The 144,179-nt window shown below is 41.3% G+C and overlaps 5 protein-coding genes across 11 annotated transcripts; 3 read left to right on the plus strand and 2 right to left on the minus strand.

Annotated features, from left to right (window-relative positions):
- Window positions 1-328: 328 nt before the first annotated feature.
- pkia (cAMP-dependent protein kinase inhibitor alpha) lies at window positions 329-5,556 on the plus strand. The gene is made up of 3 exons (XM_005815823.3): window positions 329-602; window positions 1,931-2,121; window positions 3,082-5,556. The coding sequence occupies exons 2-3, from the start codon at window positions 1,959-1,961 to the stop codon at window positions 3,153-3,155; spliced, it is 237 nt and encodes a 78-aa protein (XP_005815880.1). The 5' UTR covers window positions 329-602; window positions 1,931-1,958; the 3' UTR covers window positions 3,156-5,556.
- On the plus strand, window positions 3,309-25,735 carry LOC102235662 (tyrosine-protein kinase Lyn-like). Of its 5 annotated transcripts, none has more exons than XM_023335037.1 (13): window positions 3,309-3,384; window positions 16,748-16,895; window positions 17,236-17,278; window positions 17,915-18,020; window positions 18,682-18,780; window positions 18,916-19,019; window positions 19,106-19,255; window positions 19,937-20,089; window positions 21,323-21,505; window positions 21,764-21,840; window positions 22,888-23,041; window positions 24,097-24,228; window positions 25,093-25,735. In XM_023335037.1, exons 2-13 carry the CDS (start codon window positions 16,770-16,772, stop codon window positions 25,293-25,295), a joined length of 1,530 nt encoding a protein of 509 aa, XP_023190805.1. In that variant the 5' UTR covers window positions 3,309-3,384; window positions 16,748-16,769; the 3' UTR covers window positions 25,296-25,735. The 5 variants fall into 5 exon arrangements, with proteins under 5 accessions (XP_023190805.1, XP_023190801.1, XP_023190803.1 ...); XM_023335033.1 differs by lacking the exon at window positions 3,309-3,384 and adding an exon at window positions 6,248-6,488; XM_023335035.1 differs by lacking the exon at window positions 3,309-3,384 and adding an exon at window positions 7,083-7,365.
- A 1,370-nt stretch (window positions 25,736-27,105) lies between these two features.
- urod (uroporphyrinogen decarboxylase) lies at window positions 27,106-35,182 on the plus strand. 2 transcript variants are annotated; one of them, XM_005804584.3, is made up of 10 exons: window positions 27,106-27,261; window positions 29,173-29,285; window positions 29,444-29,523; window positions 29,647-29,709; window positions 30,650-30,847; window positions 30,934-31,095; window positions 32,260-32,394; window positions 32,694-32,794; window positions 33,126-33,192; window positions 34,904-35,182. In XM_005804584.3, exons 1-10 carry the CDS (start codon window positions 27,239-27,241, stop codon window positions 35,066-35,068), a joined length of 1,107 nt encoding a protein of 368 aa, XP_005804641.1. In that variant the 5' UTR covers window positions 27,106-27,238; the 3' UTR covers window positions 35,069-35,182. The 2 variants fall into 2 exon arrangements, with proteins under 2 accessions (XP_005804641.1, XP_023190806.1); XM_023335038.1 differs by lacking the exon at window positions 27,106-27,261 and adding an exon at window positions 27,853-27,928.
- Window positions 35,183-44,876: 9,694 nt separating this feature from the next.
- zswim5 (zinc finger SWIM-type containing 5) lies at window positions 44,877-110,863 on the minus strand. Of its 2 annotated transcripts, none has more exons than XM_023335424.1 (16): window positions 110,252-110,863; window positions 64,512-64,699; window positions 64,058-64,226; window positions 62,581-62,729; window positions 60,715-60,865; window positions 59,815-59,991; window positions 59,525-59,701; window positions 58,940-59,086; window positions 58,684-58,821; window positions 56,255-56,403; window positions 54,873-54,975; window positions 54,649-54,784; window positions 53,599-53,756; window positions 52,424-52,587; window positions 51,072-51,153; window positions 44,877-50,014 (listed from the first exon to the last, which is right to left on the minus strand). In XM_023335424.1, exons 1-16 carry the CDS (start codon window positions 110,778-110,780, stop codon window positions 49,152-49,154), a joined length of 3,480 nt encoding a protein of 1,159 aa, XP_023191192.1. In that variant the 5' UTR covers window positions 110,781-110,863; the 3' UTR covers window positions 44,877-49,151. The 2 variants fall into 2 exon arrangements, with proteins under 2 accessions (XP_023191192.1, XP_005804640.1); XM_005804583.2 differs by having other exon boundaries at window positions 56,255-56,406.
- A 27,989-nt stretch (window positions 110,864-138,852) lies between these two features.
- LOC102231949 (gastrotropin-like) lies at window positions 138,853-140,175 on the minus strand. Its single transcript, XM_005804582.2, has 4 exons — window positions 140,012-140,175; window positions 139,754-139,929; window positions 139,424-139,513; window positions 138,853-138,988 (listed from the first exon to the last, which is right to left on the minus strand). Exons 1-4 carry the CDS (start codon window positions 140,076-140,078, stop codon window positions 138,938-138,940), a joined length of 384 nt encoding a protein of 127 aa, XP_005804639.1. The 5' UTR covers window positions 140,079-140,175; the 3' UTR covers window positions 138,853-138,937.
- Window positions 140,176-144,179: the final 4,004 nt, after the last annotated feature.

Consider the following 144,179-nt stretch of genomic DNA (forward strand, 5'->3'; position numbering starts at 1 on the left):
AGTTTTCCTTAGCAATTAAAGTGTAATTTTCCTAAATTAACCGATTTAGTCGTGTTACATTATCTTGGAAACACTAGAATGCACACGGTTTGGCTATTTTCACTCACTGCACTCAATATGAAACGCATTGACTGGCCTAGTTGCTTTTTTTTTTTTTGTTTTTTTCCAACAATGACACAGTGAGTCTCAGCGCCGCTCTCCGCTCTCTCTCTCTCTCCTCTCATCCTTTTGTGCGCTGTGTCCAATCAGCGCGTAGACGCGGCTTGCTGCCCGCTAATTGGCTGGAAAGGAGGAAGATGCAGCGTCCAGAGAGGATACGCTGAGGACTTTTTTTTTTTTTTTTTTTAAAGAGTCCTTATTGATGTGATTCTGGTCCGAAATGCTGTGATTGCTACAGTGTACAGCACTGTACACACTGGGATTATTACCGCCACCCCAGGGGGTATTTGGTAATCATTGCTTCTATTCCAGCTTTGGCTGCGTTTTGTTTGTTTATTCGGATCGTTTGATGTGATGTCGGCCGCTCGCGCTCCGTGTCCTGCAATCACGTCCGACAAAATGTAGCTCCAGGTTGTTTGCTGTGGTGGCTTTGTCTGTAAAAGGTAAGGCACGTTTCAAGCAGGCCTCGAACGCTGTAAAACCTTCTTCTAGATTTTAATGGGATTTTATTGGCGACCTCCCACAAATATGGCCACTTCCGTCAGTGCAGCTAATTTGAGATTGAGTATTCACCCTCGCTACGCGTTTATGATTCACATTTCACATCGTCTCACTTTTTTTTTTTTTTTCCTTTTTAATATGTTTCATGCGGACTGTCTGTCATAGAACAACATAAGGCAAGAGGAAATAAAAACGAAGTTAAGATAAAAATAGATAACATAAAAAATAACTTTTAAAAAATGAATGATAATAATAATAAATTTGCTTCTGATTTCATGCGCGTGTTTAGGGGCATGTGTCTCCCAGCTTTGCATGTTGAGTTAAAATTGTGTCTGAAAACGACGACTTTCAAGTCCTTCTGACACATTTATTGGATTTTATTAAGAGTTTATTGGATGTTTCCATCTCCAAGAGTCTTGAAGGTTTTCCTCCAGGATTTCCATCCACTCTAACCAGTCTCCCTGTCCATGCACTGCAAAAACACCAAATCTTGAATATCCCCTAATCTACTGGCAAATTATTTCCCTTTATAACATGGGGAAAATATCTTCTTATACGTGGATCTAGTACTTGTTTTTTTTTTATATCAATATTCAATAATTGTTTATTTAAAACAAGCTCCTATAGCTTGGTGAAAAGTTGCTTTTAAGTTAATACAATAATACAAAGTTTTTAGTTTTCCCACAACATCCAATTTCTAAGAACATATTCCTTCATGATTGCAATGAGTGTCAAGTGAGTGGTTGCTGTCATGGGCAGGCAGCCTACCAGCAGGGCGCATTTACAAAATAAGAGCAGTTCCCCCCCAAAACAGTTGGTGGCAGCAGTGATAAATTTAGACAGCATATATTTATAAATATAGGGGTCTATTTATTCGCTTCAAGAAAATATTTCTCCATTTAGTGAATTGAAAAATTAAGACGTTTTGCTCCGAATGGACTCTGTTGTTGGCCACCCCCATGCAAACATTTTCTAGATGGTATTTATTTAGGGGTATCGGAGTAAAAGGGCCTCATAATACAGAAAAGGCGTGTCACAATTTTCAGATTTTTGGTGAATCAAATTTTGAAAATATTGTCATATTCTAAGTCTCTTCCATTCTAAGTTAACTTACGGTGGCCATTTTTAGAGCATAATAATTTTAGAAAAAAAAAACTGAAATAATTTCACAGGAAGTTACACGACAACAAATTCCTGCTGTTTTACTGCTGAGTACAACATTCTTGCTGTACCCGTGTTGAAGATCCAAGCGGCCTTCTCGGTGTTCCAGGTGTTGCTGTCCGAACGATGCGCGAAAGATGTCTGACGTGGAGAGCACGTATGCGGACTTCATCGCCTCCGGCAGGACGGGCCGCCGGAACGCCCTGCACGACATCCTGCAGAGTCCCACCGACCCTGACGGGCGAGAGCTGCCCCTCACCCTGTCTCTGTCCCAGCTGCACATCAACGCTGGAGGAGGCGGTAAATTCATCCACTATGTCTGTGTTTCAATCTAGATCAGACAGACAGACAAACAATAATGTTTAACTACTTAAAAAACTACTTTTCTGATGTTTACATTATGTTGTAATGTTATTCCCTTCATAAAAAAAAAACAAATCCCTGGAGCGTTGCTTTGATTGTAGTCTCCCGTGGCAACCATTCAGCTGTACAAAACTCTTGGTTGGATCTAGTATTGCCTTTGAGGCACAGCTCGTCCTCGCACCTGCAGTTTCCAAGCTTCCGCCTTGCAGAGAGTCCCAGATCCCACGTCTTCCTCACTCAGTTCCTTCAAACTAGCCGACGGCAATTAGCAGACACCTGGTGGAGCTGTGGAAGAGCTGAGCTCATTCTATGAGCTACGTCTCAGAGCAACGCCGGTGAAAACGTTGTTAAAATGTGATGACTTCCTAAAGATGGAGTTTCAGAAAGAGCGGGAGTTTCTTAAAGGGACAAAAGCCCAATTTCAAGACGTTAAATTGCAATGTAAAATTTGTTTTAAGTCGTAGTTGACATATGTCGCTTTTTTTTTTAAACAACTGTTGCTGACATACTTACCTAGTTGTGCTATAAAATTTAAGACACGTAATGCTGGCCCTTTAAAATTTTGTTGTTTTTAATTCAGCATATTTTTTTAAAAAATTGACAGTTAGCCCTTTTGATAAAAGAAAAAATTCTTTTATCAAAAAATAAAAATGTATTTTTAAGAATACGTTTTTAAGAAAATGGCCACGTATCAATGACTGATTAGCCGATGGATGAACTCAGTCAACTTTAGATTACTTCATTGATGAATATCTTGCATTCCTATGGGATGTCAAGACCTACATCGCAAAGTCGTGTCATTAACTGAGTCCAGTGGCTTTTCCAAATGAAGGAAGAAAACATAGGAGGCGTAGTTTGCTTGCTCCAGAGTGTGAACGTTCTTCACTTTTCCCGCAGATGAAGAAGACGCAGAGGACAGCCACAGCTCCTCCGCCTCGGCTCAGCGAGACGCAGAGCAGAGGAACAGCTAAGCTCCCACGTCACCCCTCCAGTAGACGGAGCGCCGCGGGACGGATTAAAGTCTCCGTCACAGTGGACCTGTTTGCTCGTAGCGGCCCGGCGGCTGGAGGCTAGAACCATCGGCGTGGATACGCCTTCAAGCAGAGCCTTCGCCCCTGCTGAGGCGTTGAGATGCGATCGCTCGGTGCTTCCTGGGAAGTGGAACGACTGATGCTTTTCAGAGTCAGAAGTACACAAGTGGTAGTTTTATGTTTTTTTTCTTTTCAAACAAATTTTGCTGTCAGTCTCTGTGGTCCAACACACACACACATGCTGAAGGACTAAAAGGAGAGAGAAAATGGAGCTCTGCAATAGTCAGAGCAGTTTGTAGGACCGCTGAGACATGCTGGTATAATGGGTCACAGTGGGAGTAGCATGATTGTAGAAGCAGTGGTGCTGGTAGAGGCTGTATATTGCCAGTTAATGGTTTGTGCTTCCTTTGAGCCGACGTTAAGGCAGAGGGATATGGACTCAACTGTATCCGAATTGAAACACGGAGCTTTGGAAGTTCAATTCATGCCAAATTGTTTCCGCAAAGAACGAGACGTTCCAGAAGAAGGCGTCCTTTAACGCGTCCTTTAAAATGCGTATCTTTATTTTTTACACGTTTACAGTAACAATGCAAATATTATCACAGCCTTACATGAGTAGTTTGTCCGGTTCGGAAATGCGTTTATTCAGTTTTGTGTTGCGTTAGAGAAGAAGAAAAGTCTCATTGTTTGTGTCAAATTTTGGAGAGGAATCAAGCTCATCGGTTCACAAAAGCATAAAACCGCCACTGCTTTCACATTTGCTTGAAGATAATATATCTAGTTACAGGTGTTGTCAGGTCAAGGTTCGGTCTCATTTAATTTGAAAAAAAGAGAAAAATCATAATAATACAATAATAAAAAAATACTTTTTCACTATTTATCCTGTTTATCAATCGAAAAAAAAATGCTTTTTTTTTTTTTTTTTTGCAAAAATACTTCTATAGTGCACAGAGTCACAAAAACACTTTCAACTTTTGAAAAACTAATAAGGCCGCCGCTCCTGTGTTACAGAATAGAAATGAGACTCAGGGAAGTCATTTTGTGTGCTAAAAACATCTTAATCCATAAAAAGGGCTAATCTGTGACCTTTTAGGTGCTGACAGAAAGTTAATTATGCAACTATCTGTGGTTGTGGCTTCGCTTTTCAATACACGTTAGTTTGGTTATAAAACTTATTGATATTCTTAGTTCACAAAGCTAAAAACTGCTTATTAAAAGAGACAAAATGCCACTGTGGTGTGTAGACAGACCATAAATGGATTAGAGAATTGTTTTTGTTTATGTATACCACACTTGGATTTAATGTAACCCATTAAATCCGAGTGGGGTCAGCTCTTCTTTTGCACTTCAATACCGACTGACTACCGTTTCAAGCCAAGGAGTCGCCACCTACTGGCAGTAAGGAAGAATGCACTTTCAGGCCCGCCTGTTCTACTGCCAGGTTAAATTAGAAACGTTACTATGTTCCTCTTTCATCCTTCGAGTTCTTTCTTTGCATGTTTTTTTTTTTTTTGTGTTTGTTTTCTCTACCGATTTGCACAATAAAAGTTACACATACCCAAACAGCAGCTATAAAAATAAACACTTCCTTATTCCTAATAGGTAATAAAACACGATGTAATTTTTCTTCTGACCTTTGAGATGCAATTTACTTTATTAGTCATATTTACAGCCAGATCGTCTTTCCTGGTATGACACTGTCCACACATTTTGATTGGCCTACAGTGTTTTTCCTTTCTTTTCACCCCCCCGGTAGTTTATATCCACTTGTTTCCTGGTCCAAAGAGCAGCACGTTTAATTTTTATTACTTTAGAGGACATGTGCAGATGACCTCAGCTGCAGTGGTGTCCCTCTTTTCTTCTTCTTCCTCTCAGCAGTAAGCGTGGTGGCCCAAAACCGACAAACTACTCCTAAATGTAAATATGCAACAGTCAGCAGATCTTCCAGGAACACTAACTTGTGTGTGTGTGTGTGTGTGTGTGTGTTTGTGCAAATGTTTAGCTGAATCGCATTCCTGCTCATTTGTATAAAAATGTGATACTGTCTCATTATTTGTATAAATTAATCTGCATGTGTCCTTCCACTCCCACACACACCACAGACACCTCTGCTTCACTACAGCTTCAACTCTGACTCCTTTACCACAACAATACTGTAGAGAGCAAACATACCGTAGCTCTCATGTTGTTTGATTTGTGAGCCATTTCTAATTCTGCTCGTCGTAATTCCACATGTAGAATATTTGCATGGTTTCCTCTTTCTGTCTGACTCTCTGTAAGTATATTTTCTATTTCCTATGTTAAACGAAGTTTAATAAACGACCAATAAAAGAAAAGAGGAGTTTTGGGAAGAAAGTTACTTGTGTTGTTGCAGTTACACGGCTCGACCAGCAGGGGGCGCAGAGGCAGAATTGATAATAAACATGCAGCTCCTTGCAGAAATTCTTATTTTCACATTGTGCCATGTTACACTGATACATCTCAATGGATTTATTTGGGATTTTGACACAGATTGGTGCATGGTTATGAAGTGGAAGGAAAAGATTCATGTTTTTTTTACACATGAACATTTGAATGGTGCAGCGTGAAAAAAACTAAAGCCACAACACAGTGACTCTTGAGGACTGGAGTTATACACCGCTATCAATCCGTTTTCCCCGTTTGACTGTGATCTGCTTCTCTGTTTAAGCTAAAGAAAGGCATGATGCTGCCACCACCACTATGTCTGAGCGGGTATTATGTTTCCTTTGATTTCTGCATCTTGCAAAACCTTTAGTCCATCACATGAAGTTCAAACAGAACATATTAAAGCTTTTCTTTGTACTAAAACATGGAAAAGTTTAAAGGGGGAGTTTGAATACTTTAGCAAGGAACTGAAGAGAAATACTTGGAGGTTTTAAAAAGGTCCCATTAAAAAAGGCGGGGTATAGGCAAATGGAATCTATTGCTGCAGATCCTACGAGAAATGCAGTGTGTGTGTGTGTGTGTGTCAGTTGCTGATTATGCAAATAATCATTAGACAATTGTACCAGGAAGTTTGGGTAAGATAGAAAAATCCCCAAGCAGCTCCCCTGAGTTCCTCATTCTGCCATAGCAGTCCACGACGGCCATGTGACCCTCTTGTCATGCCGCGCGTGTGTGTCAGTGTGTGTCAGCACTCGGTTGAATAGGACGAAGGGAAATTCTGAGGAATAGAAAGAAAAAAAAAAAAGTTAAGGAACTTCTACAGACTGGAAAATAACTTGGTCGCTCTATTTCACCAGGGATACGGAGGTAAGATCTGCTGCGTGTCAAAATGTGTCTAAAATCAGTTTGTCGAATTGAAGGTTTTTTTGCATTAAATTGTTGGATTGCTAGATAAAGTCGTGTGTTAATAGATGTCAGGTTTGCAAAAACGATCAGCCTTTTTCTTAAGAGTTTCTGAGTGAAATCTTTAAGTTGTTCATCTCGAAGACGCCTGCATGTCGTCCCGTCTTTCCCTGCCTTTCTCGTGGGAGTGCTGCTAAAAGCGGGGCTGTGCGTTGGTCACGGTGTGGCACACGGGAGTGTGAGCGCAGGCTCCACATCTCGACTCCCCGGTTTCCGGCTGTTTACCGCCTGTCATGTTAAAAATACAGCAGAGGCACTGAACCAGCAACATGAAGAAAAAAAACAACAAAAAAACCCCCACACCAGACCCAGCTGCATGTCTCCCTTCGATTCCAAGTGCTGTCATTTTCTGTCTTTTTTTTTTCTCTACTTTGTCCACTGCGGTTTTGGTTTCTGAACTTCCTTTTAATTTTTCTGGCGCTCCTCTGTTTGAACGTTTCCCCCCCCTCCTTGTTCTCTTGTTTAAACACTGGTAATCAGCCGAGCTGAGCTCTGCAAACTTCCATGTGAATATTTCAATGACATCAGTGGACAAAGTCTAGCTCTAGGAAGAACAATGACTCTTTTGAGGTAGTCAAGAAAAAAGAAGAAGAAGAAGAAGAAAAAGAAGGGGAAAAACACCTTGTTTGATCTAGAATAGATTGGCAGTGGGTTCTGCACAAATATTTGTGGATTTGAAGGAAAGATCTGGAAATGTTACAGACACCTTGAAGATGGACTCATCGCCGGGTCAAAGATTTACCGGATCAGGTAGTTGAGTTCATTACTGCACTGTAAAAGTGTAAGTGAAACTTAACTTCATTTAAATGTTAGTTGTTGTTTTTTTTTAAATTTAATTTGGAAGTTTAATACTGTTCTTTTCAATATACTTGAATTTATTTATGTTTTTTTTAGTTTAAGTGAATAAAAACTAGTTTGGAGTTTTAACCTGCCGAGTTTAATGCAACCTAATGTTTGCAGGTATTTGGTGATTGAAAGCAGCCAAATGAGCTCTGATAAACTAATTCATCAAAGTTTAATAGGTTTCTTAAAAATGACCTCAAGTAGGTGAAAGATGAGCATTTAAAATCTTGAACGACAAGACTAGATTTGCATCCTGTTTAGAGTAGGAACATTGAGACAGACGCACCTTTTATTTTGCTGCTTGTAAATATAAATCAATCACATAAACGACGACCTTCGCCCAGTATTGCTGATACAAATCAATTAAATATGGGGCGGGAAAAAACTTTATTTTGTCTTGGAAAAAATATCCATGCCTATGTAATCCTTTGGTCTCTGATGTCACACGTTACAGAAACTCTTGTACAGTTTTCTTTTTTGATGTCTCATCCCAAGGTTATCAGTTCCCCCCTCCCCCACACTGTCATGTGTTAAAAGGTCACACCTGAAATGTTTCAAACTTATCCCGTTGGAAAAAAAAACTGAACAATATCCACGAAACAACACAAAGTTGATTTAACTGCATGTGAAATAGAGCTTTCAGATCTAGATGAAAAGTCTACACTCGATGTCCAAATTGCTAACTTAACATTTTAAAAATTAAAACCTGCACAACAGGTGAGACTACATGGACTACTGAGCCTCTTACCAAAAACAAAGTGCACAGCACTGTTTTGCTTCCACAAAAATCGCAATGTTTGAGGTCAGCTGAGGACAAACTAGCACAACAACTTGAGTTTCGGGCTTCTTTGTAGAAGCCTGAGACAAAATGTCCAAATGCAGCAGCTTTGTGGCCACAGCACATATAGATGTGACGTGGTGATCGGATGTGTATGTCAAACCACACTCACAGCACAGAGTAAGGGGGCAGTGGCTGATTTTCAGACCTTTGCAGACACAGAAGAGATTGTGGATCGGAGCGGTGTCACATGTAAGTATGTCACCTCAAATTAAGGAAATAATAGGGATTGATTGATTGATTGATGCACTCCAACGTTAAATCTCAATAATGTGTTAAAATTGACTATCTACTGTAAAATGCTGTGGACCGCCTAACAATAAATTGATTGTATTTTTGGAAAGACAGGAATGGAAAGTTTGCTTGTAAGACGGTGGACAGACCCATCAAATTATTAATGACGTCGGAATGTTGACTGCAGTTCTCTAATATCGAATGTTGAAGCAGGAGTATAATCGACATGCTTATGGTGAGCAACTCCATCATCTGAGTCAATGGGGAAAATATAGATGTTGAGTGCAAGAGGCACAAAAAGGGAGCCTTGAGGCACCCCGTGTTTGATTTTTTGTTGTGGGAATTTATAGTTGCGGGATGACACAAAAGGTCTGCTAAGTAACGCCTGAACCAGTTATTAATCACTGTGTTAGGATCTGCTGTGTCAAACACAGTAACTGAGGTCCAACGGCACCAAGATAGACTGAAAAACAATGGCGTGTTGTGGTCAGAAACACAACTGTAAGCACTGAAAATATACATACTGCAGAATATTTTTGATTAAATATGAGTGAATTTGTTCAATCTTTGCCATAAAAAGGTTATTACACTTCACTGATGAAGCAGTGTTTTTTGTTGTTGTTTTTTTTACTCCAATCTGCTTCTCTGTTGTTGTTTTTTTTTACAAGAAATGTACATAGTGGGGCGTGCCGTGGTGGCGTAGTGGTTAGCGCGACCCATATTTGGAGTCCTTGAGTCCTCGACGCGGCCGACGCGGGTTCGACTCCCGGACCCGACGATATTTGCCGCATGTCTTCCCCCCTCTCCTTCCCAGTTTCCTGTCAGCCTACTATCATATAAGGGACACTAGAGCCCACAAAAGACCCCCTGGAGGGGTAAAAAAAAAAAAAAAAAACGTACAAAATGTTACTTTATGTGATTTGCAAAGTGTTTACATTTTGTTGGCACTTGCACTAAAACATTTCATGTATAACCTATGCTTAGAGCCAACATTCAATGACGCTAAATTTCTCCAGACTTATGGCTGTCAACAGGTTCGCTTTGTTAGGCCGGAAGACATAACAACGTTTTAATTGCAGAGGAGAAAAAAACAACAAACAAAACATAAAGAGCAAGGTTGAATGAATCGCACAATAATCATATTTTTACATTATGGTAAATGGGCTTAATTTATGTTGCGCTTTTGTAGTGATAGCAACTCAAAGCGATTTGCACTACAGCCACATTTGGCCAGCTGCACACACCAACACACACACACACACACACACACACGCCTTCATTTACCAAAGAACATCGATATGTGGCAGAGAGAAGCTGGAATTAAACCCACAATCTCTACAGTTGCTCCATATGCAAACTCACCAACTGCTTTGTGGAAGTAGCCCCGGTCATAAATATTTTTATATTGCCACGTCTCATTTCCTACTTTCACAAGCTAAAAGGCACTGTCTAATATTTCTAATTTTACATTCGATGTATTTAAATGTTCATCTGTTTCTGGTCATAGTTGCACACAATCATTGTAAACGTCCATTCTCCAACGACTTTAATGACTTTTTGTAGTGCTTCTGTCTCAGAGCACCAACTAACTGTTGATTAAAGAATTTGGAGGTAGTTTTTCTCCATCCTTAATGAATACTGAAAAAGGACAACTCAGCATGATGCCCCCATCACCATGCTTGATAATTGGCACAGCGCTTTTGGCTTTCGCAGCCCTAAACCGACTCCAAACACTCCTAACGCGACGATGGCGAAATAACTCATCTGACCGATAACCTTTCCCTAAAAGCTTTTCTGACATGTGGTCAGCTGTAAGTTTCATTCAAGCCTGAGGGTGTTCACTTCTGAGAAGGCACTTTCATTTCCAAGACAGGTTGACAGTCACATTGGTGTTTAAGTTTCTTCATCTTGATTGTCCCAGAGACAATGGGACAATCCACAGGGATCTGTGATTTAGAATGTGGAAAGAAAACCTTGCTAAGTTTACACTCTTGGAATACGGAGGCCCCTGCAGGACATGGTGGATTTTTTTCTTTTGCTTTCCCTCGCAATACTTTTGCTTTCTCGCACAGTATTGCAGTTCATGCGGCGCGCTTTACTGCTGAAACTTTTTCTTGCAGTGGCTGTTGTACTTTCTGCTATAAGGTTTTTGTAAGGGTTTTCCTTGTATGTTAATATTTCATTATTTTTATATTTGTGAGATATCTGAAGTTTTATGGCTTTTTCTTGAGGATAAAAAGGCACCACAGACCTATGTACAAAATGCAAAAGCAAAGCAGGTCCAACAGGGGCTTTCTATCGCTTCCATCCCTTCTAAGATATAAAAAGGTCACTTCCGTAAGAAAGTTTCTGTTTATTATCCCGTGAGTTATCACGGGGTGATTAAGTCATATCTGACACGTTTTTTGTGTGTTGGTTGGTAGTCTGAATGGTTTAAAGGGCCATTTTCATGTGCAAGTCCATCTCAACCTTACACAGACATAAGCATGCAGTGAATAAATCGGTTTTCAATCAGTTGTTTTTGGCATTAAATGTTAGCACATTTTCACTGAGGCTCTTTAAGTATATAAATATATATATATATATATATATACATATATATATATATATATATATATATATACAGTACAGACCAAAAGTTTGGACACACCTTTTAATTCAATGAGTTTCCTTTATTTTCATGACTATTGACATTGTAGATTCACACTGAAGGCATCAAACCTATGAATAACACATGTGGAAATATGCACTAAACAAAAAAGTGTAAAACAACTGAAAATACCCCTTATATTCTAGTTTCTTCAAAGTAGCAACCTTTTGCTGTGATTACTGCTTTGCACACACTCTGCATTTTCTTGATGAGCTTCAAGAGGTCGTCACCTGAAATGGTTTTCACTTCATAGGTCAACCTGCCCTGTCAGGTTAATAAGTGGGATTTCATGCCTTATAAATAGTCATGAAAATAAAGAAAACCCATTGAATTAGAAGGTGTGTCCAAACCTTTGGTCTGTACTGTATATATATATATATATATGCAATTTTAAATTGACATGTGTGACTGTATACAAAATAGACTAGGGTGTATTGGCTAAGTTATTCCGATGTGACGCAAAGGAAATTCCCACCCCCTACCATGTCCGCTAGGGGGCTCCGTACTGGTATGCTCCTGACCCGAAGGACGTTCACGCAAAGTGCTCCACCGTGCTGTTTCTGACAGAAAAAATGTTTAAATATTCCAGCCAGTCTCGTTCCAATACGTTTCTGATGGGATGATTTATTTATTTTTTTTCTGAACTTGCTGAGGATCATTTATCCAGATGTTAGTGGGAGTGTATAAATATATATACGAGTGGGTTAAATCAGTGTTTCCGACCTTGGTGCTCAAGGCACACTGTCCTACGTGTTTTAGAGGTTTCCTTGCTTTAATGTGCCTAATTCAACTGATTGCAGTTCAACAAACGCCTGTTCATCAGTCATCAATTGAAATCAGCTGGACTGAAGCAAGGAAATACCTAAAACATGCAGGGCAGTGAGCCTTGAGGACCAGGGCTGGGAAACACTGGGTTGAATTGCTCATCCAATGTCAAAAAATAACCTCATACATAAAAAAAATTAATATGACCTTTATGTGGATAGTGGATAGGAAGTGTATGTAAAACTCCTAACAGAGCTGCATTGATGATTTCTTTTGGCCGTTGATATGTTTCCTTGTTTGTTTTTTTGTTTTTTTCCCCAAACCGGCCTCCTGGACTCTAAAGAGCATCCATTGACCTAGACGACCTGTTTAATATCTGGTTGTTGTTTTCCTGGATAGGAGCAGAAATCGTTTTCCTGCTCCCATTTTTAAAAATTATTATTATTATTATTATTAATATTATAAAATATTTTTTTCTGACTTCTGGTTTTGTAATGCATAGATTTTGTTTGGCCCTCCGGAAGTGTTAGGCTGTTTTTCATCTTGTCGTTTAGTATACTCTGTTAATAATTCATCAAGACGTCACAGATTTTTGCAGTAATGTCACTTGTCTCTACTGAAGAAGCTTCGCCTCGATTTAATATTTACTCAGTTGTCGGCACGCTTATCTTGTTTCCTTATGGCCACAGAATATTTGCTGGTGTAAATAATTCTTCCTATCATGATAACCATCATAATAACCTGCGCAAAAATAGCCATATTGCTGCTGCAAGTGGTGGCATGTTCCTCCCTTCTAACTTTTCCTTCTACAGAATGTGTAATCCTGACATTCACTAATTCTAAGTGAATGCTAGAATTAGTTGTGTCCAAATATACTTCTTCTTTATACAAGAAGCCAATTAGACGCTGCGTCTGCGATACTGCAGGTGCGCTCCATGCTAGTAAGTAGTAAGAACAGGAAGCTGTTTTTTGTTTTTTTTTCATGCTTGTGGTTTGCTTTTGAGGTTGCATGTATCTTTGCGTCCACGCCGGCGTAACTATAGCAAGGTATGTGGCAGGTTGCGGCCTTGACACCGATGAGCAGAAATAGTCCGATCAGAAGCCACATCGATGAAACTAGGGCAGTGAACTCTGCTTCAACAAATCTTTTATTGCTCTGAAATGATTCGAGTGGCCAAGTCCAGACAAAAATAGGAATATTTTTTTGTGTTCAGGTGCACCCTATTTGACTCAAGTGTTAATCTTTAAATTAAACTAATGAATCAATCTCACGTACGTTTACTGAGCAGGATCTGATACGTACTCTGCAAGTACCGCTGATTGAAGCAGAGCAGAATATGGTTTGATTTGATTTGCAATTCGTCTGAAAAGATCCGACCCAAAGCGTACACGTTTGGGTTGGATTTTCACCGCAAGATTTTGCAAAAGAAACTTTTTAAGGAACATATTGAGAAAAAAAAAAGGCACATCTGCTTGGATGTAGAAACGTAGAAACGTTAGGAGTCAGAGACATCGGGTCGGACGAGCGGCTTTCGACTGAATTTGACATAAATTCTGACGTATCCCATTTCACACTTGCAAAGAGTTTATTTCAAGTCGGAGTTCGACTCCGTTACATTCTTGTAAAGGTGGCAAACTCCTGCTTGTAATTTTCTTTTACTGGTTTTAAATTTGACCTAAAATTCACAATGTTTTTGACTTGCAGCTCAGCCTCTTTGCTGAAACCCAACAGAATATGAGCAGATTTCATCTAACAAGTGAAAACAAAGCGGGCCAGATGAGGAAAAACACAGACGAAGTCATGCAACATCACCAAGTATCCTGTATGTGAGACGGCAGAATCTGTCTAGATAGAATATCAGTAGATAAACCACACTAAACAAAGAAAAAAAGCACATTTTATCAATGCCAAAGTATGTTTTATGAAACACATCTACATCTTAATGCAGACGTATTTTGCATTTGCACATCTGCACTTTAATGCAGACCACACATGGGCCTGGTACATAATGCAGAACTTCGTCAGAAGATTTAAGTGTCGCAAGTTCCTCTCTACTCTTTGGTCATGCTATTTATATTCATTTTGTCATACAGTCAGATTCGAGGAAAATGTGGCAATTGATTTTGGCTTTGTGCATCCAGGGCGATGACCTCACTACGCCGACCCAGAATGCCGTGAGCTAGCATATAGTCTTTTGTGGGGGCTATTTGAAATAATTGAGACGAAATCACTACAAGAATTAGACAAAGAGAGACTCAACCGTTATCGAGCCCTGTACGCTCACAACCTCGTTAAAATGCCAGGTGTTTTGGGAGGTTTTTCCTCACATAAATGTAAGATTATTAGAAGTAATTCCAGAACTTTCTTTTTCCACCTTTAAAGGTGTTTATCCTGTAGAAATCAGTTGCAAAATAAATAAAATAGCAGAGGGAAAATGCATAAAACAGCAAAGTTGTAACAACCTGGTTAAATAAGTTAAATAGCCATTTAACTAAACCTTTACACCTTTAGCGTAAAGGTTTAAAAAAGGAGGTCCTCTTTAGTGGGAGTCTGTCAGCAGGTCATATCATCACTTGTTGTTTATTTTTGCTATTAGTTCAAATGTCTCAGTGGTTTGCATTTTTCCTTCCCGTGTCCCACTAGAGCAAATGCGTCAAACTGGTTTCAATGACGACTCTTAATATTCCAGCATCGAGTTATTTATGGAAGCATCCTGCTCTCTGCGTTTTGCTTGTGTACCAAACAGGAATACAAGCAAAATAATATTTGAATACTTGAGAATATTTGAAAATAATGATTTTTACAGTGAAGCTCTGTTCTGCGTCCCAATTTAAACTTCTGATCAGTGTTCCTGTGCAGTGTGGGTATAAAACTCCCCGGGGGAACACCCGAGACACTGCATGTTATACAATTCAGGTAATAATTGAATTTTTGCTTCTTTCTGCTTCTTTCTGCTTCATCTGCGTCACGTATTCCGTCAATTATTTGGTCTTATTACGTATCGTCGATCTATTTTAGTGTGCAGGGTTTCCACCTGCATCAGCACAGGAAGTGCAGTAACACGCGATATTATTGCTGCCATTTCTGACCAGGCTGTGAGATTCTTTTTTGTTGTTGTTGTTGTGAAGATTAGTTCATCAAAATCCACCAATCCAAACATCTGAAAAACTGTACGGAATTCTGCGCAACGTTCTGTTGACCTTTGTTTGTTTGTTTGTTTTACATATGGGTTGTATGATTTCATTTGAGTTTGTTTCCCCCCTGCTCCATTTTCCATTTGACTAAAACAGGAATTCGCAAACTTTACCATCCATCTAAATAAAATCCGCTGAGTGACGCAAATATTACATGACTTTATAATATTCAGAAATATATACTGAAAGAAACATGTTGTAGTCGGGTAAAAATAAAAAATAAAAGCCATTTTATTTCAGTTTGTAGGTTTTAAAAAGAAGAAGAAAAAAAAACTTTAGCCAAGAGAGCATGAATACAATTTCTTCATTTGGGATGTTGATATTTCCAACTCAGTATCCAGAAAAAATAGATTTAAAAGACTATTACTGACTACTTTGGTGTCATTTTGTTGTAAAAAAAAAATTCAATTATTACCTGGAAACAAATGAAAAACTGCTAAAATGTGCATTTGTTGTTATATTTTTTACTTAAAATCTTTAGTTTGTTCTTTCTCATTTTTAGCCAATATTGTTATGATCCATTAAGGGAGATTAAAAGAGACACTTATGGTTGCTAAACAAACCAAAAGACACACAGCATGTGACCAACGAAATGATGAAAAGAAGAAATAAAAAGACTGACTGTGTCTCTGTAAAATAAACGGAATCTTTTCAAAGATTATCACAGAAAACGTCAACAGATTTAGCTGTAGCTAAATGTCGTAAATATTTCCGTTTGCACAAAATTATTAGGTCTAATCTTAATCATGAAGGCAATTTCGATGTGAAAGTCAGTCTGTGATTTATAGTTTCCACATGTAGAGCTGGGAACAAGTGGAGGTTATAGAAGTGTTTATGACCTTTATGGCCGTGTAGTTCAGGGAAGTCAGAAAACACAACACGGCAATCTCTGTGGTGATGATAAGCAGAAAGAAAATGAGTAACCGTGTAACACAACTAATAAAATTTTCCAAACAATTAATTAGAAAGTGGCAATACAGGAACTGTAAAAGTGAATGCAGGTCGCGCAAAGGTCACAACGATGCTTTCGGGCATCTGGAGTCAAAAAAAGCCCAGCCTGTTTCCATCACATTCTGCTGAGAATGATCCACTCATCTTCTCATCAGCTCTGACCAGCTTCCTGCATAACACTCATACCACCAATGTGTCACGGTTGCAATGGTTTGATGTTCTGCTGAAGCGCACGACTCAACTCGTGGTTCTGTCGACTTGAGCTGTGGGCCTCTGCAGCTCCTCCAGAGTTTCCAGTTCAGATCGGAATCGTAATTTTATTTTAGGAGGAATTAACGCTGTAAAGAGGGTTCACGACTATCTCGTTTTATGACCTCTAATGCGTTCCAAAAATATGGAATATGGCCCTGAATGAGAATCTCTACTCCCTTTTACAGTTTTTTGACTTTTTTTTTTTTTTTATTACCACCCACCAAAAATAGGAACAAATTGAAATAAAACATCTTGCTGCCTCACAACTGGTATTAGCGGCTTCCAGCCCCATTTGACACGAAAATCGTATCAGAAATATTCTGACTTGCGAAGAAGTGGAAAAAAATGCAGGTGCCTGCTGGAGAGCTTGTTTTGTTTGAGCAGCGGTTCATTTTAACAGACTGTGCCGCTCTTTTCTTTTCTCACTTCCCCAAGCCTCTCGACCCCAGCAGGCGGGATGGGCTGTCTGAAGTCCACGCTGAGCGGCGGCCTGGCGAGCGGTGTGGAGAGCAAAATCAGACAGCAGGCCGAAAAACCGGAGCCGGCACACTACGTCAGAGACCCCACCTTCAACACCAACAAAGTGAGTAGAAAGCAAGCGGAGCCCAGTAGGAATCCCCATCGGGCTCCGCTTGCAGCTCTGAACCCTGAAACAGACGTGCCACAGCCGCGGCTTAAACGGTTAAAGAAACATTTACGCCAACGGAAACTGTTAAATCTCTGTTCTAAACTAAGAAAGTTTCCACCGTTTTGCAATAAGATGACTAGATTGTTCCCCAAGTGGTCAGGACTTCCCGTTCTCAAATGGTGATGACTATGATCTGGGAATATGAAAGGAACACATTCTGAATGTGTGCAACAGCTGTGTTAAAAAATGAAACAAAAATACAATTCAAAATCTCATGTTATGCTTTTCTTTACAGAGTAACTCCCTGCTACCAGGTCAAGTGTTCCAGCAAATGGAAGGTACCCCTTTCCCCCCCCTTGCATTTACCTTTCCGTGAAAGCATTCCTATGATATCTGGAGTAAAGTAAACTGAAGTCTAAAAGCAACTTAGCGAGGAAAGGAAAAAACAAATAAACAACAGAACTATAATAGAATCAAAAAGTCAGCATTTTTCAGTGACGGAGAATATCGCAACAAACGGTTAACGCTTGGAAATTTTCACTCTGTACTACAATCACCTTCCCATTTGATTTGTTTTCTAGTTTAGTCCCGTCACGCCAGGTGAAATTTTAGGGGAAAAAAGTTTTTCTCAAGCTCCTCGATTTCGGTTTAGCAATCTAAACATTTTAACGAGGCCGACCTCGTGGACGTCGACGAGCAGAATATCAGCAGAAACATGCAAAAAAACTGGTCAGAAATCAGAATTGCTGTCATTCCACCAAGTATTTTTCTATTGACTATTGAAAGAAGATCTAAATAGTTGCCATTCATTTATTCAAAAGCAAATAAAAACAGGTCAGTTCTTCATAATTAATACTTCTATTGTTTTGGTCCTGTTCGAACCTGCTCTACAACCACTGTGTGCTGCTGAGGGACTCTATATTTTGTCACATGGTGTTTAAACATGTCAACTTTTGCATTTGTTTCTGCTTTAGAGAAAGAAGCAACTTTCAAAGTGGTGATTAGTCTTTATCCTTACGAGGCGTTGCATCGAGAAGATTTAGGCTTCAAGAAAGGAGAGAAGATGAAAATCCTGGAAGAGTAAGTGGGCTGATTTTCAATTTGGACTAATGCAGCTCATGAAACTGTTTCTTGGTATTTCTACATTCTGTCAGGAGCGATAAAAGTCAGAGTGACCGCGAGGTCCAAATCCTTCTGTGTTTAGAACTTTAGACGGAATCTTTGTTGAGCCGTTTTGCAAATTGGCCTTTGACCAGAGGGCTTATAGATGGGACAACGGTCGCTCTTAACTCTAACGTAGATTTATGTCTTGTTCCTGAACAAATAAGTCTAGATGAACAACAGTACCTTTCACAGTTGAGTCAGAATCTTCAGCATGGAAATAATGTTTCTCCTGCACGCCAAATTCATGACTGTTACTTGAACTGGTTTGTCTAAAATGCCTTTATGTGTGATTGTGCACTTCACTTCAATCTCCAGGAAATGGATGGATGCTGGCGCCAAATCAGAATCCGTCATCTCATTTGTGTAAATTAGTCCAGTGATGATATTGTGAACAGCGCCTGAGAGCGTCCGCAAAATAATAGGAAACTTTTTTTTATTGCTGCTTTGGGTGCAAAAAGACAAACCTCTTCCAGACTGTGCAAGCTGGGTTGAACTGAATAATTATTTTTGCCGTGATATCATCAGAAAATGTGTTTTGGCATAAACGTAAGGAAATGTTTTCCCTGTTTGTTTTCAGACATGGCGATTGGTGGAAAGCAAAGTCTCTAACGTCCAACAAAGAAGGATTCATCCCATCCAATTACGTTGCCCAAGTTGATACCATGGAAACGGAAGAGTGAGTATGATGTTGGATGAAAGTTTCAGCTTTGCCTTATCAATAACATTACTGCATTGTGAAACCTACTGCATCGCACTCTAAAAAAGAAAATAAATAAATAAAATACATAAAATCACCCTGAAATCATTGCAGGTGGTTTTTCAAGGACATCACAAGGAAGGATGCAGAGAGGCAGCTGCTGGCTCCCGCAAACAAACCAGGCTCTTATCTTATCAGGGAAAGCGAAACATCCAAAGGTACTAAGCTATTTTCCCACAAGAATCCTTCACAATTCAGCATCTGGGATTCAGTGTGAGACTTGTTCCCCGCCCTCCCCACACAGGCAATTTCTCCTTGTCAGTCAGAGATGTCGATGCCCAGGGCATGGATTCGGTGAAACATTATAAAATCAGGAAGTTGGACAACGGCGGCTTCTACGTCTCTCCCAAAATTTCCTTCCCAGACATCAGCAGCATGCTCAAACATTACCGCAGTGAGTACGGATCGGGAACAGAAGGGGAAAAGCTTGAAATCACAGCTGAGAGTGAGGTCACGGTTTATTGACTCAGACTTGGGTGAACTTGCTAATTCCCACCACAAGACTAGCAAAACACTGGAAGAGTTTGGGAATATTTTTAGAGTGATGGTCAGAAGAAAGCATAAAGTAACGAACATTTGGAAATGTTGCAGGATTGTAATCCTCTTTGTGACAACTAAGGAGCAAATTTATTGGTAAATATTGTTCCTCAGTTATTTATTGTTACAATTAAAGATTTCATATTTACTGCTCCCTTATTCGTTGTTATATCTAGATTAGACTGCAGGAATGCTGAGATGCAATTTGGGTGCATCTCAGTTTATAAGGAGAAAATTACATCATATGACACATTCAAAAGACACAAAATAAATGCTTGCTAATATGTGCTGAAAATGTATTTCCCCCCTTCCAGATTTCTGAGGATATTGCTTCCTTGTCTTTGTTTCCCAGAAAAGAAATAACTTTCTAAATAGCCAAACTTATTTGACTTTCAGCCTTTATTCTTTCCAAGACTAATGAGTCTTTAGCTTCCGGTGTGTAGCGCTTCATGAAAAGAGTGGGGTGATGATTAAGGTTAAAATCAAACTTAATCATCACAAGAAAACACACAAACAAATGTGCCTTTGTGCCTCTCAGCCAAGTCAGATGGTCTGTGCCGCAAACTGGACCGTCCGTGTGTGAAACCCAAAGCCCAGCGGCCGTGGGACAAGGACGCCTGGGAGGTTTCCAAAGACTCGATAAAGTTTGTGAAGAAGCTGGGAGCTGGACAGTTTGGAGAAGTGTGGATGGGTAAGAAAGAGGCAAAACTTTTAACTAATCAGACCTATTAATTTCTCTAGAACCTTTTTATTAAACCAAGAAGGTGGTCTTGGTTTAACTGAATCTCAAGCTCCAGTCCTGCAAAGGGCCTTTGCGCAGCAGGCAAAGCAGTGGTTTAGATTCTGTGGCAGACTGCAATCTTGACGCCTTAAGAGTACGTCCTATTGTGACGGTTGTGTGTCTAAATAAGCCTGAGAACTAATTAGCTCATCCCTGTAGGGCGTTTTATGCTGTGCCTTTATTAAATAGACTTCTGCTTTGTGTCAGAGAAACATTTCACTAAAATGTCTCTCTGCAAAACGTTTCAGAGTCCAAAATCTCTTCTTATATTGCAGATCTTAACTTGAAAAGACAAATGCCTATGAATTTCACAACTTGACACCGATGGGTGTCATTACACCTGGATCATTTGATGATCTACAGAAATAAGTCTATCCCGGTATATGTGCTTAGGAGGTGAACTTGTTATCATAGAGGGAAAAAACTCAAAGACTTATTTGCATTGGAAGTTGAGAGACTATTAAAGCGGTCCAGTATAATGTTTGAAAAATCTGCAGTATGATCTAAATTTTCGAAGTACGGATTATGAGCAAACCTTTCTGTTTCTCTTCTGAAAGTTGTGCAACCACAACAGCTAAGCAACAGATGTGACAATCCTAATACAGTTCAACTTTAATACAATTTCTATTCAGATTTGACCTGTAGATTTGAGACACATTTCACTAAGTTCCCTGATATTTCTTCAGATAACCGGTGACTAACAATTGCACATTTTTAAGAGAATAACTTGAACCTCAGTTGGATTTTGTTAGTCAAGCTGACAACAGCTCAGCAATAGGGTCAACATGGCTGACCTACAGGTGTCAGTAGGGGGTGGATTACCTACTCAGAGACTGAACACGAGATCAACTTGTTATATAAATTTCTTCGTCGAAAAATCCTTTTGTTTTGTTTGTTATAAAAGAAAATGAAGCATACTGCACACTTCGCCTTCATTCTAAATTGAAGTTTTCAACTATTCCTCAACATGTCGTGTACAGTACAGTACTGAATGTGGAAGAAGTTTGCCTTATCCAACTCATTAAAGTGTCATTTTGGTACATTAAAAACACAACAAAAACAAATAAACTAAGTCTTATTTCAGCAGACCTGTAACGGTATTCTCTATTCCCCGTTTCCTGTTGTCACGCCGTGTGGTACCAGCTTACTACAACAACGCAACCAAAGTGGCCGTGAAGACCTTGAAGCCTGGCACCATGACCGTCGAAGCGTTCATGGAAGAAGCCAACGTGATGAAGACTCTGCACCACGACAGACTGGTGCGGCTCTACGCCGTCGTCACCAAGACCGAGCCCATCTACATCATCACTGAATTCATGGCAAACGGTACCGAGCCACGCTTTGTCATTTCATCTTCCGCGGTTTTGAGACGTTTTGATATCGTTCGTCGAGTCAGATGCCCAAATAAACAGAAGAGCTGCATTGCATTTATACATCTTAGATTGCATCTTAGCACTGGATTACTTGAGATAGTCCAACAACAACAAACATCTCATTATATTAAAGTTAAAAATAGGCTTGCTGTTATGCTCTCATACCCACAGCTGAAGACTTTGTGTTGTTTCTGTTCTGTCCTGTGTTTAGGAAGTCTCCTGGACTTTTTAAAGAGTGACGCAGGAAGCAGACTGAAACTACCAAAGCTCATAGATTTCTCAGCGCAGGTAATGCCCCCCCCCCCCCCGGCCCTATTTTTGTACTTCTTAAGCTTTCCACTTCTATTACTCCACTTTAGGTGTGATGCGGTATGGAATATTAGTAGCATTATACATAACTGAGTAAAATTGCCAGGGTTTTATACAGTATTGCAGTATTTACATAGCAAAAATATATAATCTGTTAACTTGATTTTAAAAACAAAAAAGTTCAAATTAGTCCTACTGTTGCTTTCTAAAGTGCAACACAAGTTATCAGTTGTTTAATTAGCTGGGCTATCTGCACAGGGAGCCAGCCTTCAATCAGTCATACTGGTCTTAGGTGACCATTTGTCATTTCAAAACAGTTATTTGAAAGTGCAATGCAATGAATAGCTCTCCTTTGGTTTTGCACACCATGGCTTTTAATGCTTTTTGCGACCACAAAGCTAGAATAGCATAGCTTTATTTCCTCCAGCTGACCAAGGTAAAAAACTATCTTACATTCTGAAGTTATCTCATGCATGTCATTAACTCAACTTAAAAATGTAGAAACTGTATAAGGAAACATTATTATTATTATTTTTTTTAATCCGTCTAAAAATCTTTGTATACCCTAATATTAGAATTTAGCTACAGAGCTTCTTAAATACACCAATCAATATTTCTGTCAAGCCAATTTACAGACAATAGTTTGTGTTGAAGACTAAATATGATAGTGGCATAAATACCAGAAGCTTTGAAGCCATAATAGCTACAATTTTAGCTATACCTTGAATCGACTTGCTGCCATACAAATTAACTTGACTACAAAGATACTTTAGCTACAAAACTACGAGTGTAGTTAAAGTAAACCACCTACAGCTCTAACTAAGCTGCAAAACTGCAAAATTTAGTGACTGGGCTAACTCAATAATATTAGCAATATTGAGCAAGCAATATTAGCTTGCTCAACTGAGCAAGCTAATATTCTTCACGTGCCATAAAATTGCGTTTCTAATATACATCTTTTCCCACCTCCAGCAAATCTATCATGATCGCTGAACACAAATACACTTGTTTTCCGTTGGGTTTCAGATTGCAGAGGGCATGGCTTACATAGAGAAGAAGAATTACATTCACAGAGACCTGAGGGCTGCTAACGTGCTCGTGTCCGAGAGCCTGCTTTGCAAAATAGCCGACTTTGGCTTGGCGAGGGTCATAGAGGACAACGAGTACTCCGCACGGGAAGGTAGGCGTTGTGCTGGAAGGAGAGAATGAGTGCGCCTTCCAACTTCTCTGTTGTGCAAGACATTTTTTCTTCTTGTCACACATTAGCCATTTCCTTTACTCCCTGTGATAAACTGAAACAACAAAAAAAAGCCCCCCTTTCAAAGGGCTATTGTGTTGGGCAACAGGAAAGACACTTTTTGTTTCGCTTTGCAGATAACATGCCTTCTAGAATCTTGTACTTGACATTTATGTCTTGATTTTTTTTTTTTTCCCGGTAGAATAGAGAACTGGGGACACATATTCAGGCACTTCAGAAATCAGATATTTTCCATTCATTTTGTACACAATAAATTATATTAATACATATTAAAGAAAATCAGATTTTTCCCGCTAATTTAAACAAAACAACTTAACACTATCATATGTGAGACTACAAACACAGTAGAGAAAATCTGGATCAATATACTAGTGAAAAGTGTCCGATTGCGTGTAAAAATCTCCAACTCTGTCGTGTATTTTAGGTGACAGTAAGAGCGAAAAAGACTGTTGTGGTCAAGTGCACAAGAGTGTGAAAAACATTTGTAGCCTTTAAATGGAGCCATGAAGCAGTCCTTGTGACTAAAATAAGGAACTATAGGAGCAAGACTTTGGCTTACCATGCAATGTTTGAAAAGTGGCCTTTCAGAGCAACCAGCATAGAGTGGTTAGCATAGCAAATGCAGCATATTTGCATTTTCCAGTTGGAAAAAAAAAGAAAATCAGAACAGAAAGTATGGGGATTTTTAAAGAACAGACGTATTCTGCCTGTTCTGTTTCATTTATGTTTTAGTGATAAATGAAACTTGTCTGACTACTCACCTGGAACCAGGAATCTATCAATAAACTTGTGGGTTCATAAATAGACTCAAAAACTTTCCATGACACAAAGCACAGGTTTGTTGAGTGGGATTGAGCAGTGCAGTGGATTATTTACTTAGACTAGGCAAAGTATGTGTAAATATAATAGAGTTTGTTGATGAAATTTGATGTGTGTGCGTGTGTGTGTGTGCATCCCCTTACTCTACACACTCCCAGGTGCCAAATTTCCCATCAAGTGGACCGCTCCAGAGGCCATCAACTACGGCACCTTCACCATCAAATCAGACATGTGGTCTTTCGGAGTGCTTCTCTATGAGATTATCACATATGGAAAAATCCCATATCCAGGTAAGCAAGTGTGTCATAGGAAGCTGTGTTCTCTACGGTATGAAGCCAATCATCTTTATGAATATATTTGCAAATCCAGTTTGAAGATTTGGTACTTTGATTGACTTTAGAAATTAACCCGCTACTATTCCACCAGGTGGAGTTTAGAAGTAAAACATAAATGCGACAAACCAGTCTCATTCTCTGGAATTTGTACGCTTAAATTATTTAATTCAATTAATTTATCTGGTGCAAAATTAACAACAAACATTGTTGGGCAAGGACCCAAGTGCAGAGCAAAATGTAAGGTGGAAAATGAGAGTTTTGATCAAATATCAAACTTACTGAAATGGTAGGAACACGGAAGCACATGGACAGGTAACCAGAAAAGTAAAAAGTGACAGAAGGCTCCAGTAACAATGAAAATCCAGGAACTTAAATCAGACGCAAATGGGAAACAGCTGAGACAGAAAAAAAGACCCAAAATGCAACAATAAACTAAGAAATTAAGTATAAAAAGGTTGAACTAGATGGCAAGACATTCTGAACAATAATGAAGCCAGGGGCCTGAACAGAATGTGGTAGGATATAAACTAATATAAATATCAAAATACAAGCAAAATTCAAACAGGTCTGGATAGTGACAAAAAAAAAGAAGCTGCAAAGGTTGCATGTTTGCCATTTTCTTCCAGTTTGTAAGATATTTTTATGGCTCTGTTATCATTGTCGGCACATTGTCTGGCATTATACTGACACCTACTGCCCTCTGCCTGGATGTCATTTTCCCCGGTCTTATTTATGTCTACAGAAACCTTCTCATAAACTGACCTCAATTATTCCTCCTGTCACACGAGCCCCTAACTTGTGTCTGCACTTGTCTCTAAGGGATGACGAAGGGAGAGGTGATGTCCTCCATACAGCGCGGCTACAGGATGCCCCAGCCCGAAAACTGTCCGTCTGAGCTGTACGAGATTATGATTACCTGCTGGAAGGACAAGCCTGAAGACAGACCCACCTTTGACTACCTACAGAGCGTCCTGGACGACTATTACACCGCGACAGAGGTTCAGTACCAAGATCAGTTGTAGCGTCGCCGAGTCGGCAGGACATCCCATAAGGACATTCAAGACAATTAACATCCACTCCACTGGTTGTGTGTGTGTGTATGTTTTTTTTTTTTTAAACTTCTTTGCAGTTTTATTGTATATATCCCACATGTTGATGTCCACTGAATATTGAAGATTTTATATAGTTTCAAAAACAATCTCAATGAATGACGTTATCTTTCAGGATATTCTGAACAATATGGATTAATTTTGTTTTTGCTTTTTTTTTAATGGATGTGAGCTGTATTTAAATGAGATTGTAATTGTACGTATATTTGAGAAAGATGGTCTAAATGTAAACGTTTTCAAATGTGTAATTTGGACTGACTATGTGCAGATGTAACGACGTTTTTTATATTAAACGTCATATTGGGTATTGAATGACTGTACATTTTGTATGAAATAAAAAAAAAATACACATATACGGAAGTTCTTTGTTATTTTGTTTCAGTTTCAGTTTTAGAAATTTGTCTGATTTGAAAAATTGGACCTCCATTTGTAATTTACTCGTGGTTTGCTGGGTTCCCCCGACTTTCCTTTGTGTATTGCTGTCTTAGACCAGTGACTCCAAAGGCTAGTGTCGGGGTATCTCTGTGTGTTTTGAGGCACCAATGAACACAATTTCCCAGGATTGTCTGTATCACTCTCCCAAGTCGTTTTTATTCCGGTTCTGGTTTAAATATTTCACTGAGAAACGAGTCACCTCTTTAAAAAACGGGTGAATAGGGTTTTCTTGGTGATTCCTTTTTTTAAACATAACATGAAGTGCTTGTCTGACTCACGTAAACAGCAGAATTCAACAATTTTTTTAATGAAGAAAAATAAATTATTAAATGCAGGGCGTCAAAGTACATAGGACTGAATATTGAAAGGCTTTGTGCCAATTTATTTTAAATGAAAATATGTAATACATTTGTTCAGTTGTTTTGATTGTATGTTATTATTGTTATTATCATCATTATTATGTGGCTAAAAAAGCAGTCAGAATTCTGACATCAAAACACTGAGATACATTGCAGTGGTTAAGCACGTTTTCTGGGGTAAACCTTGTATTTAGAGTCTAACAGCAATCTAATGTAACCTGGCTTTATCCCTATACTTTTTGAACATGTGTTTCTTCTTTTGAACTTAATGGTATTATTGATTTGTTTCATTTGTCTAATTTGTTCCACAGTTTCTCCCCACATATTGAAACACACTGTCTTTCAAGGTTAAAGCAGCTGCATGAATTTAAAAAATATATTTTTTCACATATTTCAGAGGCAGGCGCCGTCAATCATGCATGTGTACACGCTGTTCAATGTGCTAATGGCAGAGAAACAACTTACCGTCACAGGAAAACTTTATCCGCCGTCTGAGGTGGACATGCTACCTGGCCTGAGCATTTGTGGCAAGCTATGCTGTTACGAAGGAGCTGTAGAGTAACAGAGAAAGGAGGAGTGTTTAGCATTAAATTTCTAAAAAAAAAAAAAAGATTATATACAAGAATATAATTTAATAAAATGGATACTCTGACCCACGTTCTGACACAGTAAATGCTTAGATGCCTCCCACCATACTGCAGCTTTAATGGCCGTACAGTAGTTTGAAGTTGTCTTACTCTCTGAAACCACAACCTTCTCTGTAATTGTAGTTGATTAAATGAGTAAGTTTCACGCCATGTAGAAAAGAAAACCCACGATATTGTGTCATAATAGATTCGTAACGACCGAAGAAGAGGGGGGGAAACGTCAGACGAGACAGGAGCTTTTGTTTTGAAACGTCAGCGCGCCGTGGTGGCTGGTCACGTGGTCTTCCAACATGGCCGTACCCTCTCGCAGTCAGCAGGGCCAGTTTAAACGACGAGCCGCAGATTCAAACTGACGACTTGAGACGCGGCCAGAGGAGCTTTTAGGTAAACCTGTCGCTTCTTCAGCCCCGCAGACATGAGCAACAACGACGTTATCCTGTAAGTAACCTCCTCCTGCTGCGAGCCCCTTCAGACGCCCTGCTTCGGGATTAACCGCAGCGGGTTTTGTAGCAGCTTCAGCAGAAACTTTATGAAACCTTCATGTGTCGTTCTTACGAAAGCGTAAACGAGCCTCCTTCTTCATTCATCACGTTTTATCAGAAATGTACTAAAACCAAACCGGCATGACTGGTGCGTATTTCCTCCTACGGGGCTCATTTACAGGAAAATGTGCTCTTTGAAAAATGATATGTTTTTTCGTAGTTTATTATTATTATTTTTACTCATTGAAAGTGCACCCGAGAAAATAGTTCATTCTTTAGGTCTCAATTAAAATTTTTTTTTAAAAAAACTATATATACATAAACACGTTATTCTAATCTCAGTCTTATTTTTATTTTTTTTTTAGAATAATATATATTGAGTATTATCTGACTCTTGCGCGGTTGGGATCCATCCTCATTCAACCGTTTTCTTCTGCTGCTGGCAGATAAGAAAAGAGAAGAAGATTATCTGTCATTCTCACTTAGAGCAGGTCAGTGAGAATGACAGATCCTCAGTGTCATAAAGGTTTTTTTTTGTTTGTTTCTGTGTTCTCTACAGCTTAGGGTGTTCAACAATTTGGGAATGTAAGCTCCAAGCAAAAGGAAAAGACTGACTGAAACTGGTATGGCTGTGTTGTTACCCACATGGAAACAAGTCTGGAACAAACAAAGGCCATTCAGATGTGAAGAAGCCATTCCTTCAAAACAAATATAAAGAGCCTGGTTATATTCAAACTGCATTCAAAACCATGTCTTGGGATCTTCTAATGACCATCCTGACATTTGAAAGAAAAATAGAGAGGCTTCTAAACCTTAGAACTTCATCGCAGTTGCATAACACGGTGGTGGCAGCGTCATGTTTAGTGGGTTTTGCGACAGTATCGTGAAGAAGAAAGAATACATGGAAACTTTGGAGCAACTCATTAAACCAACTAAATCTAAATTGCTGTGATCAGAGCCATTCAGTTTTAAAATGTAATTCTGTTCTATCTGATGGCAATAAAATGTATGTAAACCTCTGGATTTGAATGCTGTCTCCCGTTATTCTGGGATTTGGCGAATATAAATAATTTAGGTAATCCTAACTGATCTAAAACAGGACAAATAAAAAAAATAAAAGCTTATTCACAGTCAATGCCTCGTCATAAATAGTCCACACACCCACTATGAGTCAGAGGGAATAATAACGGTGACCAAAAATGTGCTGTGCTATGGTGGCGCAGCGGGTTAACACGCCCCACGTTTGGAGGTCTTAGTCCTCGACGCGGACGTCGCGGGTTCGACTCCCGGTCCTGTCTGCCTACTGTCGCAAAAAATACGAGCCACTAGCGCCGCAAAAACTCGGAGAAGAAAAAAAAAGTTTTCTAGCTTCACATACTATATGTAATGAGGGCAGGATTATAGTACCGTACATAGCCTGCCGTTATTAAAATGGCAGGATTCCCTAAAGCCCTCTGGTATTTTCAAATCCAGCATGCTCCATAAGCTCAAAATGTTAAAGTAGCTAAATTTGCTCTCAGCCTTCCTGTTATCTCCTCTGTTTTGCCATGTCACCGCCTGTGATATATCAAAATATGGTCAACCCTAACAGAAAAGTGTCAGATGCTCAAATGGCTAAAATAGGACACGTTTCCTAATTCCATAGCATTAACTTTTTCCCTTTAAGAAACTTTTTATTGCTTCCTTTGACTTTCTGTTTAAACAAAACACAAAAAAGAAGAACGGCAACTTTGAACCTACGTCACTTATAAACTATCTAACTAATCCAACTTTTTATTTTGTAAGTCTTCAGCTGATTAAGCTGAAAATCTGCTGATCTACCCGTTGGTTCCTTGCGCGTCTCTAACTGGATATTTCTTCCGTCCAGCCCCAAAGACTTTCCTGAGCTGAAGAACGATACATTCCTGCGAGCGGCGCGAGGAGAAGAACCCGAACACGTCCCGGTCTGGTGCATGAGACAGGCTGGGAGGTATTTACCAGGTACGGATGACCTTTACCCTTCTCACAAAGAGGCTGAAAGCTCTTGACTATGAAAACGGTTTGACATCATACATCCTACAATCTTTTTTTTTTCTTTTTATACTGAATCGTTTTGCCTGTCGGTAATCCCTTTCCTACCGTTGAATGTTTGTCTGCAGAGTTCCGCGAGATCAGAGCTGGGAAGGATTTTTTTGACACATGCAGGTCTCCTGAAAACTGCTGTGAGCTCACCCTGCAGGTAAAACTCCAAACATGATTTAGGGGAGAAAAAAACAAAAGGCCTGATTTGGTGGAGCGCTTTCTTAGATTAATAAAGCTATTAATCCAATTCACTTTGAAATATTCGCTTTTCTCCTTCTAGCCTTTGAGGCGTTTTCCCTTCGACGCGTCCATCATCTTCTCTGACATCCTGGTCATCCCACAGGTTGGTCACCTAGCAACAGCCACGGTCATTAAACGTGTCCATGCGGAAATGGAGGATAGGCTCTGACACCTCTAGTCTGGTTCAAGTAAAATATATTTGACGAACTGAAAGAAATTTTTTGTATGTTTACAATATGTTTTCTAGAAGGTAAGGTAATTTTATTTATATAGCACATTTTCAGCAAATAGCGCAAGCACTTGTATTTTATTTAGCTTGACACCCCGAAATAAAATTCAATGCAGAATTGACCTAATTTTTTCATTTTTTTGAAATGCCCTATGTGGAGGTGTGAAATCGCACAGACCTAAATCTATCTAGGTCTGCCACGATGACAACTAATGTTTCCGGTTGATAAACTGTTTCAGAAATTATTGCGATAAACGATAATATTGTAGTTCTGAGGCCATTTTCAAGTGGCATAACAATGCAAGTTCATCCTCTCAAAGGCTAATACACGTCAGTTTTCTAAAGAACGCTCCACACTGGAACTGGGAGATATTTTAAGTATCCAAAATAAAACGCAACAAACAAAAATTCTAAGTAAAACCAGAACCATAAACAGAATGGATTATGAAGTCTCTAAACAAAATCACCTTTTAAGAAATATTACTCCTCAGAAAGGAAATTATCGAGCTCATCTTAATTTATCATACAGTTGATTTATTGCTTAATGCAGCATGAGGATTCACGGTGTAATCATATTTTGGTGAGGTACAATGTGCGTTTGGTTATTTTTGGATTTAAATATGAATATCCTCCGTATGTTAACTTTTCAGTATAGCAACGGTTTCAATATGAATAACTGGTGTATTAATGAAAAAAATGTAGTCTTGCAGGGTATTACCGTGAGGATATTTACACACCAGACGATGCGCCTAACTTGCATTTTCAGGTTTCTTCATAAACGTGGAGCCGTTTCTCTCTTTGCCCTTCCATTCAGGCCATGGGAATGGAAGTCCAGATGCTGACCGGCAAAGGTCCGACGTTCACCGACCCGCTGAAGGAACCTGAGGACCTGCAGCGCCTACGGGCCAAGGTGGACGTCAACAAAGAGCTGGACTACGTCTTCAAAGCCATCACTCTGACCAGACACAAAATCGAAGGGAAAGTGCCGCTCATCGGCTTCACGGGCGCGCCGGTGAGAGAGAAACCCAGACCCGCCCAGCGGTCGGGTCCACGTCTAGAAAACCGCAGAAGCGTTTTAACCGTTTTGTCGCGCCACAGTGGACCTTGATGTCGTACATGATCGAAGGCGGCGGCTCCACCACCCACTCCAAAGCCAAGCGCTGGCTGTACCGCCACCCAGACTCCAGCCACATGCTGCTGAAGATGCTGGCCGACGTGATCGTGGAGTACCTGGTGGGACAGGTAGCGGCCGGAGCGCAGGTCAGAACCCCTCCGTTCTCAGAACGCATTTAGAAATGTGTTGCCACTTGAAACGCACTTAACAGGGACACAATTCATGCTATGCAGGGCAGTGGAGGATGCCACTTGCGAAGATGAATGTTGATTTGCCGATTTGCTCCCGCCTACCGTCTACAGGGAGACGGGTTTTCCTTAGCATCAGCAGGAAATGCATCTGATTCAGCATTTTCATTTTGATTTCCAAAAAAAAAAAAAAAAACACACACACCACAAAAACCAGCCCTGAAACAAAAGTTGCCATGAGTCGTTTGGTAGTTGGGTCATCCTAGTAATATAATTATACTTTTTTTTCTCTAGAAGTGTAAGTGTCTAAAGAGGTTTTGAGACCCTTTAAGTAATATGGTGGTAATAGTGTAATAATGCAAGAACACATTCACAAAGATCAGTAAACTTTAAAATTCTGATGAAGATTTAAACACCGGGACAGGAAGGCATTTTAAATATCCAAAATAAATAAAGAGACAAAACAAATCATAAAATCACTGTAAGCAAAACTGCCCTCCAAAAACAGGCTAGTTGAGACCAATGAACCAGACCAAAGAGATCATGTTAATTTCTCATTCGATTAATTGATTTATTGCAACAGCTCTACCCACAACACACTTCACTGTGCGTGACAAAATCTAATGTTAATCTAATTTAACACGCATTTCAAAACAGTTCCCCTAAAATACTAAAAATCTTCAGAGTTGTTCTCTGCATTTAGAGTCAATCCTCCTGACACATCTAGAGATCTAGCTAAACTAGATCTAAGCTTCCAGTTTATTAAAGTACAACTTTGCTTTTTTTTTCTCCCCTCGATGTAATGGCCCACTCAGTGACTCACGTTATATCGCCCTTACTCGACCACTTGCAACAAGTGTCCTCTCTCTGCCTACACGCTCAGGTCTAATGCACATGGGGAAATTCACTGGAAGAGAAAGCTGTTGCTTAGAAATCATGAGCAGCTTTAACTCGCTACCGAGTGGCAGGATTTGCTAACAGGCTAATTTTACCCGTCCAAGGTTGTCGGTATTTGCAGGGGGGGAAAAAAACAACAAAAAACGAGATGCAGGGGAACTCGTGGAAAAGCATTTGTTTTGTTAGAGGTTAGCTAAGCCTTTCCATTGGGTTGTCGCTCTGCAGGCCTTGCAGGTGTTCGAGTCGCACGCCGGCATCCTGGGCCCCGTGGAGTTCAGGGAGTTCTCCCTGCCGTACCTGCGGGACATCGCTCGCCGCGTCAAGGACAGACTTAAGGAGAAGGGACAGGATGTTCCGATGGTGAGAGATGTCTCATCCAAAGATGCTTTCACATCATTCTACGGCATCTGATTTAAGTGCAGATATGTCACCAGGGGCAGCAGCCCTTCTAAAGCCCTGATCCCATTCATTCATTCTCCAACCTGTGATTTGAACAAATTCAGATGGCTTGTGTTCCCTCACTGGCATGGTGTTGCTAAAATAACACCTAATCCCTAATGGGATCAATAAAAATGATGCCAAGTGCTGTGGCACACGATTACCTGTAGGTGGCAGCATTTGATCACAGCTGGGCTGTGTCTGCTGTTTGGATGTTCCAGATTGTGTTTGCGAAGGATGCTCACTACGCCTTGGAGGACCTTTCTGAGTCTCACTACGAAGTGGTGAGCTTGGACTGGACCATTGACCCCCGATCAGCAAGGTAACACACACACACATATCCAGCATATATAAACTTCTGCCACTTCTTACTACCCTGTGTGTCTATGTCTATCCTCCTCTCTTGGGGTTTGATACCTGGGAGGCAGCTAAAAGCCTAAGTGTCTAGTTAAAGCAGCGTTGGTGGGTCTGGTTAACCATTTGCTGTGGATCCGCCCCTGATTCTCTCTCTCCCTCCTCCCAGTTTGTCACTGGGTGCAGGATTTAAGTCAACAAACATCTGCGTTTCCTGCTCCACTCATCAAATACTTAACCTGTTGGTTAAAGGATTAACAAGTGTGTGTGTGTGTGTGTGTGTGTGTGTGTGTGTTCAGGGAACGCACTGGAGGGAAGGTCAGCCTGCAGGGAAACATGGACCCCTGCGCTCTGTATGCGCCAAAGGTAACACGTACTTCCTGTTTGCTCAGACTTCCATATTGACAAATGAACAACTCTGGATAATTAAGTCTCTTTTATTCATTAGAAATTGAAAAATAGTGAATATCTTTTCCATTTATAGTTTGGATCATTAATAAAGCCAAATTTAGTTTAATTTCACCCAAGGCTGAAACAATTAATTGTGATGAATTAATTTTTGAAAGAATAGTCAACTAATCGATTAATCATTAGCTGGAGCATACAGTCTTAAAAGAAAAGGACATTTTCTGAAAAAAAAACAAACATATTCAGAGCAGTAAATAAGCAAAAAAAGAATAAAGTTTGAATTAAAAGTTTCTAATAAAGTTTCAAATTCACTGAAGGAATTATATATTATTTCATTTTAGGCAATAAAATGTTTTTCTTATTAAAATAAGAATTACATTTTGTTTATTTGCATCTCTAATATTGTAGAAAAAAAGTTTAAGAGGATAAATGTTTGATAAATTGTTTCATTCGGTTCTTTTCAGTTTCTACTTGATCTTTCCGAATCCAAATTCAGCTGAAATTGACTCTTAGTTTACTTTCATATTGTGTTCTGCAGGTTAAGTGTTGCATATGTTTCTCCTTTTAAGTCATACATTTCATAATTTTATTCTTAAATTACCCTCCAGAAATAAAAATCCTTAGACAGAAAAAAGGAAAATAAAGACAACCCCGCTATAAATAATAACAATAAAAAAAGACATTTCCAGCAAAACACATCCATAAAGATCTGCGTACAAAATAAATATCAAAGAAAAAATTCAACTCATATGAACAATATACAGTGTCATTAAATCTGTCTTATTTAAATAAATTCACCTGCTCAAAGCTGAGGCATTATAAGGCCAGGGATCAGAATGAAGTCGCAGATACACCTGGATAAACTCAGGTATACAGCCATTCTACAAATGACTCAGTTACTTTTTTTTCTAAATTATTTCATATAAATGTATTGCTTACTTAATTCTTTTTCTACAGCAGGAGAAGTTGTGTCAAAAAAACATAACAGACTAAATTTCAAAATGTTGGAAAAAGTTTTTGTTTTGAATGAAAACTTGTGGGGGGGAAAAAAACCAACCCCAGTCCACAAGCATCCTCATTCCAAACACGTTCACTTAAATTTTCATCACTTGGTACATGTTCACATTATTTATTGACTGTGTCAAAGAATATCAAATATATTTTGAATTTAACTGAAGATATGACTTAATACAATATACTTTATATTGTATTTTATATACAATAAAATATAATGACTTAAATATTGTATAGACTAGGTCATCAATCAATCTGTCAACTACGTTGCCTGTAGGGATTTTTAATGACAGTATCGATAGTTTTGCTATGGGTCAAAACGCTTCATGACGCCTCATTTACCCATCACTAGCAGTGGCAGTATGATGCTTTGGGGATGCTTTTTATCTTTCAGCAGGGAAAATTTCTACAGCAAAACTGTTAAAACAGCATTATTTTAAGACCAATTAGTAGTCTCTAAATATGTTTTCAGTTCGTATTGGTAAGAAAAATGTTGCGATTACGAACGGCTTTGTTTTGGTCTTTCGAACAAAATCCTAACAAAATGCAGTTTGATTTTGTGATTATAATGCGGGGGAGAAACGCATGTGACTAAGTGTAAGCAATTCCTTCTCAGAAGTAATCCCCTAAAGCTTAACTCGTCGCTCTGGTTCAGGAACAGATTTCGGACGTCGTGAGGAAGATGCTGGAGGGTTTCGGAACCAGGGGCTACATCGCCAACCTCGGCCACGGCCTGTACCCCGACATGGACCCGGAGAACGTCGGCGCCTTCGTCGACGCCGTGCACCAGCACTCTAAGCTTCTCATCAAACAAAAATGAAGACAGGAATAGAGGATGTATATTGCTGATGATGTAGAAAAGAATGCATTATTTAATTGAAAATCATGTATGTGTTTTTGAATACAGATTATTAAAATTTGATTGATTGATTGATTACAGATTATCACCTTGTCTGTTTTACATCAGGATAGAAAAAAAAAACACCACATTCCCATTTTGTGCAGCTTTTTAGGAAAAACATCTAAGATGAGCTGTTTTTCTCTCCAGCTGTGATGTGTTTATCTGACCAGGAGTGGATTATATGTTTTTGGATTGAAAAGCAATCGCATGATTTTTAGCAAGTAGATGTGCATGTAGAGCTCATCTTAAGTGCTGCAGCATCATATTAGCGATCGCATTCGATCTGTTTGGCAGGTCTAAAGCAGCTCGGATGATGAGTATTAAGATTTTAGTATTTATCCCAGCGATGTTAGTCTAGCGCTTACAAATGCATTCATAAAATAGATATCTAAATACAATAAGAATATATAACGTAGCTTGTTGTCAGGCAACATGGTTCCGTTTGGAAAGCTGATAAAGGAAAAAAAACAAACGGGGATTTAAAAATGGGTGATTTGCTTAAAAGGGTTTTTGCTTTAAAGGAACATTTTACATTTTTTTGAGGTGGGGGGGGTAAATGCAGCACAGCAGATGTTGACTGCTACCCAACACCCTGTCTGAGCAAATTGAATATTAACGAGAGTACGTTTAAAAAAAAAAGTTTGTGATTAGTTTTATTAGATGTTTGTTGCACTACAAGATGGTGCTTAAGGATATAAGGACGGCTCATCCTTATAATCGACTCATTTCCCTGAAAAATGGCATTTTATTATATTACTCCATGTTAATCTAATGTGAAAATCCCACATATGCCACCAACAAGCAAGTTCATTAGTTTTGAATTGTCTTTAATCCACACAGATACAAAATAAAACGTCGAGACTCAAATATAGTGTCGTGAAATGGTGTTTAAGCCCTTAATGATTTGTTTTATGCATTTTTCACAACTGCTTCAGAACATTAAACCAATTTATGTACTAGTGAAATTCAACACAGGCAAACACAAAATGCAGTGTTTATATCAATATGTCTATTATTATGGGAGGGGAAATCTACAAATCTACATTTTGTTAAAACATGTCTTTCATCTCTAATCACTTTTTCGTAACCATGTTGGTTTTATTTTTTTTTCTCCCTGAATAACCCCCTTTTCACACCACCGTTCGTATGCAGTCCTTAAGAAAGTAGAAAGTGTTGGGGGGGGGAGCTCAGCACAGAAATGGTAGAGCTCATTTCCACTGCTTGGTTTCTCAACATGCGCCCAACTTTTATTTGATCATTTCATTTCGTAACACCCAACCATCTGAACCAAACCATTCACATCCGATGAAAGGAAGTTGGTGAAGGTGTTAAAAACATCCCAGGGACCACCAAGGCTTTAAGCCCATCGCAGCCTGGATGATGGTGGTGTGAGTTTTAAAACATCCAGGATACCGGCCCCTAAGAGCCACAATCGGCTTTCTAACATTAGGGTTTAGAATGGCTGAAAAGACGCGTTTGTGTTTGGAAACCAACCAACTTAAAGGAGTTCCATGCTTTCCGATGAATAGAGCGATCAAACATGAAGCTAAGAGACATTTCACCAAACAACAATTTGAACCTAAATTTATCATTTCGATTTTGTGTGTGAGAAAGGAGAAAATTACCCACTGCCTTGGAGGTAAAGGAAGCATATTCCATAGTTGGGATGAAAAAGGAAAGAATAATAAAAAGAAGAAAGAAAGCTTGATTGATTATGTGCGATTCAATACTGAGGCCTGGTTAAGAAAATGGGGCAGAGGCGCGACAGATTGAAACTGGGACAGGGAGAGAGACGGTGTCCTGCCGGAAGGTGTGGGAGTCTGTTTTTAAACGGCGAGTCCTCTGAGAAACGCTTTAAAATGAAGGGGCCGAAGAAATAAACAGCTCAAGTAGTGCGTCACAGTTTGACGGTTTTTTTAAAGGACGCTTTGGGGGGAAAAAAAAGTCGACTTATTAATGATGTGTGACATTCAGTTTCTGTGGAGTATAAATGCGAGACAGAGCTTCATTTTCTATTGGCCTCTTGCCACAAGGCAACAAACCGGCGGAGAACTGTAGCAAAAAGGGCCTATTTTGCCGTCACCAAGTATCCATGGCAACCCTTGAGCCAATCTCTACCAGCCAGTTGTTTTGGGAGGCTTGTCAGGAAAAGCCATTTCTGTTCTACCATCACAAACATAACCAGACCATGAAATTTGTGTCCCTTACAACTATTTTGTGCAGCTTACAGCAAAGAATGGTACAGATTTAGCTTGCTGGCTAAAGGTGGGTCAAACTATTTGTTTTACGGCACTAGGACGTACAAACGAAATGCAGGCAAATTCAAATGTTCTTAAAATAGAAAATATGATGGACTAAGTATTCATCTCTTAATAACCATGTTTCAATTTAATTTCACAGTAGCTAGGGCCACAAGCATGCAGTGATTTTTACTCCAGAGTGGATTGAGACAGAACCAGTCATTAAACTGGACTACATGGCAAGAAGAAAGGGAGACACTGGTCTTGTTCTTATCCTGAAAATGTTTACAGATTGGAAAAAAATGTAGCATAGTTTGATTCTTTATGAGGAAAACTACGCAGAATGATTCGCAAATACTGTTTCTGCAACGATCTGGCAGGTTTGTTTGGCAACTAAAATGTTGCCTGGTATAACTAGAAAGAACAGATCAAACTGGTGGAGAAATTAAACTTCCAGTCAAAAAGGAAACAAACACGATAGAAAACGATCAAAAGTAATCACTAAGAATCAACGGTGTTTACTGCTGAGGATGGGACTGCAGAGATACCCTTCCCTCCCCCTCGTCCGGTGACGTGATGTTCCCCAGATTTGTCCAAAAGAAAGAAAGAAAAACAAAAACCTAAATCAGCAGCAGCACATAAACAAACAGATTTAAAGGAATCTGCTTATCTGCCGTTCTTAGCTGCGTCCCGGAGCCAAACTGAATTTTGGATTAACTGATCTCTTCTCTGAGCCTCTGTGATGATTACAGTAATGAAGCGCTCCGCTTCTGTCTAATAACATGCAGCTTTGTGTTTACTCCAAATTTTTCAGTCGTCCAATCCGGCAGGGATAAGAAAACTATATAAACAGGTATTGGGCCTGAAACATAGTCAGTTCGCTTTCAGCATATTATCTGAGTTTTTAACCAAATCTGAACCATTTAAAGTTATTTTATGTATATATAACCTTTTTTTTCTCCCCACATTAATTTGCAAGCAGTTGTAATTACCAGACAGAGCCTATGAACATCAGTGTTCATGGAGTAATTTTAATTCTAAGTTTGGCCTGCATTCCTGTCAAATTCCTGGAATTTGTCCGTAAAGTTGCTCATACTTGTTTTTTCTTACGTTTTATGATAAAACAGATGAATCCATCTCTGTTCTTTTAAAAGAACACGATTAGTATTACTCCTAACCTCATAGTGTTTGCGTGTGTGTTTTTGCTCTGTCATTGAAAATCTCTTTGTAATTAGATACTTTTTATTAACTATAAATATTTATATTTCCAAGATGTTGGCACACCTGCCATGAGGACAGTTCTGTTTTACTGTAGCAGTGTAATCTCAAAATTAATCTGAAATTAACACTAAAATCCAACCTTGATTGTGACCGCATTTATTCACTGGGTAAAACAAAAAAAAAAAAAGTAAAATAAAATCCACAGTGGGGTAAATTGATGGCATCTATGTTGGCAATCCTTTGTACAATCAACAGAGCAACATTGAGTTCTCTCCTATACTAATATTTCAGAAGGTTGACACATCCAGAGCATCTCTCCAGATCCTCCGAAGTCCTGGGTCCTCTGATTTTAGGTCTGGTGACTGGTTAGTTTTGGGTCTTTATCCCGCTCAGATACAATAAATGACTCATTTCCAGTTTTCTGGCTGCATCCAAAAGGTTTTTAAATTGTTTTTATTTAAATCATGTATTATGTAAAGTAACGTTGTTGTCCAACAAGGTTCCCATGGCCTTGAAAGGGAAACAGGCCCACTGCATGACTGATCCTCTACCATACGTCCATAGGACATGCTGGGCTAAAACACTCAAACTGAGTCTTCTCTGGCTAAAGCGCGTGGTTCTAATTCAAGTTCCAGTCGATCGGTGGTGGCCTTAACTTCTCCAATCAAAGGCAACTCAGTTCAACTCAGTACAGTTTAACTATTAATCAAAACTCAGAGTCTGTGTGATGGCCAGTGCCCCGGGCGCAGAGTCCACTGATCCTTTTCGAACCTGAAGCATCAACACTTCTGGTAAAACTTCAAAAAAGATGAATTCAGTGTGTGTTACAGGTACCAATGCAGCACCCCTGATGTGCGCTCACACCAGTAATTGTTAGATGTAGAGAATACGGTTGGGTACTCATGGGGGAAGAGACTTTCTGGTTTATTTATAGCCCTACTGACGGTTGACTGTTGGGTAAATTATGATGTATTCAAATGAAGCTCACGTCTAGTGCACCATTGTGGTTTTCAACCCAATAGTTAAGTTAAGGTGGTCCTTATTTCTAAGTAACCACAGTCGTCAAGCAGCAAAACTTCGCGGCCCCAACGCTGTACCTGCAGACTGTTGTAGGGGAACCGTTGCTGCTTTATCACACAGTGCACAGCTGACTGGGAAAAAAAAAAACTCGTGTTTTTTTTTTTTTTTTGCTAGGATGAGGTGGTTTTTCGGCTGTATTGAAATGAGTGCATTTCACAAAACTGCAATGGAAACACTTTTTTTTTTTCGCATCACAAATTGTACGATCAACAACCAGATGTTGCTACTGGCGGAAAAGACGAAGAAGATGACAGGAAACGGTGGGAGGAGGATGGCGCGGCGTGGTTCTGTAATTTATCACGTGATTGTAACTGCGGTCCTATTTGATGGAAACATTGCAATTACAAACGTGCACTTTACCTGCACGTTAGCGGAATATTGCTAACGCTTTGCGCACAGTCGTAATGGGAACGCAGCTACAGTGAGCACCTTTTTTCAAAATCTGACACGTTTACAGACGCAGAGTGTGGATCAAAATACACTTTACGTGGAGCGGTGAACATGCAGCAGCACTTTTTGATCCTTTGTTTGTGTTGTTGCCGAGCACACTTTAGCGTAAAATGGAAATGTAGAAATCCAGCCCTCCACATATTAAAAAGACTGCACCGCAGTAAGTGTTATTAATATTTACAAAACTACACAAAGCTCAAAGCAGCCGAAGAGGAGAATAAAAAAAAATAAAAAAACAGAGCGGTTTTTTTATTCATCCTTGTCCTTTGTGTGTTGTAGTACAATAAACAAGTACACACTCGCTCAAACACGCCTACACAAACTGAACACACACAAAGCTTTTGTTGTGGGCACATAAATAGCGAAGACAAATGAACAAAAATCACCGCTGATTGGCGACAGGTAAGACTGAAGAGGCTACGGCTGTGTGTCAGTGGGCCATCTGGGAATAAAGTGACAGTCTGCACGTGTGTGTGTGTGGGCGTGTGTGTGCGCATGTGAGACAGGAAGAGAGACAGTGAGAAGGTTGTAACAATGAATCTGTGCTCTTTAGAAATGGAGATCAATTTCCACATGGTTGCTTTTAAAGGCTTTGGCAGGAGAATAATATATAAGTGTGTGTGTTTTCGGTGTGCGTTTCTGCTCGTGTTTGTGGCTCTGAATGTCTACATGCGCACAAATCATCTCATTGTGTGCATTAGCATCATTGTGTGTGGGCTTTTATGTGCTTAGTTTGTGCACAGGGAATGAACAGGTGGATGTGTGCCTCCGTATGAGTGTGTGTGTGGGTGCGTGTGTGTGTGGGTGGGTGTCTTTGAAGGAGGTCCAGGCTCCATCTCTCAGCAAATCAGCAGGCCTGAAAATCCAATCTGCCTGGAGAGGCAGCAAGCTGTACATCATCTGTCATGGACGGACACTATCAGCGCTTTATCAGTGACCACCCCCTCCAAACACACACACGCACAGCATATCTTCCAATGACCACATGCATGAACGAACGTACACAGCCCACAGTGACAGAGACTGATAGGCATTATTAACTGTGGTGGTTGTGTGGAGGAGAGCAGTGGGGAGGGCAGAAGCAGTCAGTGAAACTCTGGCTTCAGTCTAAGCTGGACCCTGAGATGCTCCGCACCGATTCAGATCCTGACAGCTGTGACCGGCCTTCTTTGCCGACGATGCCTTCCTATTCCCGGCAAGTCTGCCATGTTGGCCACAAACGACAGCGTGTCACCCGCAAGCCTGCAAATGGTTAGCAGCTTGAATAATAGCACCTAGCTGGGATTGCGCTCGAGCGTTGCTGAGGCTGTGATGTCAGCGTCCCACTGCTGCCGTCGGTACCGGCACACCAGTTGCGCCGAATTTACTGCTGTTCTCTTCCTCTTCACTCTCTCCACTACTTGGATAGTGTGGCCATGCAAGGCAGAAGATCAGTCATGTGGAAAAACACAGATCAGACGTAACAGTGTGACCACTGGCGGGTGAAGCACTAGCGTCAGGGCAGATGTCGGTGGAATGTACTGGGAAGCAGGTGAGTGTTCTGTCCTCAGAGTTGATGTAGAAGCAATAAAAAGGGAAGAGGATACCGACCTAAACGGAGCCAGACCGGGCTCCGAAGATGCCTTGACTCCTGTATCAAGAGTCAAGGTTCATTGAGGTTTTTTGTGGATTGAACGGAATGGTCATGCGGTCTGATGGAGAGGAGAGGAGCTGCTGTCGCTGAAATTTCTGAGGAAGACCATGTTGTTCCCAATAGAAAGATGTCAGAACATACGGTGTATCAAAGTTTGGGGCATATGGGGGAAGCAGAGCTGGAGAACAGTCAGGATACCGATGCCTCAATCAGTGAAGTTACACACAGTGGTAGTGTCCAGGAATTTTACTCAGGTAAGAATAGCTATACTTCATAATAAAGTTACTCAAGTAAAAATACAGAGTAGTAAAAATACTACCAAAAGTACATCCTTTTCAAAATGTTATTCAAGTAAATGTAACTGAGTATAACTCAACTCTGACAAGGATTCGTTAACTTATTCACAGATTGTTAAGCATATTGCTGGCAATGTTGAGATCCGCTGTCTAATACGTGGTCACTTTAAGATCCAGAAATGGCACAAAAAATTCTAATAAACAAAAGATGACCAGCCTACAACCGTTCCTGGTCCTCCTAAAGAAAAGGAAAACGACTAAATAATTTAGGAGTATCAGTAATGGACAGCTGCCTGCCACACCATGTAGCTGTTATGAGTGTTTTGATCACAGCTAGCCTCAATCAGTTCAAAAAGAAAGATTGTGGGCATGCCATGGTGGCGTAGTGGTTAGCGCGACCCATATTTGGAGGCCTTGAGTCCTCGACACGGCCGTCGCGGGTTCGACTCCCGGACTCGACGATATTTGCCGCATGTCTTCCCCCCTCTCCTTCCCAGTTTCCTGTCAGCCTACTGTCGTTTAAGGGACACTAGAGCCCACAAAAAAGACCCCCTGGAGGGGTAAAAAAAAGAAAGATTGTGTATAATTTACTAGCGTGTGCAAACTATCAGCATGAAAGTCAAGCTAATAGTCGAGTAAATAATCATAATTTGAAATATATTGAAGAACGGGTTGTGGTTTGTTAATATTGGTGGCATTTTTTGGTGTCATTTTAAACATGTCTGGTGGAAGGGATTGCCACAGTGTTGAGTCCGATTCCAAAAGTACACAACAGCATGAGGGATGTTTCAGCAAAGGACAAAAAGAGGTTGCTGAAAACTCCCAGTCTCTCGCTTTACGTAGTTTGCAGGTGTGTGTGTTTGTGAGAGAGAAAGAGAGAGAGTCCTCAGTGGTTCTGTCTGCACAAGCTGAAGAAGGAGAGAGGTGTTGGAAGATTGGGGGAGAAAAAGATTGAGCACATAGCAATCAGTCCTCCATCTATCTGTCTGGATAATTAATATAAATCTGCTCATTTATCATCAGCCAATCAATCTAGATTTACAATCCAACACACAAGCACTCTTTGCACTTTTTGATAGCCTGATTGTCTGGTTAGATGGCTCTGCAGAAATCTGTAATGAATGAGAATGAAGCGGTGAAGGAGGGCATAGAGGAAAAATATTCTGATTAGAGACAAATGAGCGAGAGATTGATGGAGCTATATAAGGCGGCACAAGCTTCATTTATCACTAATTCTGGGCTGGTTGGATGGGCAAAAAAGCAAAGAGGAGACCACCTCGGCCTAGAAGCGAAATACATTTCTATCAGAATGACTAATACTGGACTGATAGACAAAAACAGCCTGGACTTATCGGCTTTTAAGATAGGTGTGTAACTCGCGATAAACTAAGTACAGACACGGCAAAAAAAAGGAACGAAAAAGGGATGTGGGACATTCTAGTTGTCACCATTAGTTAGTGGCGCCACCCTGTGTAGACTAAATAGAGCAGAAAGTCCAATTCTGAATGGCTCAAAAACCAAAATGAAGGGTTTGGAGCGGCCTAGTCCAAGGGTCTGAAATCAGTGGCTCCTTTAAAATCAAGTAAGAATGGCTTTTAATTATGAAAGGTAACAAGATAGGGTGCTTTTAGCGTATTTAATATAGTATAAAATGTCTACAACGGAGTGGCACCAATGGCACAAGGCTTTCATCTGCGCAGAGTTCAGCTAGCCTCATGCTACAGTGCGGTTCATTTCCTGTTATAAAAACTGTAAACAGAAATACAATTTAGCTTAATTTAATCAGCATTCAAAATAAAACAGTTAATTTAGATTTGTAAAATGTTTTTTTTTTTTTTGGCGCTATGAAAATGTTTTTTATTAGGGGCTGCATTTTGTAAAATCAAATATTTCTTTTTTTTTAGCTTTATATCATGTTTTTATGTTATTCCATCATCAAAAACATACCCGGGGTGTTGCCTTGATTCTTTCACGCGCGTTTGAGAAATCCTTGAATCTCCCGTGGCAACCATTCAGATGCGGAAAACGCCCGGGTGGACCTGGTACCGTGGTTTCCGAGCTTCCACGTCTCACAGCAGCCGCTCGCCCCTCTCACCTCCTTCACACTTAATCAGCAGCAATTAGAAACAGCTGATGGAACTGCGCCACAGCTAACCTCATTATGCTAGCTACTTCTCAGCGCGACGCTGGTAAAGACGTTAAACGGCTAACAGAGGAGCCATGTTGTGACGACTTCCGGGGGGCGGAGTTTCAGAAACAATTTCAATTCGCTGATTTCTTTTCAGACATATTTGAAGAATACAGGATTTCTATAACCACTGGAGGTAACAGTTACTTGATAGTACCATAAAATGGCACTATGTGGCTGGAAAATACATAATGCTGCCCGTTTAATTGAAGATTTTTTCCCTAATACCTTCTTGTCTTATTGATAAGGCAGCTTATATGCTGTTTAATAATACATTTGCACATTCCTAGGGTCAGTTTAGTGATCCGAACATGAACTACATCCGGGTGCAACTTTGCTGCATCTTAAATAATGTGACGATAGAACAGTAATAGAATGTTGTAACACTCTTTCATAATACAAATAAAACTTATCTGTAGCCAGACTGAAAAATGTCAATATTATACCAAATGCATCAAACCCACTTTAACATGTAATCTGCTAAACATAGCAGCTAGTTTGGCAGCTAAACCAAATGTTATTTTTCAAATAATTGTGAATAAATTCAGGCTAAAGGCCTACTCTACAATTAGGGTTTAATTTTGCGCTCAATTTCTTAACAAAATTCCAACCATCGCCATGTGTTTCACACTTTATTCATAGAAAAGCACTGAGATCTCAACACAAATCAATATAAAATGGTAGTAGCGTTACATAAATAGTAATAAAATCTTGCTTTATAGACAGTAGCTCAAGAAGTCGCACAAAAAAAAAAAGGTACAAAAAAAAGTGATGATAAGCTATGATACTTCTGTGGCAACAAATACTGGAAATACCTTTTCAAAAAATCAGTAGCACAAAGAGGCAACAAACACTTTCAATTATCCCTTAAGTTAAGAATGGATCTGAAACGAAAACAAAACGGGGAGGTGAACTACATCTCTACTAGCAAACAGTAATCTCCTACAAACAAAAGAAAAGACGAGTTGGGGGTAAAACTTAAACAGAACCCTCAGGAATTAGTTTCGGGTTACGCAGTTGGTGAAGTGGTGTCGCCTGTGGACCTTTTTCGAAAATCTGTTAATGTTAGGATGTCGAAGCCTCGCATCTTTTAGTTTTGCATAAGCTGGCCGTGCGTGCGGAGGGAAAACGCCGCGACGCGCAGCTTCACATCCTAGATCGACAGAAGAGACATCCAACCTCATGGGGACAAAAACAAGTAAACGGCAGTAATGTAAAAAAAAAAAAAAAAAAAAGTCAACTCTGAGAAGAAAATGTTTTTCTTTTTTTTAAAAAATGGTATCATGAATGAAACAGGCCATCAGGTACTGTTGCCAACACAAATGTTTGTGTTATTCCGTCTCACTGCAGAGGAACCACGCAAGAAGACACCGAAGGCTCCGGTATTGATAATAAAGGACGGAAATAAAGTAAAAAAACAAAGACGCACAAAAAAAAAGAAAGAAAGAAAGAACTTTGTACATTGATCGGTCAGAAAGGCATTTTCTACCATTGGTCCTTTTTTTTTCTCCTTCTCCTCAACCTCAAGAAGTTGCAGCAGATGTAACATCGACCCAACGCAAGCACTCTTCCTCTTTTCTCCATTCTGTCCTCCTCCTCCTTCTTCTTTTTCTTCTTCTTCTTTCTGATAGTGGTTCGGCCCACCAGGTCTCGCCCTCCACATTTCCTCAATTTCATTCCAGGGCGAGATCCTCAAAGTGGTTCTGCATAGTCAGGTTTAGTACAAATCAGTTTACAAATGTATGCCTCCCTCAATCTTCCCAACTCTTTAAAAAAAAACAAAACAAAAAACAACTTTCTTCTTGGAAAACAGTTTTTTTTTTGTCATTGCAAACTAAATAAAAATGATTTTTGTTTTGTTTTGTTTTTTTGTTAGCAAAAAAAGAAACAAAAGTACACAGGAGCACCTGAGAAATGCCTTGAAATCTTTGCTCTTACAAAAGAAACGGCGTCAATTTTCCCCCACGCAGAACAGTTCAAGTACACCCCGCCGAAAATAAACAACAAAAAAAAACCCCACATAACATATTCATTATAAATAATTAGAACTTTACAATTTTCTCAATTGACACTTTATTATTTACAATATCTTAAATGCTTAATGCTACTACTTTTTGTTTTTGTTTCTTTAAGTGATGTCCCTGAGAACTGAGTTCGGCCTTTTTTTTTTTTCTCCTCTCCCTCCTCAGTTTTTCCTCCGCCCATTCCTCCATCTGCATTTCTCCTGATCCGAAAAAGGCGCAGTTATCACGACCGACTTACCCGGGTACAGTTCGTAAAAAAAAAAAAAAAAAAAAAGTTTGCTCTCGTGGAATGTCGAAGCAGATAGGAGAAAAATAAAAAATAAAAAAAATGTCCCTCTGTTCCAGAACCCTTCAACTCATGCAACCTCTTTTATTTAAATACAGTGTGGTTCTTACTCTGTGTGTCTGCCATTTCAAACTCTGATTAGAAAAAAATTTTAAAAATCATTTTAAAAATGTCACAAAACAATCAATAAATAAATGCAAGCAGGAACGTACTGAAGAGGTAACTGTGTGAAGTGCTTGTACATTTAGTCTGATCAGTTAAAGACTTAAGCTCTTGTTTAGAGATGGCATTTTGCCACCGGGTGAGACAGCGGACCATGGAGAAGGTAACCTCCCGTGCCGAGCCACGCGGCCTCGAATACTTGCAATGAACGCATCAAGTTGCGACAAAATACAGTAATTTTCGTGCGGTTCACTGTGCATCTCTGAAACCTTTGAGGGGAAAAGGCCGCTCGTCTTCACAGTAAAGAAGGATACACACCAGTAGTATTCACAGGAAGGTTCACAGATTTTTCCATCACAAGAACAAAAAAAAATAAAAAATAAAAAAATGTATGGTTATTTAGCCTTAATAATTTCACACAGCCATCTTTCCATGTTTGATTTTTATCAAACATGGATGTGAAATGTGTCAAAACATAAGGTTGGGGAATTTTTTTGAGCATGTACAGTATATGCTATATTGGCCGTCTACCAAAAGGTAGATTTAATTTAATTCAAGCCTTTTTTTGGGGGGTCAATTTTCAAAAATGAAGTTCTGACACATAAAGTTTGTTAGCTAATGTACACGTAGCAAAAGTATGCTAATTTTTTTTTCTTTAAAAAAAATGATCTTGAAGGAATCTTAGCATTTACTTTCAGATGTTCACTTGATACTTTAAAAAAAAAATCTTTTGAAAAACCAAAAGTAAATAAAACAACCTCAATTTAGTCAAGTAGCAAATGATTCATTTTGGCGGGAAAACTTTTGGCGGGACAACGGGTAGCAGATACTTTTTAAGTGCGCAATAAATTTAAGGGGTTATATATTTATATTACTGTAATTACACAATAACTGATTAAAACAATTTTGTTAACTAGCAAACAATTATTTCAAGTGGTTAATGTACGAGGGCTAACTAGAGGTAAAGGATTAAGCTAAATGCTACTATTAGCATTAGAAATATGCTAACAGTAGTGAGGTATTATACTATAAGCCTAATACTTTACTGTCCACTAAATCTTCAAACCCAGGTGATGTAAATTTCCTCACAAGTCTGTGACTGATGCCTGAGTGTGGCGACAGCGACAATACAACTATCCGTCAAAAGGTGGCGCTAAGCACTGTAAAGAAAACAGCCAGTCAAGAACAGAAAAATGAGTTTACTTCTTAAACAATAGAGTGTTCGAAGATTTTGCTGTTTTCAGCCACATTAATGCCCCCGTGAAACTATAGTGAAAACTGGATGACAACTTAAGCAGTTCTTCTTGGCAGCAAATTTTCTAAATATGTCCAGCGGCTACGCTTAAACAAAACAAATGGGTACAATTCTCAGTTTTAGCCAATGTTCTTGTGATGGAAAAGGGATTCAGGTGACAAACTGATTTACGACCAAGTTCCAGGTCCAAAACTGTTGTCAAAGTTTCGCAATGAAACATAAAGATCGCCAGCTCAATGTCACAGAGTGACGAAACTAAAAGATATACCTGAATTAAACTGTTGACTGAATGTTGATGTTAGCGCTGACGCTTTACGCTTTTCAAAGCTTTGGCCACAAGCAGCAGAGTTAGCAGTGAAGTGGCATCTCAGGACATGAGGAACGCGTTCACCTCATCAAACATGGCATGTTATGTCGCTAAGAGGATGACACGAAGCATACAGTGTATACAAGAATATACTGATGTACACGTGAAGGCTAAACTAGGAACAAAAGCAGCCAGAACGTCACCCTCAAAACATGCACTCTCTAAAGCGTCACCCTCACCATGCAGCAGGGGAAGGTATTTAAATGTTCAACTAGTCTCACTAGACCCCAACTAGTGAGAACAGGTAGCTGTGTTATCCGTCCTCTCCGCTCTAAGAAGCCCTGAATGAAATGAGAGACAATTCCTAACAGAGGAGTTAAAGCCGACAGTCGAGGTATGACCTTAACACTGTGCGTTTCAACCGTTGTGTGTTCCTTATGAAGTTCCCTTCACTTTGAGAAGCCAAATCTTCTTTACCTCTACAAAGACTACACACACCCAATCCAAAATGGCCGCAAGCCAGCAGGAAGCAAACATTTCTTCTTCTTTTATAATAACATTCTTTTAATGTTCTGATCATTTCAAAAGTATTAATTGGTTGAGTTTGATTCCTTGTTACTTCTGCGACACTTTAGGTCCTGTCTTTTGAAGCAACGGTTAACGTAGAGCGAGTACAGCGAACACTTTTTGGTTCACATTCAAGAAACGAAACACAACGAAAACTTAAGACTTGGTCAAGAAATGGCTCAACATTCAGAAGTAAAAATTCAAAAACAAAATAATAATAATAAAAAAAAACTTAAATAAACCAATAAGTTTAACTACTTCCCAAAAAGGAGGTCTCTGAGACAGGGTTAAGGTCAGCCGAAGCGCTCCCTGACCAACATCATCAGTTTCTTTTTGCCCTTGTAGATCTGTTTCAGGTTGTCTATGAACTGGGCGAACTGAATATGGCCGTCCTGTGCCAAAAGGAAAGTTTCCCGTGCTTTGCTGAGGAACTCTATGAACTCCCCGTAGTGCCGCGGACTGATGTGCGTCAGTCGAGAGTGCGTGGTGTTGATGTACGCCGAGATGGTGGCGTCCAGAAGCTGTCGTAGCGGCGCCTTGTCCGTTGACATGAGCTTCCCAGAGTTCCTTCGCCCGGGGATGCCGGCCAGTCCTGGCGCCGTCATGGTGCACCGCCGCAAGATGTCGGACAGCACTGTGGCACAGTGCACGCTCTTCACCACCAGCGGGATGATAGCTGCGAGTTCGTTTTTCCCCAAGGAGTGGCTGAGCGCGCAGGCCCAGAGCACGTCGTTAATGGCCGGGTGCGTGTCCTGGTTGTAGGCTAGGTTGAGGTGAGTCATGGCGAGAGACGCCAGCTTGAACGACCGGAGCGGATATCCTCGGTGCTCCATGTAGCGCGCGATGGTGAATAGCTGCGAGTATGTCATGCCCGTGGAGGCGGCGTCGATCACAATCTGGTAGGCCGTCTCGAAGGCGATGTGGTCCTTCTCGCAGAGCGTCAGAGCCGACAGGGCGCAGTTCTGAGGGTCTTTCATGGCGCACTGCAGCGCCAACGTCCTCGCGCAGCTGGCCAGCTCCTCCCGCTGCGGGTAGTCCAGGCTGAGGCGCAAGATGGTGTTGTGGGACATGACGGTGGCCGCCACGATGCTGGTGGCCTCTGTCGGCGTGAACAGAGTGTACCAGCTCTGCAAGATGCTCACTAATGCCCGCAGACCTGTCAGGAGAGACAGATGGGATTGGACACTCAGTGCTTTGCCAGTTCTTCAAAAAATGGCAAGGGAAGGAAAACAGACACGATGACTTAATCATCATTTAGTGTGAACTTTTATGCAGAATCCTTGCCACTAATAATTTTACTACTAGAATTATTCGCAAACATCCAAATAAAGAGCCTTTTGCTAAATGGCATTTATTTGCTGAAATTTGTACATTTCACACTTAAGACACACAAAAAGCAATCCAGATTTCTTCAGAGTCTCCCCCAGCATATTTTCAGCCTGGCGGGCCACCAGGTTTTACTTGCGCCCCCACCAGGCTGAGCATTGTCTTATTTTAGGTTTTTTTTTTAATGTTTGCCTTATTTGTATCATTAACTCAAAAACACACTGGATGACTGCCCTAGCTATCCCAGGCTTAGCAGGTTTTCATGGGAAAACTTTATATCTTGATCAACTTTCATCCATTTTTGTAACATGCACAGTAAAGTAGTATAAAATTAACCCTTGTTTCTAGAATGGACAGACATTAAATATCTTGTAAAACTCCTTGAGCATACGAATTCAAGTTTGACACACGTTGATCTAGTTACCGGGCAGGTTACTGGTTTCTCAGAGAGTCACCAGTGCTAAAGCTGCCAGCTTTGTTTCACCCAATAAGTCAGACTGTGTCAACTTATAACCATACTCTGCACTTTTTCAGTCATGTTTCTTTATCCTCGCTTCCCTCTAATCCTTTCTTAGCACTTCTGGCAGTTTCTTTAAAATCTCTGCATAAATTTTGTCAACCAGCAGAGTTACAGCTCTCTATCTCTCCTGCACTATCATCAAAATATGAAATACCTTATGGAAAACTGATGTTTATCCCTCCATGTGGTGAACCCAGCATATGTTTGATTATCTCTCTCTCTCTCTCTTTTTTTTTTTTTATTAAAGTCAAAGTCAGCTTTAAAGCTGAAAATCGAGACAGACCGTAGGGACTGTAATTAGAGACGGAATCCTGTTCTGCTTGCTGCGTCTCAATGGGGTGTCAAAAAAAGAAAAGGTGAAACATACCGACTTCAGTGGCGCATGTTACCAGCCAGCGGACCATCTCTCTCCTTCTCCAATTCAAAGTGGACAGCGTCATTCTCATCACCTGCAAAAACACACAAAAAGAGTAAGAACAAAGTGGTGGCAGCTGGAAAATATGAAATAGCTATTTTTAAAATACACATCTTAAACCTTTGCTCTCAACTTTAAATAGTAAAAACCTCTATATTTAAGGTAAATTACAACATAATGAACAAGACACAAATAAATGAGTGTTAAATGTTTTAGTGAAAGAAACGCAAAGTGCTTTTGTGTTGATACTTTCAGCCGAAAGTGTCACGGTGATGTTGCAGCTTGTAAATGTCTGGCGTAGGTTACCGTTATTTTCCGAAGCCATTAATATATCTTTTTTATCCACTTTCTTTCTGCATTTTTTCTGCCACTGACTTAAAAGACAGTTGTTGAAAACACTAACTTGCCAACAGGAATTTTAGTAAAAAAAAATGTTATTGCTTAAAAGTCCATGGTGTTGAAGTGCCTTCAGATTTTCATGTTTTACTGTTTTCAATGGATGAAGATATTTCCGCTTTTGAGTCAATCTGCGATTTTTAATATGTATGATTTACCGGGGAGGGGAGTGATGGAGATATCAGCAGATCTGTGCAACAAAAAAACCCCCAAAACGACCAGAACCAGATAATAACTCTGCAATAATCCAAATTGGCATGTATGGGATACAAATAACAAAAAGACAAAAACTAAAAATTTTGTAAAAAAAATAAAATAAAATAAGCAATCATCAAATGTTGTATTTCTTTGTGTGTGGAAAGAAACAGCTGCTTTTAAATCCTTATCAGGCATCTAAAAATAAATTAAAGATAAAACAATTTTGATTCATAACATTACACCACAAAAATAATGCTTCAATAATCAGTACAGCAGGTCACTTTTAAACATATTTACAGGTTATTATTAAACATGCACTATAATTTTGTTCATAGCAGCTTTTGTGACACTGAGGAAAAATAGCGCAACACCTCTTAGCTCAGTATTTAACTTTACTTTTTGCTGCGTCTTACTTCATTGGGGTTATTTTTAATTTCTCCATTGATTAACGTTTCAGCTGTAGAGGACATTTTTAATGCGGCAGAATGCTAATCTGTTGCGTTTCTCTGTGGAAAGATTCCTCCATGAAGTGGGTTCTTCTAGTCAACAGCGTTAACTCTGTGTTGGACGCTAATTTGTAGCTTAGAGTTTTGAAAGTCTGTTAAAAGGAAACTCTAGCTGCGGCAAAAGTTTCTGTGGTAAAACTGTGATAGTTGCAGCCTCCCTTTTTCTCTCTCACACACACACCCACACACACACACGCTCGGTACCTGCAGCCCCAACTCCAACGCCACATTGAGCAGGGTGATGTCTGGCGGACTGTCTGCGGGGGTGGCGATCTTAAAGGCATCCTGGGCTAGTTTGAAGATGAGGGAAGAAGAGTGGATGTTTTTCTGAATGGCGTCCAGCACCGTCCGCAATCTCAACATGTCCCCTTGTGGATAAGTGGAAAAAAAGACGAAGAAGAGGAGGAGGAGGAGGAGGAGGAGGAGAAGGAGATATTAACAACTGGTTTGCTTAAGTAAATTCTTTTCTGCTGGCAAAGGAGAAAACCGAGATTCAGATTTCAAATATTTCTGTAATCAAAGAAAACTTCCTCGTTTGAAGGATTCCAACATGTCCGCCCAAAGTAGGAACTTGATATTGTTGCTGCAGCCACGATTACAGGGTAGATGGGGGATGGGGAGCAGAATGTTTGTTAGACATTGTAATATTGGTATCAAGTATTGAATATGGTTAAAAACGTTCACCAAGTGTGGGTTATGTAAAGGAATAAAAAGTTTGTAATCGTGGGAATTTCCAGACACTGGAAAGCAAATATGGTTTGGAAAACTTTGACTTTCTTTGTTTGTTTTTTTTTTTTAAATCCCTTCAGGCCAGTTGTCATATAAATAGTTCTTTAGTGCTTATCATACAAAAATAGGCTTTAGGGTAATTTCCAGAACACTAAAAACAAAGGTCAGCACTGCAAGCATCACACATAAATGAAAGACAAAAACTGCATGGAGCATTTGAGAGAATCTGTGGAGAAATTCTTGTGCTTTAAAAGGGAGAACATCACTGTAATTCAGGTTGGGGCAGAGGGGAAGTTGGACATTTTCACATTTGTCGTTCTTCAAGAAGAAATTGGGATATTAGTTGTGGTACATTTACAATTTAATGGGGGAGAGCTCAATTAGCGGCTCGTCCCACTTGTCAGACGTGATTAATAAAATAAAACACCTGCTTGGAAGATTAATCACTGCAGCCAGAAAAGCCGTTACCAAAAAAATGGCTCACGACAGAAGCCATTCCATTTCGTCATCATATTAAATACTGTATGTATATATATAAAAACAACAAAAGCACAGTTTTCTGCGACTACATTTGAGGGAATTTTATATTATAACAAAATGGCCTGCTGTTGTGCTTCAGCTGCTTTTGTTTCTACTGAACTTTTTTTTACCTTTAGCAGCAGTTAGCATGGTGGAGGCTAGCTCACACTGCTGCGACTCCAGGTGGCCGAGAGTGAACCAGCGCGGGTATCTGCTGGGAACGATGGAGATGCCGTGGTGAGGGTGGCCCACGTCCCCGGAGCCTGCCGACGACTCCAGGACAGGAAGCCTTGGGGGACGAGAAGAGAGCGGGGCTTAACGTGGAACACGCTTCATGGAGACGTTACACGAACATTAAAACATGGAGCTTTGCTGGGTTACTGGTTTAAAAAGCTAAATCTAAAAGCGCAGATGTTTTCCCCATTCTACGATTTAAAGTTCGCTCATCTAGATGCCACAGAAAGTGTCAGAGAGAATATTCACACCACGGTTCCCCTCCTCCGCCTGTTGCTGCCAGGGTTCGCACACTTTTCCGCGCAGTAAAATTCACTTTTTCAACATTTTCCGGCACGACACTTTGGAAATTGAAAATAAAATAAACAAACAAAAATCAATACAGATGAATTAAAGATAGTTTCAATTCAGAATGATTTTGACATCATTTATTCCTTTTTAATAACGTCTTCTAATGGTTTTCTACATAGCAGGGACAGTGAAATTTTGTATTTACACCGCAACAAAATACCAATTTATAAAAAAAATTTCCCTTAATTTCAGGAACTTTGCTTAATTTATGAAATATAAAGGCATTTTTTTATTTTCATTACCCAGATCAAAACTGTGAGGTTTGAATATCAGGCACTTTGAAAGACTTTACACAGAAATCGAGCACTTTCCAAATCTCAAAAACGCCTAATTGAAGTGGAAGCATTTTCAAGGATTCCAAGAAATGTATTTGAAAATCTTGCTTTATCAATATTTCAACATCACAATTGTTGGGTTTTTTTTTTTTTTTACTTTAAACAGCAGTGTGGGAAATAATTGCTTCCATAACAGCACATTTACTAACTTTTGTTTAAAATCTGCATAAATACATTCCTTGAGAATCATTTAGCCCACACATTTAAAAATGGGAGTTGCGTTTTTGTTTTTTTTCATGTGGCATTGAAAGAATATCTCACCTCATGGCGCGGAGAGCCAGCTTGTAAGCCAGGTCTGCGTCGTGCGGCAGCAGAGCCGAGAAGAGGTATTTGGCAAAGGTGTGCATGGGAACGCTTTCTCTGTGGATGACTTCTCCGAGGCCACTGAACGGACCGGCTGAAACCGAGAGGGACACAGAGGGAAGAGCGGGTCAGGTTTTCGTCGAACGCGTGTGCGACGCGCCGACGAGCGGCGGGCGGCGTACCCTCCAGCAGCTGCACGGCCTGCTTCCGCAGCGTCTGGACCAGGAGGTCGTCCAGCTCCAGCTCCTGCAGTTTGGCGACGATCTGCTCTTCGTTACGACACACCTGGACCACGGCGAGAAGACAAAGCGTGATCAAAATGTTACCTGGAAAGCGACGGATTCGCACTCGGCGGGGAACTTTAACGCTTCTCCCCACACTTTGTGACAGACGGGGTTCAATTCCAGCCAATGATCGACACAGAGGTCCATTTGATTGGGTTTTAAACGCAATTCTCGTCTAAACCGTTAATATTGTCGCTAATTCCGATGACATTAAGAAAGGTCTGCGGCGGCAGACGTTAAACCCTCGAAAGCAGATTACCATTTGCACAAAGAAACGCTTCCCGGATTTCTTCCAGTGCGCCGGGAACTTAAGTGCTGCGACTTTCTGCTTGTTTTTCAAGAAAAGAAAAATGCCCTGACCTTTTCTATGCTTTTTTTTTTTTTTTTGCCTGACATTTACTTCCAGCTGATGCTAAATTATAGTGATTTGCTATCAGAGAAACATTGTCCTCAACAGGATGTTTTGTTTTTTTTAAAAATATGTAGAGAATATATTTTTAATAAAGCACAACCAATATCAACCAGGATATGAAACAGCCAAAAATGCAAAAGTAATTATTTTGCCGTTGATGTATTTCACATTTTGTCATGCTATTCGTAAGCCTGTCACAATATCAAATTTTGCTGGACGATAAATTGTCCAGGTAATTATTGCAATAAACAATAATATTGTAGCTTGGAGGTCATTTTTATAATAATATACATAAATAATGGCATAATATCGCAAGCTTGCCCTCTCAAAAACTAATAACCTTTCATTTTGCAAAGAACACTTAGCACTGGAACTGGAAGATATTTTAAATATTCAAAATAAAGAATGGTAACCAAAAACAATAATTAAATAAATAAGAAAAGCGAAACCATAAATAAAATGGATTATGAAGCCTCTGCAAACAAATTCAAAAAATATGAATCATCAGAATGGAAATTATCAATCTTATTTTCATTTATTGTGCGATGAACTGATTGATTAACTGCTTATTGATACAGACTTAGTTATGGCTGCAAACTTCTGTGTAGTTAAATAGGATTCGATGTGACATACCAGCACAGTAAAAATATCAAAATGGAGCTTTTAAAATATGAATATGGTCAAAAAGCTAACATTGGAAATCTCCCAACTCTCATGGTAGAACAACACTTTCCAGGACTACGTCTACAATATTCAACACACTGAGTTTTGTGGCTGTAATTTGACAAAACCGTGGTAACGCTCGAGAGGTTTTGAATACTTTTAAGGAGAGCGCTGTGCATTTATTGCTAACAGACGCAAAAATCACCTTGTCCTGGGCATACAATCCCTCTGGCATGATCCTCTGCTGGCCCATGCCCATCAGGGCCACTTCCAAGGCCAGAGTCAGGTAGGATTCCCCCACATCTGGACACCCCCACACTGGCACATGGTGGTAGACCGGAGGTCTGGGATCGCCTTCTTGGAGAAAACAGGGACAAGTCCGAACATCCACATGAGTAACCGGTGAGAAAATCAGAGGAATGCATATTTGAAACGCTAACAAGCATATGCCGCTTTTGTTCTGCTCAAGCTGTGTCAATGTTCGGTGTGTTAATTGTATTATATATATACATATTATCCAGCTCTCTAAAACACAAAAAGGCAACGTGCTTTACCAGTTATTAGTTTCAATTAAATATCATAGAAATAATACAAAGGAAACTGCTGAGACAGAAGGAGTCACACAAAGCCCACCTGAACTCAAACCTGAGCGTTTGTAGCATACCAGCCACACGCTTTGGCGTTACGGATTAATTATTTTGAACAAAATATGTGTATACCTTTTAATTAAATGGGGAATCAAACATTGTTTGTAACTTCGTTTGAGCTCGTTTGCTGAAAAGGCTGCTTACCCAGCACTGCTGCTTTACAAAGTATAAGTGAGAACAGATGCCCTGGGAGCCTCAGCTGTTGATTTGTTTTCTCCTGCTCCGCCCGACCCCCTCCGCTCTACCCCATCATTCAGCTTAAATCCCCTCTGAGCAACAGATCCCCCTAAATCCTGTTTATTCCAGGGATATGTGGGTAGGGAGCCTGTGCTGGGAGTGCGCGCATGTGTTGAGTTAAGAGTGGAAAAAATGGAAACAGATTTCACAGACTTTCCCCCTCTGGTACGGTCAATTTGTTTCTTCCTAATCAGCGGCTCAATAAGTTGATTTGATAAAGCTGAGGAGGGAGGGGGGGTAACGGTGGTTTTTGATTGGACGACACAGAGGCCGAGTCTGGCCAGCGTAGAAACAGATGCTTCCAGCTGTTCTCCGTGGGTTATGAAAATATGACCACGGAGCTGAAAATGAAACTAATTTGCTTCATATTCCATACGCAGCACGTTACCAGTGGTCAGCCAGTATTGTTACCCAAAGCTTTTTGACAATAAAAAAAATGAAAAACAAAGTGCAATGGCCGCTGGTGCAAAGAGGAGAATTTAGGAAATTCAAATGGGGATGGGTTCTATACATACCACACTCAAACTACAGGGGTGTGTTCAGTTCAGCCCACTCAGTTTCTATCACTTTATGGCTGCATTCAACCTTATAGCAAACAGCCGTTAAAACGCGTTTCCACTTTAGGAAACTCTTCACGGAGCTAGAGTGTCGTTATTTATGCCTTTTTTTGTTTTCATAGCCTGCAGTAGAGCAAAAAAAAAAAACAAAAAACAAAACAACAACAACAGATTACCCAGATCAAAATGTGCTCTATAAAACTACCATGGAAAGGTAGAAAGGTTCTTATTTTGATTTTACCCAAAACCTTGGCTGTTCCGATTTTTACATTGAATCTTTACATGTTATATTTCGGTTATATAGGTTTAAACCTATGTTGTCTTCAACTTGATGGATTTCAAATTCCGTGGAGACAAATGTATGTAAAACTTTCTAAACGTAATATTAGTTTGGAGAGACTTGTTCTATTTATATATATATATATACAGTATATCAACAACCTAAAATAATTCAGCGTACATTTTCTAAACCTCTCTTTAAGAAGGCATGGAGTCAAGGTTGCTTTTTTCAAGACAGACACCAAATGTTTAAGAGTTCGACTGATATTTCAGGACACTATTTTTATTGTCCCCTACAAAATGAATGAAATGATGTTTAATTACTTAACCAAAACGACACACTGCAAAGCTAAGACCGAGCCCAAGAACAAGGGAAAATAAAAGCTCGAGACCGGTCTGGAGCCCTCCTTCTGGGCCCTAAAAGTATTTGCAATCAGTACTGAAGAAGAATAACTCTTGGAATCAATGGGTTTAATTTATCTTCACTGCAACAGCAGCAGAAACACACAACAGATAGTCCAGGAGAAAATTAGGATTCACTGTAATTATGTTTCAGCGGACAAAGTTTCAGGACAGCATTAAAGCCAATGTATAAACCAATGGCTGAGGAGAGACACATTCTGGTGGTACTTTCTTGAACTTTGGAGGCTCAAGATATACACAGTACTTTAGCTGAAGTCAATGTTAGCCAGGATTATTTAGCTGTACGGTTTAAAACGCAGTACCTAGGTAGTTTGGAGCCAAATATGTGAATGTAAATCCTTGGAATATGTTGCAAGTTTTGAAGCATTAAGCATGAATTTCCCCCACTGTGGGACAATAAAAGCTAGCTAAGAGCTAGCCAGCTCTTTTAGCTAACTGTATTTCTGTCAAGGCGAAATGAGGAAAACCAAACCATATAGTTTTTTTAATACCTCCAGTGTCCATAGAGTTATCGTCATCCATGCGGCAAGTTTCTGTGAGGGTGATGAATAGACAACCAATTGGGTCTAATGGATGACCCACCCAGCCTTCCAGGTTGGTGGTGGAGGTAACATTTCTCTGGAGAAGCTCTAAAAGCAGAGACGGAAAAACAACAACAAAAACCCAGTCAATATTAAAAAGTACTGCTACAATGCTCCCGATCCAGAAAATCAACCGTGCTCCCTACAATGGTTCTAATGTTCGAACCTTTCTTTTGGTGCTTGTAGATGTCCATCTGTCTCTGCTGCTGGAGGCGAAGCGTGTTGATGATGGCGACGGCCAACCGCAGCGCTTCTCTCGTGTAGCCGTGCGATCGCAGGGCGTCGACGCGGGCGCACGCCGTCGGGACGTGGTCTGCGCGTTGTGAGAGAAACGAGGTGAGGTCAGGACAGCTTCGCAGAGTCAGGCGGCACATACACACACACACACACACGGTGCAGTCTCAGCAGAAAGCCGGTGTGTGTCTGATAGGTGGCTTAAGTTGCAGAATCTGACAGATCTGAGTTGGAAAGCTGCTTACTGCAGATACTGGCGCGAATATCAGCAGAATTACTGTGCGCGCGAGGGAATGCGAGTGTTCTGGGTCAGCTTTCAGCGAAAGTAAAGAACATGGGTGGAACGATCACAGAGGTGCTGTCATTCGGGGAAAATACATTTTTATGTGGCTCCCTAAATGGCAAATTGAAACTGAGATTCTCAGCATAAAGAGGAAATGAATACATAATAACTCTACGCAAACCCTAGAAAAAAGAAAAATCACAGTTTCAATGGGAATATGGATTGAGATAGCACCTAGCCAGAGCGGCAGCCCTTGTGGGTTGAACAGCAAGCTCTCCCCTTCCCTCTGGTAGGACGGAGACATGTAGTAGTCGCTGCTGATGATCCTCTGCAGGTGGCTGTCCTGCCAGTGGAGGTCGCACGCCTCAACGGCGCGGCTGAACACCGTCCGCCTCGGTCTGGACAGAGAGTCTGACACAAACACCGACAGTGATGAGCAATCGTGACCGAGGAGAGCGGGGACGAGAGGAGCGGCCTGAAAAGCGGAGCTTTACGGTAAAGGAGGCGTGCGCGTTCGTGCAGACCTTGAGCAAGGTTGCTCTGCGGCAGGGCGTTGGTGATGTTCGGAAGCTCGCTGCCGTAGTTTCCGTCCTCCAGCGGGCAGACGTCCATGTCTCCCCACTTCTTCAGCTGCTTCAGCCAGCCGTTCTTTTCCTCGCTTTTACAGTGCGGATTCAGCACCACGCACACCCACAGAGCACCTGGGGGAGCAGGAGAGGAGGAAAGGGTCAGGTGTTTGGACCCAAAGGAAATGGAAGCTCTGGAATGCAATTTCAATCACAGCACCATATTTAAGTTTGTGGTTATAACGTGGCAAAATGAGGAAAATCTCAGGAGACAGGAATAGTTTCGTAGTTTACAAAGACGAAGAAAACCGAACATAGTTTTTTTTAACAATCTGAACAAAACTCTCTTTAGTTCAATTTTGACTTGGGGTTACTTTTAAGACATTATGATCAAAACAACAACAACAAAAGGATGATCAGTATTTGTATTACGCACACACACTCCCCCAGCTGTGCCAGCTGTCAGACGCCTGCATCCCAGAGAAAAATGATCTGACCGTCTGGCTGTTATTTCTGTCTGTGTCATGATCTCACTCGCTCACTCGGGAAGTGTTCTTATTGACCTCCTAAATGCTGAGATTGATTGCAGAGAAGTTGAGCAGCGCTATTGATCCGTAAGCCTTTATCGCTCGCCGCATGCCGAGAGCAAGAGGAGAAGATTGGGAGGAAGAGAGTGAACAGCGGTCCACTGGAAAAAAAAACCTCCTGCATGTTAACCAAACTAGGTGAATCCATATTTGTCCCAGCTGTAGGATTCTGCCTGACCTGCAGTGACCTGTAAACTCACTATCAAGTCGCCTAAAAAAATGTAAAGAATAAAATATAAATTTGCCTTCCTGGTAGTTTGTAGCCTCTTACCCAGTTCATCCCAGAGCTGCCGGCACTTGTCCGTCATCCCTGTGCCTTGCTGTCTCCACAGTGACAGTCGAGGGTCCGCCATGAATTGCTCCGTTATCAACGTTAGCATCCGAGCGCCGTTGGAGTCCCGCATTCGGAGCATCTCCCGTACCTGAGAAGATCAGCAGCTTGTGAGGAATTCACCGGGTCTGGAACAAAGTCAGCATTGTAATACGCTCTACGTTCTCCTTAACGGTAAAGTCAAAGTAGCCGTTTAAGAGCAGATGGAGGCCAAAAGCTAAACAGGAAGGCAGACATATTCACTTTTCGTCCTATGGTTTCAAACTATTTTCTGTTTATTTAGGCAAGCATAGGAAAATGCTTGCCTAATCTTCACTGGACGTTAGACTGCATAGGAAATCTGACCACTAACTGAAGAAATCTTTAGTTCCTTTAAAGAAGTGAAAACATTGAGAATTGTTTGGCAGAAAATATGTTTAGTAACAAAAGCGATAAAAAAAAAGTTAAAAAAGGATTAGCGAGTGTCCAATAGGAGCACAATTGAAAGGTGGATGGAAATTGTATGTTAAGATGAGAATGAATGGAAAACACAGAACTAAGCATGTAAGACTGTAGAAAGTCTAACAACTTTTATTTGATACTACAGAAAAGAAGTAGATTAGCACACAAATGGAGAGCCCACTGTTACACAAGTATTTTGGATGTAGACACAGGCCATTGTAAGATTCTCATTTTACAATAACTTTGAGTAAATCTGCTGTTGCACCATTTCCCATCTTGTCATCCTGAAAAATGTATGTTATGTAGGTCTGTAAGTGAGGAAATTAAACAGTTTTTGTGTAATATATGCAGGTTGGAGATGCTACAGTTATATGTACCTAAGAGAGAATAACCCTACACCATTAAAATGCCTGGCAGATATGCAATAGTGTGACGGTAGCGTAAAATACCAGGGTTTTAAGACTGCAAAATTTTTAAAAACAGGATCTAATTAAAAATATTCTGCGACAATTTACATGATTCCTCAGTTTTGCAAATAATGTGTCAGCGTGTATTTGTATTAAACAAACCACAAGAGAACAAGAGTTAGTTAATACTAAAATAAGCAAACATTAGCATGTTGCTACACAATACAAACATTACCAATTACGCATGTTAAGGAATTACTCACATTGGCCTATAAGTCAGTATTAGATGACAGCCTACTTATAAAATGTCAGCAAACACCAGCTAACATTAACTGCTATAGTAGCTTATATGCTAAATAACTCAATAGCTAAAATACTAACACTGGCAAACATGCTAACGTTAGCATATCACTATCAACTGCACACACTGTTAAACTGAAGCTAGGTTTAATGTTCACATGAACAAACACCCTGCTGTTAGGTCACAAGTCAAATGTTAACATTAGCTAATATGTTAACATAGCAACAATCATCTGCTCTAGTAAAGTTAATTATGCAAGTATTACAATTTGATTTCAAGTAAACAATAGAAATACGTAACGGCATATATGCACTAGTTTTCCTCTGACCTGTAGTGAATTTTAACGTTTTAAAGGCTTTAAAAGACATAGTTTTTTAAAATGTTAGGATACTGTGATGACTGGTTAGCAGCCCATGATGGTCATTAGTGCTTGCTTCCCTTTCAAATCTCACATTCAGCCAGAAAAGATACTTCAGAAAACATAATCAAACATACTCAAGCTGACTTAAGCTAGATGAAATTTAGGCCACACAATATCCAAAGGACCCTTGTTGCTACGTTTACCTTCAAGTTTTCAAGTGCAAACAATCAATCTGACATAGCGAATTACATGGCAAATCCCATTCTAATCCGCACATATGATTTGGTCACGCGAACCTTTGCAAACATGGAGTTGAGCTGCTTTCCAGTGCCGTAGTATCCTCCCTGCGACAAAAACTGTTTGACCTGCTCCCTGACTTGATCCTCGTCCAGATGCCAGCAGTTATCATCGTCAATGCTGGCGCCTGCAGTCGGGTCTGGAGCACCTGAGAAGATGAACGCGAACAGTGAATGACAAGCGTGGAAATCTGGAAGTACAGTGTGAAGCGCCAGCCCCGTCTTAAAGCTGGTGTTAGTAGAATAAAGCGTTTATTTTACATGGATATGTTCTGTTCTTAATTCTAATATCAAATTGATCATAGGAGCAGTTTACAGCGTAAAAAACTGGACTCGTAAATCTTCGACTTAATACAGACACTTCTTTCAAGATGCAATCGCACAACGCTAATGAAAAGCCTCAACTCTGCGTTTCTTTTTTGAAAACCTTACAGTGCACCTACATTCCAGATAAGAAATGCTGCTCGACTTGGGGCCAAGTTTATTTTTTCTTCTGGCTGTGTGTGTCTCTGTGTGTCTGAGCAACACTACGGAGAAATGTAGATGTGCTCCGGTGGGGGGAGAATGCTTTGATCTCGCAGGAAGCGAGTTGAGGAAAACCCAGAGACGGGTTTCCAAACCGGCCGGGAGAGCGCAGCAGCAAACAAGCAACGTTTCTCCATCAAAGGCGCCCTCGCTTCTGGACTGCCTGAACTCCAACCCCCATGATCCCTCTTGTCAAACACCGGACAGGAAGCGCAGCGTGGGGCTTCCTGGACGCAAGCGTTGGAGAATGTCAACATTTAGCGAGCAGGATGAAACAGAGACGGAGATAAAGACTTTTGTTTGATGAAAGGATGCGTCTGGTTTGTTGTCGTTCCCGAGACGCGGCGCTGCTACGGCTCTCAGCTTCTGTTTAATCCCAATCCTTTCTCCGACCCTTTCATCTTTCCTCTCCCCTCATCTGCTTTCTCCCGTTTCTCAGAAAGCCTTTCCCTCGGTCTCTATCACCGCCGTCAGCATCCCCTTCCTTCTTCCCACGTCTTTGCCTGTCGTCTCCAGCGTCCATTTCATCAATCAAGTCCCTTTCCCTCTGATTTATCCAACCTGCCTCTGTCGGTAGGAGGGGCGGCGGGGGTGGTGGAGGCTGCGAAGATGAAACTGAGAAATCAAATGAGGCATTTGAAGCCCCGGCTTGCTGCGCCGCCAGAGTAATCAGGTGCCTGGACATGTGGCAGCCCGTGGGCTAGCAAGAAGCATGCCCCCCCCCCAAGTCGGGCGTCTTTCATGTCTGGCCTGTAACTGTGAAGATACCTCTGCAGAGAAGATGGTTTGGACCGCCACAAAGGAACTACTACATTGAAAAGATTTGGAAAAGCGTTGAACTTCTGCGCCGGCTGTCGCCCGACAGATTCGGTCCGAAAGCGAGACGGCGGAGAAGTTGTCCAAAGAGACGACTTCAGTGGGAGATTGAAATGAGGCAGCTGGGGAGTCTCACCGTGAACCTGGTTGATCTCGGAGTTGGAGGAGAGGATCTCATCGGCCAGTTTCTGTGCCGTGGGCAGAACCTCAGTGTGGTGGGCAGTGATCAGATATTGGACCAGCTTCTGCAGCTGATCTCTGTTCATCTGGAACAGAGTTTCTGATATGGGCAACCGGAGCTTCACCTGCAAAACAAAACAAACAAAAAAACCACAGAAAAGTCAAAAGGTATGACATAAACACAATGCATTTTTTATGTGATAAACCAAGACGACGTGGTGTACAGTGAAAGAAAATAATCATTTAAAGTTATCAGCATAAATAGAGCTGAACAGAAATGATACCCTTCATCTTTCCCCCTTTAAAATTGTGATCCACTTTGTATCGATCAATCAAATTAAACAAATTCAACTTTGAGGTCACGAGGGATACTTCGGTAAGTCGCCGTCCGTCCATCTTCAACTTCTTACCTGCTCAGGCTTGCGGATCCGGTAGAGAGAGAGCGCGACCACATGCGCGCAGTAGAAAATGTCTCGGTTCCCGCAGCCACAGGTGACCGAGGTGATCTTGCATCGATCAAAGCTGATTGCCACCTTGTGGGTCACCTCTGGTTCCGAGGCTGTGGCCGGCTCGGTCACAGTGCCGCTCAGGTGAAACCCTAGGAGATGCAGGGAGGAGGCAAGGGCGAACCGTGAGACACTTTTCCTACTTTCTATCATGCAGACAATTGAAAACCCAAAAGAAGGCAAGAAAAAAATAACAGGGTAATCAGAGATCTACAACCATCGGGCCATCAAGACAAACTTCGTGAAGACGCTTTGTCGACAAGGCGCTGTGCCGATACCGTTTGCCTCGTCTCTGACGAAGCATTTGTGCCCTTTAGAGAAAAGGGCGTTGAAAGGGTGGGATGAGTTTTAAATCGGACACACATTCAGTTCCCTGGTGGGTAAAGATGGCCGGCTAAATAAATTAACTTTAATTCTGTTTTGCACAGTTAATCTTTAGGGCCGCCTCTCACACCAAGCTGACCATTTACTCTAGTCCTCTGCTGGGCTCTTCTTCCGCAGCTAATGGACAGTGTTTCACAACACTTTGCATAAATCAGACATAATTGGTTGTACTTAACCAGCTGTTTGGCCAATTTCAAAATCAGCTGGATGGAGTTGTTTTCCTACTGAAATTTTTTTTTGCTTTTTAACCAGTCAGTCTCCCAGCTCAGTTCCAGCGATCGTCTAGGAAAATGCAACTCTGAAGTGATGTAAAATGCATGATCAAGTAATATTTTATTATCTGAAATATATATATAAAAAAAGGTTTTAACCTTCTTGGACGCTCATGTTTAGCAAGCTTGATAACCCGAGATCTGCATATCGCAGAAGACCTGGGGGTTCTACCAATTCAAAGATTATCTGCAACACATTTTCCAATCGGAAGACTTGCTTCCACCATCAACATGTCTTCCTGCAACTTTAAAGACAAAAGGATATCAGGCAGACTGCGTCAAGAAAAGGAGAAATGTATCTTTTTATGCCCAAGCAGGTTTTTCTGTGGTAGCACCAGATTCCCACCGCAGTCCAGGTCACGTGTGTCAAGTTAACCATCTGTTTCTAGTCCCTGAGTTGGTGGACTGACGACACAGAGTACACCCTGCCTTTTCCCCCACTGAACGATGAGAAAAGGCTACAGAGCCCACTGTGACCCTGAAAGCATCATGGGCACAGAGAAAAAACCAATAAGTGGCTCATTGTCTGTTGACAATATTTTGAACTCACTGGCATTTGATGACAAATTTTGAAGGAAAAAGAAAAAAAAAAACTCGTACCACCTACTAAGCTGACCTTTTATAGCTCTAGTTCTAAAAGGGATTATTGTGACAAGAAAGGACAAACTGAGCAAAGAATACAGAACAGAATGAAACAAAAAAGCAGGCAGGGAAAGACGTGTGAATGAAGGAACGGAGGATGAAGAAGGATAAGATGGGAGGAGAAACGGAGGAGCACAAAGTGGAGGAATTGAGGAGAGGAGTAAAAGAATCAGTTATGCCATGTCATCCAACGGTGACAGGTCAATTATTTACAAGACGAGGAGTGTGTGCGACAAAATAGATGACCAAATCCAACCTAAAACCCAAGCTCACTACTGCTTTCCCAGCTAAATAAGAGAAGAGACAAAACCATGCAAAGTTAAGGATCACTCAAGGCCACCGAAAAGCAAACATAAGTGAGTCTTAGCCAAAGGAAAGGCGCAGATCTAAAGCCTTGATGAAGCACCAAACTCCATCGCTGACTTAGTCCCACATGCCTTGACACAGTCATTAATACGTCAGCTCTATTGCGTTCTGTGCTTGCATGGCAGGGCTGCCTAACAAGAGTGTTTCAATCCATCTCCAAAGTAGAATCCAAAAACAAAATATCTTTTTAGAGCATGAGCGTAAACCGCAGGGTCCATCCTACAGCAAACTGCTTTGAATTACACAAAAACGTTCAAGAGATCAGATTATTCAGGAGATCCATTGGCAAAGTCGATCCCACCTCCAAAGATTCTGCCCACATGTGTGTCATAGTGAGAAATTTTCACATGCAAGTGATTAGGCGCAGAGGAACGGGCGGCTGCAGCGCGCAGGAAACAGGACGTGATTCAGCACAGCGTGGAGCGGTCCCGCAAGCACGAGCGAGCGAACAAACAAGTGGATCAGCAGAAATGAGCCTTCAGAGTTCCTGAATCGCATTTCACTGCATGTCTGTGCCTTTTCAGTATTTTTCCACAAAGCTCTATTTTTAAGTCTGGCTTGTGTAAAACCATCTGACCAGACGAGCGCCTTGGCATGCCAACTCAACACGGCGCCAAGGAAACCACATGCATCCCTGTGAGTGATCTGTGGGTTGACATACTAACACAATGACCTGACACAGACGTCTAGGTCGCACTGAAAAGTGACACTCCTCGTGACGTTTGATTTACCTTCATGAAAGGTTTCTAAACTTTTTGTGTTTCAGCCTGAAGTTTCCAGAGTTCTCGCCCTATTTATAAAAAAAAAAACAACATCTAATTGAAAACATCTAGACCCTTACTTTGACTGTAATTCTCAAATGGCTGCCAATATTTCAAAATCCCGCATGATCATGAGGTTGAAAGCTTAAACAGAAAGTCTAGACCAACACTGCAAATGTAAAGGTAGCGACCTGAGTGATCCCCGGACATACCTCCATACCTCTAGCTGTCGCCGATACTGGAAATGGCAAGCCTAGACTCTTTCCACAGTAACAACTTCCACACCAAAGAGGAATCCGACCTAGTAGCGACAACACACTAGTCTTGTGTTTGCTCTCCAAGAGCATGGTTTCTAATGTTTCTCGCCTGACCATAAACCACCACTACAGCTAAAAGAAAAAAGAAACAAATAACCCAATCCGGGTCACTGGACAATGTCTGCCGTGAATCTATACCCAACATCAATACTTCTGACAAACCAAGAAACCCCTCGTTTTGAACAACTGTACGCTGCTGACCAAGACAATTTGTCTTTTGCACACAACAAGACATCTGAGCGTGACAGGATGGATGAGGAACAGACTGCAAAAGGGAGAAAGAGAGGTTGATGCGTCTGCCGGTGATAGACACGAGGAGTCCTTCAAAGTGTTACAATCTCCCACTGAGTCCTCCTGCTCAAACACTCTGTGTTGCAGCACGGTAACCGTTGTAAAATGTCAGACATGACTTCCCAGTTCTCTCCTGCTTTTTGACATGCACACTCTCAGAGCCGGTTTGTGCTAACCATTAGCCCAAAGTGTCCCCAAATTTGATCTCACCCAAATCAGCGCAGCGGAGAGCCAAAGAGGAAGCAGAAATCAAGAGAGTGCATTCTTAAAAGCACGCAGGAGACGTTTGAAAGCTGCCACCTTCGCTCACAGCAGTCTGAATTACATCCTGCCAGCCATCAGCCACTTTCTGCACTCGTCTCCAAATCCGCTGCTTCCGCCCCCAATGGGGGAATTTGGGAAGTTTAGCCGTCCAGGTTATGGTCAGCGTCAGAGTCATTGACGGCGCCCCCACACTCATGTGCCTTTGGACCCGTCGACCCCTTCTCTTTCCGCCTGCGTCTCCTAAGTTAACGCCCATTGTTGCTCAGGCCACCGGGATGAATGCGATGGTGACACCGCTGCTCTTTTCACTTTCAATCAAGTCTAAAATGGCTCACTCACAGTTCACAGTCCGTCTGTCTGGCACCCCTCCCCTCTGGCTCGGCCGCTTCTCCACATAAAGAGAAACCTCATCCCTGCAGGGTTTAATTAGCCGGGTTAGTTAGCGGTATCGGGGAATTCGCACCTCAGCAGAGACGGCGAGAACAATCCTGGCAGATCATAACACGCTTTTAAACCTTGAACACTTTGCGTTTTTTTTTTATTCTGATATACTTGTTTGTTAAAATTGGCGGGTTGCAGTTTTCTTTTAGGTCCTGGAAGTCATCAGAGAGCTCTGGTTTTAGAGCTGGGCGTCTTGTATCAACTACTGTTCTTCTGATTGCCATGTTGCGCCGTTTTAGCAGCAGCCACCTACCCAGGAGTTTCATTTATAGAACAAATATGAGAGGAGAAACAAACTTCTCATCAGGAGTCAGGCAAGAAATCAAAACGTACTTCCTGTCATCTTTTGGCCTTCATCACAGGCAAAAAAGACTTTTTAAAGCTAGAGGGATGTGATTAGCCTAATTATTTACATATAAATATAAAATAATATTAGCAGAGTACTCCAATCACCGTTGCTGTGATTATGATCTATAAGAGAAGGGCTGCATCTCTTAACCTTGTGTTATTCCTTTCATCGAACGCAGCTCTTGTGTGCTTCCTCGTGTGTGTGTGTCAAGGCAGAGGAAGACAGCGCGTCTTCAGCAGATGGGGAAGCAATGACACTTGATAATAAAAGACGCGACATCAGACAGTCTGTGAGAACACACACACGCATACACACACTGCACAAAAAAATTTTAAAAACCACGATAAACAAAACAACCTTTTCAAGAGCCTGTCTGCTTTTGTTCTTAATGCCACAGCGAACATAAAGAAGGGACGGTGCCGACTGCAGTCAGTGATATTCACAGTAGATATCACTAATCTCTCTCTCTCTCTCTCTCTCTCTCTCTCTCTCTCTCTCTCTCTCTCTCTCTCTCTCTCACACCCCTGCACGTTCTTGGTTGGGCAAAACAGATGAATTTCTAACAAAGATGAATTAGGGGTGTGATATGTGCAAACTGGGAGGGATGCCAAGTACAACGATCTGGCCTAATCCTTAGGGAAGAGAAACAGAAAGAGGAGGGGGGAAAAAACCGCACAGGACCCTTTGGTGTGTTTGTGTGTTTAATCTGCTCTGAATACAGGTAGGCAGGCCACCCTTGGAAAAACCACACACACACACGCAATCTGCCACCGGCGCTGACATTGTCTATACTGACAACAGGGGTGTGCATGCGCGTGGCGTTTGTGGTCGCTCGTGCTCTTTATATTTAGAGCAGCCTGAATTCAGAGCGAATCCACATTCTGATGTGTTTTATTGAAAGCGGAAACAAAGAACCGCGGCGGTTTCTCGTGTGTCAAATAAGCAAAGTGTGATTTTTCACATCGGACAGAGTGATTGGTGCGTGGGAGAAACCAACAACGCGCTTCGAGTTACAGGACAGGCAGCTATTGTGCATCCTTCTATTGTAATTAAATATATATACACATGCATACGCGCTCCTGTCTCCCTCCTCTCCGTTTGTACGCCATCTGTCACTCGCCGACAACTCCGCCCACACAGAAGCTCCCGCCGGCCAATCGGGAGGAGGAGGAGAGCTCCCCACGCTCGTAGACCATTAACCCCTAATCAGCTGGGGGAGAAAGAGCTGGGCGGCGAGCCAGAGCTCGTGTGCACGCTCGCACACAAAGACCATCTATGGCTTCCCTTATTCAACCAAAACCTTAAACCCAAGCAGACAGGCAAACCCCGCCCCCCTCTGGACTTTAATGCTATGCGAGAGAGTGGCTCTGATTCAATTCAACTAATTTTCACCCAGCTCCGTGCCCACACTTGCACCCTAAAGCCTATCCTTTAGTTTTGGTGCCCACACGGGAATCGCTTTATTCCCTCCCGTCTCCTGTTTAATAGACGGTGCGCTCATCCGTAAAGAGCCGGCGCCAAATGGTATAGTTTAGCATTTCAGGGTGTCCTACTAATGCTGGCTTGTAAAGGATCAGATGCAAAATGCTGCTAAAAGCATTAAGGTGCATCAGGTTTTGTGCCTACAGAAGTCAACATATGCCATTAAAAGTCAGTTTTCTGAAACTACAGTATCATCTGCATATACAGATATCCTCCACCAATCTTTTTCACGTTTGTCGGCATTGCGCTGCACGTATTCAACCTAAATCTTTTCTTACTAAATGTACTTCATATCATCAATGTTAAGCTGTAGTACAAGGCTTTTTTTTTATAAACAAAACCTGGAATATGGTGGGGAGGTAGCAGAGTAGCACACTATATCAATCTGTGAAATATCACAATCAAAAATGTCTGCTTGGACTGTATTATTTCAAGTGTTATGCACTCAAGGTCTGAATGCCAATAAAATATCTGGGCAAATGGATTGAACTTAACTGCCCTTCATATCTGTATCAGATATACTTTGATAGTTTCAATGCTTTTACCTTGAGAAAACTGTGTGGGCAGAGTGATAAAAGGAAAGAAATACAAGAGGCAGGGATACTTAGACTGATTGTAATCAATACTGATATCTCAATTTTCAGCAAAAGCACGTTTTACTGACATGCAGTATCCTGGACAATTCTGATGTCCAGTTTTCTTTTAGGTTAGATCTTCAGATTCCAACAGAAGTTGCAATTTTGAAGCCAAGAGAAAATGAAGGAATCACAAGATCATCTCCACTTACCAAAACATTTTTATTAAACTAAAAATATAAATGGATAAAACTCTTAAGCTTCATGAAGAGGGTGAGATTTATTAGTTTTGATTAAACTACTGAAGGGACCATTGTTAGTAAGCGATAGTTTGTCTGAAATGGGTTTTTTTCTTTGCTCAAACCTTCTTAGTGGCATGCAACTGCACGAAAACTGCGCATTCAGTCGGAGATACAAAGAGAGACGTACGCGCCAACAATCTTCCACTGCCACCCACAAACCCATCGCCACTTCACGCCAACGGCCCCCCTGTGGTCTGAACATTTCTCACCCGGCTCCGCCATCCAGCCTGCGACGTAGCACACACGCTGCCGCTTGTACTTTTACGAACAATCTGCATCTCAGCAGAAATACAACCGGCCAAAAGAAGAAAAAAAACTCGCTGTCGATTTCTTTTCCTCCTTAATCTCACTTCCTCCTTTCCAAAAAGCAGCCGAGGCTTCATCCTCCTCCAGCAGCCAACACATCCCTCGCAGCCTGTGGCCCTTCCCATCTCCCATCTGTTCTGACAGCTCCAAGGTTAACACAGCAACCCCCTACACACACACACACACACACACACACACCCTTTGCACCCACAGACACCCACTTGGCCCTGTATTCAATCAGCCGTCTATCTCGACGCAGCAGACACTGCATGTGCACACACACACCAAGTGCACTGACTCTTCTCCCCTCTGCCTATCCATCCATCCATCCGTCCGTCCTTCCAGCGGTGTTTGCTGATGCGATAACAGCTGATTGATTCATTTGTGATTTCCCAGCAGCTCTGTCCCAAACACAAACACACTGACGACGACAAAAAAATAAATAAATAAAGGAAAACGAAATCCTTGCAAACCGCCGGGACTCATTTGTCATGATTACACTGAATCGATTCCCTGATTTGCTCCATTCTTTGCGAACGGCGAGGGGAGAAAGGAACGAGACGGCGAAAGAGGAAGCGCGAGAAACGGCTGAGGGAGAAAGGTTTAATCAAGTCCCTTTCAGCTGATGTGTCACTGTGAAAACAACGAGAAGCAAGAAAAAGAAAAGGAAAAAAAAGAAAAGAAAATCAAACTGATGGAGCTGGCGCAGGTGAAAAATCAGCTGACGTGTCTCGTCTCGAATCTTTGACCCGATTGAGCAAATGGGTTCGGGGAGAGAAGGGAGGGGGGCACGTCCAGAAAAACTCAAGAATTGAGCAAAATGCATTTAAGTAATTCAGAGAGGGAAGGAAGCTGTTTGGGGAAACCAGATTGCTCCGAAAGAACGTTTCAGTTCATTAAAAAATGACAAAGAAAGGTAAAGATGGAGCAAGAACCAACAAAATAATCAGAATGAGGAAGGACACGGTACAGTTCTTGAAAACCCTCTTACACAAACAAAAAGCATCTTTGTCCTGGGTTAAGGTTGTATTCATTGATGGGGGGAGAAGGCCATCCTTTGCTGAATGGCCTTAAAATTCACACTTTGTTAAATCTAAAATCTGAAAACAACACCTGTTAAAGTTTTGTCTACATATTGCTTTTCTTCCAAAACTCATAGATGGCTCATACATGCCTTTGTGGGATGTGTGCAACACTAGAACGAAGGTTACACTTTGAGCAGAGGAAAAAAAAGAGAGAAGAAAAGCCATAATTTCTACCTTTCAGGTAAAAATTGAGAGAGAGAACCAAAAGCTTCTTGAAAAATGCCAAGAGCAGAAGTATTCATACAGAAACACAAATAAAAGCCCCTCGCCGCTTTGTGGAGGATGCAAAGCTTGAAGTGGACCTCGGGTGAATCAGACTTGAAGGACCTTGGCATGTGGGTTGGTGTGTGTGTGTGTGTGTGTGTGTGTGTGTGTGTGTGTGTGTGTGTGTGTGTGTGTGTGTGTGTGTGTGTGTGTGTGAGCTATACACAGAAGCTGTCCTTCTCCTGAGAATGTGTGAGCTGTGTTCACCCAGAGCTAAATTGAACATAAGAAGGCCATGGTGTGTGTGTGTGTGTGTTTTTTGTTTGTTTTTGTTGTTCCAGTCGGTACTTTGCTGTGTTTTTAGTGTCTTGGCGTTATTGTTCTGCGGCCTTGTCTGGCCACAATTACAAAGGGCCGAGCAGAAGCAATTTACCACACTGCAAACATTCGGAGAGAGACTCGTGTCACTCCCTTCCATTCGCGATAAAGCCTTCCATTCATTAAAAACCTGGACTTCCAGTTTTGACGTCTTTTTTCCCCCCCCTTTCAGCGCATGCAAAGCATAAGAAGCGCAAAGGCTGGAAAAAAAAAGAGAAACCTTTCATTTATTGTCCTTGCTTTGTGAATCACAGCACACTCGTAACCAACAATGGCACTGAGAACAAAGACACCCAAATTTCCCAACAGCCAATCAAAACTGAATGTGTAGAAGAGTCTAACAAAAATAATTCAGCACGTTTCACACCAAGAAGATATATAAAATATAACGTGGTTACTGTATTATATTATGTTTTTGGTTCAAAAGATTGAACTCCAAAGCAAAAGCTGCTTGTGAAGGGCTTGACAAGTAAAATATTACATTGTTACATTCGTCAGTGGAATTTTGAAAGTAGCTTCTCTTTATTTGTTTGCCTAACCTGAATAAAGTCTGTACTTTGCCGCTGGCGGCTGCGGTTAGGTTCACGTGAACCTCGTTGTATTTTCGCCCTGCTGGAAGTTGGGGTTTAGAAACGAGGATGAAGCTCTTCTCTGTTTTCAAGGTTTTCGAAGGTCTTGTCAACATCCTAAGAGTTGCAATCCTGCTGATCCGAGCCAGAAATGTTGGTTCCCAGACTCCTTGTGAGAAATCTCCAGTGTAAGAAGGTGGTGACGCTCTGACTAGTTGGAAAAGGACGGACAGAGCAGACACTGGGCTGATCACAATCGTCTGCTTAATTGTTTTTATCTGTACAACAATTAATAAAGTGCTGTTTGTGTGAAAATCACGTATCTTGGAAACGCTTTTCCTTCATTTTATATTTTTTTTCCGTTATCACATTAGTAATTCACAGGATCAGAGTTTGAATTTTACACAATAAAGTTCTAGTTCACTTCATTCATTAGACTGCGAAAATATATATTTATGATTTATGCGGAAAACAAATGTCATCAATGACAAAAGTTTTAATTAACTGCCAGACAAACAGTGCTTAATACTTTGTATATCAGTATTTTCAGTTTTTATTGGCAAATGGCAACAAGCAACTGTGAAATAAGCATTTTAGCTGTTGAGTATCTTCAGCTTTTGAGACTTAGTATAGTTAACATTTAGACTCAGAATAAATTCTTCAGCCTCCGAGCAACGTTAGCCGTACAGCCTTAGAGCAACGTTAGCCTTTAGGCCTCTGAGCGAACAATGTTAGACTGTCAGCTTTTAAGCCTCCTACCAATGTTAGCCTCCTAGCTTCAAAGGCTAGGAGGCTAACATTCCTAGGAATAACATTCCTAGGCTAACAATCCAAGGAATGTTAGCCTGTCAGCCTCTAAGCCTCTGAGCAACGTTAGCCTGTCAGGCCTAGTGCAATGTTAGCATTTAGCTATCATTTTAGAGTCTAAATGAGTAGACTTTATGTTCAACTTTTAGCCTTGGGAAAAAAAAATCAGCTTTTCAGTAATATTTGTTGCATTAGCTATGGTCTAAAAAGTGTCAGAAGCACCAATTTTAACCAAAAGTGCAACTAACAACCTCAAAACTCAGTTTATTATAACGTTTCATTGCTAAAAACCCAGGTAATAGCGTGATTTAGACACACAGGCGAGACGAAGCAACAAACCAGATGGATTGTTATGCAGAACCATCTGTGGACCTCTGTTGAAGCCATTTAGAAAAAGGGCATGCAGTCTCAGAAATTACCGGCAAGGGACAGAAGCATCACTCTGTCGCTGACAGCAAACCAACTTCAAACATTTAGATCAACGAAGCGGTACGAGTTGGTTGTCACGCTTGTAAAAATGGCCACAGCTGTTGGAATGCGATGAGCAAACTTTTTGTGTTTTCACGCACACATGAACCCATTGAAGAGCGGCAATGTGGATTCGCCGGAGGTTTGGATTTCTCCAGTATCGGCTGCTTTTGAAAGTGACTAACAAGAAACACCCGAATGCAATTCAAGCGCTGTTAAAAAGGTCACCGGGTTCATTGTCTAATTACCAACAATGATCAGCCTCTGGGACACAGACAAACCCAGTGCAGCCAGGTTTGTGTCACATGTTGCAACACACAACACGCATAACATCGGCAGTGTAATGTGTACAGATTTGATCTGACTAAAGCAAACATTGAAGAGTTTGTGCAAGTTATGTATGGAAACTTAATGCCGTTATGCACACATTTGGATACCCTTCTTGTGCACAAATGCCCAGCATGTTGTCCTCATCTCTGCCTTTGTTGCTCTTTTGTCTCTTCCTTCTCTGTCTCTCTCGCACTTTGCCCTTTTCCTAAACCAGCCGTGGCCTTAGCCATGGTTCTTGTTTAATATGGCGGCATGCAAAGCAAAAGGAGCAACCATCTGCCATACGCATACAGCCGCGGTCTAAGGAACAAGGGCTGGCATCACAATACCTCTTTAGTTAGTGTTTGTTCAATGTGTGTGTGTGTGTACGTGTTTGTTCTTCAAGCGCGGTCTGCAGGGCAAGATAAGTATGCATTTAAGAGGCTTATATTTCATTTCAGGAACTGAAGGAGACAAAATGGCTCCATTCTGAGTTGGCGAGCACAACATAAGAAACGGCGAGGTAGCAACACAAGCGGAATAGGAAAAAAAAAGAAGGTTGCTGTGATGCCATTTGTATACACACACACACACACACACACACACAAAGAAAGAGGCACAGAGCCAAGCATTTGTAGCTCTTGCAAAAAAAAAAAAACACAACACAATTGAGCACAAAGGAGAACAGTTGAAATACAAATCCAGCTTTATTAATCGGCGCTTTCTAGTTCTGTTTTGTACTGTACATCTGAAAGCCAATGTGTGACGAAAGCTGGCAGAAACTTTAAAGTAGTGAAGAACGACCCAAACTTGTCAATGTGGCACAACATAGTCGGACTATTGAGACAAACGGTACCAAACAGGCTTAGAAAATTAGCAAAAATACACACACTACCGATGATTAAACGACTGCTTGATGTTTCACTGCGACTAAATATGGCACGAGTGCAGGATGTCGAATGTACTTCACGGGAGAAACTCGTGTGTCTTCTTGCTTTATTTTTCAGACAAGCGCGCAGACACACTGACTCACTCATACTACTTTTACAAGCAATAAAACCAATTAATTTTAGCCGTTAAAATTTACGGACTGGATCGCGGCTGAGATCCCACCAAGCCCAGCGAAATAAAAGTAACTGCCGCGGGTTTATAGGTTAATCTGGTTACCCCGTTCGCCGTTGTGTAACAGCCAGTCCCACCGAGCTTCATAACGAAAACAGGACATGCGAGACCAAGACTCATTTACATCCCTGAAATTTTATTCAGAGATCCGCAGAGAAACTGGCTGGTGAATGGACTATGTGGGTTTTCGGCGCGGTGAGCCCTTAACACTCTTCAAAGTGGAAGTTCTTGGTGAAGAAACGCTTAAATCTAAGCCATTTTCAGCCCATGAAAAGGCACATCTAATATTATAATCGTTTCAAAATGTTATTTAAGTTGTTTTTTCCCATTTCATAGTTAATGTAAGGGTATAAATTGTCAAGGAATGTAAAAACAGACTGGAAATTTAGTGACGTTAACCACATATATTTCTTTGCTCAAAAATAGCAACAATTTAGCAACTCTGCCAATCATGTTTCTGGTCATATTAGAATTTAAATCAGATAAAATCACTATTGTTGGGTCAAAAACCAGCCATAGAATAATAATTGGTGCATTCTTTACTTTTAGCCCGTGAATCATTTCTTCCTACATGTTCTTTAAAGGGATTTTAAAGAACATATAGTTTTAAAAACGATTCCGTTTTAGTTTGTTTTCCATTTCTGACTCGAATGTCGCCCCTGTCCTGATTAGCCCCTACCCCAATAACGCCGATCACTGCTCCTCCTGCACGACCATGCATGAAACATGAATAATGAAATATAATTAAAAACAGCTTGCAAAGCTACTATACAAGCTGGCGACTGACACATGCCCCTTCTCCATGAATCTCTCACACGTACACAATAGGTGGGCAAGGGTGAAACTCTCATTTATCCATTAGCTTGAAAAGCAAATCACACACATATGCACAGCAAAACATACACACACACACACACACACACACACACACACACATAGGGCTGGGGAGCTTCTGGTTGACTTCATAAAGCTCTCATCAAGCCAAGCTACCATATGGGGATGGGGCCCAAAACAGAGGGGGACTGGATTGTGTGTGTGCATGCAGAGCGCCCCGCATCCCCAAATGCAAACGTAACACAAAGGACGCATGCATCACCAAATCAGCTTTGTCTTGCATGCATTATGACGCTACTGCTGCCCCATTAAGGGGAACCCCAGCAACACACCCTGACGGTGCGTTGAGCTAAGACCGCCGAAGCGATTCAGAGAGCAGGGACACACTCCAGTTAGCGCCAAAGTGGCACATCCTAAAAAAATCCCAGCCCACATCTTGCCTCTTTTCTCACTCTTGGTGTACTGAGACCAGATTGCTGATGAAGTCAGTCACATATATTGAATTTTAATCTGGATGTGACCTGTTTTTTTGGGGGGGGGCTTCCCTCCCCTTCTTCCTGCCTTTCACTGCTGATCACACTCTTTCCCCCCCCCCCAAAGCGCCACCTATCCCTGCCACCCCCATCAAGGTCCAGGCTGCAGGCCTCGAGGCTGGGGCCTCGCCTGTCATTGTTAGCCCACAATGGGTGAGAGGCGGCTGGCAGGCAGGCAGCAGCCAGGAGCCCTTGTGGAGGAGGCCAAAGGAGAGAGAAAGAAAGGAGGGGGGATAAATAGTACAAACTGTACTTTTGAGGCAATTTTTTCTTAAAAATGGTGACATTAAGTTTCACAAACGGAACTTATCTTGCGAAAAGTTAAATAACAGAGAAGGGGTCGACAGAAATACAAGAATAGAACCTATGAAAGGACACAGACCGTCTTTTCCACTGAATGTGCCATCGAAGCTCAGATCAAGCATAAAGTGAACTTTATCCTCCAATGATTTTCTAAATTTCTGACATAGTGGACGTCTTGTATCCACGAGGGTTTGGGGACGCAGCCGCCAGTGAACGGCTAAAACCTATCAATACTTGAGACCCTCTCTAAGAACGTTTATAACTGCCTATTTGAATAGTTCAAATACCAAACATGCCTTAAAATCTAAATCATCTTAGCACTGCTGCAGAAGCTAATATCTACAGGCTTCTTTACTTCTGCAATAGCGAGTACAGTCAGTCAATCAGTAGAGCTATCTGTCTTTTGTCTCTAAACCAAGTGAATGAGCCATGTTTTTCCACCCTGATTGTATACCAGTCATTTAACTCCCTGCAGTATCATACATGTGCAGCTCAAAAGACATTATAGGATCAAATAAAATGGCTGACTGGCAAAGCTTCTTATGACAGATGGCACCTTAAAAATCTTGTTTTGACAGCTATGTTACTGATACCCAGTGAACCACGGGGGGTGTTGGAAGTGGACCAATTCTGTGCAGAAAAGTGAGACTTTCAGCTACTTCCATTCACTGCTGATAAGGTCTATACAACCACAGAGCAATACTAAAATGTACGGCATTCTGGTGACACAGTTAATTAGAGAGAAACAGAATGGTGACACCTGTTTGCAAAAGCTTAAAGGTTCTGGATAGGGATGCACCGATTTTTTGGCCAGCTGATTTATTGGCGCAGACTTCCTTAATTTTGGGAGATCTGTGAACAGCCAATACTAAAATGTGAAGCCGAGCTTATCCATCGTTCGTATCTACCTCAGCAAAGGTCTAAAAATCAACCACTGTCCTCTTCTGCTCTTCCGGAAGAGAGGTTTGGCGGACGGGCCGGCCCACCAGGTCATGTCTGCAGGTTTGCAGTTAAGTTGCCAACTCAGTAAGTCTCTTGCAATATTTAGCAACACTTCAGACAAAAAAAAATAGGTAGTGACCAAAATCAGCAGGTCAGGCTTTTTAAAGATCAGTAATTGCTGATCGGCCAGAAAACTGTAATCTGTGCACTCCTAGTTCTGATCAGAAGCCGAACAGAAAAGACGTGCCCCTGAATGCTGCCAAACGTTTTCCTTTTTAAACTGAAATTATGCCATGAGCGGCTGTTTCCCCTCTATAGTGAATTTAAAGCAGACAAAGTGCTTTTAAATCCCATGATGGGGTGCCAGTTTGTTTGGCCTCCAAGCAACTGCTCTCAGATTTCACTGTTGCCTTTATTCTCCTTTGACAACTCACCACACAAACGTTCAAACCATGAGCTCCCATCTGAGCCGGAAATGATGTCATCACAACATTAATCTTGGTTGGCCAGAGTTTGAAGATTCATTTGTAACGTCATTACTTTTCAGCTTCATTCGCTTATACGTTTTTCCAACGTTTTGATACCTCATAAATTTGTATGCAAAACTATGAATGAGGCCTGAAATTGAAAGTATTTCTCATAATTTTCAAAGGGACTTGGTGAGTTTTATTGCCTCTGTGATAAATGAGGCTTTTGCTTGACCAAAAGAAGTCACGCAACAACAACCTTACTCAGTAAAGGCTCGGATCTCATCAGAGGCATTTGAAGCAAAAAAAAAAAAAAAACCTGACTGACCTGCAGTATGAGAAGCTGCCAGCTTCAGTTAGCTTGACTTGGTCAATCACATGTTGAATGACGACGTGACAAAGAGGGCAACTCGTACAGGCTTTACATCACTGATGTCAAACCGCGAGCCGTGTTTGAATGGAAAACAAGCGCATGTGCGCACAAGCAATCTAATGCCAGCTGTCTCACACACACACACACACACACACACACGCACACACAAACACACACACACACCAAGCATGCAGCTGGACGCGGACAAACACACACCAGCACACAATGGTGGCAATCCAATAATGTCAGCCGTCATATACATAACCCCACACGTCCATGCGTGTGCGTGTGTGCGCGAGCTCACACAAAGACGAGTCTTGGGAGCAATCAACTGATAATGTCAACTGTCACGCACGTTGAATACACATCTACACACACACAGAGAGAGAGAGAGAGAGAGGCGCAACCAGTCCAGGAAAGGACTGGTAAACAATGCTCTCTGGCAGAGGCTTGAGTTTACAAAAGAAAAGAAGGTTTCCAATCACTAGACATTTATTCACTCTCTCACTCACAGACACACAGCGGGGGGCGAGAGCGAGGGAGAGAGACCTTTAAGACATGCACTGGGGACGCACAAAGCCAGGCAACCATTCTCCCACTGACTCAATTCACTTATTCAATTGCTCCTTTATTCCCCCCCCTTCTTTTCTTGTTCCTCTTTCTAAATCAGAGAAATGCCAAATAAAAACCATTTTCCTCAATGTCTTTTTCTGTCCTCAATATGAGGATAGCAATGTTTTTTCACCAAGTTGCTTAAACTAAGGACAGCTGGGATGGACGGGCGGGTACACACCGGCCTGGCTCAGTGTATTGTATTGCGCGCGCACACACACAAACTGGCTCACAAATCAACAGCCATGACAATAGGCTGGATTCTCACAGTGAAGGGACGGCTTAAGGTTGAACCAACAGTGATGCAAGCCTTTCACTGACCTCCGTGTGGACAATGAGGGTTTAGTACCAGCAACTCTGGAAAACGGCATGGATAATCAGTTATTGTTAAATGTGGGTACTTTGTTTTCTTCTTTTTTTCATAATCTGTTTTTGGCTGGTGTTAGTGCCCATTGCCCCCCCCAGTCTCCAAACAGTAGGTAGAACTGGAAGAAGTAGGTTCAGAAAAGGGGGGAAGACCTGCGGCAAAATTACCAAAGTCGGGAGTCAAACCTGGGACAATAGCCTGTAACAGCTATGCCACATGACGCCCAAAATGTAGGTACATTTTATGAACCAACCAACCTCACAGGTGGGTTTGTGGTCTGAACTAAAGAAAAGCGCTCAACTTGCTCAGCTGACCTCTTGGAGGCGCTAATCCGGTTGAGTTGACGGTGCCATAATCTGCAGAAGAAGTGAGCAGCAAGATAACTTTGGTTGTGGGTTAATTTTGTCCTTCGTCAATTCCTTTTGGTGATTTTTTTTAATCTATTGCCATGTACATAAACAGTGGCATCTTTGTGGCGAAGCATTTTCACCAATTACGGCAATAAATAAGTCATTTATTTCTCAAAAACCTTTCATTACAAGTCATTTCCATTCATTTTGACTCGTATGTGCACCTTGACCAATTGATTATGATCAAATATGGCCAGACTATGACCCTAGATCAAACAAATGTCACAGTTTGACCTGCTAGTAGACATGATTAAGTTATTTAGACAAGAATCCTTCTGTAGGCGACTATTTCATACTTAGCAAGCTGATTATTTAAGCTTAATTTTTGACTATCTAGTCACGCCCACTGTACAGAAATGTGTCCATGTGACTCGATTGAACAACATCTATCAGAAGGAAGTCAACCAAAATTGCTCTGGTCTGATCAGGAGTCATGAACTGATCAAACTAAGTGTGATTTCAACATTTCTACGATGATCTGTCTCTTCAAATTCATTCAAAAACTCTTAACTAGCGAAGGGAATGAGGTATGTTACAATGGCTAAGCAAAAAAGTTGGAAATGATTTATTTATGTGTATGAAATTGAAATAGCAGCAAGCGAGTACAAAACGGGGACATGTTTCAGTGAATCTGCCATTGGTAAAACAAAAAAAACCCAAACATCTGCCAGTCATTTTCATTTATTTTGACTCGCATGATGAAATATGGTGTAGACTATGACCTTTGATCGAATAAATATAACATATGTGTGTAAGCACACATGCAGGGAATGTTGTTTCTGTTGCTTTTACAGTGGAGTTGTGTTTTGGGGCTTTGATTTTAACTTGCTGTAGGTACAAGTTTGGATTTCCTGATTTCACATATGAAAAAGAATCAGTTTCACCAAGCAGTGTGCCTGAATCCTGACCAAACAGGGCCAAAAACAGGACTATCAGCAAGGCTGTGGAAGTTGTTTTTTCTTTTTTTTTTGCCTGTTCCACAAAACAAAGAAGCTAACAAAAATTGGCTCAGCTCTAATCCTCCACCCTCTGATCTGACCCTGAACCAGCATTCAGCCTGTCGACAGAAGGAGGCACCAGCATCCCTCAGCTATTCTCAACTTGCTGGTATGTTCCCTCTGGCACTAGAAGCTGCTATTGTGAAACCCCTTAAAGACAAGCAACCTGGACTTGCATTCTTTTACGCCTCAGCGATTTCTTTCAGGGGAAAAGAAAGAAGAAAAAAAACCCGCTGAAAGACAAGTACAACTTGGCAGGATTTTACCTGCGCTTTGCTAAAGGTGAATGTACAAATGGCTTTATGTTTCCTCAGGCGCCCGGTGCAAGACTTTTATGACCATAAAAAAATGCATATTTAAAAAAATGATAAGTTTGACTTTTGGCACTTTTACGCAATTTCCTTTTAGTGCTGCTGAATCATGTGTCCCTTAAGGGGCCAATATTTAGTTCTGTGTAGTTTAAAATGTACTGTTCATGCTGCCTCTGGGAGTTTCATACACACACATACATTTCTGCAGCCTGTGACATGAGCAGCCTGAAACTGGATGAAAATTACATTTAAAAAAATACTGTGTGGGACAAAACTTTATAGCACAAGGGAAAAAGTTTTTCTTTTCCCCAGCATAAAATGTTTTGCAGAAAAAAAAGAAACAAGCTCCGAACTTGATGAAGGTTTGATGTCAGTTTGTGATCCAGATACGACTTTCTGTATCTGGAAAGGCAAGTGGTTTGCTGAATACATGCTTGATCATAAAGCTCTATGTAATTGCATATAATTTCTAGCTTTTACTTCCATGCATATGCTAGGGTTTCATCTCTGTAATGTACCGAGATGAAAAGAGCTTGATGAGCATGTATTTAGGCCTCCAATCTAAAGGTTTCCAGCAGAGCAGAGCAAGAGCTGCACAACCTTCAGTCATGACTTTACGACTGACAGGATAGCAAAGAGAGGAGTCTCCAGGACCCGATCATCCCGACTGATCAACATTTACTATAAGCTCTCTAATAGAAAAAGGAAAAAGATTAGTATATTTTCTGAATTATTCTGGGAAAATTTTAAATAATATGAAACAGAAAAATATTCATATATTTATGTGTGTGTGTGTGTGGGGGGGGGGGGGGGGGGGGGGGGAGTTGTCTTTTATTTTAAATAAAAAAGACAAAACCACAAATGACCAACAAAGATTGGTCATTTGAAGTCCAAAGCCAAAAGAAAATACCTCAGACTGGCTTAAAAGTCTGACCACCCACAGAGTCAGTCAGTAGATGGTCAAACTGATACTTACTAGCATTAAACAAATTCTTAATAATCCATATGCTAACACCTTCCAGATTGGTAAAAGATTAAAAGGAACTAGAAAACTACTGATTCAAGACAACTTTCTGCGCTCTAATTTTTGTACTCTAAATCGAAACGTTGCGAACGGTTTGAGAAGATCTTTACATTTCAAAAGACATCAAAGCAGCGTTCAAAATGGAGGTTTTTCCAGCCTTCCTACTGTGAGTAGTCTACATTTATTTATTCCGGGAGCAGAAGTCACCTCAAGCCATCTGGAAAAGTGAGAAGTTGGAATAACAAAGGCCCATTAGATTGGATTTAGCTTCTTAAATTAGACCTTAGCATGTTTAGCACTGTTAGCATTACAGAATAAAATTCTACGCTACACTGAGATTTCTAACAGGCTGCTAACATTTCCAAATCCAGTATGTTCCATAACAGGGAGGTCAAAACCTACAAAACCAACAAACTTCTTCACAGTAAAACATTTAACTTTTCTCTTACCTGCTAAAGGTCGTGCTCTCTTGCATTCTACAAACTACATCCCTCAGATATCACTTACTTTGAACAACCTCCCACATCTCTCTGCTTCCTCTGACTTCACCTCACTGATGCTACATTTAGCTAACTTTGTCTTCTTCCCACTGCAACACTTCCACACCAAAGAGCGGTGTTGTTAGCACAACCCGTTAGCACTTAAGCTAACAGAGAGGGGAGAAATATGAAATCTGTAGATTTCTGACCAACTCAGTTGGTCAGTTCAGCAATTTGAACAGACTTCTCACTGCATCTCAAAATAAAACCCTTCAAAAAATTAGATTATTAAAGCAATGTTTTATATGGATGAATAATCTGAAGTCTTCATATCTTTAAGAAATGATGCAAACATTTCTGTTTTCATGAACACTCAGATTTGGACATCATCATTTAGTGTTCGTTTCCAAGGGCGACACTGCAAATTCGATGATAAGGTCTTCAAACTGGCTTTCACAACGATCCCATTGTGTGCGCACTGTAGCCACTTTCAGTCAGCATGGACACATAGAGAGGAAAAAAAAAGAAACACTTAACACGAAGTCAATGGGAGCCAACCAGGAATCGCTTGCCGAACGCTGAAAATGCAGATCGAGAAAATAAGAACATCAAGATAAACTGCAGATGAACCCCCAGCAAACAAAGACTCCGGCTGGCCTGATGTCTGCCACCAGATAAAGCACTCAAACATGTGGGAAGATGGTTAGAAAAGGAGCCATGGCGCCTTAAGTAGAAGAGTGATCTCTGAACGTCAAACTGTTTTCAGAAATTTTTTTTGTGGCTGACCAACATCTCAACTGGACAGCTTTGCTTTAGTAGGTCACGATTCAAAGAGTTGACCAATTTCTTCCAGTCTTTCTAGTTAAATGTCACACGTACCTCTGTGTGACTTTATTTTTTTTCCTCATTTAGTCACCTGTCTTTCCTCTTCCATGTATCACCGTCTCGCCATCTCTTACACACACACACACACACACACACAATGAGAGCCTGATTAATAAGTGTGCCTGTCCCTCGTTTCCGGAAAGTGTTACAACAGGGAAGGCCATCTGAAAGGCACTTCAAACTCAAATTATGTAGATTTTAAAACAGCTTTTGACACATGGGGCAGCAGGCGGGAGGTGGAAGGGTAGACGCCGGGCGGTGGGGTTGTATTTTGCTCATGCATATTGATGAATAGGCACTTCAAACATATCCTCTTGGAGGGTCACCGCATGGGGAGAGCCAGCAAATCGTCTTTCTCCGAGACATTCTTTCTGCTAATGCGACTCAGGTTTGTCAAGTTTGGCTGTTTTCTTAGCAACCGTGTTAAAAAGAAAAGAGCTAGAAAAAAAATATTGCAGTTGAAGGAGAACAACGTGGTCTAATACGCTTATTGTATCTAACAATCAGCCAGAACGTCACTGTGAAAGGCTGATAAAGCCTTAACTTTTTAAACAAGATTACAGATGAACCGGTCACACAGTTTCGGAGCCAATTTTCCATCTGATTTTTATTTCTCCAGAGTTCCAAAAATTTACTTGTACCAAATGTCAGGAGTCATTAATTATCCATATTAATAGCAAAAGCAACATCAGACGGTGTGAATGATAGCATAGTTACTGTAAAACAGGGTTTTAATTAGGGACGCACCAGTGAGTAAAAATTTGGCCAATGTTGATATCAAATAATATTGCTCTTGTGGTTGATAATGGCTATTTACCAGTATTGTAGATTTCTCTCTACCTTCCCCTTTTGACAATGAAAAAATGGCTACGCCATTACATTGCCTCTCCGATTCAGTTAACACAACCATCACCATCATGCACCCAAACAAATACCACACAACCAGTTCCCTCCCACTCCCAAAACATAGACACAAACAGCAGTAAGATGCAAATAAATACCAGTTATAACTATGGGCACATTTTTACTTATCGCACCGATACCAGTATGTTAAAAAAAAAAAAGGCAGATCCCAATGTTAAAGCCAATCATGCATCCCTAGTTTTAAAAATATTTTAAACAAAGACAACAGTTATAGTTATTTCAAATTGTCTAAACTATCTTATCAAGTTTGCACATTATTATTATTGCTAACTGAAAACAGTAGCGTTGATGTGCCACCCCCAACAAAAGCATAGCCTTTAAACTAATAGGCAAGAGCCTTGCTGTGTTATCTGCTGAAGACTCACTCTTTTTAAAAGTAACTTCTCACATGGTTTGTGTGTCGTCTGATTCCACCAGTCTAACCTCACTGTCATTGAACGCTGCTAAGTTTAAGTCCGTTTCATCCCGCTGAACTTGTTTGACCCTTACAGGAGCGAACGCTTTAAGTTTGTGTTCCAGCGACCCAGAAAGCGCCTCTGAGCGGCCCTAGAGATGGAGAGAAGCTGGCAGCTGAAACAAACTGATGAGCGACGTTTTCAGCTCCTCGTCGTGCGGCTACGGAGCAGTGACGGAGGACAACAGCTGTCTGAAATAAACCGCAGCGGTGGCCCGTGCATGTCTATGCTGTGTCCACAGACGTGCTTAAAGTCCAACACCGCAGACAGTTAAGGAGGTAATTACACGCAGCAGGGTTTAATTTCTAATTCTCTCTATCAGCCCACTTGTGTTTCTGGTTTTCTTGCAGCATCAAGGTCACTGTCACACAAAAGCACAGACATACAAACAGACACACAAAGGCAGCAAAGGGGGGGGGTGGAGGGGTGACTGAAAGACTCTTCACAACAATGTGTGTTGCAGCCTGAATACAGAGCACTGCACAAAACAAAAGCCTGAACGACAGCCAGTTGGCTTAGCACCACTTGGCACTGGACAGGCTTGCTTGTCCTTGGCATGGCAATGAAACACACACTTGCAAACATGCATGCTTTCCATCCCCCCCACCCCCCTTCTTCTTCTCAGGTATAAAGAAAACGGTGCCCTTAAAAACAGTCAGCAAGTACAGAGAGTTGTGACCATCGGGTACAAGAGAAAACAGACAGAATGGGGCCAAACACACAAAAACCTCCGAACAACTTTCGTTCAAGGGACCGGGATCAGAAACAACTTCAACAACCGTAAGACTACGATACAGGAGGTGGGCTGGTCATTAACAAAGGCCCTTCATCTCCTGTGTTGGTCAGAAAGCTGCTTTGATTGTGTGAATAAAAGCTTGACAAGTTTTAATCTAATCAAGACAAACATTAGCCGGTAATACCTTTTTGTGGGATTCAACAGGATACATGCTCAGGTAAATCCTGCAATTATCCGCCTGACTTGCCTGTAGGTTGTAGTTTTAAAACTAAAACATAAGAGCGGCCAGTAGTTTCCACACTTATGTCTGTCCGTGTGTTTCCTGATTGGAAAGACCTTCAAGCAGAATAACTTGTCTGTCTCTTAAGATAATAGAAAACTACACTGGCCTTTGTTCAGCCAGGTGACTACCATACAGCAACAAGTGAGCAAGGGACAGACCTGAACCATGAAAAGGTAACTACAGACATCAAATGAGTTAAGCCATAGGTACTGAGATTGTAACATCTAGTAACTGGCCTAGATGGGACAATGCTACACTGAAAGAATTACCATTGTCTGCCTTACTTTTCACGAGCTGCAAATATAGTTATTATCTACATTATTTACATGGGAGTAGCTATTGTACAGAAAGAGCTGCTTGATAATTATCCTATTGACTCAAACATCTTTTGGTTTTTATATCCCATAATCAGGTGTATGCTTGGTGGATCCTAACCCTGCTATTCTTTACCCATTTTGCTCATCCCTGCTAAGCCTCCCTCCTGTTTCATGAGGGCAGCCAAAGACAATCAAGATCTGAATCACAAAAAGGCCATTGGGCAACTGCACATAGTACCTTCCATTGTGAAACAACCATCGTGGGCTTAAAGCTAAAAGCGGCATCATGAATCCTCGCGCCCCACCTCTCTTTCTTATTTGTTGAGACATTACTGCCGACAGGAGAATAAAACATGACTAATAGCCAAGGTTTAAGTTGGCACATCCAGTTACGACGTGTCAATTCGAAAGCACGCAGCAGGACTTAGCGGCGCGGCGATACAGCTGACGGCACCTTCGGGGAGGCGGGGGGATTTGATAGGACGGAGGCTGGCTTCGGGAAACGGGGAGGGAATGGAAGTGCCTGGGGTTTGCTCACTCTCTGTGGGTTGAGAACTTGCAAGAAAGGAAGAAATAAAAAAAACAAAGAGAGGGACGAGACAAAAATGAGCCTACGGTGTGGACAGAGGGGGAACGGGGTGCTAAAAGCAGCAGGGCAGGAGAGGCAAAAAGAGACAGAGCAAGAGGGAAAAGAGGGAGGGCTTCCTTACTCAGCAGGAGACGTCTGCCAAAGTTGGAGTCAGGCAGGGGGCGAGTGCATGTTCTCCGTGTGTGTTTATACGAGTGTGTGTGTAACTTGGGGACGGATAGTGGCCACGTGCCAAATACAAAGACCAGCGAAGCTGGCAGGGCTGGTTGTGAGAATGTGTGTATATGTGTGCGTAAGAATGCGATGTGTGCTTGCATTCCTGGGATGCGTGCTTCCAGTTTCTCTACAGTGACAGGGAGAAGAGGCAATTGAGTCCGTCTCAACTGAGACAGGGAAGGGCTGGGGGAGCGGTGTGGGGTTAGGTGGAAGGGGGAGAGTCCTGCAGCAAGACGGAAGAAATCCAAGAGCAAACCAGAAGATGGAACATTTCTAGAACATACAATAGTTATTCTGATGTTGTCTTATTTACCATTTCCTGCCTAACCAGGAAATGGTAAGGTACTTAAAGTGCCAATGACAGCTTCTGACTGGTTTAAGACAGTAAGCATTGGTCGGTAATGTAATCCAGAAAGCATATTAGAAATTAACAAACTAAGACTTGTTTACATGAATAAAAAATGTAAAAGAATCCCTACTTAATTATAGGATAGTAGTTTAAGTAAATATTGTCGTTAAGTAAAACGTTACACCTTTTCTTTGCCCATTTATGAATTACCAGAGAAAGCGTGAAAAGAAATCAAATAAGCTACAACTGGTATTGGCAGCTCTATAAATGAACAGAAATTAGTGTCTTGGTTGATGCATCTCCATTAAAAAAAAGTATACTACAGCAACATGTTTCTGTGGCGGGATCTGAAAAGTTTACCCAAAAACAAGACATAAAAGACATGTTTGGTTAAAAATCGCTGCTGTGCTCGGTTTTGCCAACAGCGCCGTCGGAAACCAACACACTAGAAGACGAAAAAAAAAGAGACTACATGATTGGCCACCAACCAAAAAGAAGAAAGATGAGAGCTTGAGAGTTTGAAGAGGCACTGGCCCCATCTGGCAAGGACACAAACACACACAATCACAAAGTCACAATCAAACACAATCACGTGCACACACAGAGTCATTGTCTGCGGGAGGGAAGGGGGTTACAGGGTCCCCCGTCCTCCCTGCTGACTCCTGGATGGTTGGAGGACTAATCCTGTTATCTCTGTCCCAATAAGAAATGAATTAATGAATAGAGCTCGGAGAGACGGAGCAGAATCCTCGGCGACAGCACTGCATGTGGGCCTGTGAGCTCTTATGTTCCTGCCTGCTCTGCTTCAATTAGTGGAAAACTCACATGTAGTTTTGATCTGATTTTAAAAAATGACACAATGTTAAACACACTTCTGGAATAAGGGAGAAAAAAATGAGGCTGTTTAAAAAAAAAAAAAAACAGAAACTCCCAACATTAAAATCTACAAATTGTCAATTGAAAAGTAGCTCAAGATCCAGGGTAAGTTTGATCAGAGCCAATTTTCTTGCCCAGGGCACTTAGGTTTGATCTAATCAGTCTCTTAACGGATAATACAGGAAGCTTTCAGACAGTAAAAGGACAGAGACGACTATTTGGTGTTCAGCACTTTTCTATGTTTTCGTCTAGGGAACAGGTCTGCTTTGAGCCATTCTCAAGAATTTTCTAAGATCACAGAGACAGATTTAGCTTTTTCTTTTTATTGTGACCAACAAGAGCTGTGTTAAAAGTAAAGAAACTGTTAAAGAGCAAAAACATCCTCTACTGAAAACGGAGGGCAGCCATCGTTTCCAGAAATCTTTGAGGGAAAAAAAAGATTCTTGAACTATATACTCTACAAAACAAATTAAAAAATATTGTTTGTAAATGCAGCAAGAGACTTTTGGAGAAACAATCTGTGGTCTGAAACAGCAACAGTTGAATCTTCTAACATTTGGGGGTCCCTCCTACTATGACGTATGGGGTTAGCAGCATTATTAGGTCTTGGTGTTTTTCATCATGAAGAAAGAACAATATATGGAAACATAGAAGAAACATTCAGAAATGTAAAATGGGCAGTTCAAGCTTGGGTCTTCCAAATGGATAAATACCCTAAATATATTAACAATTTAGTCACAAAGTGGCTTAATGATAAGAAAGTCAATGTTTTGAGGTGGTTATGACAAAGGTGCGCAGCACCAAGGCAGCATTCAAACCCAACTCTGTCGTACCAGTTCTCTCAGGAAGAATGGGCCAACATTCAGGCAAATGGAAGAACACCCAAAACTACCAGAATTTCCAGACTATAAGCGGCTACTTTTTTCGCACGCTTTTGAGCACGGTGATGTGGCTTTTTACCGAAAGGTTTCGAAAGGCCGAACAGATGCGTGATGAGGAGGACAGCACAAGCTCAAGGGCGAATTTGCCTCGAGACAAAAGTGACATTGAGAACGACAACGAAAGACAGACTGAGGAGGTGTGCTTGAGGCAGTTCAAGTTCGACACTGAAGAACACGACGACTGTGATGGTTTTAGTGTGCAGAAAGGTGAAGACAGTTTACCAATGCTGCCCTGTTCTGAAAAAGCATATGATACATCTTTCATTAAAGTTTTAAACAATCTTTGTAATTATCTCATGTTAGAATGTGGACAGCTGTGACTTCTAGACATGTGCAGCCTGTGCAGTTTACCGTTTCCTTTTCAATGTCAGTGGGTGCGGCTTTCGTTCAGGTGCGTTCAATAGTCCGGAAATTACAGCAACTCAAGTTATACTGTTTGAAAATATTTTCAACAAATAGGAAGAAACTAACTCAAAAAACATATATTTATTCTAACATTTAGAAAATAGAAATATTTTTTCCTAACTAAAGTTTAGTTTGATTTCAAACTATGAAAAAAAATGTGTCCCTTTGTACACTGTATGTAAATATCTGGTTTCAACTGTATGTTGAGATGGTGGAATTTCAATGTAATAGGATTTTGCAACTCAAACGGAAAAAATAATGTAGAACTGGAACTTGGAGTGGTTTATAAGTCCATGCTGGAATAACATAAAACACAAAACAAGTTCTGCGTTTTCGAGCTTCAGGGCCAGGAGTACACCAGGTCCGTATGTATTTATGCGTAGGCATAAGCACTACCTATTTATGCTTCAAACTAAACAGAAAGATGAGTTATAGCAGTTTATCCACGGACGTTCACTCACATTCACAGTTTGACATAAGAAGAGGTCATTTTAAATATAGGACCTAAGGGAGAAGACTCAGATGAACAAGGGAACTTCCCCTTTAGTTAGCAGACAACCTTGACAATGCACTGGGGAACAGAAACAGATCTGACTACAAAGACGGAAAGGGGCCAAAAGGAGGTAAGAATATACCTGTGTATAGTATGGAATACTTAGATGCTACTCTGGATGAAGCTGACATATACACACACTCCTTAGGCATTCAATTTTTGTGTGTGTATCAACTTAAAATGAATTGGATAATCTTTAATAGTGATACAATTCTGAGCTTCTAAGGATAATCTTTATAAAAGTACAAGCTCTTCTTGTAAATGTACTTTGGTCTACATCACACCAAAGTGCAATGGCGGCCAAATGTGCCATTACATCAGCTGGAGTTTAGGGTTGAGTCGTTGGCGTAAACGATTACACAAAATCAGAACTTAAAGCAATTGAACAACAAAAGAAAAGGCAAAAGATCTTCAGTGCTCCACCGGCTCACTAGGTGACTAAAACTCTGGATTCTGTTAGCCTTTTGTTCCTCAACCATCTCTAATCACTCATTGCTTCTGATGGTGTGTGAAATGTATAACACACAATGAACAATGTGGCGAACCAAGTAGCATCAGGCCCCAATTTAATACCTAACTGACTAATTTCACTTTAAGAAAACAAAAAGAACAGCTTTTTAATTAGGGAGTCACTTTGGGGTGTTTTTATTAGTTTTAGTTGAAACATATACATTTACTACTAATCAGTGCTTGTAATTCTGCTTTAGTCTCTGTGGCACTTTTGTTTTCTTTACAAAAGGAATAGTCAAGATTATCAATGTTAATTGTAGCCTCAACATTTACTGCGACCATAGATCTTTTAAAGTTAAGAGCCTCGCAGCTCTGGTTTCTTCCACAAGAGGATATCAACCCCTTTGTTCCTCTGTCTGGATTGCTGGAAGGGTCGCACCTCAGGATTTCAAAAGAGCATCGCTCATTTGAGAGATTCATTTCTGTATCTTGTTGCCATGGGAAATGTGGCACCCCTTAATGATAAAGCAGCAGCTTTTCACCAAGTGTCAGCAGCATTAAAGCCGCTCCTACCAGCCCTTCTGTGGCCTTTCTTGGCTTTTTGGAAAACGACTCCAGCCTGGCTTCATGGGTTTTTGATGTCAAAGGCATTATTCACCCTTCAGCTCGCTATTGCCTTGCCGTCTATTGAGCCAGCTGAGTCACCTGGCAACACAGTAAAAAAAAAAAAAAAAAAGTGCCTGGTTTCACCTCTGCGATTCAATACGAGGATGCGGACCTCCCTAAAAAGCAGGAATAGCAAACTCTATTGAAAACGGGCAGAGTGGGTTGCTTTTATTTTTATGTGTTGCCTTACGCAAACTGATTCGGCATAAGTGAAACACTGGCTCTCGAGGAGAATCGTTTTTGACAGTCCAGCCAGTAAAACTGAAGGACATTGTAATGCGAGTTTGTTTTTAGCTGAAAGTGAAAAGACGGGAATTGAAAGAGTAAGATGTGAACAGTTGGTTTTCCTCAGGCTAATGGGATGAAACAGTTTTTGTACATGCTAAGGTGTGCCAACCTTCAGGGTATCACCCGGGGGCAGGGTCACTTGGTGTCGTATAGTTGTGATTGTGCGGTCGGTTTGTGTGCGGGTTTGGGAGGTAAGGTGTATTTGAACTGATGCGTGGACATTGTGGTACGTACAGGTAGTCATGAACGTAGACAAATGTCTCCATGTCCTGTCCATTTCAGTGGCAACAGTGCAGCAAAGTATTCATAGATAAAAAGCAATAGAAAAACAAACGGACCATTGAGAACCTTCTAGTTTTTACTTCTTACACTTCTAATCCGCTGACTTGTAAACCCAAGAACATTTTTAAAAAACAAGGACAAAGACAACGGAACAGTTCAATTGGTCAATCAGCAGACAGGGCAGCTCATTTAAAAGCACTTTACACGGCTTTGAGCAATGCTAACAGTACAGACATGTTTGGCAGTGAGCGCTTCACGATCATTTTGACGGAAAACTTTTCTCTCCATAGCAATTCAATTGATTAAAAATACTTCACAATATAGTAGAAAATAGTTCAAATAATACTTCATATGAGCCATCTATCAGAGACCGCTGCTGTGGTCAAATACAGGCAGGCTTTGAAATCGTGGGAAAGTGAAAACCCTTTAATTTCTTTAATGTCGGGCCTCGGTGGACAGAGGAAGACAAAGAAATGAACAAGGGAGGGATACATCAAAAAGCGGTCAATTAAGGCTAAACAGCAGTTCTGATGGTAAAAACTGCTAGAGAGGTTGGACACCAAATCAAAGAGTAATCACAAAAAATGGTGGTTAATCCCAAAGCAGTCCTCTCATTCGTCTCCTTCTTCTACTACTAATTTATTCAATATACTTAAAAGGTCAAGCAGTTGCAAAATTATCTGTCTAGTGGATCTGCTCAGTTACGAGCGTTCAACGTGGCCTCCACTGTTAGTTACTCAAGCCACAGTATAAAGAACAAAATTTCACCAAGAATAGAAAAAAGTTTGTTGGTCTCGACAGAGATCCTCAGGATCTATGAAAGGACATACAAACTAAAACATTTAACCAGAAATCAGATTTTTGCATACTTAATGTACATTTTAGTACTTCAATAGGGAAAAGTCCCACAGCAAACCCTGAAAGTACAATACTTAGAAGCATTGGTACTTGTTTGGACTTGCATCATTGAATTTTAGATTAAAAAAAGAACTTGTGTAGTCTTCCTGGTTGCAAGCAGACTCATTTGTACAAGCAATTGGTATGAGCAAAAAGGCCACTTGTACCTTTTTGCCCAACATCTAGATTAGCCCTGGGAAATGGTTCCAGGAAAAAAAAAAGTCCTGTGGGTTTTGTTAATAAATGTCAGAGAAAGTGCAAACGGAATATAATTGGGTTTACAGAAGCTCTGTTTAAGTAAAGTCTGTGCAGTGAATGAACTGCCCTAAACAACCGCAAAAAAGGACAAGGGTTAAAAACGACTAAAACAAAACCAGACAGCGCAACAGGGGCTGCTTACCAATATGAAAGTATGCCAAGAATTTATAGAGTCACAGTTTCAAAACCACTAAAAGTTTCTATCATATCGTTCCAACACTTTCAGCACTTTTTAATTAAGAATTGGAGAGATTGGCAGGGTGACCAGAGTTTTCTCAGACTTCCTCTACACATGTTGCTGCACACTACTAGTCAGTCAGCTAAAAGCAGACTCCAACATCTTTATGTCTTTGTACAACAAAAATCGCACAAGAAATTGCTGGTTGCTGAAAACATAAACTTAAAAGTTAAAAATTAAAGGAAGCGCCAGCCATTGCGATCATAAGATCACAGTTGGTAAAGACACAAGTCACATGTCTATTACAGCCCTGTATTAGAACAAAATATATATTGGTTTAGTAGAAATAGGAATTAATTTTTTGCTTGAAACCATTTTTTTTGTGTTATTAATTTTGTTTTGTTTATTTCTACTCAAGGTTATTATACCAGGAGAATCTCACGTTAGCAGCAAACGTGTACAGATAACAAAACCACAGAGATACAGCGGTGGTTTTTTGGCATCCACAAATTCGTCTGCAGGAACTTGCAGATGACTCAAAAAAAAAAAAAAAAAAAAAGGAAGAAGACGACGACGTACAGGACTAAACTTAAAAATTATGAAAGTGCTTTTTGCCGTTAAAAGCAGATGAGACAAGATAGCATTTAATTGCTTCTTTCATAAGTGCAGCTTTAATCCTATTGTTACAGTGGTGGTGTTTCATCCTACTGATAAGACAATACTTTGAACATTGATTTATGCAAACACAGTATATAGTCCTCAGTACTTACACAAAGAAAGGCTGGATTTCTGCTGCTGTGGCAGAAAAAGTGCTTAGCACGCCTTGTGCTTTCTTTTTTTCTTTTTTTTTGTGAGGCGATATTTAACTATGTGAAGAGTCGTTTTCAAAATCAAAACAAGACTAAATCTAATCAGGCAACTTCGTGAAGACTTTTGGACCTTGGCTGGTATTTTCCCAACAGAAGAAGACGCAAAGTGAAAACTGAAGCTCATTCCTGCAGGAAAATTGTAGCCGCAGAAGCATTCAGAGTTGGTGGGTGCATAGGGACACACATGATGAATGCGGCCTTTGCTCCTCCTTAGGAAAAACAGGAGGGCCTCAAGAGAAACCTCCACCGATGGGCCCCTGCACACACCAATACAATAGGAATGTTGTGTAAGGCAGTAGTGAAGGCCCCTAATCCTTTTACACCATGACAACTACCAGAAAAAACTACATCCACTGGCAAATCGTACATTTGACCAACAGCGCACATACACACACTCTGAAGCATGCAACAGAGGAAGCATCTTATGAGTAGTAATTCCTGCATCCTTCCTATTTTCTGTGAATGGAAGCAACTTCAAACAGCTCAAAACTTTACGTAACAGTGCAGGTATCTTTCCTAACGAATAAAATTAGTCCCAGTTTTTATTTCCCTTTCTGTGCCGGGTTAGCCTGGCCATCGCCTTCCTTCGCAATTACGCTCGTTTGTAATTTCCCTTCGTTTGGGCTTTCCCCCACTGTGTTGGATTGCTCAGTTAGAATTTCCTCCGGACCAATCAGTGAACAGGAGGTGTGACGATGATGTTGATTTTCTGCTGCGTTTTAAAATTGTAGTCTGCAATGGCAGCGGTCCATGTTGGCCACTCTTCCAAATATTGATTTAAAACTAACATCCATCTCATTTGCCTCTGCACTTCTCTCTTCGCAGTGGAGCGTGGTTCACAGTGGAGGCAATTTCCGGTAAGCTTCATAGCGCAAGAACTCTTACATCACCACCAAATGTTAGAGACTGGGTAAAGATTAAAAACTTCCAACAGTACGCAATTTTTTCTCAATAGCCGAGGGCCCAGACTCTCTGCACAAAGCAAAGCGTAGAACAAGGAGCTTCTACTAACTACTGAACCCACATAACCTCTCCCGTGTGGCAGACCTGCCTCCGCCATCTTTGTTTGGGTGCGAGCAGACTAAAGATGGCTGACGGGGTGAGTGGGGAAGCCAGAAGAGTGAGTGTGTGTGTGTGTGTGTGTGTGGGGGGGGGGGGGGGGGGGGGGGGTGTTAGTGTGTGTGTGCGAGCACGCAAGAGGGTGAGAGGTCTCAGCCAGCCTGATCCTCACGGCTGTTGACCACATTAATCATGTTGCTGTGAGAGAGAGGCTGAGTGTGTGTGGTGGGAGCTGGTCCCTTATGTCCCTCTGAGAGCATGTGTGTGTGCGTGTGTGTGTGTTGCTGCACTTGACTGCTCCTATCAATTCAATTTCATTTCTCCCTCAACTCCCCTCTTTTCTGCAGGCATCCCCCATCCCCCTACCACAGAGCTCCGTAGGCTCTCTTCCCTGTGTGTGTGATGGACTGCTGAGAGCCTAATGAGGTCCCTCCCACCCCTTTGGCTTTTGGTGACTGTGAAGTGTGTGTGTGTGTGCGTGTGTGTACGTAGGGGGAAGGGAGAGCCAGAGGTGACAGGTTGGTTATGTACTTCTTACATTTTGCCTCTCAGCTATCCTCTTTCCTCCCTCCTGTCACGTCTTCCTTACTTCACACATCCTCTCGCCCCACCCTCTCCCTCCAGTCCCTCACATCCTCCCCTCCGTCTCCTTTTGCTTCCTCTTCTCACCCATCCCATCTCTGCCCTGTCCTCTTTTTTCTCATCCTCGCCTCCTGTTCTCCTATCCCTCTTCCCTCCGCAGTCATCTTACCATTCATTTGGCGGTGAGACGCCAGCCTAATGGGCCATAGCAGGCCTTCTCCACCAGAGAAACCACACAGAGTGCTGTTATTAGCAGCGAGGGAGAGGCAGGGAGGACGAGCAAAGGGAAAAAGGGACGCGAATCGTGGAAAACGCAGCACAATGCTGTGCCCTGAAATGAGAAACTGGAGATATTTGTTTCAAAGTTCAAGATCCAATCCAATGAGATTAGCTATATCTCTACTGTACCAATTGCAGCCTTGATGGCTTCGGGAAGAAGAGGCCGTCAATAGAGCAGCGTGACCCAGCAGGCCCTCTTAGGATAGATGGGTGAGTCAGAATAAGTGGAAAGCCTACGCATCGCATGAAATGCAAGAAAAATAAATTGTTGCGCTGTGACTGATTTAAGGAGGCACAATCAAACATTCGATATGACTAAACGGCACTCAGAAAAATAAAAATCTCAATCGTAGTTTGAACAAGCTGTTAAGAGCTCCAATCTATGGCTACAGCAATAAATATTCACCTTGGTCTAATAATAAATCAGAACTGAAGACAAGGGGAAAAGAAGAATTTTCTTTGTTAAAAATGCCAAAGGTAAACAAAAGAAAGAGAAAAAAAAATCTTTGACAGATATCTGTAGCAATATGTCAGTCAATATGTCTGAGCAATATGCTCAGGAGACAGGACAAGGCAACACATGATGTTATGCAACAAGAAGAACTACAATGTTTTTGGGAAAGGTAATAAGGATTCACAGTCGTTTCATTTGGTTTTACATAAGAGAGAACAAGCCTCACAAATTACAACAGGGTGGAAAATGCTCCTGCTCAGGTTTAACCAGGCAATACAGCGCCATTCTGACACTTCTCATACTCAAAGGTGGGCCAAGTGATAGAAAAGAGATTAAAATGTTTAGCTTACGTGTATTTTTCTTTTTTTTACAAAATAGAAATACAGCAGTGTGGAATCACCCATTTCAAGTTTGATCAACACAAGTTCAAACTCAGAGTTTGTATGTTAGCCCTCTAATGAAACTAAGCTATGAAACAGATGCTAACTCTTAGCCCTGCTAGCAGCTAAATGTCGCCAGCTCTGACATTCTCAGTGTTTACGCCACTTCTTTTTGTGATTTTGTTACCAATTACCTAAAATCTTACAGAAGTCTGAATTAGCCAATTCTCTCAACATGAAATAGCAACTCAAGAACAACTTCCTTTTGGACTTCGAAATAAGGATCTCAAACAAAAACACAGAGCGTTCAGCTAAAAGCACACACCTTTACGTTCCCAGCCCATAATATTAGCTGAGGCTTACATTACCAGACGAAACAATCAAGTAGCACTTCACGAGCCAGACCTCGCTTTTGAGGAGGGCATGAGATCTACGCTACGCTCTCCGACTTCGGTGTTTCTACTACTTGCTACTGTAGATGCATCAAAAATGCTCGACTGCGCGGTGGATAAATAAATTTCAAAATCCAACTCAAGTTTCCCTTCCCCCGTCAACATGACTGTCCAAAGACGCTCGAGAAATATGAGCAACTCTGCACCTGTAACAGAAAGAACAGCAATACTTCAGGGCACAATAGAACATTAGTGGCTATTCAATGTGTGCCTATAGCAATTGACCGAGTCGTAATGACCACTTCCGTAAAGAAAAATGGGAATGGCTTAGACGTTTAAGGACATTTGACGATGGGGGGTGGGGGAGAATTTAAAAATGTGCTCTGGTCACGTTTCAGTCTCACACAAAGGAGGACTTTGAATTATTCAGCCACACAGAACTACCAGGACCATTTGCTAATGCACATTGACAGTCTGAATCACTATAATAGGCAACTTGGACTCCAATTGATATGATTATTCATACTTTTAGCACTAAGTGCTTCCTTTGAAACCTTTATTCACACATTTGGGGAGAGAGGATGGCAGAGATGAAGAGAGGCAACCAGTGCCAAAAAGAGAAGAACCTCTGCCACCTGGAAATTCACTTCACTTTGAGAGGTCCCCATTGGGGAATCTCACGTTTGGTTTTTTTTACACTTGAATACAACATTAAATGTCAGCACAATTTTAAAAAAAACTATCTACATAATGACATAGATTCTTATTCTATAGAGAGAGAAAAATATTAATCTTTTTATGCATTTCCTGAGATCAAACTCGAGTGAAAGGTATGGAAATGGTTTCTAATCCAGATATAATCCACATTTCACTCTTCATCAGTTTGGATCTGTCGTGAAGGCCTCTCTCCGTGCTGCTCAGATTTAGAAAAAGACTACAATGTGTTGCACACACTCGCTGCAACACACAACCTCTGTGCGTATTCGTACAGACGGGGAACAAAAAGACTATCTGTGCCTGAAATCTATGATCTGTGACGCCCCATTCGAATGCAAGATGGGCAACACATTACAGCACCAAATTTGCACCGGTCGGAGGAAAGACGGAAAGCATATTAGCATATGGAACAACATCCAACCCGGATGGGCCGACACAAAGTGCAGCTTCCTCAGTGACGACATAAGGAACGTTCAGGTTTTAAAGCAAAGTTGTTGCTACAGTGCTACTGCTAATTGGACCATGTTATCACATTACAATGGCGGCGGGTTTTCGTAACGACATCCAAGATAAAGGAAGAAAGACTTGAAAATGTATAAATGGCTTTATTTTAACAATTTCTTCTCAATGTTTCATGGAAAAATGCCATACTGACTATTGATTTTCGTGTCGCACTAGAGATAAGGATTATATTTTAACTTCATTTTTTAAGAATGGGCATTTACTGATACAAAGTGATAATCTAACGCTGCCCTCCTTACTTTTCTTGATATCGGGTCAGAGTTTCTGTAGAACAGCATCAATAAGCGCCTTCAGCATGGGGTTACCAGAGCTACCGACATGTTCTGACCACACATGAAAACGCCAAACTTATTTATGATTTCTAATGAGGATGCAGGATATTGGATTTTTGGTCAATATCTGACATGTCAATATGCTAAAACTCATTTGGCCTACAACCAATTCCAACACCGATATTTATTCAAAGCTTGTAGAATGGACTGCAGGTGAATTTTTTTTTTCCACGGCTATCCGCTCTCTCGCTTTCCCTATTGGCCACCATGAACTGATCGTAATGGAGGTTCTTGAGATGGTTAGTTAGGTTCAAAGTGTTGTAGGACTTTGTTGTCGCTCCTCCTTGCATCGTTGATGCTGAGCAGTCATTGCAAATAGCAGTTATGCAATCAGTTTCTGACACGTTCAAAAACTTCCACACACCGGGCGTGCTGTGGTGGCGTAGGGGATAGGGCGACCCATGTTTGGAGGCCTCGAGTCCTCGACGCGGCCGTCACGGGTTCGATTCCCGGACCCGGCGATATTTACCGCATGTCTTTCCCCCTTTACTGTCAGCCTGCTTTCATATAAGGGGCACTAGAGCCCACAAAAGACCTCCTGGGGGGAGAAACAAAAAATCTTCCACACCGCTGACATTTTCACTTGGTCCAGCTCTCAGATTAGGTCGTCGCGGGAATGGCCAATGTCCAATATTAAATTTTACAGCTAATAACGGCTGATACCGATACCATGCCGATAATATTGTGCATCCCTGGTTTCTAAAGGTAACAGCTGACTGAATGGGTGGGTTTATTTAGAGAGTATGCAAATTTGGAAAGTTTCTATGGAATTTAAGGAAACTTATGTTACATGCACATATGTTTTCTGGGACCCTGGACTACTGATACCACACATTAGAGCCCAAGGACTATGCACAGTGAAGCTTAATACAATACTTGTATTATGGTATTACTCTTTAAGTTGCCCATATCAAAGGCTTACAATATACAAAAATAGCATTTTGTAAAGTGTTTGGATGGATGTGCTTCAGTTTGTACAAGTTACTCTACATTTGCAGTTAATTCCTAGAAATATCAAGGAAGGTTTTTAAATTTTGTATATTTAAAAAAAAAAAAAAGTTTAATTCTTGGAAAATTCAGTTTATCAACTATAATATTTTATCAAGAAACTAAAACCACAGCTCAGACAGGTAAACATTAATAAAACAACTATTTTCTCTTCTTTTTAAGTATTTAATTCCCATCTTTTAGACCATCTTAAGGCTCCCCTAGTGCGGACCAGGGTGTGCTTTCATATTTTAAACTGTGCATAATGAAATCTGGCATTTTAAAGTTTGCATTTCTCGTTCACATTTTTTTTTCTAACCATATCATGTGTCGGCCTCTGCTTTAGTTGGGTTTTGCATTTCAAATGGCGCCCTGTTTCCCTGCATGTTTGCTAATTTTTCTTCTTTCTCCCAACATTTGTTAGGCAATCATAACCAAATCGGAGCATAATAAGCCGGTCTGAAAGCCTGTCCCCTTTCCAATCCGGCCTCTCTCAAAGACGTGAACTGAAGGCGTGCAACAAACACGGTAAACACACACTCACACACTCAAAAAGCTAATAAAAGACAGGTGTGGAGCAGCGCAATAACCGAACAAGGGAGGCTGTCGGCTTCAAGACCTAAAAGAACAAGGATGCCATTGATCTCTGCTGATTACTGCACAAACACAGGAGATAGGTAGGCCAAAGAAACATGAAAGGTGGTGTAAAACTGTATTTGTTTGCTCTGGGTTTGTCTTTCATACACACTTTGGGGGTGAAAAGATGCTGAGCTGTAGAGAGCTGAGCAAACTGTACCAGCGGCAGGAGGGGAAACGGCACTTTTTTCTTGCTGCAGCAAACAAGGCTGAGACGGCAACTGTGGCTGAAACACCTGAGGTCAGGTCTAAAACAAAGAGCACAAACAGCAGAGGGAAGCCTGTGTGTGGAAGAGGACGGATCGAGTCACAGTGTACATAAAGTTCTTAGAGTCAAAAAGCGTAATTATATTGACTTCTCTGCAGTGACGGCAGTGGGACGTGTGCGCGCGTACCGAGCAGAAAACAGAAGCGAGTAAAAGCAGGACGAGCAAAGTTAAAACCAGATCCAAGAGAAGACAAAACTACGACGGATTACTTCTGTTTTCTTTGCTGCGCTAAAGCAACGGCGTCCAAACTTTTTTGCCATGCGTGGCCAGAAGGATAACCAGAAGCCGGAAAACACGGAAGTGGAAAAATGTGCGCGTTTTATTTTTACTTGCCCAGAAATAAACCAACCAAATTTTAAAAGAAAAAGCCAACAATGTAGTTTTAAGTACTAGTTGTTAAAGGAACAACACAGTTATTTATTCTACTTTTTTTTTTTTGGCTAACGGTTTGATGCGTACTCATGCAGGACAATTGTTTTATCATTTAGCAAGGAACATTTTGACAAGTAATGATTTAAGGTCTTTAACATATTCCGTTCAAGAAAGTTTGGTGACAGGACTCCAATAATTACCTTTCAATTGAAAGTTCTCTAATTTTATTTTTGTTTAATCAGTGGTCAGATAAATGTGAATAAAAGCAGCTTAAATGGAATTAAGGCATAATTTAAAGATAAAATTATTTGGACCTTTTTGACCACTCATAACTGTAAATAATCAAAAATATTTAAAAGAGAAATACAACATTATACTGGGTTTCCTCCGGAAAACTTGCTAAGTTGAGAGGAAATGTAACATATTACTGGGCAATTATGTTACTGGAAGACATTCTCAACAATTCCTAAACCCACAACGATAGAATCTAAAAAACAAATATGCATCGCTTTAATTACCGTAAATGTGATGCGAGAGGGAAGGGTGAAATGTCGATGTAAAAAAAAAAAAAAAAAAAAGAAAAGAAAGAGGAGTGAATTACAAAAGCAAAATATACACAAAACAAAAGGAGAACCTGTTGAGCTTTTTTCTTCCACACCAGCAGGAAAATATTCAAATTCTTGCTCTGATAAATCAAGGTTATGTCAAAACTGCAGTTTCACATCTTGGGAATTTCACCGTTTAACCGTCAGTAAAAATCAAGCGGGAGCAACAATGAGAATGAAAGGACTGCCTTTATGCTTTGTGTGTTTTGCGCGAGCGAACGTGGTCGATAAGCAAAAATGTTGGATTAACAATTTTACATAAGGAAATTGTCCAGTCCCGCGTTTGTGTGCGTGCAGGTGCGGCCGCCGTTGAAGAGCTTAAAAAACATAAAAAATAATTAAAAAAACAATCAGCGCTTCTTCCTAATGGCCTCATCTCTCACAGGCCTCTGAGAGCTAGCAAGAATGCAGGCATGATTTGTTTCAGCGATTGCCTCTTTTTGAGCTCGGCCGGCGTGGAATTAATTACGCTGATTAAATATCTGTACCCACACCCCCAGTTCTGTGAGTCGGAGAGCAGCTGACCGGTAGAGTGTGGCTGAGAGCTAAGTGGGCAAAATGCAGACACTGGCATGTTGGTGAACAAACAGACTCTTCAGGAGAACTTCATCGTTTGGTACCGAGTTGCAGTTACAAGTGTGACACGTAAAGCTCTCGTCGGTTCAAAGACTGCCCTTAAAAAAAAAACTTTCAGCCCTTTTTTCTTGCTTTTACAAATGAATCAGGTTCAACAAAATGTGGATTTATACAAAAAAAAAAACAACCTTTAAAGTGAAAACTGATTTCTGACAAATGAAAATATTTTCCATAAAAATAAATGTTTGCATGACCAGGTCTGTCAGGTTGAGTCCTGCCACAAGTTCTCTATCAGACTGAAGTCCAGGCTTTGACTAGCCCACTCCGGAACATCCACCGGATGTTAACAGCAGATGGAGGATTTTCCTATATTTTGCTGCATTCGTTTTACCTTCTACCTTTACAAGCCTTCCGGGACCTGCTGACGAGAAGCATCCCCGCACCATGATACCACCACCACCGTGCTTCACAGTGGGGGACGGTGTGTTTGGTGTCCGCTAAACATAGCGTCTTGTCTTGTCTGATGTCCAAAATGCTCAATTTGTGTCTCATCAAAAACAGAAAAAAAACTTTCTTGGGAGACCAAGGAGTCTCCCACATGCCTTTTGGTAAACTCATCTCAGTTACTCAAGCATGTAACTCCTTCATCGTAGTCATGGTGACCTGGTCTCCTTCTTGCGCGGTCACTGGGTTAGTAAGGACGGCCTGATTATATTCTTTCCATTTCCAGATGATGGATTTAAGTCTACTCCGGGGATGTTCAGTACCTTAGATTTTTTTTTGTATCCATCTCCTGACTTATACTTTTCAATAACATTCTCTCTGGTTTGCTCAGAGTGTTCCTTTGTCTTTTATGCTTTAATAGTAGCCAGAAACACTGATTAACCAGTGAATGAACCTTACACACACTTAACACTCCAACCACATGAGACACACTCTGCACTCAGCTGACCTCCATTTCACTAAGTGTGAGACTACAAGCACCAGTTGGCTGGACCTTTATCAAATTAGGTCAGACACTGTAAATTTATCAGCATCATACCTTTTTATTTGTCTTTGTTTTTGTGGAGAAATAAGTTTTCACTTGCTTCATAGGTCCAATATTATTGAAACTTCATATTTCTCAGACACAAGGTTCATCCCAGAATACGTGTCAAGAACAAGAGGTCCCAGTCAAAGACCGCAAGAACAAAATATGTCATTTAGTGCTGGTACAAATCTAAACTGTTGTATACTTTTGTCCAGTTGGGTAAATCTATGATTTGGCTGGGGAAATGAGCAGCACGTTGAGGCTGAAAGCTCAGCTGTGGATCAAAAGCTCAAATTCTTGAAGGTATTCAGAAATTAGAAACTTCTCTTGGCTGTAGACACTTGTGGTACATTATTAGAGATTGGAGATTTCACGTGATTTTATTGTAGTATAAGCAACTCTATAAAAAAAATTAAGAAATAAAATCTATTTTTGGCTTAAATTATTCAAAATAATGCATGAACATGAAGACGACCAAAGCCGAGATTCGGCGGATGGAAAATCAAAACGTTCTGAATCCTCCAGGCGACGCTTTGTCAACTTTAAACTGAAGTTACTCACCGTTACCCAGAAGCGCATGAGTCCACATCCCGACAGTGTGGAAACACTGCCGGGTTGCAGCCGGCAACCGCTTGACCTCAGAGTCATGACTGATTATTCCCAGCTTCCTCCTGTTAAAAAATCCCACTATGACGAACTGAACCAGAAGGCAGAAACACGGAGGAAACCTCTTAGAAAGGCACCATTCAAACAAACTAACAAGCCTTTACAGCAAAAAATGCTCAAGGACGCAATCAGATCTTAGTCTGAGCGGTTAGTGATGCCGAGTAGGAGAAGCAAACATCCAAGAGACGAACAGATACAAAAAATAAATAAATACAGAGACACAAATTTTGTAAGAGGAGACAAAGTTTGCAAAGCTGAGATGAAAAGTAAACAGTGTTATTCAGGAGTGGAGACTCCAGAGAGGAGGAGCGATGGGAGATGAGGCAACCGAGGATGAGCTCTCTGCCTTCGGTCTGGGTCTAATCACAAGATGCTCTTAAAAAGGAAAAAAAGAAAAACCAAAGGGCAGACGAACACCAGAGGTTTGGAAGACTTTCTGCAAACAAGGAACCCCGCGGCCATCCTGCCAGGATATTATTACATCCCGGCAAATGCTGGCAAGACAGGTCAGCTCTCCAAACGCTTCATCAAGCCGAAAAAAGAAAAAAAAACGAGGGTTTAACAGTGAACAATAACCTCGACCTTTTAAGGTTTGGAGACAGTTTTGTGAGCGTCTTTTTGCACTTTGCAACTTCGGCATTACTACACCTTCGCCTCACTACATCGGAGTCGCCGAGGTTTCAGAAAGCGTCAGTAGACACCCGGAACAGCATTAACGTCTGAGATGGCGACAAACGCATACACCCGATGACCCCCGACGCGCTCCCCCCCCTACTACCCTATCTGTCTGTGAACAAGGGGTTTTTCTACAGCTGGGTAACAAAGCATGACCCAATAATCCTAACGCTTGACTCAAAGCTGAGGAACCCCTCCAGCCCCACCCTCACGCCAGTTATATCCCTTCCTCCTGCTCTCTGAGGATTTTATAAGAGCTCTGGTAAAGGGGAGGAGACGACGGGGGGGACTGTGGATACGTGTGTGTGTGTGACAAAAACAATCACGCTTTGCTTTGATTATTCTAATTATGACTTGGGGGTAGGAGTGGATTATTAAGAACACATGGGCCAACGAGTCGCTGATGGGCTTATGTTCCTCCGATCCGTCTCTATCGCGGTTGAAAGAGGCCGACGTATGGAGACCTTTGCCCGGAATGCGAGCGAGGGCGGAGGGCAGCAATAAGAAACATGCTCAGCCAAATCATTTCTGTGCGGCTGACGCATACAAAGACGCCTTTGATGATAAAGACGCGCTTATGTGACTCGTTTTGATTTCATTATTACTCATCTGGGCTAAGGTGCCGACTTTAAAAGCCAACAGAGTCGAGCTTGCTGGAGACAACCGAGCAGCTAACCGCCATCCCCAGAGTTTGTTTTAAGCTACATTTGTTTTTTGTTTGTGAAACCTGCTAAAAAAAAAAATAATAATAAAAAATCTAAACAGACTGTAGAATCTGACTGGAGGCTCCGCAGTTCTGAGAAACCGGAGCAAAGGGCTAGTCAAAAGATGAGCATGGGTTTGCAGGGAACTGGAGCTCCTGCTTTGCTTGCGATAGCTGTGAGGAGCAACGAAAAAATAACTAAGTGAACCCATGATAGACAACCCTGTGGGCTCCTGAGAGGGAAATCAAGACGAGTCAAAATCTTCCGTAAACATATTGGACGTCTAGTTTTAAATGGAGCCATGTCTACGTCAATAAAGAAGCAAACCATTAGCTTTAACAGATGAATATCCGTCTTCTTCAGTGTATTTCCTTTCTCGTATGTCATCATCCAGCCACTTTCACAGCGAAGAATATTTCCCAAGCACCCTAAAAGCTATACAAAGCCTAACAATTAATAAAAATGTTGTATCCACTTGTTACAACCGTATCGCTTCAATTTGTACCTGTAAACAAACTATTTTTACATGGATGCATTGAATTAACATCAGATATAGTGGGCAGGTAGGTAACTTGATCGCCAATTGAGAAAAACCTTGATAAGAATCTTAACATTTCTAATTTATTTACTATATGTACTATATTTCCATTCATTTTGGTCTTTGTTTTGACCAGCTGACGTGTGAAATCTTCCAAATAAACCTCCAAAGAAACCAAACTGACGTTCCTCCAACACGTACATGTCACTTATTGGTCAGAATATTTTCCACTTCGGGTAAAGTACGGCAAATGACATTAATCGTCAGTCAAAGCGAGTACAAAACATCTTTATGTTGGACGTCAACTATCCTCTGGCACACCATTTCTTTTCAATGACCAAAACGCCAAGCGATCCAAATGACCGCCAACTGATTTGATGCCTGTATTGTTCTGAAAACAAGATTTGCCTCTGTTGAGATGGAACCTCGTGCTTTCTCGGCTGACGTGCCCTTGATTTAAAGCCATGAAAACATAGTTAATTGGTGGAGTGTGCAGCCTGCTTAGTCAGACCAAAATAAACTAAAACAAACATTGTGCAATACGCTAACCACCAGCACTTCCCACCTTGTTGTCACATACAGGCAGACTGCAAAACCTACACCGAAAAGAACAAACTTTTAGTTGTGGTCTGGGAATGAGATGATCTAAGCTTCTCATTCTCACAGTTCTACATCTAAACTAATTTGGATAACATGTTTTATCCTTTTCTTAAAAAAAAAAAAAGAAGCAACAATTACTCCTACCGCAGCTAAACAAAGCTATTACAGCAACAATTAAATATCACGTTATTGGTATTTTCATCTTAAGCAGAAACAACAACAATTTTAAATACAGTTGTTAGTATTAAATTTAACTGCTTATTTTGCAAAAGCTACTCACTTTTTTCCAGTATGCTGCCTGTGGAGTGACACAACAACAAGCTAGCTTTTCAGGTAGCAACCCTGCAGTCCTCTTCTTAGCAGATGTTTCTTGTAGCTAACCAGCTCTAGTTTAAAAAAAAAAGAGCGAGCTATGGGTTTTTTTTCAAGTACCAACACTGTTACTGTCTGTAATTGAAACAAGCAACAACAACAAAAAATGGCTAAAAAAGAGTGAAAACGTTGCTCTCTGAATGAGCCTTGTTTCAGCCAGCTGACAGACGAGTGTAGCAACAGCTAGCAGAGGGGAAACTTTGCATTACTCCATAATGCTAACACTTTACTGACGCTAAGCTGCAAGTACCTCCGCACATACTGAACTTGCTGCTGCTACTACACCTAAATTTCCCTTCTGTGTCACCGGAAAGGAAATCTCTAGGTTATCCGTTACATAACCTAAGTTTTTTTTTTTTTTTGTGGTTTGGGAAATGGCAACATTTTAAATAAGTGAAAAAACCCTAACATGTCACTAGTTATTTGCTGACAGAAACAATTAAAAGTATCAAAAACCATCAGAGGAGCGGATACCATTTTGATGTAGAGCTTTTTGATGTAGATTCGTCCACGCTGCCTCACCTGCTTCAGGCACAGGAAGTGGTTACGTAAGCAATCAACTACAGGGCAACCTTAGCTTTGCTCCACTCCAAACTCTTGCACAACACTGGAAAGGATCAAACTTGCAATAACTAACGAGATCAAGCCAGACCACATTCCAAAACAAACCTCAAGTTAATATTCTTAAGTCGCTGTTTCGTATTCCCCTATCCCCCCCTATGGGGCTGAAATCAATGAGCATCTATAAGATGCAATTAGATCCAGCATTTGTGGAGAGAAGGCAGCGGGTACAGTTTAAAGCTTTGCCCCCCTCCCTCCTGATACCTCAGAGCAACATGAAACCCCCAGAAAAGCTCCAGCGGCTCTCTCACCATATGGCCAGAGCAGCAGCAGCAGCAGCAGCAGCAGAAGAAGAAGAAGAAGGGGGAGCTAAAAGAAAATCCTCCTGGTAACCATATAAAGACTGTTTCTGACTATCCGTCGGTTTCATGCCACCAATTTCCCTGATGTCTGAGCATGACGAGGAGGTGGAGGGGGGAGAGGAAGGAGCTGAAGCTTTGCGGAATGGCCCTTTGTTTGAAAGCAGCCTCTCTCTCTCTCTCTCTCTCTGCAGCGCTGGAAATGCGAGACGCTTATCGATCATTTCAACTGGAAAGCCTTTGTGCTGCGCGCGGCTCGGAGCGCTGCGGGCGAGCGCACCGATTAGGAAATATAGATGTGACACCGCAACAACTGGGTTAACTTTAATTATGCCATCACAATAACTTCCAATGAAGGTGGTGGGTGTTTTTTGTTTTTGTTTGTTACATGCAGGCGACGAAGCGCTCTTTGTCCATCCCAGCAGATAAGCAAAAACCGGAAGAAAGAAAAAATCTGAGGGGGGGGGGGGGGGGGATTTTTTTTTTTTTCTCGGATTAACCCTGGATTAATCATAATAAGGGGGACCCGATAACCGCCTTTGTTTCCATCCTAAGCCACTCTCAACCGAAGTCGAGCTGAGAAAAAGTAATTTGCGAAACTACAAAAATAAAAAATAATAAAGCCCCGACGCTCTTACGTCGGTTGCTTTTGTATCCGCGTCTGTCAGCTCTCCTCCGCCGCCGCCTCCCCCCCTCCTCATCGCCGGGGTTGCGGCTCCGGACAGCTCCGGTCGAGGACACCCGGAGAGGAAGAGAGGCGAAAAACGAGAACACCTTCCGCTGCTGGAAAAGCAAGCCCCCAAAAAACAAAAACAAAACAAAACAAAAAACCAGCAAAAGTGGACCAAAAGCAGCAAAGTGAGCCTACAGGATATAGAGGTAGCCTACAGTAGGAAGCCCCTTTAATTTTTAAACAGCAGCTGGTCGGCTAAGCTAGCGAGCAGCAGCTGCTGTATCTTCGTTTCATTTCCCCACTCTTGGCTCAAACTTCGACCGTAGTTGTCTCGTTTAATGTCTGCTAAGCGAGAACCAAAACACGAAGCATGTGCGGTCCGAAATGCGTTCAAAGTTGACGCTTTGCGTACTTTCTGCGATAGCGGAAAAACTTCCATCAATCATCCAGCAGCAGCGGCAGGAACTCGGAAACACTCCTCGGTTTGTGTGCCAACAAATTTTTATTTATTTTTTGTTAAATACTTTATACTCCACTTACCGACTTGCAAAACATTTTCCACACAGCCGTTTTCCAGCAGCCTAATTCCCCGTCGGAAAGGGAGTCCGTCTCCCGTGCCCACTACTCCGGCTGCCCCCACGGCAGCCGCTGCACCAGCGGTAGATCCTGCGCCGCCACCGGCGTTTGAAGCTCCGGACCCCGTCCCCCCAGTCCCAGCGGCGGCCGCCAACGGACCTTCCTCGCCGGCCACCCTGCACTGAAACGAAGAGTACATGCATATCTCCTTTTCGTTGCGTGGGAAAGACCAGTAGACGATACGGCGCTGGACGGGCTCCGGAATCCGCTCGAAGCGCTCCTCCACTCTCTCAAAGGCCCACTTTTCCGCTACCGCTTTAGCGGCGCAGTCCAGGAGAGACTCCGGGGAGCGATACCGGGAGCCGGGCGAGCCGCTGCCGTGCCCCGGCCCCGGCCCGGGACCTCTGGGTGCGGGGCGGAGGCAGGGTCGCTTGCTTGCTGGTGGTAAGGAGAGAGGAGGATGAGGCGGTTGTTCTCTGCGTCCTTCCGCCATGGTGAGCCGATCTACACTGACGAGACGGACGGTGTGCGGACACCGCGCAGGAAGCCGAAACACACGCTGTCTAACGACACACACACACACACACACACACACACACACACACACACACACACACACACACACACACACACACACACACACACACACACGCTGAGCGTTTCACTGTACGACCAAGCAGGGTTTTCAGAGGGACTTCCGTTCGCAGCCTTCAAAATAAAACATTCTGTTTCTATCTAGAAAAAAGTGCATGTTTTAGTATTTCCTTTTTACGTTTTGTCACGTAAACAACCAAAAACTTAAAATTTTATTTCAATGAGATTTTATGTGATTGGCAAAGACAAAGTAGCATAAGTTGTAAATAAATGAATTGTTTGAGAAGTTTTGCAGATTTAGATGCACTGTGTACCATTCAAAGTAGGCCATTGTTCTGTCAGAGAGATCGGAGAGATTAGGGAACTCATTTAGGTTAGTTTGTTTAGGGTCACTGTCGCGTCTTAACTTTTTTGTTTTCTTCGTGGATACTCATATTTAGTTCCGTCCACAGCCGGCACAAGCCTTTTTTGGGGCCCTACGCAGATTTTAATTTGGGGTCCCTCATACTAACATGTCAAAACTAGAAACTTCATCATTCTTATGCCTGTATCATACCTACTGCTATTAGTGTCATTTGTGAGTAGCTTACACTGCAAAAACACAAAAGCTTAAGTATTGTTAGTCTAGCTTTTAGTGCTAATATCTTATGACACTTGAAATAAGACAAAATTTACCTACAGGTAATTTTTAGCAAGACACGGGAGCTTGTTTTAAGTCAATAATTACTTAAAAAAATACTATTTCCACTGGCAGATTTTCTATAGAAAAAAAAAAACACAACTCCAGTGCCAGTAATTATCCCGTTCCTGTTTAAGACAGATATCTCTGAGTATTGTTTACATATTACTTTTTTTATCTTTTATTTTAAAATGCTGATGTCTGTATTTCCTGTCCTCCTGCCTTCGTGCTTGTGGCTTAATTGCACTGAGCAGACAGAGAAAGAGAGAGAGAGAGAGAGAGAGAGAGAGACTGGGGCTCTGTGGACTGGAGGGAGGTTAAGAACGATGCTTGACACTGACCAACACAATAACAAACCTCTTTATACTCCAATCAGCGTCTCCTGCACGCCATGTAAACTCAAATGTTCCCCCTCCCCCCATGTTTTTTTTTTGTTTGTTTGTTTGTTGTTGTTTTTTTTCCAGTAATAGCTTTTGGGGAGAAGAATCGCACAGTGCGCTAAAACCGAATCTAAGGAAAACCAGTAATAATACATCTGAGTGAGTTTTCGCTGGTTTTTATTTTTCCTGTAAAACATGTCTCGTGGCGAGAGTCTGCAGCTCTCGCGTTTAAAATAAATGAAGACAAAAAACAAAAAAACTCTCACTTATCTCCTCTTTCTTGGCACGAGCAAAAGCACTAATGGGCTGAGCTTCTCCTCATGAATGACAAAGTTATTGTTCTGCTAATTTGATTCACACCATTATGTGGCCTATAAATATCAATTACATCAACTCAGCAAATACGCATTGTCTTGAATGGCGGCAGCATGCAGTTTTAAGTCTGCTTCCCACAGCCGGACACAGAGGGTTTAATCTAATACCCAGGCTAGAGCTTTACCTCCCCCCACACACACACACACTCACCCTCTACATCAGACTGCAACCCACAGCTCATTTACCTGAGGCTAGCTCTGAATGTTAAAGACTTTTAATCTAATTAAGCAGTTTTGTGGTGCAAAGGTCAAAAAGCAAACGGATTTACAGAAATGCTCTGCAAATCAGTGCATCACTTTCATTGAACCGAAGCAAAGTAATCTTTTTTTCTTTTTCTTTTTCCATGACTTGAGCTGAAGTTGTTGGTCCGGCGACTCAATAAGACAGCAGAAGAGGAACGGTGACCGACAATCCACGTTTAAAGTGAGAATAGTAGAGACTGGAACACAAATCCTGCATGATTTATTATCCACCACATACTGTATATATAAAACTAGTTAACAGCATTGGCTGTGCGACAACAATGCCAAAAGACATTTCTGATCAGCAGTATTATGTGTGATATGGCTCCCCCCTCAGGGCGTCCTGCCATCGGGGGGCGGCACAAGCACTCAAGGGGGAAAGAGAAAAGCTTCCTCTTCGGTCTGGGTGTGCAACGTTTTGAACGTTCCTCTGCGTTTTCAGAGTAACATAAAAAATGATGCCTATGCAATATGGCATCACAGTTTTTCTTTTATCCAGGTATCCAAGCAAACATTAGCAGATCTAGAATAGTCCTCAAGGTATCAGACTATTAGGTGTAAAGTTTTTTTTTATGATATTTTATTTTGTACTTCGTGTTTTAAATGTTTCCTTGCTGCTGCACACATAGCTTGAATGCACTAATAGGTGGCTAGCACCACAACGTCTCCGGTTTACAACAAGTTGATGTAAACAAGTTTAACTTTTCTTGTTTCCTTGGTTGTTTTTTTTTTTGTCTTACTTATTTCTCTCTTTTTTTTTTTGGTGGGTTTTTTTAAACCTTACGACAGAACCAAAAGGTAACAACAAACTGAACACAGCTTATTAAAGTTTAAAGTTAAATTTCAAGACTAAAGTCTTTTTTGTCTTTTGTGTTTGTGTAATGCGTTTTATACAATCCAATAGAAAGCAGAATAGAATAGAATAGAATAGAATAGAATAGAATAGAATAGAATAGAAATACGATTTACTGTCCCACAAAGTGGAAATACATTCAGATGTAACACCATGAATGTGCATTTTCACACAAAATGCTCTTAAAGGATTAAAATGAAAATCAAAACAAGATTAAGTAAAAGAAAAAACAACAAATATAGTAATATTTATATAAATATCATATATATATGATATTTATTTAAATATTATAGTTGTTGTTTAATATTAATATTAATAACAAGCAATAAGCTGCAAAGAACATAAAACGTCAGCATGTTTTGCAGTATTGCTGTTGTCTTTTTGTTTTTGCTTAGGTTATTCTTGTTGATGTTGTTTATTATGTTTTTGGTTTAAGTTTTCTGTATTATTTTTAGAATGAACAATAACTCAAACACCCCGTGTTTGTTCTCTTCTTTTTTTTGTCATCGTCTTTTAGTTGATTTGCTCTTCTCTCCTGTTTTTCTTCTCAGGCTTTTTGAACATTGAATACGAGCACAGAAGCGACAATAAACTGCAAACCATAAATAAAATAAAAATAACAGCTAAAACAAAGATGTTCAGACTTTTAATTCATGTCCCAATGGCCAATTAATTTTCCAGCAAGTCACAATAAAAACAAAACAACAACAAAAAAACACCAACAAGAGAGTGGAGCACTAACCAATAACATGTCTAAAACATTTAAAGTGCTTGCTTTTTTTTGGTTGTTTTCCTTTTATTTATCGATTTGTTTGTCTGGTTGTTTATTTATTTGTTAGTTAGTTAGTTTGTTTCTTTATTTTTGTTAGTTTCATGTGCATTTTTAAGCTTTTTGAACAATTAGACAAATGACAGAGGTAACAACAACACGTTAACATTTCCACACACAAGACCCCAAATTTATTAAAACAGCGGAGTTTAGAGCTCCTTTGATATTTTCTCAATCTCTTCCAGTTTCTGGAGGAGAATATCTGCGATTTCTACAGCCTCTTGCTTGTCTGCCTCCGTTTGAGCTCGAAGTTCTTGTTCCTTCTTCAGCTTCTGGTCCATCTCTTCAAACAACGCTTGGAACCGTCTGATTTTTTCCATCTCTGCCTGGACCATGAGTCGCTTCGCCTCTTGGAGCTGGACGTCAGATTTGGGGCTCTCGCGACCGTCTGCCTTGATCACGGGCGAACGCGCCTTGGACAAGTTCTCGATTTCTTCCAGTTTCTTGAGGAGGATCTCGGCAATCTCCACAGCCTCCTTCTTCCCTGCCTTGGTGTGGGCCAACGTGTCTCGCACTCTGTTGATTTCCTGGTTGATTTTCTCACAGAAGACGCCGATGGACTTGACGTGATTGCTGATCTCGGCTTCGGCCTGGAGCCGCAGCTTTCTCTCTTCTCGCAGCATGTCTTCCAGCTGCTGGGTGCCGTCTTTAACTTTCTCGCAGTCGTCCTCTCTGCCCTCCGTTGGTGTCTTCTTGATCTCTTCCAGTTTCTGGAGGGCAATCTCTGCGATTTCCACAGCCTCCTGTTTGTCTGCCTCCGCTCGAGCCCTGAGGTCTCGCTCTTTAATAATTTCTTGGTCCATCTCTTCGGACAGAACCCTCAAAGCTTGAAACTGATTGTCGATTTCAGTTTCCACCTGGGCCCTTAGCTCTCTTTCTTTTCCAAGCATTTTCTCCAGCTCCGCGACTTCAGGTGCTTCACCATCCACTGCGGGCCCTTTGGACATCTTCTCCGAACGTTTCAGTTTGTCCTGAAGCACCCGTGCGTTTTCCACAGCTTCCTGTTTCTCATTCTCACCTTGCCGTCTGAGGTTTTTTTCCTCCTGGAGCTCTTTCTGGACTTGCTCCAGCTTCAGCTCAGCCAGCTGCATCTCGAACTTGTGGCTGGCGTCGAGGCGGCTAACGACGTCCTCGTGTTTCTTCTTCAGGCCGCTCAGCTCCTGTTGGTGCTCCTGCATTACGTGGCAACAGGCTGAACCTTTCGGGTTCTTGGCTTCGGCCTGCTGAAGCTTGTCCTTCAGCTCCTGGATTTTCTGCTTCAAGGCCTCGTTCTCCTGGGTCAGCACCCTGTTCCACTTTTGGAAGATGTTAGAAGATTGGCGAGCTCCAGTGCCTTCCATCGTCTTGAGTTTAACAAGTTTTCGCTCGGTGTAAATGTTCTCTGTTCAATGTTCAAATGTTCAATGTTCAAATGTTCAGTTCACTGGGAAAGTGACCTATTCTAAAGCAGCTTTCTGGAACATGTTACATCTATGACATGTTCCAGAAGCCACATGTGACTTGTCTGGAACAAGTCACATGTTCTAGACATGTGACTTGTCTAGAACTTGTTACTTGTTCTAGAGCAAGTCACATGTTGTAGACATGTGACTTGTCTAGAACTTGTTACTTGTTCTAGACAACATGCCATGTCGCCTTGACGTCACACATCATGGCGACACGGCATGTTGACATCACGTCGCCATGATGTCACATGTGGCGACAGTTCCGGGTTCCAGATCCACCAAACTATGGAGGTTTATGAACGAGATTTGAAATTTTCATCACTTTCAGCAGACTGAACACAAAATAAGCGTTGAATAATGGCTAATCAGGAGAAAAATCATTATGAGAAGAGACACAATGCAGGTCATTAGAGCCATTATGAACAGCTGCTGTGTTTGTAACCCCATCGTTAGAATTAGACAATAAAATCAGGTTCTACTTGTTTCTTTGTAGGTTTTTTTCCCCACACAACAACTGCTTTTCCCATTTTATCTCCACACACCGAACCTTTACATTCTACAAGATACGTGAAATAGAAGTATTATATGTATTCACTAATTACATAACTGAGGGCAATTGGTTGCACTGGATTTTATTTAGTGCGTCAGAGTGAATGAGGCTGAAAAAGAAATCACGCACACAACAGAGACTTGTGTTTTGAATAATGGCGTAACATTTCGTTTACCATCTCGTTGGGCTACTCTGGGTAGAGTAGTTAGTCATCTTGTGATCGGAAGATTGTACGTACGATATCAGCTTCCTCCTGGGAAAGGCACTTAATCCCACGTTGCCTGCCAATCTGTGTATCTGTGTATGAATGTGTGTGTGAACGGGCGAATATGACTCTAGTGTAAAGTGCTTTGAGTGGTCAAAAATGATTGGAATAGCTCTTTTTTCCAGTCCATTTCCCTTAACACACAGAATCCCCTCTCCAAAAATCCGAACACCACTGCGGGTTTAATGCGAAAGGTTCCACAAAAGTGTCTCATCACAGACTTGGGAAGAGTTCAAGTTGCGAACGGAAGGAAAAACCCATCCTAATAGAGTTTTTCCTGCGGCCTCGGCTCCTTATTTGTTCCCCCCAAAAATAAAAAAATACATAGAGTTCTTATGCTTTGCTGAGCTTGGATTAACCGTTGTCATCTTCCATTTACAAAATAATTGACATCCTCAAGGGCCACGAAGATGCTTCATCAGCCCAGGATGAAGCCAATCCGCACATAATGGCCAGTAAAGCAACCGATGAATGAACGGCACGGTTTAAAATTAAGCTCTGAATCATCTTTGAAGTTGACTCTTTGGAGATGCGGGAGAGACATTAGTTGCCGGGACAATATCCAAATCTCTGCTGCCCCACTCACAACGTTTTTTTTGTTGTTGTTGTCCCCCCCCTTCCTCTTAAAGACTGCTGTTTGGTGTGCAATTATATTTAACAATAGGCCAAAGCCAGTGGAGGATGCAACCCGTTTCCATGGAAATGATTATGATGGATTTGTGGATAGACAGAGCAGGTAATTGGAAAAAGATTGATGGGTGACAGAGTGAAAGAGTGAGGCAGAAAGAGATAGATAGAGAGAGGAAGGGATGAATTACCAGACGCAGCAGTGGGAGGAAAGAAAGTCCTATTACACCCCATCTTTGTGGGATTTACAATTATTAAATGACGCATCCTTTCTCATTCAGTCAACAGGCAATCACTCTTTCTTGCTCTTGTAGTCACTCTCTCTAGTATCCCCCCCACATGTATTAGCCCCCTCTTTTCGACCAACATCCTGTTTTCTCCCTTTTCTCGCCCTACTCGCTATTTCTCCCCACTGACTCCAAGGAGAAAAGTGGGTCCATTGTGTAAAATTCCTCTCATTATCACTCGGCGCGGAGGAGCGCTGCAGAGGTCCGGAGACACCCCTGTGCCGACGCTCTTCCGCCAGACACATCAGCAGAAGTAGCAGACAGGGAACGTGAAAGACGCGGCGTCTCCGTAATGACATGTTTTCGCTTATTGCGGAGGAGCCGTGAGGCTGGAGAGGCTTTCTGATGAGCGGTAAGCCACCGAAGAGGAGGCGCCGATTAGAAATGATAGATAATAAAAGGGGGGGAAATATACTGTCAATCTGAGGAGGGCGCAGAAATAAAAGCGCGCACTGTACACAAGCAAGCGACCACGCTGCCATTGCGGGGTGACGACTTATTTTCAACACGTCCGACGAAAGTTATACGATTTATTTATCATTCTCGATTCATTTTACAATCCATCTCTTAAATCATAACAAAAATACGTGGAAGTTTAGTGGTTACGACATGGCAAAGATGTCAAAGAAGAAGTATGAATGGCGTTATGAATACTTTAGCAGGGCACGTTTTTTCTTGGTCATGCTAGGCTAACATCAGCGCTAGCTTCAGCGTGTTTTACTGCGTTTTATTACGGAGTTGTGGCAACTGTGCTGAAAAATGGCCACTCTTTATTTGCAACCAAAAACTTTTAGAAAAAAAAAGAAGTAAATTGTGAAAATTTAAAAAAATATATATTTTTGGTCTACTTGTTTTAGTCAATAAATCCTTAATACTGATGAAAAGGTGTTAGTTCCACCCGCAGATTATTTCACTTACAACGTGGGAAAAATAGTGAAATAATCTGCCAATGGAAATAGTGCTTTTTAAAATCAATATTAAGAATTTATTTACTTAAAAACCCTTCCGTTTTGTTTTATGTCACGTGTACTGACATATTTGCACTTGAAACTAGATCAAAACTATTTTGGTTTTGCAGCGTGTGTGTTTGTTCACATATCACCATTCTGTTGGGACCCAACATTTTAAACGTATGAAAGTGCGCACATTTAAAATCGTATCTGGGTGAATGTGGCTCCTTAGTGAAAGTGTTTTGACTCGTCGGTATGACCAGAACAGCGCTCGCTGCATGCCTTCATGCAAGAAAATTAATGGATTTTGAGCATGTCTTGTAAATACAAACAAAAAATGTTCATGCATATTCACATACTATACCATAGAACCTGGTCTGGTCGCAGTTACAGCATCAAATGGTTCGGTGAGTTTCTCTTCTAGCTTTGTTTAAGTAGAGCCAGAGTCTTTGTCAGTTCTATGCAAAGTAGCCTATGCTCCGACTGAGTGGGGAGCAACTATGAACGTAACTTTTATGAAGAGATAAGTGCGACATAACTATGTATTTATAAAAAAAATTTAAGCGAGACGCTGTTTTTATCTGGAGAATTGCGCCAAAGTTTTATTGTCACGTTGAGAATAAAGATTCTATTCTAATTAAACAGAAATATGCTCAACACAAACTTTAGAAGGACAAGCATGTAAGAGAAATGCTGCTGTCTATATAAACCAGGCATTTAGGCTATTCAGCGATAAACCATATAAATGAAGCAAACAGGAAGCAAAATCAAACGTTAACACAAATTAAATACCATATTGCTCTATTACAGAAAAGAATGGGAAATGAATAGCATTATGAACAGAGATCAATGCAAAGATGTCTAACCAGAGTTGACTCGAAACACAAATAAGAGTACAATGTCACTTGGAATAAAACAGAAAGAAAGCCAGAAGGGATGAAGGTAGACGAGAAAGAGGAAGAGGAAGCTCATGAAGCACACAAGGAAACAAAAATAAAGTTTTAACGGGAGAAATCATCTTTACGTGTAGCATTGAAAAGAAATCCGGGGTACCGAATGGCAAAAACATCAAAACTAATGAAAAGTAATCGCCTCTAATAATAATAATGGCACATAATGGTTCATCCGCAGACCCAGCTGTAAGTTGTCTACATGCCATCCTCACCCTGCGTCTGGTCCTCCAGTGACAGGACAACAGAAGTGGGACTTCTGGCGAGAAACACACAGCATCACCTCAACGTGAGACACTGAGGTGAAGACATTCATTAGACAGAGCGTGTGCTGCTGGCCTTGACACCTACATAAACACGCATACACACACCCACACCCACGCACCTTTTGTCTGGCTTACCAAGGCCCTGACAGCTCAGCGACATGCTATGCTTGCTGTAGACACTTTCTCTTCTGTGTTTCATCACTTTGAGGCGGGAGGGGGTGCGGGTGGGGGTCAATGGAGCAAAAAATGTCAACCTCTTTATTTGTCCCTCGTTCTATTTTTCTTTCATTCTCCGCAATGACAACTGCAGTCATTTCTATTTATTCCCCGTCAATAGTTTTTTTTGTCCACCGGAGCCACACGGCGTTCACATAAAAACGGCGACTTAAAAGGACGGGAGCAGGTGAGAGCGTCTCCTCCACGTTGCCACGTTTGATCACTAGCAAGAGCGCCGTGAGCGTCAGAGTCAACCAGACTGGAGACGTTGCCGACAATGCAGAGGGCTGTTTTCAGCTCCAGAGGTGTTCTCCGTTTTGCTCACTCGAAGCTCTTTGCGCCTGGTTCCAAATCAGAGGACCTGATGTTGAATTAACGTGAACACTGCCAGTGGTTATTCTCACAGACTCTCTCTATGGATGAGGAAAGGTATTATCTGACTTTCCTTTTCTCTTTTCTTGCTGAGTAGGCAATATTTCATCTTTCCAGCTGTTTATAATGTAATCAATGGCTGTCAACTTCACCATCTGAGGTGGTTCTCGATGCAGACGTAAAAGCAGAAGCATCAAAGTGTGGAAAAGATGGTTGGACTTGTCAAGTTTCATTTCCCCACCCTGCAAAAAACACAAAATCTTACAAAGTAATTTTGGTCCAGTTTCCAGTGCAAACATCTTGGTACACTAAAGCAGTGGTTCTCAAACTTTTTTCAGTGATGTACCCCCTTAAGAATATATTTTTAGTCAAGTACCCCCTGACACGGGCAAAACATTTTTGGAATTACAAAGAGGTACAGTGCTGTAAAATCACTGTCTGATTTATTAAAGCCAAACAACTTATATCAGTGAACCTGACAAATACATCCATATTGCAAACATTGCATGGTTAAACAAAAAAGAAAAACAGAAGACGGTGACCACCAGGAAGGTATAAAACCAGTCAAACCGTTTTATTTTAAAGGATATTGAAACTAAGTACTGAATATAAATTTCAGTGCATGAACACACATTTATATTTTATCGAACTTTTTAAAAAAATAATTTTTCCCAAGACTTATTATGAGGAGCCTACTGATTTTTTAAAGATATTTTGAAAAGCTTCACGTACCCCCTGCAGTACCTCCACGTACCCCCAGGGGTACGCGTACCCCCATTTGAGAACCACTGCACTAGAGATAAAAGAAAACTAACTTATATGTGACTTTTGCGCAGGAAATGGAAACTTAAAAAAAAAAAAACTGTTTACTGTTTTTCCCACGTTATAAGTGAAATAATCTCTTTTTCACCAATAGTAAGGAATTATTGACTTAAAGCAAGCTCCTATATCTTGCTTAAAACTTAGTTGTAAGTTAGTTTTGAAGGGACCATATTAAGTGGAAGATCTTGTGCAGGTTTATGTAGTAACATATAGCAATATATAATATATATAATAATCTTGCACCTCCTGATAGCTCTTTGGTCTTGCCAGTGGTGATGGATAGGAGTGGGTCAGGTTAACTTAGAATTTTAGTGCGACATTTTGTGGTTCTATTGTCATAACAATAAAAAAAGAACAATTATCTTTTTTTCCCCTGATTTTTAGGAATCTTTATGACTGTGACAGCATGGCACAAATACTGTTCTTGAAAAACATTCGAAAAAAGGCCTTTTGAAGACGCAACTTGCTTGAAAAAAGGAGTGATTTGTGTCATTAAGCTGCACACAGTAAATGGATTTAATCCCACTTTCAAATGAATTGACATCTATATATGGTTTTTCTGGAACAGTGGAGAAAATAGCAAACGTAACATTGCTGATCATACTGTTTATTCTGTGTTTCATTTTGGTTTTTATTTCACTGTAAATAGTTGAAATTGATCATGACAACTGTAAATCAAAATTCTTCTCATGATAAGAAATCTTTCCTGATAAATAAAATACGATGCGGTAAACGCCCACCAGTAGCGGTGGAGACGTTTGAACCGAAGAACCCGACACAGCAAGAGAAGCAACGAACTTAACACTTTATAAAGGGACGACGCTCTGGGAGTTGCAAATTAGTTCTTTTTGCGCGTCACTAAGTGTTTCATCAGGGAGATTGCAGATGTGTATGTAGTTGCGATGGGTTTACAGATCACCCCGTTGTTTGCACTGCCTCTTTTTTATGTCCTGAAGTGAGAATGTGCGCTGTGAACATTTGCCCCCACCATCGCCATGAACTTTCCCCTGATTTCTGACGTTAACTCTCAACTGCCCTCTAGTGGAAATGACGCCAAACAGCCGACTTAACAAATGCCTCGAAAGCATGAGGGGCAGTGAGGCTGCACTCATTTCTCAACAGCTCTTTATGGGTGCATAACGGCAGGGTGTCAGATTATTTCAAACATTATGATCTTTATTTATTACTCTTTTTTGTTCTTGCTTTTGTACAGAATACCAAACTTTTCATCTTGTTCCAAGTTTTCTTTTGATCCCCCTGTCAGGCCTAGAACGGCAGGTCTCGCTTTCACCTCGCATTTTTGGAAATTGAATTGCTGCCGAAAGCCCTCTTTAATCTGGTTCCCTAAGTGGATGCAAATGCTGCGAGTGCAGTGCCAGGGGCCGGATCGGATCGGAGTACTTTGTCGGCCTGCACCGAGGTGACGATTGGGGCCGAAGCATCAACATGCGGGCACACCGTCCAGACTGTGTGCGCGGTTTGCGTGTGTCTCTGTCAACACGTTTGGCTGAAAATGTGCAATCTTTCAACCAGAGAGGAACTTCTGAGCCCGATGTTTGATCCTGAAAACACTTCCTCTCCAAACAGCACACACACACACAGAGCACGCACCGAGACATTCAGCTGATGAGATGTTTTCTGAAGGGCTCCTCCTCCAGTGGAGGTGGCACAAGCCTTTTAGCAGCTACTTATGACCCTCCATCCCCTACAATACACACTCGCTCACAGGCTCCAGGCAACCGGCCCGCTCCCTCCCTCGCCTCTTTTATTCAAAAGCTTGATTTCCTTTCATCAAATCTGTCTCTTCTCCACCTTTCCACTCAGCTGGATGCCTCTTTGTCTCAAATCCTTATCCCTCCTTCTCTCCCAGGCTCCTTTTCCAGCTCTGCTCTTCTTCTTCTCATCTTTGTCTGGTCCCCATTATTCTCTCTCCTCCTTTTTCTTGTTCCACCGCTTTCGCCACACACTGTCTCTCGCTTTTATTTGCCTCCTTTTCTCAATGTCCTCGGTCTTCCCCTCGCTCTTTCTCTCTCTCCACCTCCATTCTCTGCCGTCTTTACGGCTTTCCTCTCTGCTTGCTCTCTTCTCTTAAGTGACCTCTCAACCTCTGTTTTCTCCTAGCTGTCCTCTCTCTCTCTCTCTTTCTCCCCGTCTCTCTTTTCGCAGCTCTTTCTCCTTTACTTCTTTGGCATCAGGTCTTTGTGAAGGCCCAGCTCCTGGTGGGACATCTACCAGGAGAAAGGCCTGGAAAACAAACTGGGGGATGTAGGAGGTTGGGGAGCCGCATGAAAGGATTGTAAAGAAGAAGAGATCGGCGAGTAGATTTGCTAAAACGCACATGCGTATGTAAGGGATGAGAAAAAAAAAGCTGATTTTTATTGACTTTATGCTTAATTTTGCTCCACAGCGTAGTTTTTGTTTGAAAACTTGAGGTTTTATTTGTAGGTCGACGTCGGGGACGGGGAACGTGACTTTAAAGGTGCCACGTCCGGTACGGTAAGATGTGTGTCGGCTTTCGACAGCATTTACAGCAAAAGCATATTAACAATTTGTAAAGATGTTTGTGGCTACCACCAGAATTGAGCTAAACAAAGATGGATGAGGATAGAGCTCATGTTGCTACAACACATTGTGATCACAATGGCGAGGGAAGCAGAAATCACAGTTCACAGTGGCATCTTGAGAGTCTAAAACAACCAGCATATGGATCAGCCATGTGTATACTCCAACTGGCTTCTATTAATAGGCTTGAAATGGAGCTAACTACATGGTTCCTGGTGATGCCACTAGGTGTTATTTGTCTCTTTATTAAGTGGTATTTAAGTAACTCATACAAGTATAACACTATAAATATTACATTGTGATCACTTTGGCGTTTCTACCAAGCTTGGAGATTGTTCCACTTTAAAGTCCCGTCAAACTTTGTTCCCAATTCAGTCTTCCCAGTCTTCTACTGTCCACAAAAGATAAGGTGACACAAATATAACCATCTGGGCCCTCCGCGAGCCCGGTGGTCTCAGTGGGTGCCAGCCCGGATCTTAGCGATCCCGTTGGCTGTAAGGCAGGGGACAAGAATGGACTCATTCAAAGATTCAACACCCAAATGAAGCAGCAGATGAAGGACGCTCAGGGACAACAAAGTTTGTTTTAAAGAAATACAGTAAGGAGAGATCTGCCGTTTACCCAGTTTGAATCATCAAACTGTCAGAGATAGCAAGGATTTAAGCTGCAATAACATTTTTTGGAGAGAGGTGTTTTTTTCTCTACTTTTCTTCTTTGTCTCTTCCAATAAGATTGGCGTGTAAAAGCACCACTTTATCGCCCCCTGGTGCTGTGGTCCCATGAGTCACCATCTCAACTGTACTGAAAAGTTTTTCTCCTCTAAGAAAATCTACTCAAGCTAAAAGTTAGTGCTACTTCAGTAAAATATGAATTTAAACAACGTCAAAGGATTCTAGCTTTGTGGTTTAAATAACTTACAAATTAATTCTTGTTGAATTGCTTCACCCAGTTTAGTCAGCGGTTGTTAAAAATATATATCTTTTTGTTTCAAGCTTCAAGTTGTTGAATAGGTGAAAATTATTAACATAATTAGCAGCACAATCATCGTGTCTTCAGTGCGTTGTTGTTACCAACTGTATCAATCAACCCACAGGAAGACTGCATGCAATCCAAACTCTACGAAAATAGATTTTGCTGACAGAAATATTCCGTTTGCAGTCGTTTTGTTTAAAGAATCGTGGGTAGAAATTGGTGAAATTGATAGATCTGTCTTAAAATCGAGAGATACAGAAAGTGTTGTTGTGGCTAAGAGTTGAAAGCCAAAGTCTTCTCTGTTTTTCTGTCTGCTTCCAACTCCCCCTCGCTTTCCCCGGTCTTTTTTCTGCCCATTTTGTTCTCTGCATGGGCTCATTGCGTCCTGATTGGAGTGTGTAGGGGTGTGTGTGTGTGTGCGTGTGTGTGCGTGTGTGTGTGGGCGTGTGTGTGTGTGTGTGTGTGTGTGTGTGTGCGTGCGTGCGTGTGTGTGTGTGTGTGTGTGTGTGCGTGTGTGTGTGTGTGTGTGTGTGTGTGTGTGTGTGTGTGTGTGTGCGTGCGTGCGTGTGTGTGTGTGTGTGTGTGTGTGTGTGTGTGTGTGTGTGTGTGTGTGGATGATTTGAACAGTGCCCGCATGCGAGTGTGTCTGTCAGGACATTATTTCACACCCCATCGCCGTGTGGCCTCATCAGCCACCATTTCAGCCAAATGGCTTGTGTGAGCTGAAGACGCCGCATGTGAGGCGGTCGTTAGTGCGGCCGTGTCCCTGTGTGTGTGTGTGTGTGTGTGTCTGGCTTGTTTTGCATGCCTCCGGGTGTTGTTTCTGGTCGTCTTATTTGCATGATCAAGCAAAATGTGTGTGCATTGATTGAACTGCCAATAAACAGTTCAGCGACAGAAGATATATTTGGCAGATTAGCACCGAAGGACTGAAAGTGACAGGGTTGAAAGATTTCCCCCCCGCCAACAATGTGATGTGACTCCAGTTGTAGAACCAAAACGTCTGTCTTATGGCCAGATTTATAAGTAGAACAAAAAAGTGAAATGTTCTTCTTTCAGAGCCTGATTTCTTTTTTTCTCCAGGGACAAGTAACGTCTAAAAGATTTCTGACGTTTCCTTTTTACACGAAAAGAAAACAAACAGTCATTGCTTTTTAGCTCTTGCATGCAGATGCGCAGTCAATTTGTTAATGCGGAGGAGAATCTGTCAAACTATAATCCTTCAGAATAGACTATTGAATCTCGGGGTGTTTTCATACCTGATAGTACGGTAGACTTGGTTCGATTTGGGTCCAAAAATTTGTTACAGCTTCAGCTTATTGAAGAAACCCTGTTCACCTCCTCGCCTGTGGTGGCGCTGCAACAAGAACTACTTTTGCTTGAAGAAAAACGACATGAAAATCTCAGAAGAAGACAGGAGTTCAACAAAATACAAACAAAAAACGGAGTAGCGTCGCGTCTTGGCGGGCCGTAATATTTTTCTTTTGTTTTTGGCGAAAGACCACGCGCCATTGCAGTAATTATGTCCACGCGCGTGTGTGTTAAAATAATTGCAATGATTTAAAGCTTCGTTTCAGTGCCATTCCAAATATATAATGGCATGAAAACTGCAACGTGTCAGCTCGCATTGATTCTTCCAGCCAGAGAATCGATTCACTCAACACCTGCTCATCTCAGTCAAACGTGTTCAGCACCACGCCGTTACATTTCCTGACCTCCGTTCACGTCACTGAATTATGCTTATGGGGAAATGACACCTCATCCCTTCTGGCTGACGCGGTGTGAACTAGATTTGAACACACAGCTTTCGGATTGTCTTCGAATGGATCGGCTCGATTCGTTCAAGAGGTTTCACGCTGTAATATCACAGTGGTTGGAAAAAGTATTTATACTCCGCGGAGATGTTTTTTCACTTTTTTATGCGGTCGCATTGATACTAGCAGTGAATAATTGCAAAGTGGAGAGAAAATTGCAATGTAAAGCAAGTTTCCAGAGTGAAACATGGTGGAGGTTGCGACATGCTATGGGGATGTGCTGTTTCTTTTTTTTGTTTGTTTGTTTGTTTTTTTGATATCAGAGTTGGTTGGAACATTAATAGAACGAAATACTGGAAGAAAACAGGCTTAAAAAAATTAAGCTAAAAACAAAACCCTGCGGATGATTTTACGGCTTGACAGGGAGCACCGGTTCCCTGCTGTGCCAGCCCAAAGGGACATGACCTCGAGGCCTGTCAGCCATGATAGCTCTGCAGGATTCAGTCTTAATTAGTTCTGGGTGAAAGTTGCCTACCGCAGGCGCTACTGGCCGTCCTCCTGCCTCTGGGATTTCTAGCGCAGAGGGAGAGTCTGTCACCATGACAGGCCTCCAGCGATTGCCGTGAGGGAGGCTCCATCGCTTCGGATTCCTCGCGCTGTTTTGCTGTCGATCCCACGCTGCCCTTTCTTGAGGTCAGATATGAGTTCCTCCTGTGCCGGCCGGGAGTTCGACGAAAGGAGAACGCTGTTTTAGGCCGAACCACAAAAACTCTACAGGCCGTTCAATCACACGCTTCATTTTCAGATAATAGACGGTCCACATATTGCGTTTTATTTTCTTTGAGAGTGCTTTCACTGCAAAAACACAAAATCTTACCAAGTATCTTTGCTCCAGTTTCCAGTGCAAATATCTTAGTACACTAGAAATTAGAGAAAACTAACTTACATGTGACTTTTCAGTGGGATACATGAGCTTGTTTTTAAGTCAGTAATTCCTTAATATTGATGAAAAAGTACTAGTTCCTTTGGCAGATTATTTCACAAATAGCAAGACATTTTTCCCAGGTTATAAGTGAAATAATCTGCCAATGGATCTAGTGTTTCTTCATCAATATTAAGGACTTATTGACTTAAATCAGTGGTTCCCACAGATTTTCTTCTGGGCCCCCTGATGGATTACAATAAAATCCTCCCCAAAAAAGAAAAATAAAATTAACTGGGCACACACATCGTTCAACCAGACATAAACCTATACACATATTTTGTTTTCAAACTCCACTGAAGTTTATGTCACACTTCAGGTTGCAACAAAACGCACTACAAACCATCTTTACAGTGAAACACTTTTGTTTAACTGTTTTTTGTAAGTTCTACACTGTAGAAGAGTATTCTTTGCTGTCAGTGTTATTTCAAACATATTTCCTTTTTTTATTTGTAACAATATTCAACTTTGCTATCATCAATACATTTAAAAAAAAAGAAAGAAAAAAAGCCTCTGTGCAAGATGGGGTGAAAACATGAACAGCACCCTGAGAGGAAAAGAAATTAAAATAAAGGTTTGTTGCGCGAAAATTACTTTAATCCTCCCATATTTTCCGTGGCTGAGGTGAGCCTGCTTGTTGCTGCAGATCTTCTCAAATCTGGGTTGGAGTTGTGACACTGCAACCTAGTGTCACGTTTAGGGAGCCCCGTCAAAAACATGTCCATTATGATTAGTCAGGCACTGTTTTTTTGTTGTTGTTTTTTTTTCATCAATACCGCTACCCGATCCCCACCTGCAATGCCACACTTTGGGAACCACCGACTTAAAACAAGCTCCTATATCTTTCTTAAAAGTTTCGTCTTATTTCAAGCGTACTAAGATATTTGCTCTAGAAACTGCACCAAAAATACTTGGCAAAGTTTTGCAGTGTTGAGCTTACTTACTCTTTTGCAAAAAAAAAAAAAAAAGTTCTTTCTAAAACTCCACTAAAACCCAAATCTCTAAACATAAATAAACACATTACTTGAACGGATCGGGGCGCATATTTCCAGTTTAAAGCACCACTCGTTCTCCACTGGGCTCCTCCATCTTCCACATTACTTTACATCCACAAGCAGGGTAGGCGACGCAGAAATCCCATCCGTCTTCGCGCTCAGCCGTCTACGGTGTTTACAGCTCGACGTGCTTGTTTGGCGTTTGCCCACATTTGGACTATATTAAGTGCTTTTGTTGGATGTATGAGTATGAAATGAAGTGTGAAATAAGCCCCTGTTTCTGCAGTGCCGCGGTGGGAGGTCCTTTCCTTCAACTCGTTACACGCGTTTACCGTCCGTTCCTCCGTGCGTCCTCTCCCACGCTGGAACCGAAGCCTCCATTTGATAGGGACCTAAAGTGTGTAATGTATCTCACTCGTGTGTAGGCTAAGTACAGACGTGAGGCTTTTAAAGGGGAACGTAAATGTTTTTTCTTTAAATGCAGTCTGGTCGAGGGCACTACATCATCCTTTATACAACTTTCCCTTTTCAGTTGCGTTCAGGCGTGCGGCTCAAGGTGAAAATACCGAGAGAAAAGTGAAAGAGAGTGAACCGAGAATTCAGCCAAGAATTGCCAGAGTGGCAATGTTGCATATTAGCACTGAAGTTGAGCATTAATGCATAAAATAACAGCCATCAGCATTGATGGTAAAGTCTCCAGTTCAATAGGTTTTAAGGTAGCTTGGAGACCTATTAAACTAGCCCCCCCCCAGGGATTTAAGAGATTATTTTCCAGTGGGAAAATTCAGTAAATGTAACTGAGATTCAAGAAGAAGTTGCGGGAGGAAAAGAAAAGATAAAACTCACAAATTTCAGTGAAAATTTAGATATTTCTTTTTCCCAGGAAGTATACCAGTCGAAGTTCTGACGAAACTTCCCCATGCTTCAAATAGCCGTTTCCAATGCTTTAAAATGGCAAACTTTGTGCTTGAATTCAGCTGGTTTTCAGTGTGTCTCTGAAAACACATGGCTACTTTACATTGCCGCCTCCACCCCAACTCCTGCGCCGGTAACGGGCTGTTGGGGGTGGGGGGGGGGGGACACTTAATTTGTCCATTTATGAGCAAGAAAATGTGTCAAAAATGGATATTTCAACCCACATTATGTAAAAACATTGTTCAAAAATGAAATCAAAGAGAAAACATATGGCAAGCCAGCAGTTCTACAAAGAGAAGACCATAAGAAACGACCCATCCACCAGAACCACCGCACCTTCTCCGTCTGCTTGCTTCCACAAATCTCACCTTCCATTCCTGAGTAACAGGATCTGTGGGTAAAGTAAGAGCGCTCACTCCGTTCCTTTTTCTGTTTTGCCACCAAGTGTCCACACACCCATTCTTTGTGTTGCCTTTTAAAAAGATATATTTTAGTCAAAGAAACAACCTCTTCTTTCTGTTTACACCAATCTGCTGTAGCTGTTTTCGATGACACGTCGTCGTCAACATAATTAAATGGATTCCCGTTTTAAAAAGCTCTACTTTCCAACACCTCTTTTTGTTTCAATTTTGGAGATCTTTTAAGTTTTCAGTCTCTTAAGCATACGTTCTTTCTGCTTAATATTATCCCAAATAAATAGATATGATTATAAAAACCCCACATTTCCCTCCTCTCAGTCATCTGTGTGGTAACATGAGCCAGCCTTTACCTTCGAGGTTAGGGCCCCGGCCCCAAATGCAAATCCTCCAGAGGACCTCGACACAGCCTCGAGGCTCTGCTCCGCTTTTTCTTTTCTTAGCAAAGGCAGGACAAAGACACCAGAAAATACGAAACCAGTGACAACTCAACACAGCTGATGGTGAAGCCGTGTGAGGGAGACAGAAAACGCACGGCGGACCACCTCTCATTTTAATCTTTATATAAAAATGTCTACAATTCTGCAGGGTAAATATTACCTGCCAGATCGCCCACGCCTGCCTGTCTCTCTCCCTCTCTCTCTTTTTATTTTTTTGTTCTCTTAGGCAAGTGCCACCCTCTCTTCTAGCCAGATTTTGGATGCTTGTGAACGCAGCGTGTAAATGGAGTCACACGGCTACAAATTATTAACCTCCCCTCTCCAGCATGCCATGTAAAGTCAGTCTGCCCGCTGCTAAATTTATCAACATCAAACACAGCAGATTTTAAATCCTGGTGACTCACTTTTCTTCTTGTCTTTGTTTTCTTGCCACTGCTGGATCTACTCCCCCCCCCCACACCCCCTTCGCCAGCCGTCCCCTCATTTCTCCTCCCTCCTTGCATCTCCTCCTCCTGCTTTTTCCTCTCCAGCTGTTAAACCAATTAAATCCTCATAGAGGGTAGACTGCCCACTCTCCTGTTGAGAAAAATACATGCAATAAAAGCCAGCTCTGTGTGTTGAGCCATTGTGCGACAGCGTGGCCGCCATCTTTAATTATGGCCTACGCCTCCACCCTTTTTCTGGTTGAAAAGGAGTGGGCTGTAGGTAGACAGCCCCTGGCGCTGGATCAGGGTTTCTTCTTCTTTTTCTTTAACACTGTGTTTTGTGTTCAAGCGAGTGGCTGTAAAGAGGTGAGCCCAGTGGATGGTCCTGATCCTGGATCAGCTCAGGGGTCGGGTTGCATCACAGAAGGTGTATTCACCTTGACAAGCTGTTTTTTCATTGCACAGGTCAGTTACACACACACCCCGTTTCCTGTGCGCTTGTCAGGTTAGACCAGATAATTTGAAAAAAGTATTTATAAAAGAAACTAATCGCGATGAATCGATTATCGAAATAATCGTCAACTAATCTAGTAATTGATCAATTGTTAATATACAGACTAAAATAACGTAGTCAGAGGAGTAATTAAGCCAGAACTGTACAACATACGTATGTATACATTTTTCATTTAAGTTGAAATAGTAAAGAAAACTTTGAAAATATGTTCTACCCAAAACTCGAGTGACCTAGTTTAAGCTTCCCTGAGTACAAATTTTGTGAAAAAAATCTCCTATTAATCACAATTTGCTATCAAATTATTAACCAGTCAATCCAAAACATATTCCACAGATTAGCCCTACGCTGTTTTGATGTTAAGTCGAGTAGAAATGGCTGAGCGTTTCACATTTTGACGTTAGAAGTGCTTATTTAGCTCCAGATGCTCCAAATGACCAGACGCATACCAAGGGAATGCTGCAAAAAGCTGATTTTCTTGTTTATAAAAGGGACTGAGTTGTGTATTTGCAAAGTTTGTATGTTTCTAATACTGTATAAAAAAGGTTTAAGTGAAAAATACGCAAAATATACAAATTTTTTTTATTCGATTAATCGATCGATCGTCAAAAATTACTGATAGATTAATCGATAACTAAAATAATTCAGTCGCAGCCCTGTAAGAAGATATATTTGAACAAAAACAGTGTGACTAAGCCACGGCGGTGGCTGAAAGCGACTGGATGTAGGGGAAACACAAGACCATAGACTATAATGACAAAAAAAGAGAAGGCCATCAGTGGTCAGAGAGAAAAGCCTTTACAAAAAAACCAAAAACAATCAAAGATGCTATGATGTTTGTGGAGTCTGAGAGAGTGATAATATAGGAAAAGGAAAGGGGAAGCAGGGACGAGCAGAGACCCCTGCCCCTCCTACTGGCCTGTGCCTGGAGGGGGGAACCCAGGGCAGGTCTAGGGAATGTAAGGCATGAGGACGGGGAACAAAGCGGACTACTGTCCCCCAGAGAGAGGCCTTGTTCTGGGCCGGAGGGGGGTACATGGAGTCAACCGCTCGGTGGATGAATGGATGAATGGATGGCTGACTGGGTGCATGGATGGAAGCTGGTTTCTTGACTGGAAGGCCGGTCGGGCTCCTTGCCCACAGAGCGGCGATGTAAGGGAACCGGGGCAGGGTCTGGGGAATGTGAGGCATGATACGGAAACAAAGCTGGCTACTGTCCCCCCGAGGAGAGGCCCTGTCCTGGGCTACAGGGCACGAGGAGCGAGGCTTTATAGATGAAGGGACGGATGAATAGCTTGTTTACTGCTGGGCATTATCAACGCGCTGGGGTCCCTTTAAGTGGCTATTTAAACGTCACCGGTTAATAATGCTTCTGAAATGTACAATTCAAAGAAAATCAACCAGCACCCCTCATACAGAACCACTTTCTACATTCCTTAAAGATAAACATACATTATTGACAGTGATAGGTTACTGGATTTAAATAAAAGGGTGCGTCACTTTTTCATACATTTTAAGGTAGTCCTGAACATGAACATATTTATATCACAACCTAATATGTTTCTTCATTCTTACATCCCTAAAGTTGTTGGGTGTTGTTCTGCATGTGGGTTAAGAAGCTGGAACCCAACATGACAAAAGTAGCTGTTAAAAGTATACACAACCTTGTTAAAATGTTCTTTTATTATTATACGGCTAATGCGAGCATGTTGACATGTTGTTTTGAAAAGACTTGTTGATAATTCTGCAGTAACAAATGTAAAATTTACAATAGTATAACAATAATAACAAATAAAAATTAATAAGAAATTAAATAATAATAAAGCCTACTATGACTAAGAACAGATATCAGACAGTGGCGTGTGCAGAAACGTTTTTGGGGGGCAGGTGCTCAAGTTCAAAAATAAGCCATCTTTGAGCTAACGGAAGAATTCAGATTTTTTTTTATCTTGGGTATCTTTATCTTGTCTTAATCTCACTGTCAATTTGCATACACTCACTGCTATGTTGTGATATTGCATGAAAAGGACACCAGGGGGAGCTCTGACTGTGCATGTTAAAAAGATGCTGTATGTGAAGAAGAGAGAACGAAGAGAAGTAAAGCGAATAACTGAAGCCGATCAAAGTCTGATGTCTGCTTATTTCCACTATTCAATCTAGCAACATCACAACACACACACAAAAAGTAAAATTTTACAAAATTCTTAGTATCAACAAAATGACAATATTATTATAGATTTCTATAGCAGTCATTTAAGCCGAATGGCTGTTATGTTGGGGAAAATTACAAAAATGTGGGACAATGGTAGATTCAGAAATGCTACCTTGAGCCACACACAATACGATTTAAGAAGAAAACAAAAAATTAAAACAAAAATTATTATTTCAAAAGGGCACTTTTTTTCTCCAGTAGAGAAGGGGCAAGTGCTCTGGCACCACCTAGTGTTTACCTGTGCACATCCCTGATATCAGGAATCGAGTTTCATCAGCGAATTGAAGACTTAATCATTTAAAAATGCCATTATCAGTGCCGAGGAGCCACCTCAGGGTCAAAATGGCAAATGGTTGAACTGAGCAGATCCCATCTGAGCGCTGTAATAGTTCTCCTTAGAGAGTGTACACCTTAACGTTCTGCTTGTCCATGATTCAGATTCTTTTTTTTTTTACACAGCCTGACATACCTAAGTAATTTCCTGTTGTATGGAAAATACAATTGCAACAAAAACCAGACGTCCCTTCAATCATTAACAATAACACCGAGCGCAGTGTGTTTGTATTTTTTCAAAGGATAAAAATAAGTGCGCAGTCAAGTTGAGGTCACTGCCACGAGAATGCCGTTCAGCCTCGCATCTTACATTATTCGGCTATAGAAAAGTGTGAGTAGGAGTAGGAGGCCTTCAGTCATCTATGGAGCTCTGTCTCCACTCCTCCATACAGCAGACCTCTGCACCAGTCTGTAGGCTTTCACGTATTTGGCTTCTGACGCAATTTTGACAGAGAGCAGATTGATTTGAGATGAATCTGTAAAAACAGATGATAGGAGACGCATTCATGGTGACGTTAAAAAAAACGAAGATGTTGCTATATTTAAGTAAAACGTAGGCAAAACCTAGATTATTTTGTCGAATTATGGTAAATAATTTATTGTTCTGGAACCTTGTCTCGTTCCTCAGATAAAAGAGCCTCCATCAGATAATTGGTATGTAATCCTAGTTGTACAGGATTACATACCATCTTATACTTTTGTACTTCAACAGTGAAAAAAGTGGGCATTTTCCTTATTCGGAGTACGATGTGTTCTGGTAGAGACAAAAAAAATCAAAGAAAATCTGGTGAGAGCTGAACCTGCTATCCTAAATATTAGATAGACTTTCCTTTACGAAAATTCCACTACGAATCAGCTAGTTATTGTTGCATTCCCAACATTGTTTGGCAGAAATCATGGATTCTAATGCTGTTTTTTGTTGCGTTTTTGGAGCTTTACGACAAAATCACGCTAGCAGTTCGTCTGATTTACGCTGACCCACATGCATGTTCCTCAGCAGTAATGTGCTTCTGCTTGGTTTTCTGCATTCAATAGGAGTAACTGCTCTTCACCAAGACAGAAGTGATTTAAGCAAATTGCCAGTGTTCCCATTGTTGTTTCAGGTAATTCCAGGTTATTAATGCCAATCACACTGTTGTATGTCACCCTTTTATTATCATTCCTCTGAGCACTTACTTTCTCTCGCCCTTACTGGGTTTCTTTTTTTTCCCCCTTCTCTTGTCAACCTCGTCCTCGTTTCTGTCGTCCTTTAGGCGTAAAGCACAACAAATTAGAGAAAACCCAACAACAACAAAGTTAATTGTGTCTATACTTTTTGTCTCCTCCAGGGTTTTCCTTTTTAGGTGTCATTTTGTAAAAAATTTCAATACTGTTATGTTGGGTTTCAGTAAGTATCACGCACGGTGTTGTGTTCTGTTTGTGTTCAGAGCTGAAATTACATCTGTGTAAATTCAGCTCCCGTTAGAGAAAAATGTGTTTTTTCTAGTCTGTCAAGTTTTTTTTTTAGCCAATTAAAGAAACTCTCTGACAACATTGAGTTTTGCTTCTATGTGACGAAACCATTGCAAATCGACAAAGTACACAGCCAAAAAAAGAAAAACAGGGCTGCCACCACCACGCACACACACAAAAAAATCTATTGGAATCTTTTGTAAATTGACTAACTACTAGCTGTTTGGTATTTGCAGATTCAGCCAGTCGAGGAAAAGTGATCGGTGCCGCTGGATTGGCTGCGTTGCAAACCCCAGCCAATACCACGTCAAGTAGAATTGCGGTAAAGTATTTCAGCATTTTATGTCAAATATTTGAATTATGTTCAACGAAAAAAAAACAAAAAAAAAAACATGCAAATAATTTGGAGTCATGTTCCACATGGAAATTCACAAATACTAAATACCGAACCGCCACTAGGCAGTTGTCTACTGAACATCAGTGCAGAAGTGAATGTATGACATTTCAGATCTGGAATCCAAGTCAATTTCTCCATTAAAAACAAATCTGTACATGCATTAAATGACAACGTTCCATCAGTAGTACATATTTTAAACTATTGTTTCAGATTTTCCAGGCCTATATGGAGCTACAACATGTGTTAACTATGCTAAAAATGTTCTATCACCTAAATTACTTCATCATGGCACTTGACAAAATGTAATGTTTCAATCATTGACTGTGTGTTCTATGACTATGTATTTTTATGATGTAAAGTACTTTGAAATGCCTTGTTGCTGAAAAATGCTACAGAAATAAAATTTGACCTTTTTTTTTTTTACCATTGCTTTCAAAAGACAAATCCGATTCAGCACATATAGCTGCAGACAGTCTTCCACAGTCACATCTTTCTCCTGCTGGGAATATTTTAACACAGAGCAGATTGCTAAAACAGCAAGCTGCAGTTTTTATTTTGATCTGACTTGTTGATAAGCCCCACATTAGTCACGTTGCAAACTGACAGGATTTCTGGCGATTCCTCACCGCAAAAGCTTGACCTTCTTTCTTCTGCGCTTCTCTTCAGAACTCCACTCACAACAGTTTTACATCAGAATTGGGCCTAATGGCCGTTAACGCCGTTGTCCCAGTCGAGTTCAAATCCCTCCTCTGCCTTCTGATTTTAGTTTTCAACTTTACCACCTTTTTTAGGTCCTTTCCTGTTTCTCCAGCTTCCTCCCACCAACCAAAGCAATTGCGTGCTACGTTACTAAGATATTCTAAGTTGCCCTATGGAGTGAGAGTGTGTGGGCATGGTTATTTGTCCTGTGTGTGTGTGGGCTGCTAGTAGTCAATGCCTCTAGCCCACTGGTGATAATCATCAGCCTCCTGAAACTCTGCGAGGAGAAAGTTGGCACAGGAGTGGATGGATGGATGGATGGATGGATGGATGGATGGATGGATGGATGGATGGATGGATGGATGGATGGATGGATGAACTGATGGATCTCCTGTCGAAGTCCAATGTGCAGTTGGTTTGTTTCTATTCATTATTTTTGTTTCAGAGGCCATTTTCCCTTTGATAGCAGAAATCAACCCGAAGGTTTGCATCGAATATATATATTTTTTTTCCTGAAAGAAATTGATTGACTGTCACAAAACCCAAGCTGTTTCCTGTCCGGAATTCATCCAGGTTGCCGCTGAGGCTTTGGCTTCGGCTTCGGCTCCCAAGTGCTCCCGATGTTTAGTATCAGAGATGCGGCACGGGAAAACCCAATCCGGAGACGTTAACAAGCCATTTTCTCCCACTTGTGCTCGCAGAGACGGAGGCCAATCAGAAAGAGGCAGCACGGCCAATCAGAAGCAGTGGCCTCGGAAATAGCCAATTAGGCCTGTTTGTCTGCGAGGACAAAGGAAGTGATATTGCGGCGTGATTGCACCAGCGGCAGGCTACACAAACACGCTCAAATGACACCTTGCTCGTTGCCTTTCCAACCCTAATTTCGGAGGAGTGTGGGATCTTGATTGCGTCTGTGCCGGCAAGAGAGGACGGCTCATTATTACACCAAAACAATCGCCACCTCAGAGGCAAAAAAACCCCAGAGATTTTGTTTTCATTAGGGAGCAATTGAGTCACCAGCCCCGGAGTCAAGGCCAACACACACACGCACACAAACACTCCTAGGTTTCAATCTGGCAATTTTATTCCAAAAGATTTCTCCTTTACTCCAGACCACTTAATGAAGCTGTAAATTTAGAGACGTGAGGGCCTTCGCAGCGCTCCTCTGAGAGCTGCTACACTGATCCTGGGACTGAGCTGGTTAATTAACTGATTGTTTGCTTGGCTGGGAGCCACCGAGGGTAGATGTAAAGAAAGACAAAAAGCGGGTGTGTTGTGGGTTGGGGACGAGGGGGGGGAAGGAGAAGAAAGGGCATAAGAGGAGATGACAGAACAAAGTCTAGAAAAGCCGGTTAACAAAGGATATTAAAGAATGGGCATAATTCAGAACTGGTTTAAATTAGATGAAAAAACAACTAACTTTTGTTATATAGCTTCCCAGATGACAGACATCGGGCTTGTTACCGGCTCGGCGTGAACGAGCAAAGACTGCATGATGAGATCAGCAGGTGGGAGTGTGGCCTGCAGCGAACACGGCTGCGTTTACGCAGCGGTAGTCGCCGACAGGAAGCACACGTTTGTGGAAAGAGATTCAAACAAATGTTTAATCTGTTAGGAAATGGGAGCAGGAGCATGGCGCTTCTTGTTGATCTTATCCTTTTGGCCGAACACTACTTTTAAAAATTGTTTTTTTTTTATTTTTTATTCTGCAATAATGAACAACGCTTTTCGAAAAACAGGCCCGTGCATCTGTAATTGTAATAATTTCTCTGTAGGAGGAAGTTTTTAAGTCAGCAGGACTTACAGTTCATTAAATAGTCTCATGTGGTTTGTGTATGTTATGAGCAGATACAATTTAACATGATGTTCTGAAGCCTACTCATAGTCTGCTTTAAGGATCTACCATGGAGAGTTATCTGCACATCTGACTATCCAGTTCGTTTTGTTTAATTGCCATATTTGCATCAATTTATTTACACGTAATATATTAGTGATTATATCGTCACTCTGAGACCCACAGCGAATATGGACTGTGTAGTCGAGAAGAAAATGTAATTTTCCAGAAAACGTCACTGACTTGTAAATGACTTTTACATTTTAGACTTAATTTTTTCGCCCTCTATCCACACAGTTATTTTTATATATTTTATTTTGGAAAGAGTCTGTGCATTCTTTTCTACAGTGCCTCACGTTAATCCCATGGGAAAATGTACTACCTTGACTATCATGATAGAAAGTAATAAAGACTAGATTCAGTCAAGAAAAAATGAACAAATTCAACATTTTAGTGCAGTTTTTTAGATTATGTTTGTTGAGACTGAATCAGAAGTCAAGGAATCCTCTCGTTCACTCTGATTGGTTAATCATTTTGTAACCATGATGGCATCAGGAAGCGTACGGTAAATTCTATGTAGTGTTTCTTAGAGGTCATTAAGTAAACTAAGGACCACATGGCTATTTTTCAACACAACTCGTATACAGTCACATGACGCGCAGGGTGTTCCATAAGAGTTAAGAAACTTTTACACTTATATTGCATAAGTACATTATATTCTAAGCTTAACTGCTTCTGCTGAGTTTTTATTTCTGAGATGGATCTGTTCCTAAGAATAAAATAAAGGAAACAAAAGTTAGGATATTTCTCTTTCTGACATTATTACCTGTTCTTTATTATATATATATATATATTTTTTTTTTTCCCAACTCATAAGTTAGTTCTTGTAGTGTTGCAAAGATTTTGGCAGATGCGTTTTGTTGTGAAAATGATGCGTTTTTTGAAATCACACACCGACGCAGACTCTTATGACTCTTAATTTATTGCTCGTTTCGACAGCTTTGAGCTCTCCATTTCAACTGTACAAAATGTTAACAGTCAGTTGGCGTTCAGATCTTCTTGCTGATTCTCTTCAGGACCACAGTGCCAGCGGTGGAGGTCTGCAACACAGAGAAGAAGGCATAAATGATCCTGTTCCAACGGCTGATTGCAAAAAATCCCATCAAAATGCACGGCGTAGAGAAAATACCCATAATTTATTGCAGTTATCGCAGTAATTATAATGTGCATTTCTGCAATATCCCCTTCTCAAGTTCACTTAATAACATTATTGCATGAAAACAAGAAGTGTAAAAAGAGAGCTGTTTCCCATTAACACAGGTGGAAAGGTTAACGGCGAGACTAAATTGCTTGTTAAGGTTGCATTCGGCGACGTTGCCACACATCTCGGTTTTCTCGTTAGCTTGAGCCGCTTCCCAAGCTGCAGCCCCGTATAACTTTTCACGACTCTAATGGTCCCCGCGGGGAGCCGAGCGTAATAACGGCTGTCATTGCATAACTCTCTCCGCGTTAAAAGCCTGAGGGAGTGTGTTTACCTCGATGAGCTTGTCCCCGCTGACCTCATTGACTTGGTGGTAGTTGGGGAAGCTCACGGTCAGCTTGCCTCCCTCCATGTTCACGGTGGCCTGGAAACACAGAGAGGACGACAGCGATGGGTGAGGTAACTGTTCAAACACCGGACAGGCATTGTCAACCTTTAAGGCTATCTAAGGGTTGGCAAGTCATTGCCCTTAACCCTTTGGTCCACTTGTTCAACAAAATACACTTTCAAATCGCATTCAGACATCCGTAGACGTCTTGTCAGACAGAAGAGAACATTGTCTTTCCTACATCTGTCCAATATTCCGGAAATGTCCTTTTCCTACCTTGAAGCTCTTTCCTCCGATGGTCTGCATGTCGCACTCCTTGCCAATGGTAAAGTTGTTGGTGACCTTGGCGTTGGAAGGGTAATGCTGCGTCCAGGTGAAGTCATTCCCGCTCTGGACGACCTCCGTGACCGTCTTGTAGTCGCGGCCCTTCTGGATGATGTCGTCGGGGATACCTGAAGCAGCGTAGATAAGGAGAAATGTGAAGATAGAAATAAAGAACAAATCTGAGAAAGAATCTGCTGCTTTCACTCTTACCAACCAACTTGCAGAATGCATCGTATCCCTCCTGGGACTCAAGTTCCCATTTTCCGGAGAAGGCCATTTTCTGGTGGTGTCGGTTGTTTTTTCGGAGAGGCGAGAGAAGAGATGCTGAGGCAAGCTGAGAGAGGTTGCGAGGTACTGGGACCCGGGGGCCGAGCTACCTTTTTATACAGTCAAAGCCTCTAGCCACCTCCTTCCTCTGCATGTGATCACACGAGAGGGCAATAATAACCGAAGATGATGAGTACAACGAGCTACGAGGGAGAGGGCAATAAACTCCGTAAATGGCCGTTTGTGGAGTTCACATGCAGTGAGTAAAACGCTGACGGCTCACCGGGGTAATCCGTTAAATCACCTTGCGGCCAGTGAACTCTCCCGCAATTGTTTTATGGTCATAACCTTCGGTTTTACTAGGGCTGATTGCAAAAGAATCAAACCCAAAGTTTTGTTTTAAAACTCTAACCTTCTATTTGCATTTGTTATCTGGGTGGAGGAAATGGCTCGTAATAAGATAATCAAGTTCTTATTCAAGGTTTTTATTCATGGTCTGGACCTGAAAAAGCTCAGGAGGAATATGATTGGAGTCATTTTAGCGGGCATTCATTTGTCAAAGGGGATACATAATTATCTTGTTAGTAGGTAGAAAAGCTGAGCAAAAGCACTTATGCAAAGCTTGATTATGAACTGCGCTTTTGTTCTCTCCGTGCTCCTTTCTCCTTCCTCTGTTGATCACTCGTAAAATAATGCACGGTAATCAAAAATGTATTTAATGCAGTTGTGCAATTTTGCGGAGAGGCCCTTGAATAAATAACTAGGGTTTAATGCCACGGGTTGTTGAAACATTCAAATTCGATAAGACCAAAGTTTTTGCCATTTAACCATCTATTCTCACTAAATTCTCATCAACCTCAGCGTCTCTGAAAACAGACAGAAAGTTTGGGCTAAAATTGCCAATGACTCCATAAGATGTCTTTGAGATTGATTCACCAATGTCTCGATCACCCGAACCGCGCGCATTATACAGAGAGGGAAAAATTTCTTCAATGTAACAATTACACATTTATAAAGCAGACGTCGTGATGGGCATAAACAAGACGGGAAAGAGAAAGGTTCTTCCAACAACAGCGAAAATCTGCAAAGGGTGACCTAGAAGCTTTTCCACGGGCCCCCCACCCCCTGAAAACCTCTTGACCTCAACAAAATGGAAAATCACAAAAAGAAATCGTTCTGGCAGAAGATTTAATTAGAAAATTCCCCAAAAACGCCAAAACACTTGATCAGATAAAGAGGACTTGACGACCATACATTTCATTTTGGCCTTTCTAAGATTTGTTTTTCTTCTTCTGTAGAACCCATTGACACAGATTGTAATCTTTTTAAATGTTCAACAGTATTTTTCTAGTATTAAGTTTATTCAATTTGTTCATTTGATGAACAAATAATAATCAATTTTATAAAAATAACCATTGTCCTGCATGTAGGCCTTCTAGATAGCAGCTAATTTGTAGACACACCGCCTGGTTGGACTTTCTATTAATAATCATATATGCTTGGATAGCATCTGTTGCAGCAACAAAATAAGTTTATAGACTGTAGATAACATATCTAGTGTAGAAGATATTTGTGACTAAATAAATTTTTTTTGGGGGGGCGGGGGGCAAATGCGTGTTTGCATGTAGCATGTAGGTATGACTTGTGAGTTTTGTCACAGCAGTCATGATGTGGAGATGTTTTAGTGATCAAAAAAAAAAAAAGCTGTAAAAGACTTGAGACTGAGACGGAGGTTTACCGTCCAGCAGGACATCGACCCTAAGCAGTCAGCCAGAGACACGATGAAAAGGTTTATATCAAGGGATATTTTGTTTGCTATCGTGACCCAATCAAATTTCTGACCATAATCCAATAAAGTACCTCAGACTATATATATATATATATATATATAAAAAAGAAAAAAAAAAGAGTTGTTGACAGATGCTCTCCGTCCAATCTCACAGAGATTGAGCTACTTTCCAAATGAGAATGGGGAGAAAATTTTTTTATCAGTTTCTACAAGTGCAAAACGGCGACATATCCATAAAGCAAAACGCGCTTCTACTATCAAGTCAGTAATGCTGAATATAACAGCACACTTCCTATTAAAAATGTTTATTTGTAAAATTTCAATTGTAATTTCCTAAACTTTTACGCATCTTTTAAAATTTGTAAAAAAAAATGTTACTTTTTTTTTTTTTTACACTTTTATTTGTAAGAAATTTGCCGTTATGCACTCTCATGTAGGTCTGTCAACAAAAAAAGATTCAACTGCACTAACGTTGGTGTTGTGTGGAGCTTTGCTTTACAAAGCATCGTCCATAATTTGATATCTCTAAATGTAATATTGCGTTTCTATTTTTAATATTCCCATCTACGTTTCCTGTTATGAGGCAGACAGTAACGTAACCGAGGAAGCGTCTTTTTTTTTTCATTTGACAAATTTATCGCCTCGACACAGAAAGTCTTCTGGCACGTGGGCGGCAGCTAAGTAGATACAGCAGACCCCGACAAAAATTCAACCGCTTCTTAAAAGTAAATTCATGAGCACGCCATTCACCCAATTACAATGAAATGGTGTGGGTGCAGCACACTGCAGATGAAAACTCTCCATCAATAAGACGACTGTATGACTGAAGCACCTCAGGCTTTCAGGTCTGACTGACTGTGAATAGGTAAAAGCTTCTGATGTGTTGCACTTAAACATCGATCTTGCAGCCGTTTCCAGATCGCTGATAGCATTTCTGAACCACGGAAAGTCAACATGGCCTTGGAGCTCTTTATTGACGTGTAAAACATCAGATTGGCCAACATCCTATAAAAAAAAAAAAAAAGACACCCACTATCTCTTTCTCTGCTTTTTACAGCGTCTCTCTGGCTTTCCTTCCTCCGTTTTGTTCACGCTCACGGAACAGATCAGTGTCACCAAGTGCACTTGCACAACTCGAAGAGAGAGAAACGCATCCCTGATCAGATTTATCAGGCACAGCGGCAGATTGGTGATCATTTTGCATCGGCTCTGCCTTGCGAGCTTGCTAGCAAGTCAAGCTAGCAAGCTCGCTAATGTCCCCAACTATGGCAACATTTTGTGCTGGGGTCAACTGGGGTGAACATCTTCGGCGAGGACATTTTTCAGAAAGCCATCGTCAGCACATCTTCTTGATGAGAGGAAACATTTTTCTCGTCAGTACGACAAAGGAGGTGTCACTAACCGTCATTCCCATTTGGTCCGCCATATTTGTTTTGTGTTGTCTGTCGGGCATCGTTTCTATTTGAGGCTTAGTCTGCTGCCATATAGTATAGCATTAGCTTACTAGCGAATGACATAACAGTCTGACACCTTTTTATTGAGTTCCTTGGAATTGCTTGAATGCCATGCAGTCACTGAGAAGGAGGTTGGGAGAACATGGAAGTGAACCGCCGTTAAGATTGATTGGCGACAACTGCGCTCCAAATTTAGTGCCTTGCAAAAGAATTCATAGCAGTTTGACTTTTGGAGATTTTTTTGACCAGAGTCTTCAGTGTATTTCACTGGGATTTTATGTGATAAACACAACACAAAAAGTAGTGCATCCTGATGAGGGTCAGCGTTAAGGCTTCCAACTTACTCGGGTGTACTGCGTCTTTACTTTGTGAGCCGCACCGAGTTTTCATCGCCAAGTGAGACGACCCACTTCATTTCTCGTGACAAATCAAATTCTTTGACTTCCTACAGTCCGAACTGCTTGCTAGCAAGTTTGAATTGTGTACATTTAGATAATCTAAAAGTGTTGTATGTATTGGTGCTCGATAGGGTCACTACTTTTTTTAACCAAATAATCATGGAGGGTGTTTCCGTCAGCTTTTCTCCTCTAGAAAACGAATATGTTGCCCATTCTTTTTTTCGAAATAAAGGGCAAAAAAAAAAAGTCAGAAAGGGTCCATTTTTAAGTTTTGTCTCTGATTCTCAGTTAGGTTTAGTTCTGGACTTTGACTTGGCTTTAAACGTAGTGAGCCTCTTAGTCTCCAGTCTTTTGTGGCCTCTAACAAGTGTTGTTCAGGGACTGGCTTGTGTTTAACTTCGTCTATCTTCTGTGAGCTCTGACCAGCTTGTTTGCTACAGTCATATGTTTCGCATTTAGGCAAAAAAAAA

Source organism: Xiphophorus maculatus, chromosome 6 (genome assembly GCF_002775205.1).
Source record: "Xiphophorus maculatus strain JP 163 A chromosome 6, X_maculatus-5.0-male, whole genome shotgun sequence".
Taxonomy (NCBI): domain Eukaryota; kingdom Metazoa; phylum Chordata; class Actinopteri; order Cyprinodontiformes; family Poeciliidae; genus Xiphophorus; species Xiphophorus maculatus.

What these genes read in the sequence shown, in the direction of transcription:
- LOC102231949 (XM_005804582.2), bottom strand. Translation starts at nt 140,078, where the DNA reads ATGGCCTTCTCCGGAAAATGGGAACTTGAGTCCCAGGAGGGATACGAT. An exon ending in TGCATTCTGCAAGTTGGTTG is followed by an intron (nt 139,930 to 140,011) that starts GTAAGAGTGAAA and finishes ACGCTGCTTCAG; the next exon opens with GTATCCCCGACGACATCATC. An exon ending in TCGGAGGAAAGAGCTTCAAG is followed by an intron (nt 139,514 to 139,753) that starts GTAGGAAAAGGA and finishes CTGTGTTTCCAG; the next exon opens with GCCACCGTGAACATGGAGGG.
- zswim5 (XM_005804583.2), bottom strand. Translation starts at nt 110,780, where the DNA reads ATGGCGGAAGGACGCAGAGAACAACCGCCTCATCCTCCTCTCTCCTTA. An exon ending in AGGGCTGCCGCTCTGGCTAG is followed by an intron (nt 59,087 to 59,524) that starts GTGCTATCTCAA and finishes CACAACGCGCAG; the next exon opens with ACCACGTCCCGACGGCGTGC. An exon ending in GATTGTATGCCCAGGACAAG is followed by an intron (nt 54,976 to 56,254) that starts GTGATTTTTGCG and finishes GCCGTGGTCCAG; the next exon opens with GTGTGTCGTAACGAAGAGCA.
- pkia (XM_005815823.3), top strand. Translation starts at nt 1,959, where the DNA reads ATGTCTGACGTGGAGAGCACGTATGCGGACTTCATCGCCTCCGGCAGG. An exon ending in CATCAACGCTGGAGGAGGCG is followed by an intron (nt 2,122 to 3,081) that starts GTAAATTCATCC and finishes CTTTTCCCGCAG; the next exon opens with ATGAAGAAGACGCAGAGGAC.
- urod (XM_005804584.3), top strand. Translation starts at nt 27,239, where the DNA reads ATGAGCAACAACGACGTTATCCT. An exon ending in AGGGACAGGATGTTCCGATG is followed by an intron (nt 32,395 to 32,693) that starts GTGAGAGATGTC and finishes TGGATGTTCCAG; the next exon opens with ATTGTGTTTGCGAAGGATGC. An exon ending in GCGCTCTGTATGCGCCAAAG is followed by an intron (nt 33,193 to 34,903) that starts GTAACACGTACT and finishes GCTCTGGTTCAG; the next exon opens with GAACAGATTTCGGACGTCGT.
- LOC102235662 (XM_023335037.1), top strand. Translation starts at nt 16,770, where the DNA reads ATGGGCTGTCTGAAGTCCACGCTGAGCGGCGGCCTGGCGAGCGGTGTG. An exon ending in GATACCATGGAAACGGAAGA is followed by an intron (nt 18,781 to 18,915) that starts GTGAGTATGATG and finishes AAATCATTGCAG; the next exon opens with GTGGTTTTTCAAGGACATCA. An exon ending in CACTGAATTCATGGCAAACG is followed by an intron (nt 21,506 to 21,763) that starts GTACCGAGCCAC and finishes TCCTGTGTTTAG; the next exon opens with GAAGTCTCCTGGACTTTTTA.